The sequence below is a fragment of the Pezoporus wallicus genome, unplaced genomic scaffold (genome assembly GCF_028554395.1).
Source record: "Pezoporus wallicus isolate ANWC-B61680 ecotype Strahan unplaced genomic scaffold, APGP_CSIRO_Pwel_v1 contig_3952, whole genome shotgun sequence".
NCBI lineage: Eukaryota > Metazoa > Chordata > Aves > Psittaciformes > Psittacidae > Pezoporus > Pezoporus wallicus.
This window is the reverse complement of record NW_026635034.1, coordinates 8,934,295-9,038,208: the sequence shown is the minus strand read 5'-3', so window position 1 is coordinate 9,038,208 and position 103,914 is coordinate 8,934,295. Positions and strand designations below refer to the sequence as shown.

At 44.3% G+C, this 103,914-nt stretch overlaps 3 protein-coding genes across 4 annotated transcripts; all 3 read left to right on the top strand.

Annotated features, from left to right (window-relative positions):
- The first annotated feature begins 210 nt into the window (after window positions 1-210).
- On the top strand, window positions 211-35,203 carry MYO5C (myosin VC). Of its 2 annotated transcripts, XM_057397612.1 has the most exons (41): window positions 211-265; window positions 2,733-2,843; window positions 3,734-3,899; window positions 4,131-4,275; window positions 4,696-4,852; window positions 5,409-5,552; window positions 6,273-6,354; window positions 6,936-7,043; window positions 7,595-7,701; window positions 8,361-8,626; window positions 9,058-9,139; window positions 9,464-9,604; window positions 10,118-10,243; window positions 10,864-10,947; window positions 11,875-12,009; window positions 12,371-12,468; window positions 14,031-14,117; window positions 14,202-14,313; window positions 15,230-15,441; window positions 16,076-16,241; window positions 16,647-16,793; window positions 17,337-17,501; window positions 17,725-17,818; window positions 18,364-18,427; window positions 19,612-19,792; window positions 20,428-20,521; window positions 21,362-21,425; window positions 21,512-21,592; window positions 22,246-22,426; window positions 24,479-24,572; window positions 25,311-25,362; window positions 25,573-25,738; window positions 25,991-26,078; window positions 26,773-26,868; window positions 28,015-28,169; window positions 29,270-29,359; window positions 30,592-30,742; window positions 31,171-31,453; window positions 32,445-32,619; window positions 33,125-33,205; window positions 33,462-35,203. In XM_057397612.1, exons 1-41 carry the CDS (start codon window positions 239-241, stop codon window positions 33,612-33,614), a joined length of 5,211 nt encoding a protein of 1,736 aa, XP_057253595.1. In that variant the 5' UTR covers window positions 211-238; the 3' UTR covers window positions 33,615-35,203. The 2 variants fall into 2 exon arrangements, with proteins under 2 accessions (XP_057253595.1, XP_057253604.1); XM_057397621.1 differs by lacking the exon at window positions 10,864-10,947.
- Window positions 35,204-44,193: 8,990 nt separating this feature from the next.
- On the top strand, window positions 44,194-66,148 carry GNB5 (G protein subunit beta 5). Its single transcript, XM_057397588.1, has 11 exons — window positions 44,194-44,536; window positions 48,418-48,554; window positions 50,105-50,146; window positions 50,906-50,982; window positions 52,480-52,612; window positions 56,342-56,485; window positions 59,559-59,650; window positions 59,775-59,823; window positions 62,456-62,552; window positions 63,547-63,713; window positions 64,037-66,148. Exons 1-11 carry the CDS (start codon window positions 44,425-44,427, stop codon window positions 64,046-64,048), a joined length of 1,062 nt encoding a protein of 353 aa, XP_057253571.1. The 5' UTR covers window positions 44,194-44,424; the 3' UTR covers window positions 64,049-66,148.
- Window positions 66,149-68,658: 2,510 nt separating this feature from the next.
- BCL2L10 (BCL2 like 10) lies at window positions 68,659-71,901 on the top strand. Its single transcript, XM_057397600.1, has 2 exons — window positions 68,659-69,140; window positions 70,735-71,901. Exons 1-2 carry the CDS (start codon window positions 68,739-68,741, stop codon window positions 70,864-70,866), a joined length of 534 nt encoding a protein of 177 aa, XP_057253583.1. The 5' UTR covers window positions 68,659-68,738; the 3' UTR covers window positions 70,867-71,901.
- Window positions 71,902-103,914: the final 32,013 nt, after the last annotated feature.

The window sequence follows — 103,914 nt, the reverse complement described above, 5'->3', positions numbered from 1 at the left end:
ATGTATGCAGGATGCCGACTTTGCCAGCGTGGTTCCTGGGAGTGCTGCGCATCCCCACTGTACTTGTGTACCCGTCAGAGTCGGCAGCCACCCCGCAGGCTAAGGCACAAACAGCCCCACACGGCTCCGAGGGCTTTCCCGACCGGCTCGGCCGTGCCTGCGGGAGCAGCCCTGCGGGCGGGGCCAGCCCGGGATCCGCTTCCCCGCTCCCCGCCGGCCCCAGCGGCCGCTCTGCCCCATGGCGCTGGCCGAGCTCTACACGCAGGTGAGCGGAAGGGAAAGGGAAGGAGCGGGGTCGCTCTCGCCGGAGGGCGCTTGTGCGTTCCGGGCCGCACCGCACCGCCGCGGTGCGTTAGAGCCTGAGCCGCGTGTGCTGCGCGGTGTGCGCTGCGCTGCGCCGCACCCGGGAACCTGCGCCCCGGGCAGCTCGGCTACAGCACATCGGGGCGGCCGTGAAGTGCCGGGCAGCACAGGGAAAGAGGGCTGGTTTTTCAGATAAATACCCATTTCTTGAGACTTTTGTGTAGGGCTCTGATGCCCTAGCCAGCAGTTAGGCACTTTCAGAGTTTAACAGCACTTCCCTGGCCGCTTAATCGTGGGGTGCTGGCTCTTCTCGTTACGCAGGTACCGGGTGTTTGGCAGAACTTGGCAACAAACCGAAGTTTCCTCCTCTTTAACGTGGCTGCTGTATTTTTTGCACAACTTTTCCCACTTTTCCTGTAGTCACCAGAGTGCTGTGACGCACCGTTTGTTTGCTCAGCTTTAAATGGTGTAAGTTACTGACTTACAGGACGGTATCTCTTAACATTTAAAAGCACCTGCTGTGATTAACAGCTGTTGGCCTTGTGCTGCAGGGGTATTTATTCGATTGGTGTGTTGGTACTGCACTGGGCACAGCTGAAAGCAGGAGTAGTTGGGTTTCTTCATCAGCAGTAGCGTTTGGCAGGCGGAAGCAGAGTGTGTGTAACTTGATCCGAAAATGAACAAACTCTGCTGTGTTTACCTGCGAGGCAGGTCTGGAGAAGGGAATGTTGGTAGGCCGGCTGCATTTGCCAATGGAGGCTCCTGGAGCTGAGGAACCAGCCCTTCGATCACATGCTTTTTCCTCCTCTTGTCCCTGACCTAGTGCAGCTCGCTTTCTTACATGGGAACACGCCGTGTGGGATATTCTTGACCCACACGGAGCAACAGCAAATAAAGAATTCTGTTTAATTTCTCAGGTAAGCAGCTGCAGCAGTTCTCATGGGTTTATGTAAGCACAGTTGGTTTCAGGTGACCAGGAATACAGATACCTGTATTTCCTACGGAGGGAAATCAAATGAAGGGGGTTAACCATTTAACACCCTTCATTTGTTTGGCTATCAAAACAGATGCTGGAAGGTTATATGGCACGGCTGCTCGTGCAAGTAGGGACTAAATGGTCCTGTGCTCTCTGGTGTTACTTTCTCACAAATTATAGGAGTGATGGCTCATAAGAAACTCGGTACTGGCATGTACTGGTGGTTTTCAAGCTGTCCTTCCCTCTGTACTCCCCTTACATTCATATATAGCCTTCAGTGTTGTCTTCATTGCCATCTGAGATACACACTATATGGTATAAAACATGGTTTAAGGAAGATGGTGAAGTGTAAGAAGTGATCACAGCCTGCAAATCCCTGAACAGAAGTGATTTCAGTGTTACTTAAACCAGTGTCATTGATGCTTAGCTGATGCATTAGGGAGGCTTTTGGGGCTGCTGTTGCTGTGTTAAACCCTGGCAGAACAGGGAGGAAACACTCCACATTTGGGAAGGAAGAAATTCCTGACTTACAGAGGTTGCCAGCTGTGTTACGTCCTTCTAAGGAGTGCTGTTTCCTGTAGCTTCTAGGTCAGCACATGTAAAGATATTGCTAATGCTTCACCGTTGTAACTTCAGCATAGGAGAATTAGATGTCTCCAACAGCATAATTTGCATTCACACACGCTTCTGAAGGCTGGAGGTAATTCTGTTGTCTCAGAATTGTAAAGAGAATTGTTGTAAAGAGAATTACAATTCACCTGCTTCCATTGGAAATAAGCACACTTAGGCAGGGTGGTTTCTCCCTGAGGCAGAGCTAAAGTACCACACTGGGACTGAGTTGATGGTCTTTGGTGTTCACCCTGTAAGAGGGGAAGATGTTGTTTGGAGCTTGCACTTCAGTCCCATTGAAACCAAGGTACCTGTGCAGAGCCTTTCTTGTGTATACATCTGTACCTATGGTAAAATGCTGCCTAAGGTCAGTGTCCTACACTTGAATTGAGGGAAGTCTCAGTTCTGGTAAATGAGATGTCTTCTCAGGTACTCGCTCATTTATAATCTCCTAGAAATCAGGGCTCTGTCTCAAGTGGGGTTTATTCTCTTTGGTCAGTGTTAGAGGGTTTGAAGAACTTGGCAGCAGCCTGGCCCTTGTTCACCCTCCTTCACACCTCTGTTCTGCAGCCTCCTGCACGCTGCTGTTCTGCAGACCTTGTGCTAAACAGGAGCAGAACAAACATGTCTGAGCTTGAGTGTGCTCTCTTGTTTGTTTGCCTTTCATGAAGAATTGCTAAAACGCAGAAATACAGCCTGCTGGACAGAGCTAATAATAATCCATAGAGTCCTAGCATCCAGTTCAGCTTTAGGTTGCACTGACATTTGAAAACTGGTTTTTTTCATGGCAGTCTGGTATTATGCTAATAACTAAGCTAATCATTACCTTGTTTTTTTGTTGTAGTACAATAGGGTTTGGATCCCTGATAACGAAGAAGTTTGGCAGTCTGCAGAAATCACAAAAAACTACAAAGCTGGAGACTGTTTTCTCCATGTGCAGTTAGAAGATGGGACTGTAAGGAGAAAACCTTAATTATTGTGGGGTTTGCTGGGATATGTTTATATAGGCACACAGGACTCACGGGGTATAAATGACTTGTCCATATTTTCTTTCATGCTAACCCTGTGGTGACCAGAATTTTATCACACTGAAATTTGTACAGAAAACAGCTGTTATCTAAAATGATGAAAAGTGCAATTTTACTCTCTGTATAATGTTAGTATAGAGCGCGTACCTCTAAGATCACTTCACTTTTGAAACAAGCACTGAAACTCATCTTAAGTTGAAGTAAACCAGAAGTGCAGGGCAGGCACAGTTCTGTCTCACAGAGCCAGCTGTTGTGGGTTTTTTTCTCTCTAAAGTTGTTGAAGTAAGATTTGTTAATTTTAGTGTCTGAGTTCTTTCCAGTTTAATGTTTCTAAACATTGTATTTCTGCAGTGCTCTTCTGTAAATACCAGTATGAAATGTGTGACTAAATGGATCTGTTGAAAGAAACAGAAGTTTTAAACAATGTGTAAAGAAAAACAAAGGGCTGCAAGTAAAGGTAGTTTCAGAGCTGACTTAAGTTCTGACCAGCTCGTTCAGTTGCAGCCGGTCTGCTGTTTTCATCAGTACTTAAATACACATGTGTTTAGAGAGCTATAGTATTTTCCATTTTATAGATTTCAGTACAAAATACTGTGAATAAAGAGAACCTGGCTTTCACTTTGGTAAATATTGAAGAGCTTCATCTTACTGTCATGGTCTGCAGGTCCCTAAGTTCAGTGGGATGTATGGAATTGATGAAATACAGGGTCAGACAGGGCTCCATCAACCCTGTAACTTTGTGTAAAGGTAGAAGATCAATTTATGTTTAGGGAAAACTAATGCATTTTAAGGTATTGCAAGTCATTTTTGTTGACAGGAACTGAATTACCCTGTTGATCCAGCTGCTTTGCCACCCCTCCGAAACCCTGACATACTTGTTGGTGAAAACGATCTCACTGCACTTAGTTATCTCCATGAACCTGCTGTTCTACACAATCTTAAAGTTCGTTTTGTGGAGTCTAGGCTTATCTACACCTATAGTGGTAAGCAGAGGAAAACGCAAGGCTTAAGAAAAGAAATCTTGGGTTAGTTTGCAATATGATAAGCGTATTTTAACTCACTTTTGTGTGAGTATAGACTTGTTTGTTGATCAGTATCTCTTACCTGGTTTAGAAAATATTACTACTTTGTATCAGTCCAACTGTTGTTGCCAAAACCTGTCATTTAATTGAACTAACTTGTGTTTTGTTTTTGTTTTGTGCACCTGTTTGTAGGAATAATTTTGGTTGCAATAAACCCCTATAAACAGTTGCCAATATACGGAGATGCTATTATCCATGCATATAGTGGGCAAAACATGGGGGACATGGATCCACATATATTTGCTGTGGCAGAAGAAGCATACAAGCAAATGGCAAGGTTCAGTATGTTGTTTAATGTCCATAAGTAACATTTTAAGTCTAGTGCAGTCAGTATTAATTGTCATTTAATTTAACTGTCTATGTACCACTGGCTGTTAAGAATACCTTTGAATGAGCAGCTTAACTAGAAGAGGAATAATTCCTTAACAAGCTGAGGAATTTCTAGAACTCATAACTATTTTCATTCTTGAAGGGGGGCAAAATGCTCTTTTAGCTGAGTGAATAGCAGTGACATCAGCCTAGATGTTACAACCAAAGAGGACTAAAAGATGAACAGTTAAAAGATGAAACTGGTAGGAGAGTAGATCACAGCTGTGTTTTCACACATCTGTTTCATATATATAATTCTTACATTTATACATGCATTTTAGACATGTCTAAGATATTTTATTAATCATGTCTGATTATTTGATTTTAGAAATAACAAAAATCAGTCTATTATAGTCAGCGGAGAATCGGGGGCTGGAAAGACTGTGTCTGCAAGATACACTATGAGATATTTTGCCACTGTGAGTAAGTCAAGCAGCAATGCACATGTGGAGGATAAAGTATTGGCATCCAATCCAATAACTGAGGTAAGCTTCAGAGTATCTGTCAAGTCTGTACTTGTCAGGGAGAGAAATCTGGGAGCTGCTGGGAATCTTCATTTGAAATCTTCAGGGATGTTTTAGCTGCCTGAGTTAGATACCTAAATTAGAAGTTTAGCCTCTGAATGTTACTGATGGAAAGAGGTAATAGCTTCAGGAACACCCAGGTCCTACCTAATTTACCAGTGGCCCTTCAGAGGCTCTAGTTTGCCTCCAGAGTTTTATCTGACCACATCCTGTTAGATGATGAGAAACCAATATTGAACAAGTTGTTTGGTTTTATTAATTGGAATAGAAACTGGTTTAAGTTTCTTTATCACGGGAAAACTTTCTCTAATTCTCAGTTTATGCAGTGTTATGCTATTTTTGACTTGAGGCTTATCTTCACATTCAGGCCTCAAAATTTAAGTCTCGCAGCTCAATGCTGAGATTGATCCTTGAGCATCTCTTATTTTAAGAACTTGTAGTTGAGTCATGTCTTGACAAAGTTACTGTTATGAAAAAAGCAAGTAAAGCAAATTTTAACAGTTTATAATTTTTGTAGGCTGTTGGCAATGCGAAAACCACACGGAACGATAACAGCAGTCGATTCGGAAAATACACTGAGATCAGTTTTGATCAGAGTTATCAAATCATTGGTGCTAACATGAGAACATACCTGCTTGAGAAATCCAGAGTTGTCTTTCAGGTGGGTAAAAGTGGAGGATGTATCCTGGGGACCATTCCCTGCGATAAGTGTAAGAAGTATTTGAGAAATCTGTGTCTTTCGGTCACACAGTAACACGTGCCAGCTGTATCTGGAAATCAGCAGTGTATATAGGGCAGAGAGAGTCTCAGTAAAAAAAATAGATGAAAATTTATAAGGCCAGGGTTTATTGCATATGACTCATTACAGAGCGTAATTGTGATAATCTACAAAAGAAAGCACTTACTTAATAAAACTGTTTTTACGAGGTTTTCTTCTCTTATTGTAACTTTTTAAGTACTATGAAAAATACTTCTATATATCTGTTGCCTGATGGATGGTTTGGAAATAGTTTTCTGAGAGACCACAGGGCAGTGTTTCAGCTGGCGCTCTGCACAGTTGTTTAGTGCAGCATCTGTCAATTCTCATTAGTAGATGGTTGTTCAAGCAGAAGAAATTTAGTAGTGTAAGAGCCTTAGGGAAAGCACTCTGCATATCGGTAATGAAAAGAAAGTATACTTGAATTTATCTCTTTCTTGCTGAAGTCTAAGATGTGCCATTTTAATATTGGGCAATTTCTTTGCCAGACTGTCTTGCAGCAGAATTTTTAAGTGTCATTATCACTTTACAGTAGTGTGGAATACAGAATGTTTTTCTGTTTGTGGTTTGGTTTTTTACTCTTTTCTGTCTCTCTCTAATGTTGTTCTTTGCTTTAACTTACAGTCAGAGAATGAGCGAAACTACCACATATTTTATCAGTTGTGTGCGTCTGCTATGCAACCTGAGTATAAGCATCTCAAATTGGGTAGGTCTCAAGAAAATAACCTACTCTTCATTTTTGATGTGCAGTATTTTGAAGATTGGATTTTCCTGTTAGATATGCTAGAATGTTAAGTGTTTTGTAGCATAAGTCTCACAGACTTACAATGGGACTTGGATTTTTAAGTTACTTAGCTATAAATCCTGCTTGTATTGAACCTGGGAGTAAATCCCTAGTAACTTGAGCAGTGCGTGATTAGGTACCTAAGTGTCTTTGAAAATGTTATTCTAATACTTTCTCTAGTGACAGATGCCATAATGACTGTTTAGAGGTGTGATTCATTTACCTACAGAGAAGCTTTAATGCCACCTGTGAGAAGCAAATCTTGGGTATATGTTTACTCAGTCTTCATTCCTGTTTGTTTATCAGATCAAGTATTAAGATTGCCAGGAATTGTGAATACTTGTTTGTGTCAGCTTAACTGAGTTAGGTTAGAAAAACAGGACTCAGCTCATCCCTGAAGAGCTGTCACCTGACAGCGTCTTTTCTGATGTTACAAGAGTCTTTACCAAGTGGCTATCCCCAGTGAATTTTCCAGCATTACAAGTTTTGATTCTTATCTATAGGAAGCGCGGATGAATTTAACTACACAAGAATGGGTGGCAGCACAGTAATAAAAGGAGTTGATGACAGAGCAAATATGGTGGAGACTCAGAAGACATTTGCCTTACTGGGTAAATTTTTGGGGATACCTTCTTCAATAGATTTAAACAATGGTCTGTTTTCGTTGGGTTGGTTTGTTTGGTTGTTTTCCTGAAGTGGGCAAATGTGGATTGTGCCTGAAATGTCCAAAACGGTAGTAGTAATTACCAACATTATTTCTTTCATAGCTTGTACATCATGCTGTTGGACTGGTAAAGTACTAGGCAAGAGCAAATGGCTATTTAATGGTCAAAATCACTAAGAGCTGAAGCCTTCTTGGCCCTTCGGCTAAGACACAAGTGCTGTGACAGAAGTGGAGTTGGAAGCTTCTTTGCCTCTTATGGTTTATGTGAAAGCCAAGTCAGACTTGAGCTCGCATTTAGGGAGGTACAGGAGTTTATGCCTGATCTCTGCTTGGATCAGACAGGCAGAAAGTAGGCAGAACCAAAGCTTTGCATAGCAGGCTGCAGAGATGCTGTACAATTCTTGGCTGCACAACAAAGCAGGTAATCCAGCACAGTGCTATTTTAATTGATTGTACTGTTTCTGAGTATTTAAAATAATCAAGAATTGGGTTTTTTAGGTCTGAAGGGGGATTTTCAAATGGATGTTTTTAAAATGCTGGCAGCGATCCTACACTTGGGCAATGTGGAAATAACAGCTGTTGGAGATGAAAGATCATCCATCAGTGTAAGGAATTAGCTCATTCAGATACTAATGTTTTCTTTATATTCTATGCCAAATGTCTTTTAGCAATAGTTTTTCTTGTATATGGGGATCAGAGCAGCATTAAATCTGAAATACTAAACTTGAGAGAATTTTCCATCCTCACCTAAATAGAATCACAGCAAGTGTTTATGTAAATCCTCTTTCATGCCCAAATTCAGAGGGTGTGAACAAAAGGCAAAATGTGGCTAAGAGAACCCTGTGTCAAATTGATCCACACCTGCTGGAAAAGCCATTTGGGACTACCTGCATCCAACACACTCAGGAAACAGAGCATTTGCAAAGCTGCTCACAGTGTGTCCCAGCAGACAATGCAAGCCTAGAAGTCAAGGACACCTAAACATAGACTGAAGTAACTTTTCCTTTGAGTGTCTTAATCCAAAGCAGCTCATCCAGTCTTATTTTTTTCTCTCTTGTATCAGGAGCTCTATGAAGTGTTACTTGCTTTAGCTTTTCCTGATATTTTACCAAGCAAAGAAGTGGACACAGTCCCTAAAACCTATCTAAAGTCTATCTAAAACCAAAAATCATAGTTTGACATCAGTGGTGCTAGGATTTCACTGTCTAGACAGCAGCTATAGTATTAAATTTAATCTAATACTATTTATTTATCTTCCTTAAAGCTGAAGGATAAACATCTCAATATATTCTGTGAACTGCTGGATTTAAACTGTGATAAAATGGCACAATGGTTGTGCCACCGAAAGATAATCACTACCTCAGAGACTGTAATAAAGCCAATGACAAGACCTCAGGCTGTTAACGCAAGGGATGCTCTGGCAAAGAAGATCTATTCCCACCTATTTGACTTTATTATGGAAAGAATTAACCAAGCTTTGCAGTTCCCTGGCAAACAACATACTTTTATTGGTGTTTTGGACATTTATGGGTAAGAATGTCTCTGGAAACAAATCTAGGTTGTGCCTTTTCTTTGGAGTTGATAAGAGACCCTTTTCAGTTTGTACTGCTAATGATTCTGGAGGAGTTTCTTTTACTAACAGGTCATAGTCACATAAGTTCTTTTAGCATCCAGAGTAATGGAAATGTTCAAATATAAATATGCAGTATTTTTGGTGAATGAGGTTTAAATTTCTCTTTTGACATGATGTGTCTAGATTCAACTCTGGACTGTTTTAGCTCAGTGATGTCTGGTAACATTAACTTCCAGGGAAGTTTTGAAATGTCTTAGCAACCTCCTTAGTCTTATGGCTATTTAATTTTCTTGGAAATATTGAAATACTTCCAGAGTTTTGCAAGAATCCTACCATCTGTATTTAAACGTCAGAGTCTTATTTTTTCCTTATTTGACATGTTTTTCAGCTTTGAAACATTTGATGTGAATAGCTTTGAACAATTTTGCATCAATTATGCTAATGAGAAACTGCAGCAGCAATTTAACCTGGTATGTTCCTTTATTTGTTACAGCTCTTTTATTTTGCTTCAGTTTTGAGAATATTGATGATGGATATTTGCAAATGCTATTTGTATTTGAGTAATGGGTATTTCTGGGTAATGGCTATCCAGAAATAGGTAAAAATAGCGACATACACACATATATTTATGAACATTTCTGAGTTTATTTTCTTACAAGACAGACATCTAATATACTGTAAAATACATAAATATTTGGTTTCTGTCTTACGTATACAGTCACACACGTGCACCCATTGTATTTATTTTCTTCCTTAATTGTAACCTTACATTTTCATAATTTTCACATATCTAGCATGTCTTTAAACTTGAACAAGAAGAATACATGAAAGAAGACATCCCATGGACTTTAATCGACTTCTATGACAACCAGAGTGTCATTGACCTTATTGAAGCCAAAATGGGGATTTTGGAACTTCTGGATGAAGAGTGCTTGGTAATTTAAAACACTATATAGATTTTTACAGGTTGGGCTTGTAATCCACCTTTTGTCCTTTTTAATGGGAAGTAAAGCATTTTCTTTATGAAAGAAACATTAATGATTGTCCTCTATTTGGTAATTTTAATTGTAGCCTATTTTTCTCTTACGAAATTAAGGACCTAAAGCTAGATTCTTACCTCGAAGCTAACCCAGATTTCTGCACTGTGAGGGTAGTGTAGTACTGGAACAGGTTGCGCAGAGGCACAGTGGGTGTCCCATCCTTTGATACTTTCCGGTCTCTGAGAGATGTTTCAGTGATGTTGCCAACTCAGAACCCAAATCATGCAGTAATATGGGAGAAATTAGGAAACATTCCCTAACTCATTATCTTATCTGTTGTTCTGCCCATTAGCATTCTTAAGGATCAGATTGTTCCTGATTGCAGGTAACACCCTTTATTGATAATAGTTTTGCTGTTTCTAACAGTTCATCACAGTTTGGTTAAAGAGGTTGCCCTTGTTTTTACAGTTACCCCATGGAACAGATGAAAACTGGCTTCAAAAGCTATATAATAATTTTGTCAATAAAAATGCACTCTTTGAAAAGCCGAGGATGTCAAACATGTCTTTCATCATTCAACACTTTGCTGATAAGGTAAAGTGTAAGCAATCCAGTCTTATTTCACCCTGTTTCTAGAATTAGCTCATTCAGAAAAGAAACCAACTTAGGAAATAGAGGAAATACCAACCACACTTGGAATTTCTATTAAATCAGTCTTCAATACATAGTATTACTTGTTTATTGATAATACTGTCTGTATCATACCATTTAAACATAAGAAGTGCTTAATGAATTTGAGAATATGAAAATAATCAAGATAGAGACAGAAAAAGAGTACAATGTATAAATAAAACAGTTGAGATTGTAGTCCATACGTATTTTAGTCTCAGTGATTTGCATTTCAAATGTAGTATTCCATTTAATATTTAGATTTGAAATCGCAGGATAATGAAAGGAAAGAAACTCCTGATAAAGGCAGAAGGAAACTGCAGTTGATAGAGGATTCTGACAGTTTGTCCTGCTTCTAAATTTGCACTATGTGTGTATGTATTCTTGCCATAGTGAATCTGGATAAAGCAGTGTTTCAGCCATCATTTTAAGAATAATAAAGATCTGTTGGCTACCACAACTTACTAAAAATTATTGTTTTGCTATCTGTTGATGTATTTGTGTATGTGTAACTGAGAAGTTAATAATTGCACCTGTTTGCACAGGTAGAATATAAATGTGAAGGATTTCTGGAAAAAAACAGAGATACAGTACACGAAGTATTGATTGACATCTTGAAAGACAGCAAGGTTTGTGAACAGTCAGTAATGACTGATTTTTTCTAAATACCTGATTTTACTGGAATTCATTCACATCTAATTTTAAAATATTGTTCTGATAAAAAGAGTTTTTTAAGAAGTTGAATCTATTTGTTTAGACTTAATTTTTATTAATATTCCTCAAGTGTGTATTTTTAACATCAGAACAACATACAAGATGAAAAAACGCAGTATTCGCCTTTTTCATGTACGTGCATTTACTTTGCTAGGTATGTTATGGGATTTTTGTTTGGTGGTTTGGGGTTTTGATTGGTTTTGTTTGGTTGGTTTGTTTGGTTTTTTTAATATCTCCTTTGAATTTTGGAAGCCTTGTAACTGACTAATTCACTTAGGTTTTTTCCCATAGTCATTACATGTAGCTTTGATGGGTAGTGTATCATTAACAGCTGCCTTTGTTTATTCTTCAAGAGACATTAAGAGAATGCCAGGGCAGGGAAAACATCAGATGTCTCATACGTGCCTGCTGCTTCCCATCTGCTTGAAGTTCCTTTTGAGTCTACAGAATTGAGACTTCAGGATTACTATTAAGAAGCAAACTTAATCTGAGCAAAAACCATATTCTAAATCTAAGTTAAATACTGGGAAAATATAACCTTAAATGGTCTAAATCTGTTCTGTATTAATGTCCATGTTTGCTCATGCTGAAATGGCTTTTGCAGGCCAACTTAACAATTACTGAGTTTTGTCTGTGAAATGTGTGCGTGCTTCACAATAGACTCAGAGTTATTGAACTGTTTTCCAGTTGTTGTTTGTGGCTTAAAAATCTGGTTTCAAGTCCTGCAATACGTGGCCCAAGCAATAAGGTTTTGCGTTTTATGTTATAGAAACTGTCATTTTTGTTTAAACGTTACTGCAGTTCCGCAGCATCTAACTGTGATTCTTTCACCACACTTTCAGTTTCATCTGTGTGCAAATTTTTTTCAAGACAGTCCAGTGTCCATTTCACCTTTCAGTTCAACTATTAACATCAAATCTGCAAGACCTGTTCTCAAGTCACCTAACAAGCAACTCCGGATGACGGTTGGCAGTAAGGTACTACGTAAACGTGCTGTTCTATGATGCTCCTGCTTTCAGGGACATGTTCTGTGCAATCTGAGTGGAACACAGGTACTGTATTCCACTACTGTTCATAGGGGCTATCCAGTTTTCAGGAGGGGCTAGAGCCAACCACAGTACAGTGCTCTGGATCTGGGTATAACGAAGTGAGTTCAATTTATATATAGGAGACTGTTAGGTACAGCAGGTCTGTTATGTTTCCTGCATTTAAGATCTAAATGCTAAGAAAGTCTCCCAGTGTCCAGCCAAAATCTAACAGATTAAAAACCCAAGATTCAACTTTCTGCTTAGCTGTAAATGTTTCATTAGCAAAACTGTTCTGTCTGATATTTTCTAGTTCCGGAATTCTTTGTCTTTACTTATGGTGACACTCAATGCAACCACCCCTCATTATGTAAGGTGCATAAAGCCAAATGATGAGAAGTTGCCTTTTGAGTAAGTATGTTTGTGGTGTTGAGCTGTTATATTAACTTCAAAGTTAATAGAGTATTTCTCTATTTCACAGTATCTACATGTCAGCAAGTTGAATTCTTATTCTTGAACAACTTTCCATACAGGAAACATATTTTAACTTTCAAGATTGCTGAATTGGAAGTCATCTTACAAACACTAGAATTATTCAGCAGCGGTTATTGATACCTTGAAGAATTTTAGGCTAATGAAGAATTTTTAAGTTGGATATTACTGTTTGTGTATTTGTCATAACATTTTTAGGGGAGAGGTCATCCGCCTTTAATTTAAGTTGATGGATATTTTGTATAGGTGTGTTTGTTCTTGTACAGTATGGATTAGCACTGGTTTGTATTTGGGGAATAAAACCCACTGCCACTTTCTTTGTGAACTTTTCTTTTTTCCACAGAAATATTTAGAAGAGCTTTAGAAGTCAAAAGGTGTGAGCAGTGTTGAACACAGCATTGGTTTTTCCAACAATTTTGTACAATTTTAATCTTATAAAATAATCATATATGTAGGATAATTTGCAAAATATCTATGACCTTCTTGATAAGCATGAACTTGTAAGTAGGAGTTAACCTTGATGCAGCTATTGGTCTGTTTAGTGAACGCAGGCAGAAGCACTCTAGTTTCGATTCCACAGCTTTCACCTGGAAGGTTGTGTAATGGCAAGCAAAAAAAAAGCTCTTACTATATCTGAGTAGGAGGGAAAAGGTGAACTTTGATTCTAAATTAAATTTAAGTGTGTTAGCTCATTTTCCTGAAGCCAGACAAAATCTCCCCATTCAAAGCATATTACAGATGGCACTGTTTCACTATCACTGCAGTGAGACCTCATTATTCTCTTTAATAGCAATGAAGAGGGGAAATAGCTTGGGTAAGATAAAACCCTGTCTGAATCAGACTAGAAGAGTGTACCATCTGAAAGAACTACGAACAGTCTGTCAGCCACAGGGATTTCTTAGCTCGCACTGAATTCACACTGTAGTGTAGTGCTCTGTGGGCATATCAGCTCTGGTCCAGCACTGGAAAGGGTCTTTCTATGCCTTGTGCTGATAATCTTGAACCCAGATATTCATGAGTAAATCCGGGTTTATTCATTTGCTCATTCATTTAGCATGTTTATTCAGCGTGCTAAAGAGTACCAAGAGAGAGTTTCTTCCCAATAGACTTGAGGGAATTTATTTCTATGTATGTTGTGTGCTGAGAGTGGCATGATTCTTTGCCACTTGCTAATGTGAACTGTCAACATGAATACAGAAAGGAAGCAGGACTTTCCAAGAGAGAAATAGATGCAGTCTTCCTTTTGTTTTGAGAAAGAAAAAGGAAATCCAGGTAGTCCCTATCACATATTTAAAACAACAAACTAACAAACAAACCCCTAACTATGCTATGATTCTCTGATTCTATGACTGTATATAAAATGTAGGGACCCCTGCATCCTAAGGGCAGAAATGGAAATACAACTAGTAGAATGCTTCTAATGGTCATAGCATGCCAAACCAAGCAAAAATGTAAACTATAACTCTGTTGGTTTTTTTTAGGTTTGATTCAAAACGAGTTGCTCAGCAACTGCGAGCATGTGGTGTTTTGGAAACTATTCGAATTAGTGCACAGAGCTACCCATCCAGGTAGGGATAGCAGTGGGCCTCCGTCTGTCAAAGTACTTGAGTGCCTCTAAAATGAGTTGCATTTGCTAACTGTTGATTTTCCAGGTGGACTTACATTGAGTTTTTCAGCCGTTATAGCATCCTTATGACACAGCAGGAACTCTCCATAAATGATAAGAAGCAGATTTGCAAGATTGTTTTGCAGCGGCTAATCCAGGTTGGTTTGTATGCACTGACCCATCATGTATTATAGTGTTTATTATTAATAAAGTCTTTTTTGCCAAGAGTAGTATCTCACTCATCAAATAGGAAAGATGTTTACATTGCTATTTTCCTGATACAGCATGTTGCACATAGGCTTGCGAGTTAATAACCTTGTGTTGCGATGCAGTCATGACGAGATTTCACCTCTCTGTACTTAATATCTTCGCTTGTAACATGGAAGATATTCTACTTATATTTATAAACCAGTGAACAGTAAATGATACATTTTTTTCAGGTATTAGAAGTTTACGCACATGACAGGGCTGTTGGTGGTGGAATGCACCACATTGGAGAACTGTTCTAAAAATGTACTATTTTGTATATTGCTCCTATTTTTAGACAAGCCTGTAGTGGTGAGGCTTGTCCAGTGATTCAAGTCAGCATGTCAGGACTGAGTTCAGAATCAGGGATGTGTAAGACCAAGCACAGGCATATTTACAGCACAGCTCTGGCACAGGCCAAGGGTTGGGAGCCTGAGCTTAAAAGCAGCTAAGTTTTTGCTCACACAGCTCCCTCATTCAAGGCCAGACGTGTACACAAAGAGGTGGTGTTGAGCCCAAGGAACTAGGCTTGTAGGAGGGTGTGAAGAGGTTCCTTTCAAGGCCTTAATGATAAGTCCAGATCCTCCCTTTAATTTGAGATCATTAGGGTACAGTATTTTGGATGTGATTCTATGGTTCTTTCCACATATGTGGAAATTTCCTCCCATATGCTTCCACCTACAAATAAGGCAAAGAGGATATTCTTATTTAACAACGTCGTGTCGTTTCAGAGGAGCTTGCCTGAACTGACAGTTTATAAAATGAAGAGAGTGTCTGGTCTACTATAGTAGACTAAAAACTGAATACACCCATTGCTTTCTTTTTCAGGATCATAACCAGTATCAGTTTGGGAGAACAAAGATTTTCTTCAGAGCAGGACAGGTTGCTTACTTAGAAAAGCTGCGATCAGACAAACTGAGACACGCATGCATCGTGATCCAAAAGAGTGTTCGAGGCTGGCTGCAGCGGAAGAAATTCCTTTGCATAAAACAAGCAGCTCTTATAATACAGCAGTATTTCCGGGGGCAGCGGACTGTACGGTACTTTTGGATGATAATGAATTTGCTGTTAGGGTGCGCCTGAAGGGATAGGAAAGGTCAAACTAATGCCTAGCACTAATTTGGCAGTGTAATCGTTATGAATGAGCAGTTCAGATTGTATTTCCATTTCTTCCTGACTGTAAATATGGGCTTTAAAACGTTCAAGCTATTCAGGTGATATGAAGAAAGTGCTCTAGCAGGTTTCAGATGTCTGCTGGATTCCTGAGAGGCCTGCCTACCCGTAAGCTCACTACTTAGCTAATGATGCGTGACCCACTTGTCGGCTTGGGCTTACTGCTGAGCTTCAGAGCCAGAAAAGAAATGAGGTAGCAGAAAGGAAAAGCAATTTACAAGGGTTTACAGGTAGTGTGTAAAAGTTATTAAAAGGAATTATACAGCAGAGATACTGCACCAGAAAAAGACCATCGGAACAATTGCTTGTGGAACAGATTTCAAAGATCGTGGATAATTCTCTCTCTCACTTTAATTGAAGAAAAAGCTGTATTACTGGTAGCGGATGCGTGTTTTTAATACCTTCTTTTTGTGTGTGTGTGTGTGTGATTTGACTGGCCAAGGGAACGAGTATGAGAAATCTAATATGACCTAAGCAAACTTTATTGTCTTTTGAATCAAGGCAAGCTATAACTGCAAGAGCTCTGAAGGAAACGTGGGCAGCTATAATTATTCAGAAATACTGTCGGGGTTACCTGGTTCGTAGACTTTGCCAGCTCATCCATGTGGCTGCTGTGACAATACAAGCTTATACAAGAGGATTTCTAGCAAGAAAAAGATATCAGAAGGTACAACCTATCAAAAGATTTATTTCAGTAACTGGAAAGAGCTATTGCTCTATAGGACAGTTGGAGACAAGGGCAACGATCCCTAATACTTTACCTTGGGCATGCCTGATTCTCATATCTTCTGCTCAATTTTTATATCGTTAAAAAACTATAATAATACTGGTGAATAGTGTTTTAGATTTAATCTCTAAGCCACCAAGAGCTCTATCTGGTTTAAACCTGATACAGATCATTTAGTGATTACTACAGTGATTCAAATGTGTCTGCAGTCTGCGTATTTCACTGTTTTGATACTTTCATGAGAAGCTTTGTCATTACCAGTGTATGCAGAGTCACAGAACGTTGTAATTGGTGCTGATTGAGCCATATATAATTACAGACGGATGTTAATATTTTCTTTTAAAGATGCTCAAAGAACACAAGGCTGTGATCCTTCAGAAGTATGCCCGTGCATGGCTTGCCAGGCGCAGATTTCAGAATATTCGGCGGTTTGTCTTGAATATCCAGCTTTCATACAGAGTTCAGCAACTGCAGAAGAAGATGGAAGAGAAGGTGAGGGCCGTCAGTCAGCTTATGATTTGTACTGGCTCTTTATCATACCTGTTTCATTCAGAGCTCTCATGCTGACTAGAGATTTACATGAATTACAACATCCATGCTCAACAAGATGGGAGAATATGTAAGCGATATGGTTTTTTATAATAAACCAATAGTATTCTTTCTACATCCAGGTAGCAAGAATCATCTAGGGTTTCCTTATGTTTTTGGGTTAGTTGTGCCAATAAGAAGAGTCTCATATTTTAAATAGTCAGTCCAGTCTCTACTTGTGTTAGGATGAAGGATACTGCTCTCGTGCAATGTATTTTGTGACTTTCGGGAATTCCATATTATATCTATTTTGCAGCTTATTTCTGAGAGTCATACCAGCCAAGCCATCTTTAAGATGGTAGCTTTAATCTAGTTGATGGAAACAATCCTTTGTTGAAATAATCATGACACGGGATGGTGAGCAGAAGTAGGTCAGGTGCTGCCTTTGAAGTTCTATTAAACAGTTTCAGGTGTGCATTTTTCTGTTTTCTTTTAACCTCATTGTAGAATAAAGAAAATCATGGTTTGCTGGAGCGATTGACCAATCTGGCTTCAACCCATATGAATGACATGGATACAATTCAGAAACTTGAACTGGATCTTGAAAAGTTAACTGCTCAAAAGAGAACATGTGAAGAGAAAGGGAAAAAAGAGAAAGAGGACAGTGAACAGGTAAATTTTAATTGCCATCTGCATGCTTTTAATTGAAATATTTTTTTCAGTTACTGGATTTATCAGATGCATTGTTCAAGAGTTACCAAGCAACTTTACGTTTGGGGGGGGGCGTCAGGGAAGGAAGGGAGTCCATATATGCTTGTTAAAATGTAAGACCTTCTGTGACCTATTTCATCTTCCTTTGTAATTTATATATTATGCTTATTTTCTATGCGTACAGAAAATCTTAAAACTTGAGAATCAGAATAAAGAATTACAAGAACAGAAAAAGACCTTAGAAAGAAAGCTCCAAGAAAAAACTGAGGAAATGAAAGGTACAGTAACTAAAAGGAGCTTTAAAGGAGTTAGAGTGGGTTGAAGTTGTAAGGTCAAGTTTTCAGCAAGAGTAAATAACTTTTGCTCTAATGAAAGCAATATAAATGCTGAATTTACAGTAAATCTAAACTTCTCTTGTTAGAATGTGAAGTGGAAGTGCTTTTAATGTAATAATTTTTTTCTTTTAGTAGCAAAAGCTCTCCTCCTGTTACGTTTCCATCTCATGCACACGCACTCCTGTCACTTTGTCCTTTCTTCCTTTAATATGCAGCTTTTAAGAATCTAATTTCAAAGGACACAGGCAGCACATGGGGTCAAGTGTAGTTTAGATGAATAACACATTGGTATTGCTGAACCTTTGTATTCTATAGCATTACTTGTAAAATTTGCTTTGTTAATTTTTGGCATTTGTGAGAATAATTTCAGCCTTAAAATATGCTAAGGATCACTTATTAAAACAAAACTTCGCATTGTGCTCATGCTGTTTTAATAAACGCCCATGATTGCATGAAGGTCTTTGAAATATTGAAATCTTTTTTGACAGAAAAAATGGATGACCTCACGAAGCAACTCTTCAATGATGTACAAAAAGAAGAAAATCAGCGAATGTATGGAATCTGAATCTTACTGTTTTGAAGCAGACTTCATTTCTTCTCTTTCCCTGCCTTCCTTTCTCCTTCTGTAAATGTATTATACTCACATCATTATGAATCTGTCAGTGTTCTTGGACATGAATGCTGGTACTGAAGAACTTCATGTACAGTTGAGGAAGAGCATATGCTTGTTTGAGGGTCAGTCACACAGAGGAAATTATACTGTAGACTTGAGACTGTTCTTTGCTCTTGCAGTTTCCTGTCTTTTCATGTGTCTTCCTGAGAATTGAAAGGCAATCCTAACCATAATGGTTTCTTTGGAGATACCCTCAGAATTTGGTCAGGATTGGAAGAGCAGATGATGGCCATACCCATACCAGTCAGAATTACTGTGAAGTGAATATTAAAGGACAGGGTCAAAAGATTCAGCTTGAAGGAAAGGCAGTGTTTGTAAGGACATTTGGTTAAAAATGTGGAGGAAAACCTTCACTTTTTCACCCTGTTGGTATTTCATTTGCATTTATTTAACAATAGACGGCTGTTGCTTTGCAGCATGCTTTCCTCAGAGCCAGTGTTTATTTCCTGGTAACTCTTTTCCAGTATTGGACAGAGAACCTTAGGTACCAAATAAACGGTGTTCTCTCAAGTGTGAAGAGTGCAATCAAGTCACTTTTCCTGAGGGTTGGAAGCTGTGTGGTGTTTCAGCTCAGCCTGATTTCAGCTGCAAATAACTTCAGACTGTGCTAAGGGGACTTCTTTGCTAGTTTTCCTGCTTTGCCCCTTAGCTATATTATGTTTGAAGCCACTCCATTCCAGCGGGGACTAGTAGAAAATTGAAAGGTTTTTGCAGTGTTTTACTCTTGTTATGTCCTTCTTCAGTGCTGACTATGGCCATAAATGTAGCGTGAAGCTGCTCAGGTAGGTTAACTCTCAAAGAGGTAGAGAATTATCCTGTAAGTGGAAATAAGTTAGTTTTGCCTTGAATTCAGTTCCAATATCTGAATTGTATGTAGTGAAGTCTAGGCTTATTCTCATCCCATTGTCATCCATTTTGTAGATTGATTCTGAGGATATAGGATGGCATTTTCATGTAATAATGGTTCAATGAAACATGTTCTTCAAATTAAAACAAAAACAAAGCCCACTCTTTCACTTACAAATATAGGAAAATAAAATCACCTCCTCATTGCTTTATTTAGGATACTTGAGAAAAATTTCCAGAATCAGAAGCAGGACTATGAGAAAGAGTTTGAGTTGCTCAAGGCAGAAATTAAGATTCTGAAAGAAGAAAAAAGTCAGCTACAGAATCAAATTCAGCAAGAAATTGTCATTCAGGATGGCTTGAAGATGGAAGTAGAACAACTTACAAAACAAACACAGGTGAAACATGACACATTTAATTTTGGCATCTTTGCTAGATAAAGCGAATAGAGAATGTGGGTGTTTATATATATATGATATTAAAGCATTATATTATATATTATTTTTATATATATATTTATATATATTTCACTAATTGTTTATCTCCAGTGCATTTTTAGAAGAAGTTGTAGTTCATAAGATGCATTTTATACACCACTAGGTTGCATTGGTTTCATATAGTCCACAATATAAGTCACTGCTTGCAGAAATAAGTGCTTGTTTTGAAGAGTAGTTGTGCCTGAGAATTTGTCTGTTTAAATGTGGGGGTCTTTTTTTCTTCCTTTTCTCAAGAAAGTATTCATTTCTCAAGGGAAAACCACGGTTTATAAACTGAACCTGAAAGTAGTACTTTTGTATAAAGTCACCTTTTTTTATGTTTTTGATCTGTTTTAATCAATTCCATGACCCAAACACGTTTTCACTACATCCCATTACTACTCTCTCTGATGCCTGAGAACCAGGTGCTTTAAACACGTTTTAAGCCTTCTACCACATGCAGTTGTTCTTAATTATGATAGTCCTTATGATATAACTGATACTCAGCCCATGTCATTCAATCCTTGTCTCAGTTCATAATTTTTGTCTTGATTCAGAAAATACCTGAGTTGCAAAAGGAAATTGAACTGCTTCAGACACAAAAATTGGATGTTGAAAAGCAGGCTCAGTCACAGAAGCGAGAATTGAGGGGTAAGCTACATGCTAGGTAATTCAGAGAACTTACCAACTACAGTTTAAATGGATTTCTTCCATCTGTGCTTTGACAAAACCTCAGTTCTTTTTCCCATACCATAGAGGTTTCATTCTATTCATACCTTTACTCAGAAAAAAAAAAAAACCCAGCAGATGAGTTTTACAAAGCGAACACCGCATACTGTGATCTGGGGTACCCCTTTGAAGAAACTCTGATTTCAGACATCTCTCTTTTGGGTTAAAAAATCAATGGTAATAACTTAAACTTCACTTAAAATTTAGCAAGTAGCTTGTAAACACCCAAGAACATAGAAACATTATGTTATCTACTTTTCATTCATCCTGTCTTTCACCTTAGGTCCAGTAAATGTCAAACATACTTAAGTACCTTGCTGAACTGGGTTCTCTTTGGGAAAAGATACTTAAGAAGCAGCACTACTGTTGTGCACTTTGTTCAGCGCTGGCAGTGTTATAGAACAGACGTGTATCTGCAGTGTTTAATGTAGTAACCCAGCACTAGATGACAGATCGTCTATAAAACTCTAGCAGTTGTCCAGATTCAGACCAGAAAGAGGTAATCTTGCATTGCAAGTTTGTTGTGTTTATTAGGTATATCACCAATACTGATTTTTATCTGGTGCACCTTAGATGTCCACAGGTAGAACAAAGTCCCTCATCATATTCTTGTAGTAAATCACATATATATATATACACTGAGTAACAGGAAGAAACCTCGTAGATTGAGGAATAGGTTGGTTTGATTTTTATAATCAAACTTAGTTTGAAATGTGCTCAGAAAATTATTCATGTAATAAACTTTTCTTTTTTTTTTCCCAGAAAAGATGTCAGAAGTTACAAAACAGCTTCTTGAAAGTTATGATTTTGAAGATGTAAGAAGCAGGTAATTTTGTTCTGGAGTCTGTTCTAAAAATCTTAGGAAATACATTTTGTTCACCTGCACACTAATGGTACCACCTTGTGTTCTAGACTCTCTACAGAGGATTTGGAACACCTAAATGAAGATGGAGAACTGTGGTTTGCTTATGAGGGCTTGAAAAAAGCTACAAGGTTAGTTCAGTTCTCCAATTTTTCACAACTCCACGCTGTGATCTAGAAAATAAATGGAAAGATCAGTGAGTAGCTAATCTGACAGCGCAGTGCTGAACATCTGGTTAAGAAATGAACAAACACTACATTATACAACTGGCTGAGCAGTTTAAAATCAGTTTAACAAACTTTTACTACGTCAGTGAGGTGCGTGTATGTGTCACTTGGGGAAATGTGTTTTCTCTGAGATAGAATCCTAGAATAGTTAGGGTTAGAAAGGACCTCAAGATCATCTGGTTCCAACCCCCCTGCTATGGGCAGGGATGCCTCACACTAGACTATGTCGCTCAAGGCTCTGTCCAACCTGGCTTTGAACACTGCCAGGGATGGAGCATTTACCACTTCCTTGGACAACCCTTTCCAGTGCCTCACCACCCTCACAGTAAAGAACTTCTTCCTTATATCTGACCCGAACTTCCCATTTAAGTTCCATAGCATGCGTAACTTTCAACTCCCTTAATGCACAGGTAATGCAATGGAATGTCAATGCACAGGTAATGCAATGGAATGTCTGCATGTTAACAACGGTACTTTGTTTTCTCTTAGTAAATCTGACCAATTGAATAGAAGTCATACTACATCTGCCGTGTTCTTTCTCCCTCTTTGTTTAACAGAGTAATGGAGAGTCATTTCCAGTCTCAGAAAGAAATATATGAGAAAGAGATTGAAGGTTTGAACTTTAAAGTTGAACATCTCAGCCAAGATATTAATCATCTACAAAAATTATTTCGAGAGGAAAATGACATAAATGATGGTATTCAACTTGAAGTTAGCAGGCTAACTTCAGAAAACCTGGTAAGATCGAGGTGTAGTGAAGCAAAGTATGCTTTTGTTGCTTAGTAATACAATCCAAATGTGTTTGTGGCATAAAGACCTCAAAATCTTTTGGTCATGTCCTTGAGATCTCAAGGCTCAAACAGGTATGGCCATCTAAGACTGCACACCCATACAGGCTCTTTCCCTGCATGCTGGGTAGTGTGTTAGGAGGCAACCAAATTTAGTCTTGGCTGTACAGCTTGTTGGGGCAGCCTCGCAGAGGCTTTTTCCCTTTACTTTTCCTAAACCTGAATTGAGATTTTATTCTAATCACAGAATATGAACCGTTCTACAAACTCTGGCTTGGAGTGTAGTGCACACACAGGCTTTGGCTTATGTTGTTGATAGCTAGGGGACACTGAGAATCTTTAGAAAGCATTTGAACCCTTGTACATTTATGTGGCTGAATACTCAGATTTTATAAGAGAAGTTTTGGACTTCAAAATACTGCCAGGATGTCCAGTGCGGAGCTCATACGATATTTTGGTTGTGCTTTTTGCAGTTTCTCAACAATGCAGGGAACTTTGAAGGGGCTTAATGATTTGTACAAATATGCAGCTTTGTACTGGAAGTCATGAAGAAACTAGTATTAATTTAAGGGGTTTTATTAACACAGAATTTTAACTAAAAGATTAATCAGAGGTTTAGCAGTGACCAGAAAGGTAGCTCACAATGCCTTTTTAATACCTACCTCATATAACTTCTCATCTGATAATTAAAAGACAGTTATTTTAGGTCAGATTGTGTTTTTCTGATGAAACACTTCCAGTATTCAGCCTTAATGGAAAGCAGTTTTGTGATACTGTAGCGTTCTGTGGGTCAGTGTTATAACAGTGTACTGAGTCTGTCTGGGATGGAGATAACCTTGTAGCTCTCTATGATGCTGCATTTCGCCTTTGTGGCTACAACAGTTTTGATAACAGGACAGTGTTTTGGCTGTTGCTGAAAAAGCTGACACAGTGTCAAGGCCTTCTCTTTCTCCTACTCTGCCCCATCTCAGCCAGTTGAACTGGAGATGGGTAAAGAGCTGGGAGGGCACACAGCCCAGACAACCAACCTGAACTAACTGGAAGGATGTCCCCTACCATATAGCTTCATGCTCAGCTATAAAAGCTGAGGTAGAGGAAGAAGAAAGGAGGTGTTTGGCTTTATCTTGGCTTTATCTTGACCCAGGTATTTTCTTGCTTCTGCTCTTCCCAGTCTCTTCCCTGTAGTTCCAGGATGTGGGTGGGTATATGGGGGGAGTGAGCATTTCTGGGTGCTCTACTGCTGGCCAGATGGGCTCAACCCACAATACCCACCTTCAATTTTCATTGCAGTGAGACATTCAGGTTCAGAATTCAGTTACTCCATTCTTTCCCTGTAATCAGAGGGCAGAAATGAGCATCTTTTTCTTAGAAGCCTCTAAAGCTGTTTCTGTCTCTCAGGTTGACAAGTTCGATGATTTGATAGTGAAAAAACAGATGCGTGTGGGGTTTATGGTGCAGTTCTGAGGCTCTCCCCACCAGAGGGCAGCTAAGCATATCAAGTTACTAACAAATTGCAGGCAAATCTCGTTATTGGTACTGAGGAGACATGCATGAAACAAGGAAGTGCTATTATTCCAGAAGGTAATATCTGCCATAATATATACCATATTATGTTTCTGCTGAGTGAAAAATAACTAAAGAAATACTTTAAAAGGAAAGCTACTTAAATTGAAAATACATGGAAAAGTTGTAAATAATGTTATTTTTAATTGACACAGAGGAATTAAAGCCAGGATGTAATTTCCTTTAAACTAGAACAGAAGAATGGTAGTACTGGGGCCAGTCCAAATATTTCAGTAGCTCACTGCTTCATTTGTAAGAGTGGCCAGCAGCAGATGCCTCCAGAAAAGCTAAACAAGTCAGGCAAGCAGGTAGCACTGCTCCCTCAGTCTCTCCTGGTTTTGACTGTTTGCAGTTGAAGGCGTTCAGGTGTCATAGGAACTGTTGCAGACACTTGAAAAGAAGGTGCCGAAATGCACAAATCTCCCCTTTTCTCTAAAAGGTGATCCCAGATCTTAAACAGCAAGTTTCTGAACTTGAAAATCAAAAACTGGATCTTGAAAACCGTCTTCAAGAACAGGCTATAAAGTTGAAAGGTAAAGTACCAGCATGGTCCCTACTCTTTTGGTTGATTAATACAATGGATTCCCTATATTTGAATTGAAAAGCTGACGCAATATTGCATAACTTCATTGCATAACGCAATGAAAAAATGTGTGTATAGTTTGTATCTGTTATTAATAAAATACATGCAAGTATGTCTGCTTTTTTCTCTTTTTTACCTTTTTGAGGCCACTCAGTTCTGTGATCTGCAAGCAAATTCAGTAGGACTCTGCTAAGAATAATAGGCTGTGCCCTTTGGAAGCACTCATAAAAAGGAAGGATGTTTTGGACCTTAAGGCATACTCTATGAGGTGGACTTCAGAGGGTGCTGAAGAATTCAGAGTGGGAGACAGGGAAAAGTTCTTGCTAAATTTCCTTGTTTGAAGGTTGTTCTCAGTTTAGGAAAGCACACACTGCTGGGGATTCTGAGTCTCTACTGCAGTGGCTTCCTAGGGAACTGATTGAAAACTTGGAAGCGGTTTTACTGCCAAATGCAAGAAGCTAGTGGAGTCGAAATTCCTCCTCCCATAGAGCCTTCTGTGTGGTGGGGAGTAGTCTGATGTTTCTCTGATACATTATCTGGCATGGCATTCAATTGCATTAGAGGAAACAAAATTATGAGTGTAAGAAGAGATTTACTGAATACCAGTCCAGAACGGTAAGAAAATATGATTTTGTTCTTTCTTTTTTGTTTTGGGTTTTGTTGTTAATTATTACTGAAAAAATGAAAGAGATGTCTCATCGGCTGCATTACAAGCTAGAAGGGGACAGAACACAGAGAAGGTAAATATATAGTTTAATTTTTTTTAATGTAAGAAATGTCATTGCTATAAGCTGTGGTAACAGAGTCATTTAAACTTTAAAGTACCACATTCAATGTAAGATTTGCCTTACAGCCTTGTGTACAGTTAGTAAGTGATGAACAAGTACAATATGACTATGCTTTAACAAAGGAAGAATAAAATCCAAAGCTTCTTATCTATCTATTTTTAGAAATAATGAGGCCCAGAATGAAGCAAACATAGAAGAAAAAGAGGGACTGAAAGTCAAAGCCCAAGAAATTGAGGGTATGAGCAATGGTTTGATACAAGATGAAACCCAGGATGAAGTACAAAGCAAGATAAAGCAAGAGACAACACGACTTACTGTCGAAAACATGGTGAGGAAATGAAATCACAATTAAGAAACTGTACCTGAAATGCAGGATAGAGGAGATAATGTGATTTCATGGTGTGGACAGGATGGTTTCTCAAATCATTGGAGGAGAAGAAAACTATGAAGGTTTCATGTTTCTTCTATCAAATATAAGTAAAAGCACATCATAGTGTTCTTTCATTGTGGCAATAATGTAGCAATAGAACACGTTTTTTAATTGTGGTCACTCTGAACTCACTGAATTTTATTATTACAGGATCTTAAGGAAAAACTAGACATGAAAGATAGAATAATAAAAAAATTGGAGGATCAGATCAAAACTCTTACCAAGTCTATTGAAAAAGGTGAGATAATGTTATGTGATTTCTTTGTAATAATAGCTTTGAATGTCTTTGTAATAATAGCTTTGAATGGTAGAGTCTGGGGCGGGGTTAGAAATTTAAGTCCACAGAAAACAGTGCAAGGAGAACCATCAATAGAAATTACATAAAAGTCCTTTCCTGCATTTTTTGACCGAGCTAAATAATGGGCACATGTGGAACCTAGGCTATACGATAAAGATTAAGCCAGAAGCGTAATATTCTTTCAACAGAAGTTAATCCATACCCTCACACAAACTGTCTCTAAACCAACAGAATGTTAGTTTTGCATTGGATGAGTAACTTCTCCCATTAGTCTTCAAGTGGCAGATGGTTCCTGATACGAAATCAGTTTGGTCAAAGCTCTTCTATAGGAAGTAATTCTATAAAATACTCTGAAAAGTATTGCAGCGGTGACTAATGTAGAGATGTTTTGTTGCTGTTTATTTGCCATATAAATGCAAGTGATTCCACTGAATCCAGTGAAACTGTTCACATGAATAATTCAAATGTTGTTTAACTCGCAATGCCTGCAACCATAAGTTAAAAACATTTTTGTGAACAGGGCCCATGCCCATACTATACTACAAAGAAAACTGCCTTTCTTCAGTAGTTTGTTCTAATGTGAGCATTAGCTTAGCTATTTACCTGCAAATAACAGTGCTTTCATGTTTGATAGCTGAAGCTCATGTGCCAACTTCAGCCAAAGAGTACATTGGAATGATGGAGTACAAAAAAGAAGATGAAGAAAGGATCATTCAAAATCTCATCCTCGGTATTTTAGTAATACTTCAAATTTTATCAGTAGTCAAGAGCAGTCAGTGTAGAACACTGTAACAAAAATTACAAGGCAACATATTTCACTTATGTTTGAAGTTGCCTTTTCCCCACTCTCTTACTACCAGTACAACTTGGAGGCTCTATATTGTTCTTGTTCCACTGGCAGACAGTCTATGTATGGAAGTGCTTTATCTGTGTAAAAATCATGGAATCATAGAATCATAAGGGTTGGAAAGGACCTTAAGATCATCAAGTTCCAACCCCCCTGCCATGGGGGACACCTCACACTAAACCATATCACCCAAGGCCTCGTCCAGCCTGGTCTTGAACACTGGCAGGGATGGAGTGTTCACAACCTCCCTGGGCAACCTATATATATAGTGTGTCTGACTCTACGTAATGCTGACTCTATCATCTTTCTTATTATTTATTCACCTATAAAGCTATAAATCTCAAGAGCACACCAGGGACTTGAATTTACTTTCTTCCTGGTCATCTAATAAATCTGGAAGTCACTGGGTTTATATCCATGTGTGATGGATTGCTGCCCTGTCTGTTCTTTCCATATCATTCCCTTCACTGGAAGGAAATGTACTTTAGTGTTTCTCTTGTAAATGAATTTTGTCCTTTCTCTGAGTTATTTTACATTATCAGTCTTACTGCCAAACCAGCTTTTTGCATTAGCTTACAATTAATAGTAAACTCATCAAATTTTCCATGTACATTAGTACCATTACTAAACACTGTTTGGAAACTGCACCTTCCTTTTCTTCTCACCTACTTCAGCTTTTTGAATGTTTATATCTTTGTGAACAGAGATGTGTCATTAAGCAGTGCCAGAATTTGGTGAGGCCTTCAGTGCACAGGGAAATGCAAATTGCTTTTAAAGTTGTCCTGCCTGGCACAGCCCGTGCTGGCCTTAGAATTTGCTACAATATTCTCCTTTTCTGGAAAACTTCATTAATACTCTTACAGAAACAATACAAACCAGGCATTTTCAGAAACAAGCAATTTGTCAGTAAATCAGTTATCAAGTGACTGGTCACTAAAGCAATGAGCCCCATAGTGCTTGTCTTCTTCAGAATGATACATTGAATCATTGAATTTCTGTGTAAAAACCTGATGACTCTCCTTTATGCAGATTTAAAGCCACGTGGAGTTGTAGTTAATATGATACCTGGCCTTCCAGCTCACATCTTATTCATGTGTGTGAGGTATGCAGATTATCTGAATGATGCTGACATGCTGAAATCCTTCATGAATGTAACCATTGATGGCATCAAGCAAGTTGTTAAGGTAGGAATTACGTTTGGCTGTGCTGTACTGTGTGATTTTTGATGTGAGGTTTATAAGATGCACGTGCAGTACCTGGGGAACGCTGACACTTTCATTTGCTAGTGTTCCTGTAATAGAATAATAATCCTAAGTGGCACTCTGTTTGAAGTTTGTAGTAGTATCCGTGTAAAGCCTCCAGGTAAGGTTCTACTGTGCTGAACACAGAATGCACAGAATGCATTAACATAAATTATTTCTATCTGAAGAGCTTGTTGACAGGGTCATTTAAAGTATTTTACATTTTACAATTAGGTGAAATGCACCCGTGCTTTCAGCACTGGTACAAGTCAGATGGACAGAAGGAAGGTTGGTATGTCTGGCAGCAGGCAGGTATCAGGGTTTTAAGAGGTTTTTATATTGCTGTTGTACTCTGCCAGTGTAATGAGGGGTTTTGACTGTCATTTGGTACTGCGTCATTAGTACCCAAGTGATTAAAGTTATGTTGCCAGCCAGTTTACAAAATCAAGTTATAAATAAGAATTGTTAGCCTGGTTCATCTGCATAACAAATGTGAATGCTTCATTATGGATTTACAATGCCATGAAACACCAAGCATGCTTTGTAGCACAGGCAGGAATGGACTGTGGTTTATGCAGTTGAGTTTGTGGTATACAGAATGCCTATAGTTTGTTCGTAAATAAATTTATCCCAGGGTTTATCCACTAGAAGAGCTTGTGTTTACTTAGCTAACAAAAGTAAAACACACTTACACATGGTTAAAGTGTGTTTATACGTAGTTCGGTTTCATTTGTGTATACAGGTGGTCACGCTTTTTGCAGGAAGACCTCCACACTATGCATAGAAATGTGTAATACTGTTTGGTTCAGGCTGCTTTATTTAGCCAGTCTGTGATATAAGAAGACTTAAACACTGTTTACCAAATAAATGAGGGATCTTTGCTATGTGTATATTAGCCTGAAAACACAGCATGTTTTGTTCAGCTAGCATGTTATAGATAGTATATGCTCCTCCTTCTATATTTAGGCTCTATTATATCAGTTCTGTAATGGTCTTTAGTTAATTTAATACCATTGTAAGGTTGCTTTACTTACTGTTTGCAGGAACATTCAGAAGACTTTGAGATGTTGTCCTTTTGGCTTTCCAATACATATTATTTTCTTAACTGTTTGAAGCAGTACAGTGGGGAAGAGGTAGGATTGATTTAGTCAAATAATTTCATTACTTTACCTTTGATAGACTTTAATTTGGAATTAAAAATAGTCATCATGCGTTCGCCAGCACACCGATGTTCTTTCCAGATACATACATTCACATTGCTCTGCAGTGGCATTGTATGCCTTACACAAGTAATAGGACAGTATAGAACTAATGGATCAAGTGAAATCAAAGAAACATTAAAGTGTTAAGGTAGGTTAAAGACATGACATGGAAACTGCTACTTAATTTGAACTCTTCCATGAGTTTAATATGATCCGGACTTCAGATATCAAGCTACTTAAATATATTAAAAACAGTTTTACTATTTTATAATTGTGACCATTCAAACACCTACTGCTGCCACAAAAGGTTACAGAAGAAAACCTCAGGAAAGAGCAAAACAATAAAATGACCAGGTTTGTCCTTGCTTCACTTGCTTTTTGAGCTAAATTTAATCCCAAGGTTCAAAATTCTTTCAATTCTTTTCAGTTAATTTTATCAGTTAATAGAGTTTGTGGTGGTTTTGCTAGGTTTTATAAACTTAGGTAGACTGAACTGCATAAACACGTAAGAATATAGTCTTCAGGATTAAAGCAAAGAGGTACCATAAAGCCTTGGAATCACAGTAACTGTACAGTCTAAACGCAGCACTCCCTCTTGTGGTCATCTCGAGAACATCTAAAGAGCATTGGAGAACTGAAAACATCTGAACTTAATAACAATCTTTTATAATTTAGTTGCAATCTTTTATAATTTGGCTGTAGATTTTTAATCTGTATTTTTAATGAACATTCAAGACTTCGAACAAATTAGGAGTCAGCCTAGACTTAAAGTCAGAACTTGCCTGATGAAAAGTCCAAAAATTAGATCCCTTTGTAGCAATAAAATGTAATTCATAATTGTTGGGGCTTTTTGTCAACATCGTTTAAATAACTGCATTTTGCCTTTTTTTTGGGGGGGGGGGGGGGTGTGTGTGGGGGGGTGCTTTCTGTTTAAGTGATGAAGTAATTGTACCAAAGTTCACTGAAACATATACGTGTTTTTCCTTTGGAAAATTAAGTACAGGAAGCCCAGAACTGGAAGCATCCACTGAAGTCAGCTGTAGCTTTGGCTCCCTCCGAGGCTGTGTTCAGCCAGTGATAGAATGAGTTACTCTAATACATCACATTGTAGTAAAAACTTACAATGTTAGGTGATTTCTAATAATTATATTTACAACTTGTAGGAATTCATGAATTGTAACACTCCACGTCAGAATAAGAACTGTTTGCAGCATTTTGATCTCTCGGAATACAGACAGATTATTAGCGATTTGGCCATTCGTATCTATTACCAATTCATTCTTGTAATGGAGAACAGCATTCAGCCCATGATCGGTAAGACAGCAGCAACCCTAACAGGCTTCAATGCAGCTTCTGAAGTACACCAATAAAGCTTATACATGGAGAAAAAGAGTGGGATAAGCTTCTTTTTCCTGTTGATTTATAGATATGAGTACTGGCATCTGTGTTTCTGCACATGTAGATTCCACTGAATGGTATGTCCCCATAGGGTTTGGAAAGACATTTGCCTCACATTTCCTGATGTGGGATAATGCTTTGAAACTGATCAACATCCTACAGAAATAAAAGGCTGTTTAAACTTTGTGTGCTCCAGAAACCTTTGTCAGTATCTTTTTTTTTTTTCTTGCATCATTTACCTTTTAAAATATCCTGAGGTAGTTTTTGTTCAAGAATTAAGTTAATGTAACTGAAAGGAGCCTGAGGAGTTTTGGTCTTACCAGTTATTTTCTGTTGTATTTCAGTACCAGGCATGCTGGAATATGAAAGTCTTCAGGGCATTTCTGGCTTGAAACCTACAGGGTTCCGTAAACGTTCTTCTAGTATAGATGACACCGATACCTACACAATGACCTCTATCCTGCAACAGCTCAGCTATTTTTATAGTACTATGTGCCAGAATGGCTTGGACTCTGAGCTTCTAAAGCAGGCAGTGAAGCAGCTTTTCTTTCTGATTGGAGCTGTCACCCTCAATAGCCTCTTCCTCCGCAAGGACATGTGCTCGTGTAGAAAAGGAATGCAGATAAGGTAAAGCCAGTAAAGTTCCAACAAGCTTGAGAACAAATTCTTAACATTTTGATGTAATGTCCTTTAAGTCACTGTAACCATTCTGCTGGAAGTAGCTGATCAGATTTTACTGTTACTGAAAAAGTAGATCTTGGCATTTTGGGCTGAGCTTTCTCAACATAGCATATTACAAATGGTCTTTCCATGGAAACACTATTGGAGGAAAAGACAGAAACTTTCAGTCTGGAGTTTACAATCTGACATGTTTAGGATTCTTTTCATGCCAGGTCACTTATGACATGATAAATAGCATTTTAATTCTTACTGTAGTAAACAAGTGCAGCATCCCCTGGCTGGCAGACAGACAAAAGTTGACTTGCCTTTTTTTATGCTTTGTGATGAGAAAGGTGCTGAGACAGAGCCTCTGAGGGTGTAGATTTGGCATCATCTGTCTTGTTGCAAACATCAAGAGAACATGCTCCTGATTTTCAGAAGATACAGTTCATTTGTTTTCCGTTAGACAGTCTGCAGACTAAGGTGAAAGAAAATCAGTAAAATCTTGACCCATCTGGGAATATTACTAGATTAAAGCTGCTTGAACCTCTGGGTCATCAATTATAAGCCCAGCCCTGCTTTGCAATGTGCAAAGATTGTTCTGATTTCCTGTACAAGCTCAGTTGTAAATGAATATTTTAAAGACCTATAGTGGTACAGAGTAATAGGCAATGCCAAGACATATTAGTAATTTTCTGTAGACAACATCTAAAGTTGTAACTTGTTTTCTGTTATCCAAACTTTAAGAAATAAAAATAATCGAAATATACAAGGGATTAAACTTTCAGATCAGCAAGCTATTGTATTATTTTTATGATCTACAAGTATGGTTTTTAACTTAAAATGTATGAGTTTGAACAGTGCATTAGAGGAGCATTCCTTCTTTAGAAATCTTTAATGTTATTCACTGGTTACGGAGAACCTGACATTTCTCTTGTCCATTTGTGGTTTAAACCAGATGTAATATCAGCTACTTGGAAGAATGGCTTAAGGACAAGAATCTTCAAAGCAGCAATGCCAAAGAAACTTTGGAGCCTCTGTCTCAGGCAGCCTGGCTCCTTCAGGTCAAAAAGATCACAGATGATGATGCCAAGGAAATATGTGAACACTGCACATCTCTTTCGACTGTGCAGGTAATGAACCATCTGTTTCCTTCTGGCAGCACCAATTGCAGAATCTTAGCTATCTAAAATAATTTGTTGCAAAGAGTTATTGGCCTTTCATTTGATAAGCAGCATTCCTCAGCATTCCACATCACCACTTCTTACATTAAATTTTTAACTCCTCATTCCTGATTTAACTGCTCCCATGGTGAATACTTGCCTGCTTTGTTCAGTCCCTTGTTTTTACTCCACAATGTATTTTCTTTATTTTGCCATAGGCTTTTTTGTTGATGTTTCCCTTAATCAGTTCAGCTTTTTCTACGTCTCCATCATCCTGCTCATACCTCTGGAAATGAGGCATAGCAATCATCATATATGTAACAGCTCATTGGGTGACCAGTCAAAATTCTCTCCTGTAAAACTCCTTACTGAAACTCTAATTAAATACCAATAAAGATGTTATGTTAATGCCTTTTTCTTTTTGACTTTGCATTTTTTGTGACATACTAAAATAGGGTATTTTTACTTTTAACAGGTTGTTAAGATCCTCAACTCCTACACTCCAATAGATGATTTTGAGAAAAGAGTGACTCCATCATTTGTTCGTAAAGTCCAGGTAAGAGCTACCACTCTCATTTCTCATATTGAAGCTACAGGACACATCATACACAGTTTTTGATGCTACGTAATTATGCTTGACCTTTATATCATATTATTACTAAGCTGTTCAGCTTCTAGATGTTTGGAACTGATCAAAACAAGTCTCCTTAACATCATATGAAGGCAAAATTTGCAGTGGGAAGCAAACAATGTCCTGGTTTTGCTTTGATTCTTAATACAATATTTCCTTACCCTTTCTGTTGTAATTTCAGGCTATGCTAAACAATCGTGAGGATGCTCCACAGTTGATGCTCGATACCAAATATCTCTTTCAAGTGACGTTTCCTTTCACCCCCTCTCCGCATGCCTTGGAATTGATACAAGTCCCCAGCAGCTTCAGACTTGGCTTTCTTACAAGGGTTTAATAAAACCAATGCATTGGTATTTCCTCAAGGACTGTATTAAGTCAGGCAGACTTCCATGGTTCTACCTGGTGGATAGCGTTGCAGCTTGGAGTGAATTAAACTGATAAAACCTTGTTCCTGAGTCAAGACTTCAAAGCAGGAATAATTTGAGCCTGTGATTTCCTTCTCTCTTATCTTACTTATCTTCCTGCATTACAGTCCTACAATGATTTCTTTATATCATCAGCTGGACACAAAGCCAACTGTACAGTTTCTTAGCCCGCACCTGACAAGAGAAGCATTTATCTGGAAGGTTTGCACTGGTGTTCTCTCAGCACCAGTCAGAGGGGAAGAGATGTGATAAATGTTATTACCTTACAATTTTCTTTGCCTTTCCTTCCTGTAACAAGAGATTTCTTTCTTTTCTTTTTCCACAGTAATTTCTATCCATTGCCTTGATACACTGCATCTGTTTTACAGTAGCTTTCACCCTTCTAAACTAGTTGTGCCTGTATTCCTTTCATTGAAGAAGTCTTTTCTAACAGTTCTTCCAGAACTGTGATAGGAGGGAAGGGCAGGGCCTTCTACAGTTGTTTAAGAAAATCAATATAAATAGCTACATTGAAACTGGGGAACTCTGACCAACCTTAAAGAACTACAAACCCACATTGTCTCTTTGTATGCATGCTGGCTTGGCTGACTGAATGCTTGCACTGCTGCTCTTCAGCCAGGGAAAGGACTCAGGTGCTCTTCTTGAAGACAGGTTTCGGTTTTATTCTTTGCAGTGACAAGTCTGGATTTTAATTTTTTCAGTCATTATAATACAAAAGTCAGATATAAAATCAATTTTATGATCCAGATTGGAATTACAGACTTCTTCTCTAAAAGGCAGGAGTCATCTGGTTTGGTTCCTTCTCTACTGCAGTGTATTTCAGAACGTACACAGTGTATACACACATGTGCACACCATCTCTTCTCCCTTTTCTTTTTTGCTGGTTTCCCTCCTCCAGTTCAGACACTTAAGTAGGAGTGAATGCAGGTACTGTGGTCTGGTGTCACTGATAAACCAAGCTTAATTCCTTACATTTCATCTTTATTTTGTTTCACCTGTGGGATCCTCAGAAGCAGAAGTGTGGCCCCTTTTGCTTTGTCCAGCTTCTTTCTGTAGTCAGAAGGCAACAAACGGTAACTTTATTTTAGTACTGGACCATGTCAGAACAACTGGAGAAACAACACTCACCTCACCGCAGTGATGGCTGTCCTTAGGAATTCCTCAGTAAATAATGCTAGATTTCTGGCTAGTCTGTCAGGCATAATTACTAAAACTGAGTACTAAAGCTTTGGAATATTTAAAGGATTCTAATTAATTTAGTTAATTTGAATATTACAGGAAGGAACAATTGATTTGATTTTATTACACAGTATTAGTACTGCTTGTTTAATTTCACAGAACTATCTGTAAATATAAAGGAATGGTTCTTCTTGCTTAGTTTTCCTTGGTGTTTACTATGTACAGTGAAATAATCATGGTGATATTCACGGAGATATATTCAAAATATGTGATGGAAAAAATCTGTATTTTGTTCAATAACAAGGCTGTACAAAATACCACAGACATGTAGGTAGGCTAGTAATTTTATCTGTTAAATAAAGTAGCTTTTAAACCAATTTGTAGTGTTTTGAGTGATGCAATAGTTATGTTTTCAGTATGGGATCATTTGAAACTTTTAACTCTCTGAACATCAATGAATACTGATAGTCTTGTATTGCACCATAAACATCTCTTCGTTTGCTGTGGTGTATTTTCCTGTCAGAATGGTATGCTGTCCTGCCTCCTCATGGATTTCTGTAAGTATTTTGCTGCAAGCAAGTTTTGTTGCTTTCGTTTATATATAGCCTTTTTTCACAGTTACTGGACCTGTATATCTGTTACCTGGGACTGTATTAGTAAAACCATGGCTCACTCTTAGACTACATCCATCACACAGAAGCATCAGAAGGCATGTATGTCATTATGACAAAAATTGTTGATTAAGGAAAGATGTCCTGGCAATTTGATGTGAGGTTACTTTGGGAGGTTTGTGTGAAGATCGCTATCAACAGTGTGTTAGCAAGCAACAAAGTGTATTTTTAAAAGCAAGTTCAAAATGATCAGTGTCTGCTGCGCTCTCAGAACCTTACTTTTGCTGACAATACCTTCAACCAGAGTGCAGGTACAAAATTCTGTGTGTTATCTGTAATTCTTCTAAATATAAGGAGCAGTTTTAGACCGCAGAAGGCAGATCCATGAAAGAGGCATTACTGAGGTTAACTTTCCTAGGATGCTAGCAAAGGAGAAAGCTGTTTAGTTCAACTGGGAAAATGTTAAATGATGATCCCTGCTGAATGGGAAAGCACTGAAATGCCTTATGGTGAGATGTGTAAGGTGCTGTTGGCATCTTTGGGTGTGTTTAGACATGCGACTCCTGCAGTTTCTGCTCATAGGACTCAGAAGCATAGATAGGTCCCTGTCAGTCCTGTGTTTCCATAATATTCTAATAGAGAAAGATTAGGACAGGTGACCTCTACCCAAGTCTCTGCTGGGCAGAGACCACATTTTTTCCCCCTTTTTCCCCCCTTCATTTTGTCTCAGATCCTCTTGCCTATCAAATGCAGACATCTGATGGCATGAAGTCAGTGACTTCAATAGTCTCAAGTAGATGTGATCTTCAGCATTTTTTAATTTTTTCAGACATGTTTTCATAAATTTCCCAAAAATTTTTCAAAACATGCAAAAAAGCAACAATTTTTTATCTTACTGATTTTAAGTCTATTGAATTGAAACAGGTGAATAGTAAAAGCATATCCAAGGAAGAACCAGCACAGACACGGATCAGTTTGTTTGACTTTTAAATTTCATTAGGGATATGAGATAAACTTAGCATTGACAGTGCTATTTGTCTGAATGTCAATTTAATAGTTGGAAAACTCAGTCGTCGTTATCTCTCCAGTATGTTTAAACTTTAACATTTGCAAACCATCCAAAAATTGCTGCTATGTGGAATAGGAAGGTAAGATCTAGTGTGCCTAATAGTTTATGTTCTTTATATTATGAAAGAGGGCAGGTAAAGTTAAGTCTTTAAATTGTAATCATTAGTACGTAGCTGACCTGAGGTGTTAGCACTGGAAGAGGCTGAGCTTTAAATACCCTTTAAGTAGACTTAATGGGAAGGTTGCCTTTCTGTGTTCGCAGTTGCACACAGCTTGTTTAGTCGTCTTGAGAATCTCCAGGTTCTTGCTGCTTGAAAAGGTGGGTAATTTTGGATATTTATCAACGAGATTCATTGTATAGAATTTCTAAGTAGTGTATTTCTTCATGTTTCACCATGACATCATTTGTAAATTTCTACTGTAACTTTAAAAACCAGCAAGTTTAAAATTTCAGGTTACAGTGCAAGAAGTTGTAATTTTTTTAGGCTTTTTTTTTGTTTGTTTAAATAGTTTATGTCTTTATAAAATAGTGTAAAAATCCACCATTATCACAATCAATCTCAGGTATAAAACTGCTTTTTAATTATTCAGAAGTTTCGATGGCTCCTCTCGCAGCAGAATTTTGTAACGTCATAATCTCATCTGAGGTAAAATACTGAGCAGTTATGATTCACCCTGTATGTTACTCCAGTGAATTCTTACACTTTATCAAAGATTAATTCTGCCCAGATTATCTATTCCAAGCCTAACAGATCCTTGTATGAAGTCCTTAGTAATAGTAATGATGTTTTGTCCAAATAGGATGGCATGTAAGATTCCCTGTAATATCGTCATTTTCCACTTCTTCTGAAATGAAGGGTTTCCTCCCACAGTCCAGTTGGCCTAGTGTCTCAAGGCTTCGCACCAAGTATATAAATCTGTGATTTTATCACCTGAGTTGGCCTTGGTGGGAACAACTAATTCTAAGAACCTCAGAATAACACGTTATTGAGTTGTAAATGTCCAGTTTAAGTAATCTAACAGAACTGAGCCCTGGTGCTGTAGTCATTTTAAAGATATGAGCAATACCAGCACAGAGACACTCCCTGAAAGGATGGCAGCTCGTGGTCTCAGGCTCATTGCTTGCAAAAAAATGCATTGAAAACTTCAGGACATATTTGCTGTTTTTCATCAAATGGAATATAAACCTCCTCAACTGCGAGTAGCTGACTGAAAGCTCCATCCATATTTCAGGTTAATGTGCTGTAGTTCCTTTCAGGACAGATTGTTTCCCACATGTCTTGCAATGAAGTTAAGCATCACCTGGAGACAACAGCAAAACTTACTGACTTGAGTGTGGGCAGAAGTTCTGAGTTTATCATCTCTCTGTTCAAGTAGTCCACTGAAATATGTAAGAATAAGCAGCAGAATGCAGGCAGGGGCATAGAATAAATTTTGGGTTGTATAATGTCCAGCCAAACAAATTCTAAATTCTGCATAGCTCATTGAATTTCTTTTGCTCCATTTAAGTCTCTCTTGCAATAGCTTCTTCTAATCGTTACATATAAACTCATTATTTATGTACATGTTTAAATAATGTTAAAATCTTTCATTTTAGAAGTGGTGAAAGGTCCCATTTTCCCTATGAAAAATGTACAGAGAAAAATGACAGTACGGTATTATTCTTGTTTGGGTTTGACTCTGAAGTTGGATTTGAATCTCTGTTGATGGTAGTGCTTTAATCCTAGAGATGGCTGGCTTGAGGACAAAAGTGGGTTCATAATGACCCAGCTTTCAGTGTGCTTGAAGCATCAATTCTTGTGCAAGCAGCGCATTGTTCATATTTTTGTTGCTGCTGACTGATTCCTGGGTTGTCTTTTCAGCTTTAAAAATAATGCATAATATTGACTGTTTAATAATGTAGCGGAAAACCAGTATCGATCAGTGCGGGTTTAGCACAGATCCAGCTGCTGTTAGAAGTTTCTGGTTACTGTCTGCTGACAGTAGTTAGAAACTAAGAATAATTTCCTGCATGTAGTGAATCCATATGCACATTATAACCATGTATAATCCGTGCATGTTATAACACAATATATGTATTTTGCTTTGTATTTTTCTTCACACAAATATAATCTGCAGAGCATGTTAATGTCTTGCATATAGTGACAGTTCAAGCTTCAGGGATTAGTCACAGAGAGATAATCCAGCCTACAGATGTCTATATTCAGTCTAGGCTGCCATTAGCTAGCAGAGCAGTCATGGGAAGCTTTGTGCTGGACTGGAATGCACTCTTTCCTTCTTCTCCATCTCTTTCAGCTCTCTCAAGCAACAAAGATGGACCAGACCTTTTTAGCAGTTGTATTTGGCCCATGTGACAAGTGCTTCAAAGAGAAGCCCCTTAGGCCTGTTTACATCAAATCAGAACAACTCAGCTACTGCTCGCTATGTGTGGAAATGGTACGTTATTGATTTTATCAGCCAGAATGTGGAAGGACTACAAAAACGGGTTGATGTATTTATGGTCTGTTATATTGGATTTTTCTGGACAGCAAATAAGCATTTCTAGGCCTATAGACTGCCAAAAAAACAGCTCTGCAGACGTGTTTCTACAAGCTTGCAATAGAGGTGGTCCCAGGGTTCAAGGACACCTTTTATGATTCTTGACTGGAAAATGCCTATGAGATTTTTCCTCTAGGGTACCATATTCCTCAACTGTGCAAATACTGCCTGCCTGTCTAAACTCTGCTGTGAGGGATACGTGTGCATGTCTGCTTGGTCTAGGATCTTGAGTGTTTCCCATTACCTTTAGCAGAACTTCACAAACAAAAAAGGTTAAACCACTGCAATAAACTCATTAACTAGTGATTAGCGGATATGAAGTTCATCTAGTCTGTCTCAATAAAACCTAGACACAAGTGCAGTGCTGTCACAACTCCTTCATGGCCCACATTCAATACTGAGACCCTGTTGTCTCCTATGCCATGTGCAGTACTTGAGTGAGAGCTGGAAGTAGCTACAATGAAGATGAGGCAGGAAAAGGATGCACAGCAGTGGGGGGTCTTTTGTCACCATGTGTGTGCATCAGAAGAAGGTGGCAATGGCAAGACTAGCAAACCTGCTAATCTGACCAGTAGGGTCCCACCAGAATACCTGCATGAAGAAGGGATGGTGTTGGAGACTTTCTAATCACCAGCAATTACAGGTGAGGTGATGTCCCACTCTCCTGGTAGGGAGCACTGTTCTAGAGAGATCACAGTGAGGCTTTTAGATTAAATACAAAGCTAAGGTCATGAACTCGTGGCTACTGAAGAGCTGGTCTCCAAACCTCCTTTTGTAAACTTAAGGATTTTGTTGTCCTGATTGTACTCCAACTTGGAATAGTTTTATTTTATCTTTCTGAACCATTGTGCATTATCAGTTGGAGAAGACATCCTTCCCTGTTTCCTCCACAGAACTGGTCTCTACCACAATTGAGTAGGGTCCAGTAGTTTGTTTTATTTGGGTCCAATAGTTTGCTTTATTTGAGTGTCAGATTAAATGATCTCTGCATAAATGCTAAAAGGTTTAACTAGAGGTGTTTACCAAACACTGCTTTACAGGCAGATGAGAGCATTGATTTGATGGCTGTAGGTGGTGTGTGTGTACAGTTCCCTGGCTGATGCAGCACATTCTCATGCGTTACTTTGTTTAGGAGGCAATTTAAATGTAATGTCCACAAAACAAAAGACAGTCCCTTCCTGGTTTACATGCTTCTCCTGACTTTGAAATTGCTGCTTTGTTCAGGTCCTTCTTGGCCAACAGCCTAGAAATAGCTATTTATCCAATAAACTTTTGCATGATGTGATAAATACATGCTGGAATTGCAGGAAACTGGATGTTTGTTGTTTACAGTTCCTGCAACTTTCTCCTTATTATGTGCATTATGGAAGTTAAACTCCTTCCAACTGAAACAGCTGCTAGGTGGAAGCAGACTGAGACTTCAGGAAGAATTGTGTCAGTACCTAACAGCCTGTTAGGCTTCCTATTAGCACTGCAGTAGGATCTTGGGCTTTCTGGTAGATCTGGCTTTAGCTTGCTGCTTCATATTTATTTTGTAAAAGATTTAAAAACAAGTTTTCAGAACACAAGTTTCAGAGAGCTCTCTGCACTAGCATATGCATATTCCCCTACCTACATACGGGTACGGGAATTGCATCCTTTTTTGAACGGACTTTTTCAGAGCTACGGGTATACCTTGGCTTATATCAAAATGCACAATATATCCTTGCCACACTTGTACACATGTTCGTGGATGCATGTGCATAATGTGGAGTATCTTTTTGCAGCGTCCTGACTTGCACATGCAGCTCCTAATTTCAGTCCAGCAGATGCACACATGCATTTTCATCAGCCAGTCTTTGTGATTTCTCCAAAACCAACTTATGTTGAGGGGTAACAGAATTAGAAACTGCTGATTCCCAGTGTTGAGATCATCCTACTTAAGTTCTTTGCCTTTTAGACTAAAGGATCATTTTCCTTTAGTTTTTGCTTGCTTTGGAGATTGGTGCTAATCAATAGAAACTCAATCAGTGTTTGCTGGTTTAATCTTCCCACAGAAGTGTTAGTAAATTAGCTAAAAAGAGATCAGCTGGTGAATTAGTAAGAGTGAAAACTTGTTTTAAAGACCTAACTCTTGAGATAGGTGACAATTTGTGACACACTGTTACATCCTCCTTTTTCCCCAGTGTCCTTATTAATGGAACAGTACCAACTTTCTTCCATGCACCCTCATCACTACAATCTGGTGTATTTGCCATGTGTGGTTTATGATTGCAATATTGAGTGGGTTTGCCACAGTTCTTGGTGATTAATGTTTCTGTAGCACCTCTATAGAGTAATGCCCTATAGAAAGCTGACTACTTTCAGAGTGGTTACCTCAAAACACATGAAGCCAAGAGTCAGTTTGCCTTTGCTTCATTGGGAAGAGTCAGAGAAAAAAGCCATCCTTGTGTTGGGCAACTTGAAAGCTCACTGCTGCTGAGGACATAGCAGCCAGTTTGGAAGTAGTCAGCTTTGTAAGGAATGCTGGTGGGCAGTAGGAATCCACAGCAACAAACACTTTTATACGCCAGTTATTAGTGCACAATTACTGGATCTTAACATTACAAAGGGGAGTTCAGTTGCTTGTCACTGCTTTTTCAGATATTCTACATACCACACCTTCTGTGCAGGATGTTTTCACATCCTTTCGTCCTACGCTGATGCATTTTGAAACTCATCTGAAAGCAGAGACCAGACTAAGAGAGCCTAGACTTTATCCACTGCTGCTGACTGCACTGCCATTTCAGATTCAACAAGCCTTCAGCATAGTGAATTCTAATACTGTTTTAACAAACTGTTGACTCCTTACCATTTTTTTAAGCAATTGCTAGTATATTGAAGAAGCGTTGCCTTCAGTAGGGTTAGATCTTATGAAAAGGGAGAAACAAAAACCTTGACTGTTTATTAAATGGCAACATTTTTTCTTTTTTAGTTGACCTAGTACTGTATTACTCTCTAAATTAATCCAGCCCTGGTTCATTTTATTTAAAGCTCCCAAATGGCCTGACTCTAACCTGTGGTTTTGGCATGGTTAGGTAGCAGCTACATGGGTAGATGAGCAGCTTAGTCAGATGAGTTAAATACTTTTCTTTAAATTCAAACCAATGAAACACACATTACGTATCACACACTTCTAGAGCTCGCTCTGTTCAGTAGAGGCTTCTCTTTCACTTTAGGTCTCAGCTTATCCCTGTTACATCATATATCAGTCTGAACATGTATGGCTCCCAAAGACCTTCCATGCTGTTCTTTGTAGACGTTTTAATCCCATTCCCCAAGGCAGTGAGACTGTTCATATCAGTAAAGCTAGAAAATCTTCATTTTTCACTTAGAACTGTGCCAACTATCTGACATACAGGTGTTAGGTAAGTCAAATTCCTTAGAGCTGATGTGTTCCTATCAAGGCAAAGACATTTCCTATGGGGTTTTTTCTGTTGTTGTTGGGCCCCTTCACACTTGTCAGGTGTCAGAAATAGGGCTTCAAAATCTTACTGAAACTCTTCCCCTGCTACTCCCCCAGCACACAGATGCATTACTGAGTTCTATATAAGTAGGTTTAATTTTTGAGACATGGAGATAACACACTAGAAGTTTCCTGTCACTTTCCTGCTAAAGGGTGCTTTTTTTGTTCTTTTGGTATCATTTTAAAAATAGTGCATGTCTATTCCCTTGGCACTGTCAGCATGCGGGAAGGCAATTCCAATGTGCTGTTTACTCTCAGGGGCTTTGAAGAACATTCCCATATCAAGCAGTATGTGAACTCTATACTGCCTACTTTTGCTTTTGTGATACTGAATGTAGCTGGATCAATTCACTTCAAGATTCAGAATTTCAAGGTTTCCTATGTGGCAACCTGTGTGGTGGGGCTAGGTCACACCAGTTGGTGTAGAGAATGAGAAGACCTGGAAATGCATCCGCTGCATTTGACTTTCCAGCAAAGTAACCCTGCTCCTGCTTGCAAATCCATTGACTAAGAGAGACCTCGAGCACACAGCCAGACCAGGGCCTGAATTCAGCTTCCACAGTGAGAGTGAAGAGCTTAACAGCTCTGCCTGTGCATCCTGCTTGGATGGTGACACTGCTGCTAAGTAAGCGCAGTGTGGGAAAGGAGTTTTATTTCCTCCAAGACTCACATCGTGTCCAGGATGTGCCCAGAGTCTAAACAACAGCTGCAAACATGTATTTTCTTATCTCCCTTTCCAATTTTGGCTCATCTCCATGTTGAACAATAGCCATTGGATTGTCTATTTTCTGGCTAAAGGGAGATAATGGGAGTCAGCTTGAGCACAGTTTCTCTGTGTAGATCAAGGACAATTACTGTAATAAGAAGAGGACATTTTCAAGGAACTCCCCTTGCAGGGAACAAAAACCCACAAGGCCGTGTGCCATGGCTCTTTCCCTGGAAGCATCAGCTTCTCCCTGTGCCCAGCACATGCTCTGACCTGCATGGAACTGCAGAGCCATAAAGCTGTGCCTTAGGCTCACACCAACACCGAACTGGAGTGCTCCTTGTTCACTTTGGAAACTGGTCCCTTTCAAGGACTGGAAAGGCCTCAGACCACTTACCTGTGTGTAGGGGAATGAAATGGCATTGGGAGGTGGAAGGGTAAGGGAGGAAAATGAAAGAAACCTTGATAACACCAAAACTAAAAATGAGGAATTCAAAGCATAGTAGAGAGAAGGGTTCACACCACTGTATCTGTCCCGCTGGCACAGGAGCTGGGCCACCTACCTTCTGGGTGATGAAGTTTTCTAGCAAATCAGTCTTTCCAGACTGATATTTTAAAATTCCCTATGACTTTCTTTTTCTTCCCCTTTTTCCCATGCACAGTGCGCAACTTCTGGTACAAACAAGTTTGGGGACAAAGCAGCAACACCCTCTCGTGTGTATTTCTGGGGAAATGAAGCCTCCGGGCTGTGAAAATGGCTTGGGATGTACAGTAGGTGGAAGCCTGTGGGTGGGAGGAGGCAGGAGGTGAGGCTGGTCCTGCTGCCTGCCTGGAGGCCAGCAGGGATGGATGATGGTCCTGCTGCGCTGCCTCTGCGCGGGGCCGGGCAGGGGCTGCTGGCTCTCGGGGGTGTTTTTCCATGCGGTGCCTGGTCAGGTGCTGGCTGCGCACAGGCTGGAGCAGCATCCAGTCCGGCTCTGGACGTCAGCATGGGGAGGGGGAGGGAGCCCGAGCCGGCTCCGGCGCCGTTGCTGAGGCAGCAGGAGCCTCAGCAGCATCCCTGAGAGCCAGGCAAGCAAACTCCTCCTCCCTCCCGATCTCATCTCGTCTGTCTCCCTGCTTCCTTCGCAAAGATGGCAACCGAGGGGCTGCGCGAGAACGAGACCTTGGCATCGCTGAAAAATGAGGCTGAGACCCTGAAGGGCAAGCTGGAGGAGGAGCGGGCCAAGCTGCATGACGTGGAGCGTGAGTGGGGCCGGGGTGCGAGGGACGCGGGCACCGCTGGGTGCTGCCGGGCAGGGGACCACTGCATGCCGGCACCACGGCCTGGCCTCGCCGGGGAGCCAGGAAAACACGCTGCTGTGACCCGGAATGAGCGCAGCTGGAAGCCGGGGCCGCTGCCCGGGAAAGACAGGAATGCCGCTCTGGAGCGGGGTGCGGAGCGAGCTGCCCCAGCTCTGCTGTCATGACAGTCGGTTTTCCATGCTCGCTGAAGCCCAGCTGAGGGCACGACCGCTGCGCTCGGCCGCGCTGCTCAAACAATGCACGGCTCCGTGATGGGATAAATAGGAAGCGGATGGGGAGCGGAGGCGGCGCAGCCTCCCTGGGTGCTCAGTGCCACGCAGTGCCCGCCGGGTGCGCAGGCAGTCACCCCGCAGCGCCCCGGCCGCTTCCTGCACCGCCTTTGGTGTGGGAGGCAGGAGGGAAAGGACCGTGGAACATCCCCCTGGGTGGTTTCCGAGATGTGTTTGCATCGGTTTAGTGTTCATCTTAGCGGCAGAAACAAAGGTTAAACCCAGCCTTGGGGAATTTGGTGGGAATGAGGCCAGGATTTCACCCAAGGTGAAAGGGCTTAAAAAGGAACCTTGTTTCCAAAACCAGCTCCTTCCCCTGGGAAACAACTTGCGGGGATCCAGTGCTGATTCAGAGGTGCGGGGTGAGTCAGTGCTGGAGCTGTCAATGCGTAACTCACCGTTATCAGCTGCAGTTTCAAGACCCACGCTTAACGTAGCAGAAATGACATGGGCAGATTTCAGCCCTGCCCTCCTCCCGTGCCCCCCGCCCCTGCTCAGGAAAAATAAGCTAACCTTATTTTTACGGAGCTTCTAAAATACGTATTAATTCATCTGTCCTGAGATATAAAAATCCTTTTATTTTTATTTTTTTATAATTACAAAGATATCATATGTTGCAGTTTAGGGGGTTTATTCCTTTGAAATCATATAGCTCTAATAGAAATATTAATGGGTCATTAAAACTTTTCTTTCATCTGTTTGGATGCCTTTAATATTGGAAAGGAAAATGAGCCTGATCCAGCGTTTAAGCTTTCAGTGTTCTGTAAGACTGAGGGACTGGCAAACATCCTTAAATTTCAGGTGGTGAAGATTTAAGGGATTTTTTTTTCTGGAGTAAATAGAGCATTTTCTTGTCTAAATCACACATTATGTGAGTATCCTATTAATAGGAATCATTAAACAAATGGAGATGTCTTCATTACAGAAACATTATAAATCATCATATTCCTGCAGTATAATTTCTGTATCAGAAATAGTGAAGCCTCTTTAACAGACCTCTTAAGCATATGCTTAAATCCATTTTTGTTCACAAGGAGTGATTTCAGAAACAGTGTAACTTTACATGTCATTGATAGTCATAGGACATTTATGTCTTTGTCATATGTAGAATCTGTTGGAAGGCTGTGTTTGCATAGCTATGACATGATTTCAAAGACAGAAGTCTTATGTTGCTGTAGAACAAGGCTCCTTCATGATATTTCATATTATTGATTCTGTATCAGAGCTTTTTTTGCACTTATCTGCAAGAACTAATTCTGCAGAGATTGGAAGTTTCAGAACAAAGCATCTCTTCTGCTTGGTTTGGTTTTGTTGGTTTGTTTTGGTTTGGGTGTTTTTTTTCCTAATCTAAAAATGTCTCTTGGATATTTCTTTGCTCTGATCATGATTTTCCCTCTATGGTTCCCAAAACAAACAGCTGGCTGAACTAGGATTGCCCTTATTTGTTCAACTGGTTTTGAACAGCAGCTCTCAAAAATGTGGACAGAAAAAGGAAATACCAAATGTGCATTTGATTTGCAATCTCACAATTTTAAGGATTCAGTTCTATCGCTTGAGGTGTAAAGAAAAGTTTGTTTTGTTCACACAAACTGCCAATTTTTAAGCCCAGAAAGACCCTTAGGACCCAATGGACTTCCAGGACAGAAAAGGTCAAAGACCCAATAGTATCAGCATCAAGTTCCCACCTTCTGTTCAGGCCAAATGATATGTTTTAGAACAAACAGCCTGTTTTACCTGGACCTTTGTAGAACCACTCAAACTCCTTATTGGCTTTAGCTGATCTGCTTGCCTGAGTGCGTAATTTTCAACTATCTTGAAACAATATTGGAGAATGCTTCAAAATAATTATCTGCCTCTAAAACCTGTGCTAGGCGGGTGCAGGATTATTATGGCTGTGGTTGGAGATAAGCGTCCTCAGAGAATCAGAAAGGCTAAACCAGACAATTCCAGCCTCAGCTGCGTTGACATAATGGGAATACTTTGTCCATTGTCTGTGAAACGTTTGTTTTCTCAGATAGGTTCTGGACACAGGCATCTTTCCAGCTGCGACAATAACCTCCTGTCCTGTGTTTTCATGTCTTTTGATTGGATCATTTGGCAGGTTTCCATGGGTGAAAGTAGGGGGAATGTATCTTTCCTCAGTGGATTGGTATGCTGCTTTCTCAGAAACTTGCTTCTGACCTCATGATAGAGACAGTGGGGACAAATTGTCAGGGATGGTGAACAGTATTTGTCCCCTGGCTGGGTTAGACTGGTTGAGCAGGTAAATACATTATTCTGGCACAGCCTGTGGGGCTGGTGGTTTTGAAAGGCAACCCATGAAAAGCTGATCTACTGGAAATCAGTCTCTGCCTTAGGCAGAAGTTGTTCCCCTGACCATGGGCCATGAAGGGAGCTCAAAGTTAAGGATGCCTGCTCTTGGTGTGCCAGCCCTTCCTTTCTTGCAGCGCCAGAAAAGTGACAAAGCATGAAGCAGCAGTGCAGCTCCAGAGTGATCACCTGCCATGTGGGGTATGGAGCTCAGCCTCCAGCATGGTACTGAAAAACTTCGTATTTCCTTCACCATCCCATTAAATCATGTAATCTTCTGCATTCATTTCAATTATTGAGTCAGACCTTGCCCCCTTAGCTAACAGCAGCTGGATCTTCTTAGGTCTGTGTGTGGACAAACAACGCAGGTAAGAACTGGAGCCTATTAGCTCTGCTCTAGACAGATTGATTTTTAGTTCTGGTGCCTCAGGACCTCTGCTCTGCTGTGAGACTTCACCCCCACCAGACAATGCTACTCAGCAAAGTTCCTTGCCTGCCTGCTGTTCCTCTTTCCCATAAAAGAAAAAGCTGACCAATCCATGAAGTCATTAATGTCCATAGACACTGTTCAGAAGTTGGGTAGCTCACTTTTATAGTAAATGCCAAGCTTCCCCACTCACTCAGAGCTGTCCTGGCCCTCAGTGCTTTCCTGGCCACCAGAAGTGATGGCACAGCAAAGAAGTCTCCAGCAGCAGTGGCTAGTACCTGTATCACACTGCACCAGCCCTGCGGTACTGAAAGGTGATTGCAGCTGGGGGTCTCACATCTAGAAGTCTTTTATCATAGAAACTTTGGAGAATTGATGTTATCCCCTTCTTTTGTGTGATTTCTTTTTTGTCCAAGATCCATCAGTGGGCTTCACTTCTGAGTACCTTGAGGCATGTGTTAGGCTGGAGGCTGGCTGTGCACTTTCAAGCTTCAGCCAGTTTAAGGATTTCTCAAGTAAGAGGGGTCAAGAGGGTAATCTATTTTCCAGTTTTACTTGGGTGTGATAGTCTGCAAGAGCTGCTACAGCCCTTGAATTTCAACTGAGTGAATTCACCCTTGTCTTTGTCTGGTAAATATGTTCATACACTGCTCACCTTGGTTTTACTACCTGCCAGCTCTGAAGCAGAGTTCATTGGCTTGCACTATAGGCTCAAACTCAAGGGATTACTTCCTCCAAGTACCATTACTCATAACATAGAGATTTACGAGGGAAGAGCTTTGATGCAGGGCTCACTAACCATCAGCTGTTTGCAGTTCATCAGGTGGCAGAGCGTGTGGAGGCGCTGGGCCAGTTTGTGATGAAGACCAGGAGGACCCTGAAGGGCCATGGAAATAAAGTTCTCTGTATGGACTGGTGCAAAGATAAGAGAAGAATTGTGAGCTCTTCCCAGGTACGCTGTTGGGCAGCTGTTTCCAAAGCTAGTGTGGGGCACTATACAAATCTTCTGGCTGTGCTATGTGCCACTATTTGCAGATGATGCCTGTGTACAGTGTAAATGTTTTCAAGGTGCCATTGAAGCAGTTCATTGGCAATGTATTTGTTTAGAGAGTATAAATCCAAGATCATCACTGGATCATCACTGTTGTAGCTAATACCCTAAATATTTCTTGTCCAGTCATATATAAGTTTTCCCCATATTCCGTACTGCAATAGAAAATAGAGCTCATCTGAGGCCACTTTTATTTCCTTGCTCTTTACAGATGAACTATTTAGTAACTATATCAGTTTATGTGTTCAGAGAAAATAACCAGGAAAAGGGAAAGGTGAAAAAGACTTCTGTGCACAGAGATTTCGTCTGCAGTCTGTATGCTTGCTGCAGCCTTAAGAGCATCAAACATCCTCCCAAACTTACCACTTTTACTTGGGCATGTTTAGAAATGGTCTTAACACCTGCTCCAGACCAGTCTCATGAGCCGGAGGAGGTAATGAGATAATTACTTTCTAGATCCCCTCATTCATCCTGAGCCCAGTATGGCAGTGAGTGAGCTCGTTGCATCTCACAGCTGTTCATTGACCTATATGAAATCTGTCAGGGGTCTCACTTGAGGGATAAAAATAGGCAATCTGCATTGCAAGCCACCTTCAGTTACTGCGAGTTTCTGCCATTCATGGTGATCTCAACACAGAGTAATTTTAAATAATTGATGTCACATTTTCTGAAGTGGTTAAAATGTCAGTGTGCAGCTCAGAAAGCTGAACAAGGCAAGTTGTAATGCAGTTTAGAGATTTTTACTCTAGTTAAGAACTATAGTGAGTCCAGATACACCAATAATGGTTGCTCAGTAATAAACATTTTGCTTTTGTGATGCAGGGAGGATAACAATATTACGTGCACACGGCATGTGTATAGCTACCATGAGTGTAGCTGGCATACACAAAGCGCTTGTGTTGCTCTCTGTGGAGGGTTCTCACAATGGCAATTTAGCAGATTGTATCAATGGTTAATTGAAGGTTAAGTAAGTGTAGAGAGAAGGGAAAACCAGGGAAATACAGGAAAAGGAAGATGAATAAACCATGTAATGTCCATAAATAGTCCCCATGAGTGCTGCCAGTTCAACAAGTGATTTGTAACACAGGCCACCTCTTGCATTTGTAATGCTCTGTACTGCTCCTGCCCATCCTGCAAGTGAGAGGATTTCTCATAAACCCACTAAAAGGGAAGGGGATGAGGGGAAGGGAAATTACAAAACACCCATCTTTTAAGCCAACATTAGTCATCTCAGTGAGAAGGAAATACACCTTTCTTCCGGCCAAAGAGAAGAGTGTCTCCTTGGTGCTTCACTGTGACCATTGTGCCATGTTAAAATGGGGATAAAAATTTAATGACATAACAGCCTGGGGGATGGAATTGAGCAGCAGAGTTTTCCCATATCTAGGAAGCAGGCTGACAACTATGTCTCTGGAAGGCCTCAGTTTCTCTCTCTGTGTGCTTTCATTTAGGATGGGAAGGTGATCGTATGGGATTCCTTCACTACCAACAAGGTAAGTGAAGCTTCATCAGAAGTCTGATTCCTGTGCACCCGAGAGATGACAGTGAGATAAGATGGAGGGCTGAGGGCTCGCAGGTGTCACAGGGAGCTGCAGGTTGACAGGATAACATGCAAACCTCCCCCAGCATGTCAAACCAGTGGTCCCAGGGCAAACCACCTCCCTTGACCTGTCTCTGAGCAAAATCCCTGTCAGGGCATGGGAGTTTGCTGTGGTGTCAGTGGGAGGCTCTGATCCAGCCTCTTTGCTGCCAGGGAGGGATCCCAGCTGGGGCATAGCCCATCCAGCAAAGCAGAGGCCCTCCCTGGGTAACCCCATACCAGGTGGCATGTGTGATAACCAGGGATCCTTCAGCTGTGGTGTTCACTGTGCAATGGTGCCACTGCTCCTCCAGCCCCAACCAGGGCTGCCTCATGGCTCCTGCTCCATACAGCCGAGAAAAACAGCTTGTTTGTAACTCACTTTTACAGTGCAGCATTGGGACCTTTTACAGCACTGAGTAACCCAAATAAAACATGCTCTTTGATCAGGTTAGGGTGCGTGAATAAGGTGGCAAATGTCAGGACTGCCCATCCTGCTGGGTTCTGCGTAAGGGCTGTCCCAGCCTCACATGTGAGTTATGGCTGGGGGAAACACCTTTCACTGACCCTCAGGATGTCCCGCAGAAATACTGAACTTGCTACTCTACACTGTTTTCCTTGCACTGACTAGAGAAACAGTGACATCCCAGTTTAAAGAGATGCTGTGTTTCAGGAACATGCAGTGACCATGCCGTGCACCTGGGTGATGGCGTGTGCGTATGCCCCCTCTGGATGTGCCATTGCTTGTGGGTAAGTTCCCTGTTCCCACAGCTGCTTACACAAAGGAGTTAGCTTGATTGGTAGTGGTGTCCTCATGCCTTTAGATGCTGACAGCTAGAAGTTTTCATGCCTTGATTGTGGGTGGAAGGACTGCGTTCAGTGCCTCTGATTCTATTCCCATAATGGCTCGTACATATTATCCCCACTGACTTCAGTGCAATAACATTTGTTGTGTAAGCAAGGAAAATAATCCTCTTTTAGCATTTATATCATGGGTTAAGAATTCTGCATGCATGCAACTTCCCTGTTCCAGTTTAGTTATGCATTGGATATATCTTCTAAAGGAGAGAGGTTTTAACTGTGGTCTTACTTTGCACTTTTTCTTCTACAGCATAGACATTAGTCATGAATGATAACCAGCACGTGAATAGATCTTGCCAAGATGGGGTGGGGAGAAGTAACTCCATCCTTTATAATCTGCTTTAAGTTTTCTGAGGACTCAGGTTTGAAAATACTGAGTTTATGCAGGGGAGGAAATAAAGATGAAATGTTGGCAAAGCATCTTTTCATAAGAGACTGGGTGGATCAGACAGACAAAGCAAGCTTGGGGCAAGAGAAAGGAACAAAGGGAGACTTCACTGTGCAGCTTGCAAATACAGAAAGCTGAGACAGACAGACTCCACAAATGTGTGCGGAGAGGGAGTCCGGAAACAGGACGGCTTTGATTGAATCTCGAAGAATGGCAAGAAAGCTCTGTCTTCATACTTGCAAGAGAGACAGTGAGGGCACACATGCATTGCACTACCTAATTCTCTGTTTCTGTTGTCCTGTCAGTTAAGTGCTGTGCACGTAATACAAGGCACAGAACCAGCACTGGTGGTATGCTGTGAGATCCCTGGGACCATGGCAGGGCTGATCTACCACGGCTCTAGAAAGGGGTCAGACACAAGACAGAGCCTTTAGAAAAGACTCCTGCATTTGGCCTGGGAGACACGTTTTAAGTGGTGCAACTGTCCAGGAAGGACATGTCAGCTATAGAGATCAGTGCTTCTGCTAAAGCCCTGTCTTCACCCCCACTACTTGCTATACCATCTCTTCCATAGGAGTTAGGTTAAATTTGCCAAGGTAGTTAAATAATGATGCTTTACTACAGGTGCTCAGTGACAGATGTCACCAGAAAGCCGTCAGTTTGGCTCTATGTGAAACTACCCCTGAGGTGACTGCTCTGTCACCTCCCGGGTTATACTTTGGTGAGGTTTCATTCAGTGCCATTTATAAACTCCACGAGGGTCAGAAATACCGGGCGCAGCTGTTGGAGTTCTGTAAAGCAGCCAGGCTGGTGAGGCAGCTGGGGCTTCCCTGTGCAGGGAGATCCCGGGCAGCACAATACAGGGAAGTCGGTACTTGTAAGGGTTTGGCAGCACAGCACTGACAGGTGGTTTCCTTCTTATCACCACTCGCCTTTTGTCGTTGCAGTTTTAACCAGTTCTACCCTCTCTCTGTTATTGCTATTATTGCTCTCTTTAGTGGCCTGGACAACAAGTGTTCTGTGTACCCTCTGACATTTGACAAAAATGAGAATATGGCTGCAAAGAAGAAATCGGTTGCAATGCACACAAACTACTTGTCTGCCTGCAGCTTCACTAACTCAGACATGCAGGTAAATGCATTCCCTACCCACTGCTCGCTGTCCTGCAACACTTACCACGAGCTGCACTCGTATGTGATGTAAGTCACCTTCCTTGCACTCAGGGCACCCAGGGCCATGTCCTGCTCCACGCAGGGGCTGCTGGAACACCCTCGCTGAGGGCAATGAAGATGCTGCAAAAGCTGCTGTAAGAAGATGCTTGTCACAGCCCACAGCCAGGCTGTGGTACCTGCGCTTCCACAGAGGGAGCTCGCTGGTACCTGTGTGTTCTCTGCTCACTGGGTCTGTGCTGGCTTCTGCTTTTAGGAGCAAAAACTAACACAAGTAGTTAAAATCCCAGTTTCACCAGGACTAGGCTGGGTATGTGCTGTGCCAGCCGATGGAGACTGTGTTGTTTGCCTGCTTTGTCCTGGGCATCCAGCCCACTTTTGCTTTAATTCTTAGTATTTTTGTTGAGTGAGATGTTTGAGGTTGAGGATGGCCCTGCAGGGCCAGCCCTGTGCTCCCTACATGCAGTGATGTGTTCCCTTGAGGAAAAGGAGTGATGCTATCCTCATCTGCCAGCAGGGGAGGTGGAGCAGAGAGGCCCACGGTGGGAGGCAATGACAAAGCTAGGAACTAAATGCAGATCTCCTGAGACCAGGCCAGCCTTCCTCTGTAGTGAATATCAAAGATCTCTTTCTCCAGGAGCATGAAAGATGATGAAAGGAGCCAAGATAATTCCCTGTCCTCTCTGGTTTTTGAATTTCATTGAAGCTCTGCTCAGTGCAGCTCTGCAGCAAAATAAGTGGCAGAAGAGAGAGCATTTTCATTGCTCTCTGTGTCAGCAGAGCTGCTGGAAAGGGAATACCTTGTCCCCTTCTTCCAGATACTTGGAGCTTTGCTGAAGGAAATATCAGCTTTCATTGCTTCTATTTCAGGACATGAGATGCCCAAGAGTATGTTGTTGTTTGTCGTTCTATGGTGCCTGCAATGACTCTGAGGTGCTAATTTAAGTGCATTGCCATGGAAACAAGTGGTGGAGGTACCCAGGGCTCAGGCTTGCTTAAGCCCTGACCTTACTGTGCAGGAGCCCAGTGTAATTAGAGCTGTCTAAATTAAGTGGAATGTTTTTGATGAGATAGAAAACCAGTATTCTCTTTCCTTGTCCATATTTATGTGCATCATGATTAAATCCTATGAAAGGGGAAAGAATTATTTTTCATAGAAGAAACAGAAAGAAAAGTTGGGTCTTTTTTCTCCATATTAAATACAGAAATCTGCAGTGATATTGAACGAAAAGTATTGTTACTGTTAAATAATACCACAGAGGACTTAGATGCTTTATATTCAGTGATTCAGAGATTTTTCTAAAGACTTTTAAAAGAAATCTTCTTGTGATTGATAGGCTTATAAGTGATCATTTATAGCACTGCATGTTGCTATTGAAACAAATACAAACAAGTGGGTTGGCCAAGCTTCTGTTAGAACACTGTTATGTAGGGGATCCTAGAGAATCCCATATTTCTTATCTTTTCCCTTTTACTTAATGCACCCAGAATTAAGATTACTCAGTAACAATAAGGGTGCACAGTGCAATGAGCACACTGTGAGGGAGCTTTCCCACCTGTGTGCGGAGCAGCTCTGCTCTCCCTGCTTGTGTCACTGAGGGATGTGGTACCTGTCCTGGAGCAGCTCTAGCACATGGCAGAGGTTCAGCACCCACTGCTAGGTGCTGTGAGTGCTGCTGCTCCGCTGTGGCTGCTCTCTTAAACTACAGCTCAGTTTTCCCTCAGAGGAATGAAAGACAGGAGTTTAGGAGTTGATGTGTCCATGGGCAGTGCAGTGCAAAAAGAGATGTGGGGTGGTACATTATTGATTAAAGCCACTCTCAGGCTATGCGAGTGCTGAGAAACGGGGTCCCGTCCTTGCTCCTCATCTGGGCCAAAACAAGCGCTGAGCTGCAGGGCTGGGTGACCTGCACCTTGTTCTCAATGCCCCAGATCAGCCTTGCCAGAGAGAGCCTCCCTCCCTCAGTACACAGAGAGCCTCGCTTCCTAAATTAGGTATGTGCAGCTCTGCGGTGTGATAATGCTCCCCACGTGACTATGCTCCATGTGTATTAATAGCAGCAGTTAATTGGGATCTCAAGTGTTTGCATAGGGCAGGCCGACATACTGCCAGTGCGCTGGGCTGAGGAGCAGGATGAAGCCCGTGGCGATGGCGGAGGCGGCCGAGGTGAGGGTGCCCCATCTGCCCTCACCGCTGCTCCCAGCCCTGGTAGGGGCTGTGTCCCTGCTGGCCCCTGCCCTGTGCAAGTGCTGCCTCTTGCCCCCAGGCGCCAGGCAAGGATCCTCATCCGGTGCTGCTGGAGCCCCTGGTGCTGTGAGCGGGAGGCTGGTAGCAAAGATTGATAATTTCCTTCTGGGCTTGGATGTTTTGGGTTCTTTTGGTTTGGTTTTCAACAGCAATGCCCTGATGTTAAGTCCATAACCTTTGTCTTTAAGGATTAGCTGCGTTGCCAGCAGACCCCTTCCTTACCCCTTTAGCTATTCCTGTTCCCCTCATATCTATCTTACAAGACCAAATCCTCAGGGCTGGAAGTCTTCATTCCTCAGCCAAGTACAAATATTCCTCAGAACAGGAAGTTCATTGATCTAGGCTCAAAAGCTGGTCAGAAATACAAGTCAAGACTTTCTTCTGCTATGATCATCTTAGTGCATTGGTGTCTCTCTACTGCAGGATTCGGAACAGTTTGTTCTGCGGCTTTGCAGACCGCCGTTTATGGGAGGAGGTTTTGGAGCACCTGTCAGACATGTTCAGTGTTTAACCTTTGTGCAGCTCTGTGAATGGTTTCATGATTGCCTGATCATTTTCTTCTTGACGAGTATTTTCTTGCTAATTTCTAACTACCCATTGCGGTCCCTTGAGTTTTCTCACCGACCGTGAGAAAAACCTGTGTACAAGGCTGAGAGCTCTCCTACGTTCACACTTGCCTCTTCCACACCAGTGCACAGAGCCTCTTTCACCCTTCAGAACCTGTGATTGTATAACAGCTTTGGGTGCCAAGGGGGAGTTTTGAACAATTAACCATCATCAGGATTTAGGCACAATAACAAGCACTGATCACAAGTGCTGTAGCACATGAGGGAAGCTAGGAGCTGGGTTTGGTCAGTGTATGCTCAAGCCGTTTCACACACAAATGGTTTTGGACAAGTGAGAGGCGATGGACTTAAAAACAACTGTCTAGACAGGCTTACTTCCCTTTCAGAAAATCCATGCCTTAAGCCCAATTAATTGAGGTTAACCTGGCTATTTCAAGCAGAAAGAAAAACTTAGGGAGCTAAACAGGTATACTTGACTCCAACAGTTCTGCTCTTTACCCAGGTTGAATTACAGCAGCTTGAACATGGATAGGGTTAAATACAGGGGCAGACAGGAATACCAGTCTGGTTCTGCCTCCTTTTTGGAGGATACGGAAATGCCAGCAGATCCTTATTGCTATCAGTTCTCCAAACCCACTGCATAAAACTGACCATTATTGAAGCTATGAAGATACAGCTGTCCTTTCCACTCTAGCTTCTTTCCTTAAAAATAAAAGCCATAAACTGTGCTTAGGTTCACATTGAGTTTATGGCTTTGATTTATTGCATGTTTCATTAAATTAAAGCTGTTCTTGGTGCGTTTATAGGATGTCACTTGTTTGTGAACTTGCAGATCATCTCATTTTTGCATTGTGACACTTCTTGCCACATCCTATAGATCCTGACAGCAAGTGGAGATGGAACTTGTGCTCTGTGGGATGTGGAGAGCGGGCAGCTTCTACAGAGTTTCCATGGTCATGGAGCTGATGTCCTGTGCCTGGATCTGGCCCCTTCTGAAACAGGAAATACTTTTGTCTCTGGGGTAAGCAGGAGCTTCCTATCATAATATAAAAATTAAGGAATGTGTAAAAGGCAGCAAAGGAGGAGGCTCGTGATCTTATTGAGAGAGTGCTGGAGTGTGTGTTGGAAGCCCTGGTGCAATCCACTCATTGCAAGCACATTTTCCAAGCTGGAGCAAATTAAACCCCTGAGTGTGGGGTCAAACCCACCCAGCCAGTCTGACTGCAGTTCTGCTTACTTAGCAAATTCCACCCCACACCAAAGCAATCCAGCCTGACATCAAAACAACGCCTCTGCGGGGCAGGGAAAGGCTCAGAGTCAGAGCAGCGGGCTCAAACCACAGCAGAGGTGTGAGCCCCTGTGGATAGGAGCCTGGCACAGCAGATGACTTCCCACATTTGGCTACTCTCTGGTGACCAGCTCTCTGGAGCCAGACGGGGTGTGCCAGGCGGCTGCCCAGGGCATCGAAATGGGGCCACAAATAACATGCGTGCCACTGTGTCCCTCAACCGCTCCCCAGAAGCCAAGAGGTAACTTGGATGCTGGTAAGCCCTCGTACAAGTTGGAGCAAGGAGAGGAGGTGTGGCCACATCTTCAGCTGTTGTTGAGTCCCCTGTGCCTTCCAGCGGTACCAGAGGTATTTAAAGCCCCTTTGTCAGTGGAACACTGCCCGCTCCCTGTCCTGGCACAGAGGAACACACCACCCTTGCTGGGGCTGCAGCACTGCTCCAGGAAAGTACCTGGGGCATCTCCCACATCTTGTCCTGCTGCTGAGGGATCACTGATCCAGGCAGCTGAGCCATTGGCATGCAGCCTGGCAGTGAGGCGGGCAAGGCATAGGTGGGATGGGGTCAGCTCCTTTTTGAGGTGGTTGTGGTCTTTCCCACATCAGAGTGTGCCGGTGAGAGCTGGCAGCAGCTGAAATGACCTCTCCTACTGAAGGCAGGCTACTACCAGTCATTTTGCTGAAGATACCTGGTTTCTGAGCCCCATCAGCACTGGCACAGGGCTTGTCCTGTGCGTGCTGATGGAAACGGCCCTTGTGCCAAAGGGTGCCAACCATGGATTAGGGGATTCCACCTGTGCTCAGCATCATGGTCCCATCCCTGCACAATAAACCTGGGCCTTTTCTGTTCTGGCTCTTCTGACACATTTGGCTGGCCCATCAGGAGCAGATCCCAGCACACTGGCCCAGTTTGCCTGCTGCTAGCACAGCTGCTCCGAAGCGTGACTGAAAGCTAATTCCATCCAAATGCATTACTCCTCCCGGGCTTTCCTGTCACTGAGCTTGCTTCCCAGAAAGGATAGATTCATTCTCCCTAGGAACAGCTCAGCTTATTATAGGGCAAAGAATCACAAGCAGCTATGGTACTGCTGAGAGAATATGTCATACTTTGTAGATGTAGCAGCTTGGGCATGTCTGTGCTTACAGGGACTTGCTTAATTCATCACATGCAAAATACTGCCTCAGTGAAGGTCTGTCTTATACTGTGTCAATGCAGGTAGAGCCAAAACAGTGTAACCTGAAGGTGTGGTGCATAGAGAGACTCCCTATGCATTGTGCCTATGTAATACAGTAACCTTGAGCTGGAATAAACAATGCCAATACATCAGCGTGTAGATTGGGTGCTGTTATACTTAGTGACTTAAGTGAAAATCCCAGCCCTCCTGGGAGAGCTCAGGGCTCTGTCCTGGCCTCAATGCCCTCAGTGAGCTGGATGGCACTCAGGGGTCCCATCTCTCCACAGACGTTGCTGGTTTCTCCTTCAAAATCTTAGGAGACAAATCACCAGCTTGTCTGATTGGTCTTGCCCCCAAACTCCCAGAGAGATCACGATGAACAGTGCACATGGAAGCAATACAAAGGGCTGGGCTTGGGCTGTGGCAGGACTTGAGAGGCAAATATGCTGAGTCTAGAATGTTCTCTATCGTGTTTCGTTTCCTGTGTGCAGAAACCACAAGCTGGTACAAAGAAACATTGCCTCTTTTAAGTATGACATCATTAGTAGAAAACTGGGATTTCATTTAACAAGAGAATTAAAAAAGAGAGAGAAAAAAGATGTGGATTGTGAAGAGACTGTTTAATTTAATTAGCAATCATATTTGCGTAAAAATAAATGATGTGTGGTACAGTCTGTTGGGCAGGACACACTCACTTGGCAGAAACAGCAATGTCCTGACCTGCCCCATGCTTCCACACCCCTCAGAGAGGCTGAGCCCCCCAGATCTGAGCCTACCTACAGCTTGCCCCTGTAGAATTATTCAGACATCCCAGTTCAGACCATGACCCTACAGGTAAGAGATGGTTCCTGCCCTGAGGACTCAGCAGAGTACATGGGCTGAGCCCCTTGCCCAAAGCATTCAGGGTGTTGAGCACCTCACAACAAGCACTGAACGCTAAATGGTCTTTTCAAAGCATTGGTTGAAAGGCACGTTAGAGCTTGACAATGAGATGTTAAATGAGATGTTAAAATGAGATGTTAAAGTGCTGTTATGCTTCTTTTCTCATCCCAAGCATGCCACTGAGCAGTGCTTGCAGAACCACAGCAGGGGTTAACTTGTAGTAGGAGACTGTGCAAGAGACCCTCCAGATACACTTACTTCATTTTCTGTTTCAATGTTTGAAGAGAATTAGTTATAAAACTTTAAATGCTGCATATTAATTTTTTATACTGGGTATGTTAAGTGGTAAGGGAATGAGTCAGTAATGCAGCTCCGTGGGGTGGTGGGACTGCAGGCACAGGTACAGCAGCAGCACAAGCACAGCAAGGCTGTGAGTGCTGGTTAGTATGGGGCTGCCTGCACACCCCCTGGCCTGTCTGCACCCCACTGTGCTACATGGCAGTGCTGTGCCCTTGCTGGTCTGCAGGACCACTGAGGCTACAGCCTTGGTAGAATACTCTGCTTCTAACTGCAGCTGCATCAGGCTTGGGGTACCAGTACAGCCAGTTCTGGGCCTGCTTTGCTGGTTAAATCCCCTCAGAGCAGTGATGTTCTGAGCCTTTTAATGTAGCCGGGCTTGATGACATGGATCAGACACAAGTGATGAATGTCACCATTTGCACAGACATAGTGAAATTTTTTTGTCTTATTAGGGATGTGATAAGAAAGCCATGGTTTGGGATATGCGGTCCGGTCAGTGCATCCAGTCATTTGAAACCCACGATTCAGATATCAACAGTGTCAGGTCAGTATGTTTCTGGGAGAGGACACATTTGCGATGTTGAGCAATGTGCTCGTTCTATTTTTGAAGTCTGACCTCATCCAAGTAATGTAATGTGTTCTGGTCTTCTTTTTTCACTTGTGCACAGATACTACCCAAGTGGGGATGCTTTTGCCTCTGGTTCGGATGATGCCACGGTATGTCAATTCCTATATATAAATAAATAAAAGTAACCTAATTTAGGAGAGTTCTGCTACTTCCTGAGTCTGATTTTCCTAAAAGACTGAGTCACATCCACAAAGGACTTGCCTGTGACACCAAAATTGCAGAAATACTATATGTAATATAGTAAATATATTAATTATAAATAATAAAATTATGAAACACATTACTATTAATGCATAATATGTATTATATTAATATTAAGATAAATGTTATATATAATGCTGTAGGGGAAATCTAGTTGCACTTTGTAGGTCACCTCTGCAGACTTTTCTACATGAGGTTCTGTCCAAATAGTCATTTCAGATTTTCTGTGTTTTGAAGTTTCATGATCAGAATTACTTGTCTTACTGGAAGAGATTTGGCTTTCTGTAGCTGTTGGTCACAAATGGAAGGAACCAGATGAAATGCTGCAGCTTGTGTCAGAAGCAGCAGCACAGTGCAAGGGTATAAATGGAGCCTGAACATGAGTGCACGTGTCCCAGCAAACAGAGAGGCAGTGGGCTTAGTGCAGAGCTGAGCAGACCCTCTCAGCGCTGTGCACCCTGAGAACACAGTCCAAGGGTGGCCTTGGCCATGTACATCTCCTCCCTCTCAGCCTGAGTCACTGGCAGGTCTTCACTGCGGTGAATCACCGCATCTAGGTTGTCCTAGATGATCTTCCTTATCTATGAGCAAGCTGCTAGGAGGGGCACAGGATGTATTGACAGGCAATTGTGGTCAGCACATTGTATGCAAAATGCCACTGGTGCCTCCGGGTCCCTGAGTCATGCACAGGGCTGGTGGCTCTCCCTGCAGGTGGTGGGTCCCCATGGAGGACCGGGCTCTGCCTGTACCACAGCCCTGCAGGGGCTGAGCTGGCAGTTCAGTGTATCTGCAGGGCAGATGTCTGGGAGGCAGCTGGGACCTTGTTTCTTCTGTTTATTCAAACATCACAGAGTTGCATGAGGATGAGCACTTTATAAAAGTACTCTGCCCTCATTGCATGTTTTGAGTCTACTGCAATACTAGCTAAGCTCAATAGAATCATTCCTTGTGTCTTCACTGGATGTAGAGGTGACCTAAGGCTCTTCTGGAGAGAGTGTACACTGCTTTGGGGTCTTAAAAGCTGTGATTATAAAGTAATACCTCTAGGTCTGTGGTGAGCACAGTGGCTCTCTGCACATTCAGGTGTGGTACCGAGATGCTGAGGTAGTGAGATGGAGAAATTGTCCATTATAAATTCCAATAAGAGCACTCTTTTTTATGCCCAGTGCCACAGGCTCCTATAGATGTATTTGATTTTTTTCCCTCTCTCTTAACTATTCCTGATACCCCTGCCTCTGTACTTTTGACAGAGGTTTTGACAGTTTCCGTTTCTTTAAAGAAAGGGGGTGTTTTTTTTCAGTGTATATCCTGATGCACTGACAGGTATCCTTCACCTGATCTGCATGCTTAGGGATTTCAAGGAACAGATAATCCTGACTGGAGGGAGACCATAAAAGCATGCTTACATGGCAGTGCTGTCACCTGCGGTGACCCCAGCTCCCTATCAGGACAGCCTGAAGGAATTACTCATCAACCTGGAGCACCGGAGACCTGGACTTCACATACCTGGCAGCTCCCCACCGCCCTGCGAATGAAACAGCCTCTCCTTTATGTGCAGGCTTGAATAGCAGCCATTTTTTATTTGTAAAGTCTTAATATTAGCAACCCCATCTGGCCAGTGCTTGCTTAAACTTAACTTACCGAGGAAGGTTTTCAGTTCAAATAGATTCAAAAGTGCATTTCGATTTCAGGCTAACAGACTGCCTTTATGCATGGCAATGAAGTCTGGTCTGCCTCTACATTATTTCCATATTAAACAAACCCAAGTATGCTGGCAAATGATAAAAACAGGAAGTGCAGGTTGTAGAGGTGATTGGGAGTTTTCCATGAGAAATGAACACCCAGTGGTCTATATAGGAATGTTTTATCTCACTTGAATTATTTCATGTCAGGTTTTCAAACAGAGAGGCTGCATGGAAGGGCATGGGCTGTTTGCTGTCCTGTCTTACTCAGAGCAAGGACTACCATCTAGGCCTCCCCATGCCAAGGGACTGTCTGAGCACTGTGCCATGTGCTCTGTGTTCTCAAAGGTTACTAGTGATTTAATCCTCTGTCTTCCAGACTCCGTATGTGGCTAAACTATTTCTTTAGAGACTGTCTCCCATGTACCTCCTTAACAGCAGGATGACTAATATGTAGGAAACCATGGTGGGGAAGCAAGAGGGACTTTCAGTGGGTAGCCATGGTCCAAAGCCCACCACTCATCTCTTTGTAGCAGGACAGGCAGGAGGCTTACAGAAGTAAGCTTACAGAATAGGCTTACAGAAGCCTTTTCCAAAGGTTTGGAAAAGCAAGTCCTTCACTCAATTTATACAGCTTTGTTTTGCTTAGGTTGCTGTTAGACTCCAGAGGAGTCCCAGTTACAGCAGGCAGGAATAGCAGAAGGGAAGAAGCCAAGCAGCCACTTCCCGTGATGTGTTAGGCTGTGGTCCTTCACAGTCCTTTTTTTTTAACGGAATGTGGTAGTCATTGACTCCAGCCTTTACTGAGGCATGTGTGTTGGTTTTGTTCTAATTCTAGTGTCGTTTATATGACCTTCGTGCAGACAGAGAAGTAGCAATTTATTCCAAAGAGAGCATCATTTTTGGAGCATCCAGCGTGGACTTCTCTCTCAGTGGTGAGTCCTGAACTTTGGAGGTTATCTTAGTGCTGGAATTTGAGGGGAACTATAAAGTTTTACCGGTTTAACTTGGTAAAGCATTTTTTATTAAAAGTAATACTAAGTACCAAAGGAAACATTTAATACATGGAAGACTCTTTTTGTCTCTGTAAAAGGAATTACTCTTTAAATAACCTCACTGGCTATTGCTTTGTTGTAGCAATGAAAAGTATTTTCCTGGCCCTACTGAAGGCAGGAAATATTTTGTCATTAACTACAGCTGGGCTAGAATTTCATAATAATGACTAAAAACATTTCAAAGGAAACAAGAAATGTAACTAGACTATGAGGCACACTTACACAAATAGCATTTAAAAGGATAGTAAATGACTAATAGTTAATGTATGTTAGAGAAGCATGGAGACAGATATATTACCACTTTTCACTGCAGATCTGAAGACATGAGCTCGAGTCTTCTCCCTCCTGCCCCAGCACAAATGCAGATTTGCATGGGGATGAGTGGGTGGTGAACTGCCATCCCCCCGGGACAGAGGCAAATGTCTCTGTCATGGTCACAAGCCCACAGCTCATCCCCTTGGGGACAATGAATCACTTACCAAATTGTCTACTAATCATTCAACCATTTGTATTCAAGTAAAGTCTGAGCAAAATATCATTACCCTGCATTGGCTTTTGAAGTGCTCTTCAGTCTGTTGTGATTTGGTGTCATCTCTAATGACTGAACAGATTCTATATAATTTAATTAAATTTAACTATTTTTAACTAATTCATTTTCATTGGTTCAGCTTTCAGTATGGCTAGCTCAGCAGTGGAGCAGGGCTGCCTAACAGGAGCACAGCTAGCCTGGAGGAGCAGTGGTCAAGGCTTGCTGTGTGCAGAGAGTGGCATGGGAAAGCTGGCTCACTGGGTGGTGGATGTCCCGCAGAAGGCCATTGCGGCAGACAAGACGTTCCTTAAGACCTCACTTTGTAAAATCCCATTCTCTTTGTAGGTCGCCTACTGTTTGCAGGCTATAATGATTACACCATCAATGTCTGGGATGTGCTGAAAGGGTCCCGGGTATCCATTCTGTTTGGACATGAAAATCGTGTCAGCACCTTGCGGGTCTCTCCGGATGGGACAGCGTTCTGCTCAGGCTCCTGGGACCACACGCTCCGAGTAAGTGCTGGGGGCAGCTACTTTGGGTGCTTCTTTCCTTCTTTGATTTTTTAAAGGGGTGAGTGGAAAGATTTTTACAAGAAAATTGACTCTAGATTGACTAATGAGGCTGTAAAAACATAGTGTAAAGCATGAGCAGAAAATTCCAATTTAAATGTTCCCACAAAGTGCCAACAGAACTGTTGAGTTTTGAACTTGTGAGTTAAATAACATCCTTGCTGCTGATGCTCTGTATGACTAATGTGACTGCCTTGCCAAATTCTGATTAAACATTTGATAGAGTAGTCAATGTCATAAATGATTGTTCAACTCTCTCTCTGCAGATCTGGGCTTAACCTGAGATCCTGTATGCAGAATTGAGTGAAGACTGAAATCCTGGAATACAAAAACTGCATAAAAACACCACTCCTCAAAATCAAATACTTGCTGTACCACAAAAGAGTGACATCAAACCCACAGGCTAACACAGCTAGGTAGAAAATGTAATCTGCTTGATCATATAGCAAGCACCAACCTGTAGTAAAATGCAATATTTTTAATTCTGTTTTGAAACTATCTTCTTTTATTAGAACTAGTTTAGATAATTAAAAAGGGACTTTTCTCTGAAGTCACCTGTATCATAGAATTGAGTATTTCAGTGCACATTATGTATTTATTTGCATGAATTTAGTTCCTTTTTAAAGTAAAAAAAAAAAAAAAAAAGAAAAAAGTTTAAAAAAACCCTGATTTCTGATTTTTATCAGGATGTAGCATAAGACTTTGGAAACATTCCGTAGTAGTGCATTGAATTCTGGTCGTGAAAAGTGGAAAGGAAATCAATTCTGATACTTTATGATGGCGTTAGGAATGACTGAACCTTGGTAGTAAGTAGAGGAGCAGAGGACCTACTGTGAAGGTACTGGCTGTTGTCATAAAAATGTATTTTTTGTACAGAAAAGGAATCCTTTCAATCCCTGTTTTTTCCTACTGTCTTTTTAGATAGAAATAAGTATTTCATCTCTGTTACCTGAATATAAAGAATCTAAATATATACAAACTGATAAGCTGCAAAAAGGAGGGATATAAACATGATTTACTTAATCATGAGGTAATACTTAACCAGTAGTTTCTTAGAAATTTTTAATTGTATCACTTGGTGAGTGAATTTTCTTTTACTTAAAGGAATATTACATGCTAAGCACTAAGGGATACTATACGCTGAGCACTAAACACTGTTACACTGATGGTCAAATCTTTTCCAAGTCAGTCATAGTCATTCTACAGTCATGATTCTTACTTGCATTTTGAGCAGTTCATACCACTTTGGCAGGGCACTGTAGCTTAAATATGCATTGAGGCAGTATATTCCCATTTTAAGGCCCTTCTGCAGTGTCAGAGCAGTGTAAGTTCATGCAAATGCCTGTCAAACCTTACAATTCCAATTGTACAGTCCTTATTGCAACAGTAATCTCCTACGACTAGCATAGACATAGTTTTGTCATATTTAGAGTTGAGAATTCACAACAGTGAGTTGTTGAAAACCTGCTGTGAGCACAGTTCTGCCAGCATTTGACACCGTGCTCACTAGAGCATCTGATCCAGGAGCTGCTGGGCTTCAGGAAAGCAGTACAGCCGCATTACTGGCAGCACCTAGCCCTCTGTGTGAGCATGGTAATGCAATACAGAACTGGCAGGACTACGCCTGTGAGGAGCTGATGCTGTAGAATGAAGATTTAATCAGATAAAGCTGAGATACAGTTATTTATAGAACTACTGGGAAATTATATCTGCATTTATACATTGGAAACTATTGAGTGTGTCACCTGAGCAAAGGCACATAGGGAGCAAAGTGCTGGAGTAATGCTAGGGGCTTGCATGGTCTGGCCTTTGAAATGCAAGTGGTGAGATACGTCTCTGAAAAGATTAAAGACATGGTTTATATTTAGATTGAAACAAGAGAAAATAAGCTCACTGGAGTGGGCTTGATCACAAGCTCACTGATCACTGGAATTGACTGTTCACCCAAGTTTGATAATATCCTCATTCTATTTGGAAACGGGATTTCTTTACAATTTGATGAAAGTTGTGTTAGGAACAAAGTCTCCTCATTCATGAAAACATTAGGTTCCATGAATCCACAGTTATCCTAGGACACTGACATTTGTGTGAGCCTTCAGACTCTAATGAAATAGTCCAGCTGTTCTCACTTGGAAAAGCCAACTCTGATGCTTTGCAATGTTTGTGGCAAACTATCCCTGTAACAAACTGCACTATGGAAATGTCATATAGAGCTCACTGTGCAATACTGAGTCAATACACTGTACACATCTGATCAAAAGATTAATATTAATGTTTAGATAGTATTTATTGGTAAGATGTTTGTTTCAAACATACGACATTGTGTTGATACTTATGAATGGCCTAATTACAATAAATTGTATTTTACATATTGAGAACATGTATATACTAGTTTTTTACATCAGTTAGGTATTTGTAATGGTAGCTATTTTTTCTCTTTTGGGGGATTTACTTTTTGCATCATACAGTTTCTTAGATCATTTGTCCTGCAAAAATGTAGGGTGAAATGCAGGTCGACTATAAAATTGCTTCTGGAATATCTTCTGGAAATACTCAAAGTGAGCCACAGCAACTGAGTCCTCAAAGGTACCTGAAACTCCACATGAGCTCCTTCTGCATTCAGGAGGCCAGCATTCAAGTTATGCTTTCCTGCTCAGAAGAATCACAGCTAATGTGATGTTTTCTGTGCAGAATCAGTATGTGTTTTGTGGGAGCACAGGATTCTCCTCACTTTGCAGTGGGACACCAGTGGTAGCTGGGCACTGACACACTGTTGAGGGCTCAGGCTCTCACTGTTTGGGTAAACCAGATGTGCAGATCTTGCGATTTGCATCTTGAGATGCAGCAGTTCAGCCTTGTCAGTAGAGGAGAATTGTGCTGGGCTCAGCTGTCCACTTCCATGTAGGTTTTGTGGTCAGCATGAAGTTGGCTGGTGGAAGTGCTCAGTTTAGATGCTGAAAAAACCCACATCCTTAATTTAGGCACATTGTTTCATTTCCTTCCCTCTGAGGGGAAAAGTGCTGAGCCAGCTTGTTCTGAGTGACAGCAGTACCCAAACCGTCACCAGTTCTAGTGAAAATGAAGCTGGCATCGCATCTTGCACCTCCGTTCTTAAGAAGGGAGAATTCCTGTGGTTCCTGCTCTTCCGGGCCAGTAAGTCAGGCTTCATGGACTTGCCCCATGTGGAAACCACCTTTTTGCTCCTGAGGGAATAGTGAAAGCCATGAGCCAGAATGAGCTTCAACTTCCCATCAGATAAATGAAGACAGAGGAACAGGGCACTTAGGTATCCATTATAGCTCTTACTCACTAAAGGTTGGCCAGGGAAGCTTTGGAAAACCCAGTGGTTTGAAACTCCCCCTTCAGTCTGGGAAGCTATTTGTGTCTCAGAAATGGCTCTCTTCCTTTCCAGAGGGAGAGGTTTTAACCTGCATCTTGTCCTTTCCTCAGCACATCCCAGCCTTGGAGAACAGCCACAGCAGCTCTGGGTGCAGCAATGGAGCAGCAGTGTCACATCCCAGAGCCTCAGCACTGGCCCTACCTTCTTGACCCGAGCTGAGGTGAAGTAAAAGCAGCCCCAAAAGGCTACACAAGCAGGATGTAACCAGGTTGAATGTATGGAAGCAAGCTATAGCCAGGGCAAAGTCGCTATCGGACGGCTCCATCCTGTTAAACAGAAATGCTATATAAACAGGAAGGGTGGAAAAGGATATTGCAAGAGAAAGAGCAGCCTCTCCCTCTTGCTCTCCTGCTGTGAGGAATGCAATAGGAAATTCCTGCCGCAAGATTAACAATCGTAAGGAAAACTCTAGTTAAAAAAGCATGTGTGTAGAGCACTGGTGACAAGTAAAGATATTCCAGCTACTGCTCTAGCACATAAACACAGGCTTGATTTCCCTGCTTCAAAACAAAACAAAAGCCAAATATGGGGATGTAAAACTAAAACTTTGCCTTGGGAATGACTCTGAGAGACCAGGCCAGTTCTTGATAGTGATCTGAGAAACTGCAACAGGGTTTATTCCAACCATCTATTTTTAGATTTTCTAGCAGGGATGTGAAATGGAGACAGAGAGCTGCGACTCGAGATAGATGCAGTGAAGCTGAGCAGTCCCATGCCAACACGTTGGGCACCCGGATCCTGTTGCCTGAGGAGAGGTGACAGCTTGCCCCCATCCCAGGCTGCTGTGGCAGCACTTCTCCCAGCGCTGGTACAGGGGCTGCATGGGACAGCATGGTCACAGGCCACCACCTGAACCTCGCCAGCAAACCGGCACGGAGCAGGAAGCACATGTTGGGTGTACCTGTGCTGTCTGCCATAAATCTCGGTGTGGTGTTTATGGGAGTCTTGATATCTGTATGGAGCTGATGGTACTCCCGGCTCGAAGGGCGCAGCTGGGATGCAGGAGAGGCATGTGGCTGAGACGTCTCCATGGTGCTGTGCAAACGACACGGCTTGGCCAGTGTTGTTCTCTGCCATTTTATTTTACACCAGCAGCGAAGGGCCAACCTATGTACCACAAAGACCCTAATCCTAATTTTTGTCTGTAAATCCATCACAGCAAACGCCACTGCATTTGTTTGGTAAACAGACAACGCGCTCATCCTGTGGCCCTGGAGAACCTGACTGATGCACATCATACACTGATGTGTGTGTGCGAAACTATAAATAAAGAGGCATCTCTCCGCCCGCATCTGGTAACCCCGCGGTTTGCTGCTGCCGGGGACACCCGCAGCTCCGTGCAGTGCGTGCCCTCGGCAGACCCACACCGTGGGGGACCCCGCTGTGCGGGACGTGCCGCTCGCGGGGCTCCTTCCCCCCGCTCCGGGCTCGGCTTTCCGCCGGGCCCCGCCCCGGAGGAGGGCAGCGCTGCCCATCGCCCCGGGGCTGGGCCGGGCGGAGGGGCCGCCCCGCCTCTTAGTCGGCGGCAGCTGCTGCTGCGGGGCCGCAGCTGCCCTTGGGCCGCCGCCATGCCGGGATCGCTGAAGGAGGAGACGGCGCTGCTGCTGGAGGACTACTTCCAGCACCGCAGCGGCGGCAGCGCGCTGCCCCCCAGCCCCACGGCGGCCACGCTGCGGCGGGCGGCGGCCGAGCTGGAACGGCAGGAGCGGGTCTTCTTCCGCTCCTGCGCGCCGCTGGCGCGGGCCGAGCCGGAGGAGGCGACGGCGCTGCTGGAGCGGGTGGCGGTGCAGCTGGAGGCGGACGGCGGCCTCAACTGGGGCCGGGTCCTGGCGCTCGTGGTGTTCGCGGGCACGCTGGCGGCCGCGCTGGACGAGCGGGGCTGCACCGACGGCCCGCGCTGCCTGGCCGCCGCGCTGGCCGCGTACCTGGCCGAGGAGCGCGGCGAGTGGCTGGAGGCGCACGGCGGATGGGTGAGCGGGGACGGGGCGCCGGGCGGGCCCCGGGACCAGCGAGGGTGGGGAGCGGGAGCCCGGCCCGGGGTGGATAAAGGGGGCCTGGTCCCTTTACCCCGCTCGCAGAGCACGGCAGGGCAGTCCCCGGGTATCGCCGGGGAAGGGGCCGCCGTGATGCGGGTGATGGGCGCGTGCGGCCCCGGACGGAGGCTCCGCAGGGAACGCGGACCATCTGTGGGGCCTGGGGAGCTCCCAGCGATGGTTGGTGGGGACGTGCGGGGTGCTTAAGGTGCCTGTGGGAGTCCTGTGTTCCGCCTTGGTCCGGTTCCATAAAGGTGCCAGTGTCCATCTTAGATGAACTGCAGCCTCCGGGAAATACAGGAGCTATGCGCTGGCTTGTGGGAACAAGGGTTACCTTCTCAGGTCCGCAGATTTTGGAGAGCAGGCTGACACGGGTCTTCTCCCAAGCGTAAACACAAAACACTGATGTGCCTGTTCTCAAACGCGCCTGGGTACGAAGCCACCCGTCTGCTAGACCTGCTGCTCTGGTTCCTGCTTGTCCTGGAACTGGTCAGGTCGGAGCCTTGGGAAGGTGTGGGCAGCAGCATTAATATACATTGCAGCGTAAAGCGGTGGCTGCTGTTGCTTTCTGCCGCTTGAGATGCATGCTGAAGTACAGCTTTTAAAGCGTCCATGAGGCTCTGCCTGTGTTACAGAACAAAACGTCAGCTGTCCCACAGAACTGCACATTCCCTATTTCCAGTCCTAGTGGAATATTTGATGTCAGTACAAATAAGCACTAAAAATAGAAAGGGGGGGGGGGAAGCAGCCACTGGTTTCGTTGACTTTTCCAGACACCAAAATGAACTTGGTTTTCCAGTGGTCCATCTGACTGCTCAGAACAGCATGGTCGTTGGCTGCAGTGTACACTGTCACTTGGCAAAACCGCATTGCTTGTTCGCACAAATTAAAGCTTAAAGAACAAAGTTCCGGAAGAAATTAAGAGTATAACTTGTTTACATAGACATCTGCGGAGCAGAGTTCAAACACGACCATCTGGAGTTGTATTGCTGCCACTTCTGATTATCACAACTAACGATCTAGGAGAGCAGCTGCCAGCGTTGCTCTGAGCAGTGTCCACTTGGCTCTTCCAAGAGTGTTGTCATCAGTCCTGTATCCACTGAGATGGGACCAGCTTCGGTCTTCTGCCTTTCAAGTGGAAATTTCCATATCCTGTGTTTCAGATGCTTTCTGGAACTTGAATGAGGGGGAACAATGCTGGCAGCTCCCATCAGAAACTTGTCTAAAAGGGCTAAAATAACGTAATGGCACGCTGAGCATCTTGATAGGAAGGTTGCGATTGTCTGTTGAGCAAGGCATACAAGCACTTGTAGCTACTGCTTCTAGTTGCCTTACGCAAAGGTTCTCACAAAGCATTTTTGTGTGCCCGAGGTAGAAGGTTTAGACCTTCATAATTAAATTGATAACTTGTATAGCTGACAAACACCATTCTGGGAGTGTGAACCAAACTGTGCTCAAAGACTTGTTAAAAGAAATCCAGTCAGTTGTAAGCCAACCAACTCAATGTCATTTCTCTGTCTTGCTTTTCTAGGATGGCTTCTGCCGCTTCTTCGGCAGACAGGGATCCGAGACGGCTGAGCAGAGCAGTACCATAAGCAATGCGATCATGGCCGCAGCAGGGTTTGGAATAGCAGGATTGGCTTTTCTCTTGGTGGTGCGGTAGGCTGATGAATGGATGTCGCCACGGGGAAGTACTCTCAAAACTGACAATTTACCAGATTTCGCTCTATTTTCTATAGAACAGACCCTCTAAGAAGAAGTTTATATTTTTAAACTGGCTTGGGAAAATGTGTTGCCAAACCCTTGGCTATAAACTGCTTCACACAATACTCAGTAACAGCACAAACAAATGTGTCCTAAACCACCATTTGTGCATGTTCAAAACCTCTCATCTGCAAACATCCTCTGGACTTTCTTATTGAAGATGTAACCTAAGCTTTAGCATGGTTCATGTACTGTAACTTCTGAGTGCTTGGTGTTATGCTAGGAAGACGTTATGGTGGACTTGCTACTACTAAACCCTCTGTTTGAGACATCTTTTTTACATGGAGGCAAGTCTCTGAACCTGCCTTCCATTAATACTGTAAAGTGGGTGAACGTTAACTGTGATTTAACATAGCTTATGGCTTCAAATACGGTGCACAGCACTTGTTACTGAAAGGCAATTAGTTGGTTGATTTAGAGCAATTAAATGCCTGTGATGCAAGGGGCATTAGGGCTTGATATAACATACAGCTGATTTCATTACACTACAAGAAGATAAGTATTGATACAGGACGCTAATGGCTGCAGTACTGGTTCTTACTGAAAGGAATTTAAATATTAAACCTTAATTGGTATATTGAAATCCAGTGGAGGCTGGAATTTCTCTGGATTTCCTTGACAAAACAAGAATTTCCATATATCTTAATATATTTTTGAAGTATTTATCACTGTATAATACTTGTAGCCATAACATCTTTATTTTTGTTTAAAATTTAATGCTCGTTCTTGTCACTCTAGTGCGTATCAAGCGTTGTCTTGTTCAAGTAATATTTCACTCTATTTTCAACATGCTGTGTATTTCTTTCAGTGGTTGTACAAATTGCCTTATGTTTCTGATAGCTTTTAATAACGTTCCTGGGTTACTCATAGCGTGTACAATTTTACTATGGTGACTTCAAAGGTGAATAAATGTTGAGTATTTTTATTTTAAAAACCTTAACTTTCTGCTTATTTGCTTGAATGGGTGATCCACTCCTTGGATGCTGAGTGTTTTGGTGCATCAGTTTGTGTTCACCTTCCTGGTGCTTTGACCTGAAACAAGTAACTGTGCAGCACCAGAGCGGTGTGGTACTGCTTTTTGCTGCAGAGGAGTCCTGCAGTAAGAACTAAGGCTAAGTCAGCCTAAGCGGAAAATCCAGTCCAAAAGGCCCATCTTCACCACTGCAACTGGAAATAACCATGTGGTTTTGTAGGGCAAAACTTTCCAGAGTGCATTAGCATAGGTGAGTGCAGACAGGCTCCTCTGAGAGCTGCTCCTGCTTGTGCAGAGCAAAAGAACTCTTGTTCTCTGCCAACACTTGCTGCTGCCTCTCTCTTTCACACGTGCACACTTTTTTATGAAGCTGGAGTTTCTAACATGTGTTACAATGATGACTTAGCAGTAGGTGATGGAGCTTAACATTACTGGCTTAGTAATACCGAGCAGCTGTACTTTTGAGTGTGCTAGGTTTAATTCTTAAAAGCGATCTCATGCTCCTGTCTACAAGTGAGATGTTTCTGGGGCACTGGTGGCTCTGATATCTGCTAAATGGTGCAAACCTGTTGTTCAGCCTCTCTCCCTGGTCACCCGTAAGCCCACTGCTCTGCCTGTAAAGAGGGCATGTCCCTTCATGGGGAGAGCAGTTGGCATGTGTTAGACTTCCTCTTGGGAAAGTTGAGCCTTGGCAAGCATCGCTGTGGCCGGCAGTGGCCACACTGCTTCTCCTTCTGCTGGCCACTGGGCCCAGGGGTAGGCGTGTGGCAGGGACCGCAGCGCAGCGCCGGACAGAGCAGCGTTGTGTGCCTGGCCGCAGATGCGGGAGAAGGACAAAAAGGGACATTCAGGGACGGTAAGTCCTGCGGAGGAGGGAAGGAGCTGGTGGTGCTCCCCCCTGCACTGCCTGCTCCGAACAAACGCCTGCTTGTTCTCTGACTTCCAGTTCTCTAACTCCAGCTTGGCTGCTCCCGGCAAGAGGATTAAGAGCCTGCGGTGTGGGACCATTGTGCTCAGTTCCTCTCCCAAGTTCCCACAGGGATGGTGCCTGCCTCAGCAGCAGCTGGATGCTCTCAGGCGTTTGCCTCCAGTCCTCCTGGCCAACCGTGAGCCTGCAGTGCTGGCAACTTTGGCTACAGTGGGAATGAGCTGGCTGGTGCTGGGAAACAAAGGTAGTTTCCGAAATACGGGATGCTTAGGCGCATGTGTGCCGAATGACAGGGCAAGAAATGCTCTAAACAGAGGGCAAAAGCTCCATGGAAATCTGCTGTAGATCTCAGTGCCTCTCCTGTACCAAGCAGAACAAAGATAAAATATGAGTATTTTGATTTCCAGTGTAACCCGATCTGGCAGGCCCCACAAAAGCAGTAGCAGAAAGGATATTATCCCGGTTTTCACCGTGTGCTCTGGAAAAGAGAAGAAAATGGTCTGAAAATGTCCTTGAATAAACTCACAATCAGCCTTTGGTGTAAACCTGATCCTTTACAAGGTTCACCTTGGAGAGCATCTGCTGCTCTTCCCTGGCCTGGGAGATGCTGGGGGTGGGTTTCTAAGGCTAGAAGAATCAGGAGTATGGGAAAGCTGTAAGACTGTCAGGAGACCGCAGCGCAGCTCAGCAGCATCGTGGCAACGCTGCCTGTAACCCCCTGGAGCCAGGCTGCTCTGGTCTATGCTGGGAACCCATGCTTGAGGGTGCTCTGCTCAGCCACCCTGAGAGCAGTGGGCACAGCCCAGGCTCCTGGAGCCTGGCATGGGAGTGACTTGCCTGTGCACAGCTGGAGCCATACTCTGATGCATGGGGGCTGTGGTGATGTAGGGTTGAAGACCAGGGCTGTATCACCAAAGCTTCACTTATTTGGGGGCGGTTTAGACTTAACTTACATTTGACTCTATTTTAATTTATTTTTTTCAGTTTCATCCTGACAGTTTGTCTCAATGAAGTCCTCTATTTCAATTGAAAACTGCTGCTCATCCTCTTTTCTGCCTCAGAAAAGGGAAGCAGGATGCTGTTCCTTTCTTTAAATGCAGAAGGGGAATAGGGGATGTTTAAGTGCAAGGCTGCAGCTAATCATCACAACAGCTTGCTGACCTTCAGCTTTGGTGAACTTCCCTGGCAGGTGGTGGGTGCAGCAAGCCTCATCCTACCTAATGATTAGCACACAGTAATTGCTGCAGGTTCTGCTGGGGTCCTATGTGCCTACAGCTGCAGAAGCCATCAATCGTGGGTCACTTCAAGGCACCTGCGTGCTGGGCAGGGTCTGTGTTTGAAGGGAGGTGCTGGCTGAGCTGCATCCCTTGTCTGGATGCTCACACCAGTTTGGAGTCTTCCCTGCTCTGCTGTATACAGAAACCTTTGCAGGGCCCAGTTTTCAGTGTTCTTCCCTCTGATCTTACTGGAGCTGTTAGTGTTATCTGCTGGCACAGCACCTGCTCCCAACTCAGTTCCCTTCTGAAGGCGCAGCCATTGTAACCACGGGCAAAGGCTGCAGTGCTGTTGCAGGAGCCCAGCTGCCTTCTCTCTGAAGGAAAAAGCAATCTATTCATCACGGTTTTCAAGGGTGTTGAATTAGTAAGTGGGTTTCTTTTTGACTTGGAAAAAATGAGAAGCTGTTAGAGCTCAAAACCTGTGAGTTGCAGAATGGTGTTAACATGGCACTTTGTGAGCTGTGGTATGCAAAATATCTGGTCTGGCATGTCTCGCTGGAGGAACTAGTGCTGCTGCTGCATCCTGCTCTCTCCACATATGGTGGTGGGGTGCACATGGTGGTACCCAAGCCCGGGCAGGATGGGAGAGCCCTGTTGCAAGTGACTTAGTAACTGAGCAGCCAAGCCTCTCCCCTAGAATCACTGGAAAGAAAAAAAGATCAAGTGTGTGACATTTATTAACGTAATTTCAATTCTTGTGCTCATTCAGTTTGGATAATGAAAACAAACTTCTGGGTTTCACTTCCGTTTCCCTGCTTTCTCTATCTGCCTCAAGCTGGGCTGTCCCTGCCATGATGAGATGCTGTGTGGGGAGAGCAGGCACAGCTGGGAATTACCTGCTTTAGGGTTTAAAGAGCGTAATTGCTTCATAAATACTGCTGTTACTGGGTGCACTTTAAGGTGTTACCTTCACACTTTTAACCATTATCTTGTCACAAACTGAAGTTCTTCAGTAAGAACAGAGTTAAATAAAATCCTGGTTTACTTGAAGTCAAATGTAGGAAGTTTAAAAATCAACTCTGCTGAGCTAACAAGATCGTTTTGTTGGACTTTTTCTCTGCCTGGGCTTGGTCTATTTGTTTTATTCAAATGAGAAAGAGAGGACCTGGCTTTCCTTGTCACAGAGGTTTTCTTTCGAAGGGGCCGTTTGTTTCTGCCCAGCCTGTGATCAGTTTCTAGCGCTGCAGCCTGTAACTGAACTTGCCAATTGGCAGTCTCACATTCTGGATGTTCACCCATTTTATGTCAGAGCTGACGTGCATTACACGTTTCTGTTAGTTAGGAATTAAACCTATTAAATTGGCTGCTTTAATTCAGTAGGGGATCACACCAGCTATCGGGGCAGTGGAAATCCATCATGTTCTGTAGTAAGAGGCACCGCAGCTCAGGGCATTGGAAAAGCCTGTCCCCAGAGAGCTATGGGAGGCACTGCAGAAACTTCGTGCTCTCTAGGTCTAATCCCTTTAATGATTGTGACCTGTGACAACAGTTCACTTGAGGGAGTTCCTGTGTTTGACCCAGCCTGCTCTTTTGTTTGAACAGCTCAGCACATGGTGAGTAACAGCAGGAACCCCACACCCGGCTTACAGCTTCTGGATGCTGCCTTTCAATTATTTGTATAATTATCACATGTGGCTTATACCCAGCAGGGCCTGTGGGGAACGATGGTCAGGCTCATCTAACTGTGGGGAAGGTGCCCATGCTGCATTGCTCCTCGGGGAGGACCAGGCATGGCACTGGAGCTCTGCTATGGGCTGCCCGACACCAAAGCACTCTTGCTGGTGCTTTTCATTTGCAATGTGTAAACGTGCAAAGGTGACTTCATCAAAGTGCTAGAGAGAAAGCACTGTGTGCTGAGCTAACAGGCTGGTTGGCTTCTTCCTTGTAGTCATTAGTGTCTTTAGAAGAATCCCAGAGTGTTGTAATTAATTTCTGAGCATTAACTGTGAAGCTGTATGATGTGCCCATTGGAGACTCCTAGAACACAGGCAGAGCCATGTGGCTTGGTGAAGGCAGGCAGCCTGCAGGGCAGGCAGCGCTTAACTCGTGTCTCTAGAAACTGACAGCAGAAGCTCACTTGGTGCCTGATCTCCTGGTATGTGGGCTGGACCTGGGGCTTTCCCACCTCTCCTGAGGCAGAGGATGTGCTCCTAGCGCTCTGCTGGAAGAGTGGCCATGCTGGATGTACCCAGTGTCATCCTCCTCCCTGGCAGCATGGCCACACTGCCTCTTGGTGCCAAGCACAAGACTGTGAAGGGGTGGCCATGTTGGTGCTACACTGGATGGGTGGTGGTTACATAACTTTTGGATGATTCTAATGCATGAGCAAGAATGAATTCCAGCAGCCATGTGTAAAATAACCTTGTAAAACAGTATTGACAAGATCAGTGGCAGCTGAGAGCTGATGGTGCTTGACACACAGAGTGAGCGCTTGCTTCCTGATACCCAGCACATGGGTGTGTGCTTTGATACAGACAAGGACTTCAAATGTTGAACCAAATCACACTGGGAGCCTGCTAGGGATGTGGTTCCTTGAGCGATTCATACCCAAGCTGGATGGCAGCATTCTCCAGCAGTGAGTGGGATGTGGTCCAGCAGCCAGCTCTGCCCAGGAGGCTGGATTCCTGCTTGGGCTGCGCCGGGTCCTGTCTCCTCACACAGCCCCAAATGGAGCAGCACTGCTGGGAGGGGATGGTGTCTTTTGCTCTGCTGTGATGGGGCATGGGGCTATAGCATAGCCGCTGCCTGCTGCACTCAGCCAGTCAGTACGTGGGCTCCATCCCAAAACTCTGCAGAAAACCCTGAGCTTTCTGGTGTGAGAAGTGTCAGACGTGTGCAGGGGTTGAGTTTTTAATCATATTTTCCTTTTGTCTTCCCCTAACCCTTACGTGCCCTGCAGAACATGTACCTGCAGTAGCTCTGCTGGCAGTCCCAGTGTGGGCACCTCTCCTGTGTGGGGCTGCTGGCCAGCACAAGTCAGACTCAGCATGAAAAACCTGGCATCCTTAAGCGTTCCTGCTGCCAGGCGAGTAGGCAGCTCTGTGCCATAGCAGCACTGCCCTGCCCTGGGCTAGAAAATGGAAGAAAAGAAAATGATTTCTCATAACCTCTTCTGAAAATGGCACAAAATAGCACAAAAGGAGCCTGAAGCTTTACAAAGGAAAAACCAGTCCCTTGGGATCTGGTGTATTGTCCTTGGTGATGTTCAGAGCAGAACACCACCTGCTGCTTTGAAACCCTTCCAGCGTTCCTGGTTGCTTTTGCCAAGCGAAGGTCTGCTGCATGGGAGGAAAAGGTTCAGCGTGGGAGTGAGTGGGGCGAGAGATTGTGCGAACCAGAAATCCCGGTGCTGTGTTCTGCCATCTGCTCTGTAGCCGGTCCAGGGCTGTGGGTGGTTTCCCACAACACTCCCCTCGCTGCCACGGCCGGCGGCTGGCTTTGAACTCCGGTGCTGGCACTGCAGGGCCGGGTGAGATCTGTGTCTCCCGTGTCCCACAGGAGCTGCCCTTTGGCCGGGCGAAGCTGGGCACCGTGTCCTGGCTGGTGGCTGCGGGCTGTGCGGGCAGCCAGCTCCAGAGCAGCATGGACCTCAGTGCCTTTGGCATGGGGCGAGTGAGTGCCAGGGGGTCCTGGCGTGGACACCCCCTATGCCATGCCCATAGGGAGAGCTCTGCCTGCAGTGCCTGGGGCTGTGGCTGCACACCCCTCTGCTCCGCACCCCTCTCCTGCCCACCCCTGCTTCGCTTTCACTTGGGAATGTGACCTTGCTCTCTAGATTATTTACAGACAAAATATTGCTGCAAGCCAGTGGAAGGGTTTTCTGTTGTTTTTCTTGTTTTCTTTTCAAGTGACTGAATTCCATGAAAAATGAATTATTTCAAGGGGTGTGTGGGGCCTGGTGGGAATGCTTTGCTGTGTTTGGGAACAGGCTGCCCAGAGCCTCTCTCCTGGCCAGCCCAGAGGTGAGAGACGCTCTTAGATTCCCTACCCATAGGAAACAATCATCTTTCTCTGGTTTTCTTAGAGAAACTCACCCCAGGCTAGGGGAAGGCTGCCAGGACAGGACACCAGAATTAACAGGGATGTGGCACACGTGTAACTGGGACTGGGCTCCTTCCCTGCTTGTGTGAGCGGGTGCATAGTGCTGGCTGTGGGGAAGGGAAGAGCAGAAGCAGGGACAGCTTTCCTTAGCTCCCCCTCCTGCACCCCTAGAACTACGGCTCTCCACTTCCCACCACTTGGGAGCCCCTGGGCCTCCTGCTGCGCTTGCAACACGGGCTGGGTTTGCTGCGCACTTCAGGCAGAGCTGTCACATCCGATCGGAAGTGGTGTGGGCTCATGTCTCCTGTTTTGTTTTTACTGGCAGGACCAGCAGCTGCCCTTTTCCCCGCTGCTGACAGTTCTTCTGTCCAGCTTAAATTCTGAAAGCCTCATGGTGGTGGTTTCCCACTGTGCAGAGACATGATGCCTTTGACCTTGCACCTCTGCGGTACCCTTTGCACGCTGCTGGAGGCCGTGGAGCTGCTCATTGTGCACAATAATGTGTCATTAGGTTCAAGCAGCGTTGGTTGTGAACTGGACAGTGAGGATGCTGAAGGAACAGAGGTGGTGTGCCTAGGGACCTTTGATCAACCAAACATGATTAACTATCTTGCAGCAGACTTGTCTAGTTGGTGGAGCGGTGCTAACTGCGGTGCTACTGAGCTATGGAGCACTCTGTGCAAACTGTAAATAGCGTTCTAGTTATACATAAGGGCAAAATCCAATGAATTTTGTGCAGAACAAAATCTGAAGTTTCCGTGCCTAAAAAGCCATGGGGATGAAGGCCTGGTCAGGAAAAACAAGTGGAAAAAGGCTTATTATTTTAGTCAAATCCTTGATTTGGCTGTAGCCAAAATGCTTAGTGGCAGGGTAGAAACCTACCAGGTTAGAGACAGCAATACCACCGAGATCTTGTGCAGCAGCAGCATATAGAGCTAAAGGGCATCATGAGGCTGTGTCTGTAGGGGCTGCTCCCTATTGATGCGCTGGCTGACCTCTTTGTGCAAGCAGCCCCTTGCCCTGTGAGGACTCCAGCACCTGACCCTGGATCTGCTTCTATGCATGTATAATGCTGCTCCTCACTAACAGGGTCTCTGGCACGTTGCTTCCAGCCAAGTGCCAGTGGCTTGACTGGCTTGAAAAACCAAGTGTGACCAGCCCCATGCCAAGCAGGGGTGCAGAGCAACCCTAGTAGGTGCCTGGGGAAGGGGTCCAGTGATGCTGCTGGTGAGCAGCTCTCCATAGCATTAGATCAGTAGTATCCCAGTCCTCTCAGGGTAAGCCTGAGGATTTGATGTGTGCTCCTGCCCCCTTAGAATAGGGAATCGGGCATCCTGAGCGAAGCATCTTCTCTGCCTGGGTGTCCAAAGCATTTAATGATCTCAGCAGCAGATGGATAGGTGGTAAAGAGATTGATTGCTTCCTGCAAGTTACATGAAGTCCCACCTTCCTGCAGAAACACAATGCTTGTTCAACCAGGTAAATAATTGGTTTTAAACCCCCTCTTGCAGCAGCTGACCCTAAGCGTGTTTATCCAAGTGACTGGAGTTGTGCCAGTCCCTCTGGTAAGTGACCTTTCCCGAATTTTTCTTTTCAAGTTGACATTTAAAAAGAGGGGGAAAAGTCATAGCAACAAACAGTGTTTTAACAGCGATAAAGCCATACCCGTCAACAAAGCCAGGAAAGCTGCACCGGAGCCTGCTCCGGCGGCTCTGCTGTCCCTAACGGAGCCTGTATGGACAGCACTGGCTTGTGCTTCCCAACCTGCTTGGTTTTGCATGAACCAATGCCCGTGGGCTGGGCTGGGCGCCTCCGCAGCTCCAGGGAAAGGCTTGTGGGGTACAATTAAGCATAAGCCAGCTGCTGGCAGCTGGAGGCACTCACAGTATTAGCTCATTACTGCAATTCAAATGAAGAAGAGTCTTAAATCTCTGAAAGGAATCTGGGTTTGGCAGGCAGTGGAGCAATTGGCTGATATTGAAAATGCCTTGGACAATTTACTGTGTGTTTGGGGGGAGTAAAATTCACCCCTAGCTTCCATGTTCCTTGGTTCTCAGCTTCAGCACTGCTGTGACTCAACCCCTCACCCCTGGCAATAGTCTCACAGGGAGATACTTAAGCAATGAAGTGCCTGTGCTTTGCAGGAAGTTTACATCTAAAGCCCAGATGAGCTCCTCTTCCAGGCTGGGAAGTGCTGAGGGCATCACTGAAGGGTTCCCCAAATCCTACTCTCCCCATGTCCTGGCCAATGCCATAGCTCTGCCATGCCAGCTGCTAGCCACTCCATCTCCACTGGGCTCTGTGGGATCTCGTGTGTGTCCCTGCCTTCTCCATCTGCAAAGCACCCTGCAGCCCTTACCTGTGTTTTTGGTTTACTTGCAGGTGGTGAGCAGGACTGTGAGCAGCAACCAGTCTGGGGTGTTGGAGTCTCCCTGGAATCCCCCCTCTGGCTCCTCTCCTTGATGTGCCACTAGGAATGATTTCCACCAGGACCACTCCAGGGACGGCGGCATGGAGTGCCTGCATGGTCCTGCCTTGACAAGAGGAATTGAAACAGGGACATTCCAGCACTGGTGTTTCCTGTAGCTGGAGGCATAGGAGATCCATAGGAAGCACCTGTCAGCAGGGATCCCCCAGAACTGGATGCTTCCCAGGCCTTTCTTGCAGATGGCTCAATGGGAGAGGCTGCAAAAAGGTACGAGACAACAAGGGGACCAGGGCAGTGGCAGCACTTTGGTTGTGCAGGGACATGCTGTGGCTCAGGGTGGTGCTGGGCAGCTCTGCACCAGAGTCCTTCTAAGCATGGGGGCTGGTGGCAAGCTCTGCTTAAACCAGTGTTTATGACACATTTCAGTTGAGGAGCACCTAAGCGGTTCTGCCATGACAGGTCTGTTCTGCGCTTGGCCCTGCAGTGATGCCGTTTCTTGCATTTAATCTGTTTGTGCAAGAGGATAAAACAATAATGAAATAAACCCCAGGTAAGTCCAATGGCAAAGATGCTTTTAGTGAGCTGATAGCCAAGCCTCGTCTTTGCAGTTCACTGTGTCCCTGTGCAGCCCTGGTTCTGCTGCTGGGGAGGGTGGGACACTGCAGCCCCTAAGCTGCTGGGAATGGGGACTGGCAGCTCACAGATCCCCCTGTTAGGAGTGCCCACTCCCCTACTGCTCCTGAGAGGTCTCTAGGCTCTTAATGTGAGACAAGCAAGCTTTATTGCCAGGCTGCTGCTGGAGTGATGCTCATGCAAGGCTCTGTGGCTGCTCAGTGGTGATGGCAACTTTGGGACTTCACCCACTGAGTTGTCTTCAATCCATCTCAGCAAGGTTGCCTCGTTCCGCTGCTGCTCACAGTCAGCTCGGCTGTTGGCTTGCTGCAGGGCCGGTACGTGAGCTCTGCAGCGGGGCTGCCTGTATCCAGAGCCTTCCTTCCCCTGTGATAACGTCAGCGCTGGAGAGCAGGCAGCTATTTTGGTCCCAGGAATGCCAGCGGATGATTTCACTTTTGTTTTGTACCCGATAACCTTTCCCATCACAATGAGAGACGACATTCGTGCTCCCTGTGCTTCTGTGTGCGAGGGGAAAGCCATTCAAGTGCCTCTGCAGGGGAAAAGAAAAAGCCAGTTTAAAAATAGCTGCCCAATTGTCCATGGAGCCTGGGCGAAAGGAAGGGCAAAAGCTTCTCCATGCTGCACTGTGCACCGGGGTCGGCTTCCCTGGGGCTCAAAGACGGCAACCGTGGGAATATTTGCTGTGCTGGCTTTTCCCATCAGCCTCCTGCAGACGGGAAGGTCTGAGAGGGACTTTCTTCTCCATGCAGAGCCGTCCCAGTGTGGGGCTTCAGGAGAGCTACAGCAGCTCCTTTTGCCCCCCACCTACCCATCTCTGCGCCTCCTGCCCTTCCCTGAGTCCTATCCCTGCAGGGTTTCATGTCTGGGAGCTGGGTCAGGAGCTTGGCAAGACAAACCCACCCGGGGCTGCAGGCGAGATAAATCATGTCAAACCCAGACTGCTGAAGCTGAGCTCCAAGTTTTGTTTCCTGTGGGGAAGGAGCTGGCTGAAGTAACTGGCTTTTAACTTTCAGGCTGTGACTTCCCACAAGCTGCTGACCCGCCATGTGACAGGAGCTGCTGCAGGGCCCTGCACCCAGATGCTGTATCACTGGATAACCGAGCTGCACTGGGGCCACAGCAAGCCCCATGCTCTGGTGGAGAAGGGCTTTGTGGTACCCATGGCACAGACAGCATCGGGTACCAGACCCAGGTGGGAATGGGCAACCCCTGATTTGCTGAAAGAGGGAAGGCAGCAAGTTTATGTAGCACCAGACCCCCTCTCCTATGGAGGGATGCTTCTCTGCTCCTCTGGGGCTGTGTGGCACCGCTCACCAATGCCTGCCCTGGCCTCCAAAGAACATTACAGGCCATTTTGCAAGCTATGGGCAGCAGGGTGGCTGCCTGAGCTCCGGTTTGATCTCTCCCTTTGCTCATTGAGAGGTTTTTGCACAGTCTCCTGAGCACATGACTCCACGTGGCTCCAAACCTGCCCTTGTCCTTCCTGAGCTGGAGCCTGTTTACAAAACAGAGGCTGAGGGCTGCTATTTATCCTTACATAGACATTACATTCAGAGTTGCTAAACAGGCAAAGCCAAAATGAAAGTCATCGAGTTTTCCTTAATTAGGATAAGACCCTCATGAATCATGAGGTTCTTTACCTCAAGGTTGCACAAAGAATTGACTTTGGCAGCAGACATCAAGGTACAGCAGTCAGCAGAGCTCGCTCACTGCATTGACATCTGCTGGAAAGACTTGTTTTTCCCTCCCAAGTCACATGCTAACTTGTGATGTGATCATGAGATACAAAGGATAACCTTCCAATATGTACTTTTCTCATCTGGATTTTTAAAAGGCAGAGGAAAAGAGCAAAAAGCAATGTAAGCGAGGGGGGGAAAGCCTCCCTGCCTCTTTTGGTTAGTGTTGCTGTGATTGCTGCTGGGACAGGGCAGGAGACTGGCTCCAGCGTGATGGGCTGCATGGGTGACGGAGAGCATCGGTGAGAAGAGCATCAGTGTGGGCAGATCTATGTGTGTTCACCCCATGGGTGTCCCCCTCTTCACCTGTGTGCCCACAGAGGTGAGCAGGGGCTGCCTGTTCCAGGGTAACCTGTGCTGGCCCAGGCAGAGGGAACTTTTTCTGGCCCTGTGCCATCCCATCCCTCAATGTTAAGCTCTCATGTTTGATTATAAATGTCAAAGTAACTATTTTTAATAACAATATCCCAATGTAAGCAGCTGGGCAGGTGGAATTATTTGATATGTGTTCTAGTCCAAAGGTTTATAGTAAGCCCAGCTGCAAGATTAAGCCAGAATCACCCTTGAATAAAATCCCCCATACAATCTTTGGGGAATTTTGCTAGTGCAGCTTGGGTATGTTTACTTCTGTGAGATGGTGCTTATCCAGCACCAAAAACCCCCAGAAACCCATCATGGTGCTGACACGGGGGATGTTCAGGCTGCTGAAGGCTTTGGTGTGAGAGGAGTTCTTGCTGAGGAGCGTCTAAGGCAAAGCAATGGGGCAGGGTTGTTTATCTTCCAAGCTGGAGAGGTGTGTGCCATTGACTACCAAATTTGAATAAGGAGGTTGCTGCCCATGGTTTGCATGCAGGCAGCACTCCTGACTTGCACCTACAGCAGGATTACTCTGGGAACGGCAGGCAGAGATGAGCAGTGTGTGCATGTGTCTGTCTGTCTGTTCAGGGCTGGGAGCAGCTATGCAGAGCAGGAAAATGCAACAAGTCATGGCCATACTTTCCAAAACCCCATCACCATGGAATGACCCTGGCTGCACATCTGCCAGGCACTCACACTGGTGGGAAGAGCTGAGGTTGGGTGGCCTCTGCAGCTGTGTGTGGGATGACCGGCCTGGCATCATCCCAGTTACTCAGTACTTCACCTCCAATGCTGCAGAGCCTGTGTGTGACACACTGTGTGTCAGCCTGACACAGGGTGAAATACTCACTGTAGCTGTCCTAGGAAGAAGTCACCGCGAGGAGGAACATAAAGGGGTGGATGTCTCACTGGAGGGGGACAGCCAGTACAAACCCTGTTACAAAAGCACTGCCCGCAAGAGCCACGCGCCTGTCCACAGCCCGGCCACAGCTATTTCAGTGCCGAGACAGGGCTGAGCACGGAGGTGTTTCCAGTAAACACACTCATTGGTGTCATGCGGGGAGGGAGGGAAGTGGGATGGAGGGCACAGCAGAGACACCCTCCCTAGTAGGGAGGGCACGAAGGCAGGGTGTCTGCTGGGTGCCTTTAATGTGGTGAATGGTGCTTTGACTGCTGTAGGAAGGTAGACTTTGATGTTTTGGGGAGGATGGTTGGGTGATGAACTTGCAGTAGAAATAGATGAAATCCAGCCTGTAAGGCTCAGCTGATCCTTGCACCTTCGCCAGGACCACAGCATTTGTGAGAGGCTTTGGATAGCTGGAACCTGATACAGTCCCTAGGCTCAAAGCTGGGGGAACATGAACAGGAGATGATTTTAAACTAAAACCAAAGCAATCCCTAATAAAGAGCTGTCTCTAGCAAGCAGGGTTATTTCTGATTTCAGGTCTTGAGAAGTTTTGGAACTATTTTGGTCAAATTACGTGTCTCCTGCTGTTACAGAAGCTTCACTCTGCAGTGTCCTGAGCCACCCTCCCATCTCCACACTTAGTGCAAAGACCAGTGTTTTTATTCTGAACATCAGACTATCCTCTTGCCTTAGGCAAGTATTTCTGTGGCCTCTGCAGCAGCATTAGCCAGAGCTCTTTAGGAGCACTGTGACACACTAATGAGGGGGTTGGTGTGCAGTTATCAGGGGTCCGTGCAGGATGGCAGTGAGCCTGCCTCTGGCTCGTGGGCGTTTGGAAGGAGTTTGGGAGTTCTGAATGTAGCTGATTTGTTGCTGTGCAGTCTGGCTCAGTGGCTGGAGGGGGTTTCAGCCCACGGTCAGTCCGTGGGCCACAGAGGGCAGATGCCCTATCCCTGGTGAATGACTTTGGTCCTTCTGCTCTCCCTTGTTGGTGATGGTGTGTGTCTGTCTCTCTAGCAGGTTTTGCTGTGCAAGGTGTTTGTTCTGCAGCAGTACAGCGTGGAAGGCTCAGGGAGAGGGAGGCAGCCAGGAGAGTGCTGTGGGGCAGGACACACACAGCAGCTCCAGGTGTGACTGTTCCTCATGTGAGTGCCCGGGGAAGGAGATGCACTGCTCATCCCTGAGTGTGGTGTAGGCACTTGCTCCTGGACAAGAAAGCAGTCCCTGTTCTTAAGGAGATGAACAAATCCCAAAGAACATCCTCTTGGAGTGGCCCCTCCTGCCTGCTTGTGTTCCTAGAGGACAACGAGGGCTTTGTAACTGCCCAGGGCTCTTGGGAACCAAAACAACCTCTGTGTGAGCTCAGTGGCTGTAAATCAGCGGGCTCCACCGGGTGCTAGTGCTGGGTAAATTTAGTGCCGATTGCTTTGATCTGAAATGCTTTCATTTCATACCCTCCACAGAGATAGACACAAGGTCAGACTAACGGCTAATACATGAAAAACGTGTGTGGTGGTTATTGATTTTGCAGTGATTAATGATCCAAAGGGAAGGACGGTGATTCATGCACAGGAACAGTGCCTGGGAATGAGCAACACCGACTGAGGTGGCCTTTTAATTCCAGCATCGAGCCTGTTTCCCGCTCCTCAGGGGTAGCAGCACTGCTCTCACTGATGTCCTTGCACTGGGCAAACACTCATTGGTACACTGTGAGCTCTCGCACCCGTGTCTGAGCTCTGTTTGACTTGCTTTTGCTCTCTGTTTTGCAAGGGGATCAAAAAGGCCAAACCTAAAGATTTACTGTGCTCTTACTGACAAAGGCTCTTGAAGCTTTCCTGCTGCTGTCCCAGGTGGCCAGGAGAGGCCTGGGAGAGGGTATGGCACGGCGCCTTGCCCAGGCTCACACTGGGAGGCATTGTGGCTGAGTGCCTGCAGGAGGGATCACTGGGGTCAGCCCTTTGGTTACCAGTCAGTGATCTCTCAATGAAGGAGTTCCAAAGCTCTCTGCTGTGATCAGCCTTGCAGGTGATGTTTTTAAAGATGCTTTTCCACCTCTCAAGCACATGGGACTCCCCAGAGGCTGCCAAGCTGTAGCAGGGTGCATGCTCTTCTTCTAGAGCCACCAGTGGATGGGGACCGCAACTGCCCGGGTCACTCTGTGCCACAGACACAGCTGGAAACTGGTGCAAGGGGAAGTCCCCCTAATTCTGGAGGGGGAAATCAGGCCCTGTTTGAAGGATCTGGGCAGCAGTTATGCAACTTTCCTATTTGGTATTTGAGAAAACTTCCCCCTCCTGGCTGTTTTAGCCTTGTGACTATGACTAAAGTCATCATGTTGCTACCAAGGCTCCTTCTGCTGGGCTCATTGCTTTTATATTAGCTGTCTCGCTGAGTGGGCCAGACCTCCTACATCTCTTAGGGCCTGAAGACTCACCACACTTTGAGTACCACTTGCTGCCAGCACTAGTGTTTATTTTTCTCTCTCACAGTTGTTTATGTCTTTCCGTTGCTGAAGGCAAAGACATGTCCTCTCTTTGGCAGCATCATGGAGGAGGTGATGCTTTGCTGTAAGAGCAATTGCTCAGTTATGGTGGTGACCCTCCTGGGGCCATGCATCCCTCACACCGCTCCTTGGGGTGCTCAGTGCTGAGGCACAGGCAGGGTAAATGTGGCCAGGAAGACAGGCGGGGGCTGAGGCAGGAGGTGGGAATGCTGGAATGGATGAGGTTTGTTCCATGTGGATGGATTCAGGGGTAGGAATTTCAGAGTTGGTGGTGATACGTGTGTGTGTTGCTGATGCTGGTTAGCTCATCACCCATCCCTGTGACCAAGCAAGTCAACAAAGGATGACATATGATGGTGCCATATGGTGGTTCCTTAGGGAACCTGTGTTCTGCTTTGCAGGAAGTCATTATGTGGCAACACAAACATGGACACAGGTGAAGGTCCACAGGTACCGGATGGGTTCAGGCCACGTGGATGCCAGTGCACACAAACCCATTCAGCCACATGCAGGGAGGTGTCATGCCATCTGCACCTCGCTCAGTGGCACTGGCTCCCAGCCCATTTGTGGCTGGAGCTGTAGAGGTGCTTTGAACGTGCTGAGGAGACCAGGGAGCTGCATACATTGGACATACATAAGTCCGTGTCCTCACACTCCCAGACCTCCCTCATTCCCCCTTTATGCTGCAGCAGAATAATGTCCCAGCACACCGGGGTGCACTGCCCTAAGGGAAGGGGCAGGAAAACCTTCCCAGTGGCACAGCTTGGTGACAGCATCCCCCCTGCGAGTGGCTGCAGTACAGTGCTCATGCGCTCTGCTGTTAACACAGAAACTGACTGGTCCCACATGCCCAATGCCAGCTCTGGGTGTGACTGGGAATGGTCCCAGTGGGGTCCTCATTCCTGTTCAGGAGCAGTCGAGGGCCGTTGTCTCCCTCCAAGGGACACTATAGAGACATGGGGTGTTGGCCCCAATGCTGACCTGCTACCACTGGCATGGCAGGAGAGGGCAGGAAGCATCACAGAAAGGCATACCAAGAGAGGCTGTGTGCTCCCAAATTAGCTACCAGGCCAGGTCGGTTTTCCTGTTTACTCCCGAAGTGGAAAATAGGAAGAGAGTGAAAAACCTCATCCCTTCAGCTATAAAAAGACCTTGTTGTGTAGGAACAGGAATTTTACCTTCTTTCCATTTTCTGCCTTGGTGGCGCCAGGTGTGTGGTGTGGGCTGCAGCGGGAGCAATGCAAATAAAGCGGAATGCCGGGAATAGCAGCTCCTCTGGAGGAGATGGCTCCTTTCGGGCAAAGAACTGGGCCCAGTCTGCTGGTGAGCAGTTGTGTCGGGGTTTCACAAAGCACGAGGGTCACAGAGGAGAATGCAGGGTTTGTGTGGGTTGTGCTGGGACACGAAGCCCTCACCAGTATACCTGGTACTTGCACAGGGCGCAAGGCTGATGGCTGCTCACAGCTCCAGAGTGCGGGGTGGAAGGTGAAGAAACCACATCATCCCTACAGCGTTTCATGGGCAGATGGCAATAAAAAGGTCGGCTGGTGGGTTTGGTCAGCAGGAACGAGGGGTAGGAGCAGATAAGATATTGCCATGGTGGGAAAACGGCTGGGCTGTGTGTCAGGTTTACAGCATCAGGATGAGTTATTGGGATCCTAAACCCTGCAAACCCAGTGAGGTTGCTAAACCTTGTTTGCCTCACATTGTTTGTCCAAAATGATACCGAGAGATGAACTCATTCTTCCCTTCGTAATTGGCAGTGTTCTTATCTGAAGCCTCCAAAGTGTCCTAGAGACTCCTCAAGGAGATAACAACCAAACAAACAAGAAGTCCAAGAGCATTTCTTTCTGGGGAATAGAACAAGTTTCTTGGACAGCTTTGGCCACCCTTATTTGTCACAGAGAAGGAAAGGACACCCAGAGCTGCCAGTGTCTTGCTTAGGTAACAACTGAGCTTTCTTGCCTCCTTCCTCCTCTGGGATAACTGCAGCTCTTTTAAGGAGTGAAGACTCAAAGTTGATTTAGCTAATAACTATAAAAGAATACTGCATGAGAGCACGCAGTTTAACCAGCATGGTTTAACTGCATCCCACCAAAGGGTATTGTTGGTGTGTTTGTTGTGGGCCTATGGATACCCTCCAGGTGAGAGGCTTTCTCACAGATCTGGGGATGGTTTCAAGGTAGCTTTTGCTCTGCTGGTTGATGGCTTCTCACTTGCTAGAGGAGCCTCTAGTAGTCTCACTGTGGACTTGGAAAAGTATGTGCAATTGTAAAAGAAGATCCCCCCAACATAGTATTTCCATTAAAATCAGCTCAGTGTCTGTGTGCCTGACTGGTCTGAGCTGCTCTTGCCATAAGACTTCACAGACAGTGTGGGTTTTTTGGGGAGGTCTACTTCTGCTGGTGCCACCTGTAGTTGTCCATTCGCAGCAGCCGAGTGTTATTTGTGATGTTGCTTCCATGTGCACACCGTCATGTGGGCTTGCTGGAGTAGATGTAGTGGGTCATAGGTGGCTTTGTCCATGCTGCATGTCTCATCCCCAGCAGCAGAAAAGCTCCTGTGCTGCACATCCATTCCCCTTGCTGAAGCTTTCTGCTGGGAAGGGGTTGGGACACCAGAGAGGAACACGGCATCCCAGCAGCAGTCAGACTGGGTCCAGCTGGGATGTTCTCGCTCAGGGATCTTTGCTCATGAATTGGATGAGCCCTGTTAGTACCATGAGGATCCATCATGCCCCTCATGTCCTGTCGCTGAGCCTGTCTTGGCTTTAGCTGTGATTTTTGTATTTGTCAATATCAAATATTTACTGCATGTGCCCAGCTCTGGAGATGGGGGCTGGATTCTGTGTTCGTTATGGTGGGTTTGTCCAGTTCATTACTTAAAAATGTGAAATTTCAGAGGCAGGAAAAAAATCCCTCTCTGACAAACTGTCTACTTGATGCTGGCTCATGACTTAGCATGGGGATTCACACCTGCAAGTTGGCCAGGTTTTGCCGTGGTTATTATGTGCTATATTACCTTTTGCATTATTCTGGTTCTGAGAATAATACAGCAGCCTGTATCAGCACGTTACCATGAACAGAAACAGATCTGTTTTCTGGGAACCCTTCTTGATTAGCAGAAATAAACTGCTTAAGGGAGGGGAACTGAATTAATCAGCACCCACCTGGGCTCTAGGTCATGGTGCCTTGCCTCCGGCATTGTCCTGTTTACTCTTGCAAAACACTGGCATCTTAGTTTTCTTTCGGATGAGTCCCTGGGCAGCTGGGCAGGACGCATGGCTGCTGTCAGTGCCAGCGCCGATGCCCTCAATCAGTCCTGAAACATGTATTTTAGGAGCAAAGGAAGTAGATGTAAAGGATACTTCAATGTCGGGTTCTGAGCAAAGCAAACTAATGTGACAAATGAGCAGTTTGCTAAGCTACTGCAATGATTTCATTAACACAGGCCAGTTCACGGGCAGTCAGGACACTGTCAAAGTAAATGGATTTCTTTTTGACTGTTTTGCCTGCCTGCAGCAAGCCTTGGGCAGCATTCAAAAGGCTCTTTCGGTGCCCTTTGCTTTGCTGCACTCAGCCTTGCGCTCCCTGGGGCTCACTGCCTGGCCCGGCTGTGGAATCACCTCTGGGGCAGCACTGCCAGGACCCAGGCTCAGGCTCCATAGGAGCAAGGCAGCTACAGGATGTGGTGGATGATGGGTGCAGGCAACAGGGCTTGGCTTGTGCTGTGGAGCACAGGGGACAGGCATGGAGGAGTTAAAGCCCTTAGCATGACTCTGCGAAAAGCCCATGTTGCATGGTTTGTGTGCACAGGCTGCCCCAGTTCCCTGGGGTTTACCACACGTTTTCATCATGCTTGCAAAATGCTGTTATCGCACATTGCAACAACCAGCCTCATCCTCATCTGATCAGAGCAAAACCAGCACAGCTCTGCATGTCTCCAGCATGTCCGGTCTGCTGCGTGCGCCTGTGGGGCACATGGTCATTGCTCAGAGAGACTTTAGTTTGCTGCTTTGGGATTGCTTTTTCCCCACTGCAAACTCCTTGGTCTGTGGAAGCAGTTGGTAACCACTGCAGCCAGGGTCCTTGCTGCTTTAGCTACTGGCCGTGACACGACTCTTTGCTGAGGGCTGATGTGACCTGTCTGTATGCAGATGGGCTGCAGTAAGGCTGTGGGTGCTAGGGAGCCTGTGCTAGGCTGCCCCTGATCACAGGGTCTGGGCTTCAGCCAAAGCCCTGATGAGCAGAGGCATAGCTGGAGCTGACTGTGGAGCCCATCCCAGGCTCTCCTCTTCCTCTCCCACCAGGCCATCAGCAGCCCTTTGGGGTCACCCCGTTCCTCTGGGGCTAGGCGAGTGGGGCACCCACTATCTCCCCACTGCCCGTGCCCCTGTTTCACCCTGATAGCTCCTCCCATCCCAATAGCATTTTGTGTCCCAATAGCTCCTTCTGACCCAGCCCTTGTCTCTGGATGGGACAGTGATGCAGATGAATGAGCAGGTTTGGAAGGGAGGGAGTCTGGGAGGCTCTGGGTGTTCCTCAAGAGCAAAGCTGCTGGTTATGCTAATGTATTTAACAATTATTGCATGTCCTGGAGGCTGTTTAACCTGTGCAGAGGTCACAAGCTGGAGGCACCCTGTGGCTCAGCAGCACCATGTCCTGGAGGCTGTTTAACCTGTGCAGAGGTCACAAGCTGGAGGCACCCTGTGGCTCAGCAGCACCAGTCCCTGTGACAGACCACTCTGGTGTGCAGCTGGGATGGAGCATGGCACGTGGAAAGCACTGAGGAGCACTGCAGGTTGCTTTCACTAGAGCTTACCACTCGGATTGGGCTAGAAGTGAGCCAAGCCGGATCTCACCTCTTCCAGCACTTGCAGCTGCCTGGGTTTGCTGCAGGTGGATGGGATGGGGCTGAGGAGAGGAAAGCCCAGGTTACATGAACAAGAAATGATGGAAATGCATCTGGTGAGGGCTGGCGTGGGGCTGTCAGCTCTGCAGGCATGCAGAGACACAGCTCCCTGCCTTCAAATGCCATGTCATATGTTGGGATCATATGGTGCATCTTACAGCAGTAATGAGTGACTCAGAATCAGGACATGAAAGTGCTTTGGCAATGCCAAAAGCCAAACGTAATGAAAAATATTTCCCTTCCTCTTACTCCATAAAAGTTCAGTATTGAGCAGCTGATCTGAGATTTTTTGAAGTGCTAAAGGCTGCTTGTAGGACACAAGTGTTTTACAGTGGGCACAGGAATCTTCTGCTTCTAAAATAGATGAAACACTTCACAGGGCAGTCTTTAGACTTTCCCGGCCGGAGATAACAGCAGAAACTTGATACTATTGGAGGCTGGGCTGTAGGAAATGCAATTGTTAATGGCTGATCTTGATGTTCTGCTGTGCTTTGAACTTAGAAGTATGTGTTTTATCATGAGGAATGGTGGGAAGCTGAGCTTTAAAGGCCTGTGTTGCTGTAGCAGGAGGCAATGCAGGTGGATGTCCAGCTTGGTTCTAGCCTAGGCTGTGTTCATGGGCAGAGGCTGCGGTGGTCCCAGCCTCTCTCAATCCTCTTCCTTTTTGCAGGCTCAAAGATCATCTTACCCAGCTGCAGGGAGTTAATTATCCAAAGGCCTCTAGTGCTGTGCCTGGGTGCCTTTGGCTCTACCCATGCAGGCATGGCAGGTTGGTGTTTCTGCTTTGCCCTGCAGGATGGAGCCCACCCGGGTCTGCATTGCAAGCCGCAGCAGGAAGCTTTCTGGGGTGCTGGTCTCTGCAAAGCCAGACTTCACCCTCCGTCCTGAGCGCGGTTTGCAGGCTGAGGTGTCTGAGCCTCTTGAAGGGGTGTGTGGATACCCACGGGCACAGGGCAGGAGCAAGCAGCGCCCTGACGCGGTTAGGTCTAATTGAACACTGACCTAACCAACGAGGCTCCTGTTTCCACGCACTTCCCATGTAGGTCAGCTCACTTCTCGGCCGCACCAGAGAACAACTGAAGCGTTGTGTTGGGTGTCGCGCCGCCAGCCGGGGCCGCTCTGGGGTGGCAGTGCCAGGCTAGAGACAGCGCGGCGGAGCTGCCGGACGCGGGTGGGAGCGGCGCTCGGGCTTCCCGGCAGCACGGCTTCCTGCAGGATGCGGCCGCCATCCCTGCCTCCATCCCTGCCTCCATCCCTGCCTCCATCCCTGCCTCCGTCCCTGCCTCCGTCCCTGCCTCCGTCCCTGCCTCCATCCCTGCCTCCATCCCTGCCTCCGTCCCTGCCTCCGTCCCTGCCTCCGTCCCTGCCTCCATCCCTGCCTCCATCCCTGCCTCCATCCCTGCCTCCGTCCCTGCCTCCATCCCTGCCTCCATCCCTGCCTCCACCCCTGCCTCCATCCCACCCGCGGGGTTCAGCGTGGTGCGGGCAGCGGCTCCTCGCGATGGCTGCGGGGGTGCATCTGTGTGAGAGCAGGAGCCAGCGCCCGCAGCCGGCCCTGCCCAGGGAGGCGTGTGAGACAACCTGTGTACACATGCACGCATCGCTTATATAGGCACACATATGTAGACACATGTATGTGTATAAATGCATCTATATATTGTGTGCATTCATATGTAAAATCTATACATACATAATACACATAAATATACATAGGTATGTATATGCATACATAAGTGTATATGAATGATATACATATGAATACATATACCCATACATATACGTGCATGCATAAATACATAAACGTGTATATTTATATAGATTATATATACATATATACATATGTACCTCTACACACATATGCGTTTATGTATATAAATTATACATATACACACCCGTATACATACACATGTACATATACATATGTATATATTAAATCATATACATATGCACACCCATGTATGTATATAAATTTGGTCATGCATATACACACATACGTATGCACACATTTACATATATGTATATGCATATATATACACATGTGGTTATGTATATAAATTATACACGTATGCATATATGTATATGTGTACATAAATTATATACATATGCATAAATGTTCATGAATATATATATCTACACATGCACGTGTATCTATGCACATACATGCGTGTCTCTATATGCGGTGTGAATACCGCACATATGCATTCCGGTTACACGTGCTGATGTATGTGTGTAACAGTCCACATACACACGCGCTGATGTATGTGTGTAAGTCCACATACGCCCGGCAGGTGTCGCTGTGCGCTGCTCCTGGGAAGCGCCGCTGGGGCTGGGGCTGGGGCTGGGGCTGGGGCTTCTGCTCTGAGCTGGGGTCCTTGGCAGAGTCGCGCTTGCATTGTGGCGGTAGGACAGACACCTCGCACTGCAGAAAAGGCCTGAGGGACGTTTAATACATCAGTCTCAATTTGTACCAGTCTGTTCTCAGCCCTAAAGACACTACCCTTTTTACTTAGGTCACTCCATGCTTTTGCTGAAGAGGTAATGGGATGGGCATGATGCCAGGTCAAGTATGGCTTTGAAAAGATTGATACCTAAAAATCTTGCGTGATTCAGCTTTAAAATATGTCCTGGGGAAATGGGAAGAAAATGCCTTCTGGAGAAGTACACAGTTTTCAAATTAATTTATCTCTTTTAGAAATGAGTTTTCACACAAACACATCTTGCATCCTATTAGAGTTGCTCTGCTTATGTTTTCATACCAGATAATATCCTAATAGCTTGTCAAACTGAAGCGATTTGGGAAAATTTTGCTGTGCCTGGTAGGAGTGAGTGGCTAAAGAACCACTGGTAAAGCAGAGGTTGTCCTGGCTTGGACTGGAGCCCACACACAGGCTGGTGCAGAGTGGCACTAGGCTGGAGCAGCCTGGTGTGGTGGGCTTGGGCACGGGCACACAGCCCACAGTGCAGAGCAGCCCCTTGCTTGCCTCCTCCCAGGCTGGAGCTCGGGGCCCACTGAGGCAGAACACCTCTATCTGTGTCTGAATGGGTCTCAAGGTGGTGGTTCAGGTTGGTTTGGGTGAGCAGCTGCAGGGTAACATGGGTGATGCTTTGCAGGAAAATGAAAATAAATGCTTGGGTTTGATCTCATTCAAACTGAAACAAACAGAAAGAACCCCAACCACACAGAGCACAACACAGCAGCCATGGATTTATGCCTCCTGCTGATTTCACAGCACTGTACGAGCATGGGGAGACTGAAGGGGAAAAGCTGCTTCAGCTCTTTGAAGCACAGGGGCTGCGCTGATGTGCAGGGCCACGGCATCGCCCCTGTTAGCAAACCCCCACCAAACGCAAACTCTCTCAAGTCACTTCAGCTAACACTCTACTCCTGAGAAAGGGCTAATCTTTACATGCCTCGGCCGTTCCCAACACATCCTGGTTCACAAGTTCAGCAGCTTCAAAGTTGCATCTGATCATTAACCCTGAGAGACCAGAGATTACTGGGGTTTTTAAACTGCGCGTTTGGGATGGCTGAGAGGCACAAAGTTCAGGCACAAATCTGTGTCCAAACACCGGGACAATCTTCCCAAAGTTCAAGAGGCAGAGGGAGGGTTTCAGCTCAGCTGCGCAATGCCTGAGCTTTGTGTAAGCTTGGGTCTTCATTTCTTTGTAAAGCTGCTCTCATGCAGCTGTTTCAAAAGTGGCCATGAATTTTGGGTGCTTCTGGACTTGTGGTCTGTGGTGAGCATGGCTGGGCTTATAGCTCCTGTGGACTTCAACCAGAGGGATGACACAGTCCAAGGAAAAGCCCTGCAAGTTATAATTCCTATATGCCAAAGACTACTAGAAAATTACTGTCTTATTGTGCATTTCTCTGTCACTTTTATGCCTGATGTGTACAAAATAAAACGCTGTTTGTGACCATGCTCTGCACAAAGCCAGAAGACAGAAGCTCTGAGAAGTTTTCTTTTCAGTTTTATTTCCATGAGATGGCTTTTGGTATTAGACAGCCATCCATGGGGATACTTAGGTTGGAAGATGCCTCTGCAGGCCCTTTGTCCCTCCCTCTTGTGCAGCTGCTCAGTGGCAAAGAGCCCCTTAAACCTAAACAGTGTGAACCATGGCACTTTGATAGTGATTTCGGAAGGATCTGAACAAGCACTGAGGGGCAAAGACATTGGTATTCTCCTTGATGGGATTTAATCTTAATGCAGCTCATTAGCCTTCAGGGTGGAAGTCCTGAACCTGATGGTGCCAAAGGATTAATTTAAATCTAAATTCCATAGGTATAGCCTCAAAGAACTGGAGGTAAAGGTCATGTAAGTGAAGGAGGCCCATGAATACAGCCCCTCTGTAGAGGTCCAGCCCTGCATGCCCCCAGGGCAAAGCTGGTAAAGGGATGAACCATTTGAGCCCTGCTGGTGCTGATGCTCCTGGGAGGGTCAGCTCGAGGCAGTGTGGAGCCCACATTTCATCACTGAGGAGAAACTACCAATGCCTCAGTGTCAAGCACGAGCTGAGGTTGTTGCTGGTTATGGGTTTTACCTGTTCATGTTGCTGCTACCCAATAGACGCAGATCATCAGGTAAGGTTGGAGTCTGCAGTGAGATGCTCTGTTCAGAGCAGGCCGAGACCTCTACCTACTGATGGACAAGCAAGTTGAGCTGATCACGGGCAAGCAGCACCATTTGGCGAGTCAGAGATTATCCCATCTGCAAACCAAGGCACCATCTCCGTCATGCTCTGCCCTGGGCTGGGGATGCCAGATGTCAGCCCCACAACAGCAGCAGGCTGCCAGCCAGCCCCGAGAGCACAAGAGCGTGGTGGCCAGGCTCCCAGCACACCAGATACAAAGCACGAGAGTGGAGCTGCTTTCATCTTCTGTCTTTCACCTCCTAAAATTGCCCCACGTTGCCTGAGCAAGCTGGCATATTTTCAGCACTGAAAACCAGATGTTGCCAAATTTCCAGTTGTTGTTCTTGGTGCTTTTTGTTGTTACTTTAACAGAAGTATGTGTCATGCCTCTTGCAAAAACAGGTAGGATTTACACCTTTAACAGGGGTCAGCCCTGTTTTCAGCTGCCTTGCCCTCCGCAGAGATGTCTGTCTATCTATCTAGCTCAGAAATGTTGCTGTCAGTTTTCTATAAGCATGAATTCATCAGCACCCTCCATAGCAACACACAGTCCTCTCCCAGCCACTTGCTACCTGCTCAGTTTGTGCCTGCAAAAGTACTTGCCTGGGTATTTGTGCCAGTAATATGACTTCTTTTTTCCATCTGCAGTTTTAGACATTAAGCCCAGAGTTTCATCACCAGCTCTGTGACTCCCACCTGGCTGCAAGTACTGCAAAATATATATATAGAGATAGATAGATAGATAGATAGATAGATAGATAGATAGATACATAGATAGATACATAGATAGATATATGTATATACAAAAATACACATATATGAGTATATGTATGTAAGTATACACAATATATTTGTATGTATATTATTTCTATATGTACACATAGGTGTATATAAACATTATGTATTTTTGTATATACAGACATATACCTATACATACGTAATGTGTCTATATACCTGTATGTATGGATGTGGTGGAGAGACCAGCACCAATGGGTTAACTCCATGGGAAAGTAACATAAATGTGGGAAAAGCATAGGGCATTTAAAAATGTGCACAGCATTAAAAATGAGCAAATATAGCACTATAGGAAACGTGTGTTAGGTAACCTGTGCTGTCACCCCACAGTGCTCACACAGTGGCCAAATGAAGGCCTCTAGCAGTCTCCAAGATACCCAAAGCACCGGTGCAGACCCACACAGACCAAGGCTTGCCAAGGGCTGCTGCCAGAGCTGCTGCTTAGATTGGCTCCAGTTTTACTGAGCGTGGCTCATAGTCGAGTGCCCCATCACTCAGCTTCAAACCAGGAAAAATAAGCAAAATCCTTCGAGCAGTTTTCTTAGCATTTTTTATTTTTATACTTACTGGAAGAGTCAAGTGTCACATTAATAACAGTCTTCTCTGAAACAGAGAAAAACAGTGCAAAGAGAAAGGTGGGGTTTTTGTGACAGCTTAGTTTTTGTGGGCCGCTCACTGGAACTGAAATTACTTAATGAATTGTAAGCACAAATACTGGTAGGAAAAGAGCTCACTACATCTTTGCACACATGAGGTATTGGGCTGCCTTTTAACCTTATTTTAATTGACCCCAGGAAAAGTGACAGCTACCTTTAGGAGAGTGACCAGGTATGTACTGCTGTATACTGGGGCATTTGGACTTGGACTTGGGAGACTGTGGGACAGTCAAGGCTGTAAGGTGGGAAATACACCATATTCCCTTGATTTGGCAGGGCAAACACAGTCACTACAGCAATGTGGAGCTCTGCAGCATGTCACCCAAGCACTGTGCTGAAAGTGCAGGGGCTTCCGACTGCCTTCACATAAGCATTAGTGCAAATGCAGCTTTATGTTGAATCAGAGGTACAGGGAATCACATTCCATTGCAAGGGCCCTGTGTTAACCATCACTACTGAACTCCTAAAAGAACAAGCACTGGCAACGTAAGAGCTTTGGGCCACTGCCTGGGTTGCCTGCTCTGCCTCTGTGTGTTTGTGTATGTATATATACTCACATATATGTATACAGGCACCTCACATATGTACAGGTGTATATATATACAGAATCACAGAATCATAGAATATATATACACACATATATACATGATTCTATATATACATATGTATGTATGTATACATAGATATGTTATATATGTACATATAGTTATATACATACACGTATATGGATAAACAGACATCATACATGTGCATATATAGATATATGTGTATAGAGAGCTGTATAACGTCTATGTACATATATGCATATGTTATACATACATATATAGCAAGGTTATATATAGTTATATTGCATATAATGTTACATATTGCTTATATATGTATATATAATGTTATATATGTTATAGAACTATATTTGTTGTTGAGATCAAACCATCCCTAAGGAGCCTCAGGGGATGTAAGTGGTTTGCAGTCCTGTGTGCATCTGTGGGGAGTTTTATCCTGTTCTTCAGCCCCACCACTTTTGGCAGAAGGGTTGTGGTTGCTTCTATTCCCGTCTTCACACAGACATACCCTATATAGACACCTCCCATTCAAGCTCCCAAAAGCCTTCCATGTACTTATGACAGCCATTAATTTAAATATAAAAAGCTGCTGCACCCCAGCAACATTGCAGCACTTGAAGGTACACCTGAGGCTCGAGCACAGCCTCTGCAGCAGGGCTGCTCTCAGTGCTGGGAGGCATCAGACACTCTGTGGCCACTTTGTAGGTTTATCTTTTGTTTGTTTTTTTGCTTTTTCTTTCTATCTGTGCATGACTTTAATGGATAAACTCTCAGGGGTCAGAAGAACTTGTACTACACATGCCTATTGATTTCCAAAAGGGAAGTGACTGATGAACCGCTGCAGGTCCAGCTCTAGAAGACACCCAAGTGCTGCTTGACCCAGTGTTCTCCGCACGCCTGCAGGCAGTGACTCCCCCAACAGAGCAAGGGCAGCAGAGACAAAGATGAATGTCTCATCTTGCGTGTAATGCACAACAGAAACAGGCTTTCATGAAAAACAGAGTGCAGACCAAGACAGAAAAGGCAACAGTCATTTCCAAAGGTCACACATACTGTTTCTTTATGGCAAGTTTGCCTTCTATGACTGACAAAAGCAGGACCGATCAAGTGTCTTCCAACAGACCTGGATTAAAAATGAAGTCATGTTACTTGGAGAGCTGACAGCCGCACCAGAAATAATAGAAGCTGCTGACAGTTCTGGCTTCTCGATAAAAAGCATCTTCCCACATCATTGTCAAAATTGCTTCTCTGGTATGGGCATAAAATAAGGCATTATTTGAATGGAAATGTTAATGGCGAAGAGATACAAATCATACTGGTCTGTGGTAAAAATACACTGTAGCTGAAAAATGTGTTCTTGTTTCGCATATGTATGAAAATATATGTTTGTATAAACAAGATTTGCATATCTATTCATATCTCTATATATTTATGTATAACTCTACGCATGTGTTGTACATGTCAGTAGCTAAAAATACTTGGTAATCAGTCCTTCCTCTAAGAGCGAACGGTTGGCGTGATGCACCAAAGGCTGTTGTGCAGGATTTGACTATCTTTCCATACATAAAGGTTGTAACATAGCAACCATTGTTTTCTGCACATAAGACACTATTTCTAAGCTAATTGTCACTGCCTTTATTAGTTGCTGCCGTTATGGCTCCTGAGCTGGATGAGGAGCACAGCGGCTTTGATCGACCACAGTTTTGATGAAGCTGGCCATGGAGAAGAGCCATTGCAAACAAGGTCTTAGCCTCTGATGGCATTTCAGATGGCCTCGCTGAGATGGCAAGCTGTGCCTGGGCATTCAAGAGCCCACAGCCTGAGGACATGCTGCAAACCCTGAGCTGCAGGCAGTCAGCTCTTGTACTATGCCATGTGTATATATAAATATACACATGCAAACTATATATAGACACACAATCCCTGTGTGCACATTGGGATGAAGAATTTCAGCTCTCAATGTTCAAAACAACTTTCTTGCTTTGCTTAAAGGACCAAAGAGGTTGACCCCAAGGGACTGTAGCTGTAGCATCCAGCTGCTGAGTCTGGATAATCACCACTATCACAGCACTGCTGGTGGAAAATGGGGGTGTCCACACAGGAGCTGACACCAGCGGGAATACCATGAGAGTATCCTGTGATTGCTGCCGTGAGAGAGGAGAAGGAAGGGAGTCGAACATAACAAGTACCAACCAAACGATGTCCCTTCAGCAGGCACCATCCCTGGAGAGGCACTGGCTGGAAGGTTGGGGATGGGATGGGGATTGGCCTGTGGCTGCAAAGGCCAGCACAGTCCCACAGCCATGGCCAGGCAGGCGTCTGAACAGGGCATTGGGGCACCACTGGGCTGGTGGCTGGTGGGGCTGTCGGGTGCAATGCCAACAAAGGGTTATATAAATGTAAAAGCATTTTATATAAGCCTATTTTATCTGCACATCACATATTTAGAACACCTATTTCTACTGGAAACACTAAAACCGTGTTACATAAGAGCTCATGTAAGTCCTTTGGCTTAAGGTTTGGGCAGGGGGAGGGGCTGGTTCAGGCTTGGTGCATTCAGGCTGTGTCTTATAATCAGAGCAGCCAAAAGGAGTCTTGAAATCCTTTTTGCTTTCACTCCACACTGCCCTGACAATAGCAGAGTACTGCACCTGGGGGGAGTTTCCCTCAGTGCTGTCTTCGTATTCAGAAACATTCATTGGTAATGCTGTGGATGTGTTGCCAACATAGCAGAGGCAGCAGCTCACACTGCCTGGCCAGCATCCCGACATCCGGGCTGCAATAGCAGGCAGGAACACCACTGACATCACCCGAGCGACTGCGGTGTGTTCTCAGGAATTGAAAACCCCATTAACTGGAACTGACTATTTAGCAATATAAAATGACTTACGTTGGCATTTGTGCAATAGCGTTTTCTAATGAATTAATGATTCCCCAAGCCCACCTCTGAGGGAAAAGCGGGAAGGATGGTGACGATGGCCATAAAATACATGTACAACTGCACTGGAGGAAGCTGAGTCACTCTGGATGCATGGCCACCTTGGGCTAGCTCTGCTGTGGCTGTGAAAAGGTTTGTTTCCTGTCACATGCCAGAACAAACCTCTTTGGGTTGTGATAAAACTGCACTGTACTGTGCTGGTGGGCCATGGATGCACATGGGCTCTGTATGTTACAGCTTCATCAGGGCTTTACAGCAGGGCTCTTGGGGGAAGGCAGTCTCTGCCTGCACAGAGGTGCTGTGGTGGCCACTGCCAGCAATGTGTGGTGGGCTCCAGCACCGCCATGGCAAACAAGTCCTTAAGCAGTGGCTGGATGCTGGTCCCACCTCAGCTTCCCAGCCCTAGAAACTCCAAAAAGAGAGAAGTGGAAGATCCTGCCTCACAGTGGTGATGCCATCCCTGAGACCTCTTCACTGGCCCAGGTCATGAATGCTACCTGTGCCATAGGGCGCTGCTCCCTGGCACACTTTGCTCTCCCAAAGGAGCAGCACTGAGCTCTCATCTGAACGCTACCTTCAATCACTACCACCGCTGCAATTCTCCCTGCAACTGCTCCATATTCAGATGACGTGGTTCATTAGTTTCTATAAATGGCCATGACATTGCATAGATTTCAGGGACAAAGTAAGATCTGAAGCTCTAAATGACTTTTTCCTTACCTTAAGGCTTCTTGCAAGGTGACTCAAACTCAAGCATCTGGTAGAGCCCAGGTGTTTCCACCCCAGCCAGCACCCTCCTCTGGCACCTTCCATTTTCCCTGCTGTAAAGTGGAAAAGACAAGATACAAATTTCCTAGGAGGAAAGCAGTTAACACCTGAGCATGCTGCAAAGCCTTTTGAGCCTTTCCTTCCCTCACCAGGAAGCGAGGGTGGCTTAAACTGATTGAGAACAATCTCAGTCCCTTATTTCTGTGGGCTCTGCAATGGGAGTGGGGTGGTGTGCGGCAGCGAGATGGTGTCCCTGACACCCGGAGGCAAATGCCCTGATGGAAAACTACCCAAAGGCAAGAGCATTGGAGTCTCTGGCTTGTTTTTTACCACAGCTTCATAAGCATTTTAAGGAGAAGGCAGGGGAAGACCGGTGTGCTGTGCCGATGCCCTGCTGCCACTGTCCTCACAGGGTGCTTTTGCTGGCCAGCAGGAGCTTTCCCAAGCCCCCCTGGCTGCTCAGCACCGTTTTCCCAGGGGACAGGGGCAGTGCCCTGCCTGCATGCCCAGCTCCCCACAGCGGCACATCCCTGCTCCAATAGCTGAAGCAAAGTCTTCTCATCCTTCACTTGAGGCAGACACCGCAAATTGGATTAAAGTGGTGCCTGGAGAGATTTCTACCTCCGAACATTTGAAACTAACATGAACACAAAACTGACTCCCCTCTGGCATGCAGGGGGCTCCCCAGCTCTGGCTCCCCAGGTTTGAAGCCAGCTCTCCTGTGACACCACCAGCAGGTGACAAAATTCATGTCAAAACCTGCAATAGTGAAGAATTTCAGCGTACAAAGATGCCTTTTCAATCTCTGCTTGGACAAACATTGTACTGGGGCTGACTGTTAAAGGAGCTGGGCATCCTCTTGAGCTCTTGGGCCTGGCAGGCCACCAACTCCAGCTGATTATTTCACTTTAAGCACTCCATCATCTTCTGTTATTTCTCACCTGCCATAAAAGTCAAGCGACGTAGTGAACATCTGTGATGTTCATGGATGAGCATTTTGACAGTTTTATGGACCTGTAGAGCAAATCTGTCTCACTGAGCATGGAAGAATTGAAACCGACGCGACAGGAAACACTAATCAGGCTGGCATCCTCAGGACCCAGATCATCTGCAACACTGATGAGGAAAGTAACCTGCAGGTACACCAGGGAAAGCCAGTGGAGCCCAGCTGCAAAGCCACAGGACCCGCATGGTGCTGGGCAGAGCTTTCCTTCCTCTGCTGAAAGGCTGCAGAGCATTACAGTGATGCCTGTCAAGCTGTGATCCAACTGGGAGACCACCAGATGACCGAGGAGAATTGCTCTGCGTTAACCAGCCCAGCTGATTAAAGCTGATGACACGGTCCTCATCCAGGGACCGTTTTGCATTCGATTCTGCATTGACAAACACCCATGACTGGTACAATGTACACGGCAGATTCAATTTGACTGTGGAAGGTTAAAAAGTGGATAGCAGTACAGACTCATGGAAAAGATTCAGTTTTATTGTATCTTAAGGAATAAACCAGTTTGGTTTAGCCTCAGAGATTTTATTACGCATTTTCTAATGGCTCAGTGAACTCATACATTACGGAGTTAGGGCTGAGTTCATGCTTGCTTCTGAGCATGGCCTACATGTGCTGGAGAATGGGACTTTGTAATGTAAAGCTCTCTCATGAGCCCACCACATTCTCTCAGGCTGAAACCAGCCTCTGGCACCCAACCTTTCCCTGCTTGCAGAGGAGCAGAAATGCCTCAGTGATGGGTGTGTGAGGGTTTCAATGAGCTGCCAAGCACCCATCAGCAGCAAAACCTCTGGTGGTCACAAACCAGCTACTGGCACTGGGATCCAGCTCCTTGTCTGCAGAGACCTGCCAGCCCTGCCGTAAATCTGCACCAGTAACTGCTGCTGTCAGCCCC

Coding starts and splice junctions, on each gene's coding strand:
- GNB5 (XM_057397588.1), top strand. CDS start 44,425: ATGGCAACCGAGGGGCTGCGCGAGAACGAGACCTTGGCATCGCTGAAA. Junction 48,555..50,104: donor GAATTGTGAGCTCTTCCCAG/GTACGCTGTTGG, acceptor GCTTTCATTTAG/GATGGGAAGGTGATCGTATG. Junction 59,651..59,774: donor TCAGATATCAACAGTGTCAG/GTCAGTATGTTT, acceptor ACTTGTGCACAG/ATACTACCCAAGTGGGGATG.
- MYO5C (XM_057397612.1), top strand. CDS start 239: ATGGCGCTGGCCGAGCTCTACACGCAG. Junction 14,118..14,201: donor GCACAGAGCTACCCATCCAG/GTAGGGATAGCA, acceptor TTGATTTTCCAG/GTGGACTTACATTGAGTTTT. Junction 26,869..28,014: donor CATTCAAAATCTCATCCTCG/GTATTTTAGTAA, acceptor TCCTTTATGCAG/ATTTAAAGCCACGTGGAGTT.
- BCL2L10 (XM_057397600.1), top strand. CDS start 68,739: ATGCCGGGATCGCTGAAGGAGGAGACGGCGCTGCTGCTGGAGGACTAC. Junction 69,141..70,734: donor TGGAGGCGCACGGCGGATGG/GTGAGCGGGGAC, acceptor TTGCTTTTCTAG/GATGGCTTCTGCCGCTTCTT.